This window comes from Mastigoproctus giganteus, chromosome 5, assembly GCF_048544385.1.
Source record: "Mastigoproctus giganteus isolate SK-2022 chromosome 5, ASM4854438v1, whole genome shotgun sequence".
In the NCBI taxonomy this organism is placed as follows: domain Eukaryota; kingdom Metazoa; phylum Arthropoda; class Arachnida; order Uropygi; family Thelyphonidae; genus Mastigoproctus; species Mastigoproctus giganteus.
In genome coordinates, this window is record NC_143579.1 from 18,434,541 (window position 1) to 18,578,719 (window position 144,179).

At 39.0% G+C, this 144,179-nt stretch overlaps 1 pseudogene; it reads left to right on the top strand.

Moving 5' to 3' along the window:
• The first annotated feature begins 11,826 nt into the window (after window positions 1-11,826).
• LOC150085215 (serine/threonine-protein phosphatase PP1-beta catalytic subunit-like) lies at window positions 11,827-92,197 on the top strand (annotated as a pseudogene).
• Window positions 92,198-144,179: the final 51,982 nt, after the last annotated feature.

Genomic DNA, 144,179 nt, shown 5'->3' on the forward strand with positions numbered 1-144,179 from the left:
CGTGGCTGAGTTAGTCGGTCTCAGGCGTACATAGCAAGGTTTTCCCCCAGAAACTGGGGTTTTCGTCCAGCAAACAGACAAATCGACCATAGAACACACGCAATTAACAGATATAAGGCACAGCACGGCAGATGAATTTAATCATCTGGATGGCTTAAAATATAATAGAAAATAGTACCTTGTGATGAAGGAAATGACCTGCGGGAGATAATACATTGCTGTTAATAACTTGGAAACCAAGCATTTTCGAAACTATGTTGATATAAAATATTTTTATTGTCTACATATGAGGAACTCATTCCTGAAGTTATGCCGTGTATTTTTGAGACACCCTGTATATACGGAGCAACATGGCCTTAGTCGTCGATGCTCCTAAACTCCAACAACAACCAATCAACCAACCGACCCAAACGGTTTTAGTTAAATTCAACGTAATCTGTACTATAATACTAAGACAATATGTGATGAATTTGCTCCACAATATGAGATTCATGGAAATAGTAACAAACTAAGTTTTACCAACGTTACATCCAAACTTAGGCTATACTCTACCCTATACATTAATTTCAATGTAATTTATCTCAAATCCATTTGAGGAATCTTTTCGAGAAAAACAATTTCTATAAAAGAGGTTCAAGGTCAAAGCAACTCTTTGCTGTGTAAATTAGTTGAATATATCGGTGGTCGAAAAAGTTTTAAAATTACTGGATATTTTAAGTTTCAGTGCCTTTTTCAGCTGGATTCATAAAACAAGTTCGCATTGTGCTTTCCGCTAATCTGGGGATCCAATAAGGAGATCTCCTCCTTGGTGTGATTTCCATAACTTCTTTTAACTCAGAATTAGCTGTATAAACAACTTCTCCTTGATCGTGTCTGATCTTTTAAGAATAACTGTTCACAGTAGTTGTAGCAGCAGCAGTAATATTAGGCCTAAAGAGATTTTTATTATGTCGGTAAGGTAGTTTTATCAGATATATGAGATTACAGCTCTGTTCCTGTATTCAGAAAAACGTATCTCTTGCAGCATGTATCAGATTGCTGTAGAACTGGTACCATGCGTGGTTACTGTCATTTATACATGCGTGAGAATGTGATAAATTGGACTTCGATTCACAGCACACTCATTTTTCTTTGCCACACATCAAAGTTATAATTACGCATTTAATTGTCCAAGGAAACCATAAAATTCACCACAGGAAGTAGTACGATGTTCCACTTGAACAAATGGCCTCAAATATACTTCATAAAAGTTTCGTGTGACCTATTATTTTAGTAATGATTCAATCGTTACACTGTACAGACAGTTCTTGGAGAAGCACCGCGGTTGTTCTGTAAACCTACCCTGCGCTCCGTGACTGACAAGCTATAGATATTCAAATCACGATCAAGCAGAGAGGGAGTGAATGTGTAAGTATATTCGAAGCTGGCAATTTCTCGTTCCTTTATGAGCACCAGGTGCTTTGGCGAATAGCCTAGAACCAAAATTCAAATCCAAGGCAACTTCACTTAGGCAAAAAAGCAACCTTAAAAACAATATGTTATATATCCGAAGAAATAGATTACTTAAAACAATTCATTCATAATAAAGATTGAAAAATTACTACACTCATTTGTCGAAAACCTTTTCTCAAATTACAGCCAGTACACCTCGTGGCATGGATTCCACAAGGTATTTGAGAGACACAAGTCGAGATCTGACCATTCTTCCATCAGGATATCTTGTCAATATCCTGAGAGAATGTCTATTACCATATTTTCAGCTGTCATAATGCTGCTCTATTGTGAGAACTGTTAAGCCGAACTTTCCTTTCTCACATATCCCAGATATTGCCAATTTCCAACATATCCCAGATATTGTCAATTTCCAACATATCTTCTCATTGTCAATTTGAATCAGATCTGGAGAATTAGGTGGCCAGGGTTGGGAATCTTAGGAATGTTCTTCGATCCATTCAGATGAAGTTTTACAATGTGGATAATTGCGTTTTCATCTTGAACGAATCCTTTGCAATCTGGCTAAAAATAAAGCATTGCAGGGTGAAGGATGAAGGGATGAAGTTGGTCCGATATGACAGAAAGATATTCATTGGAGTTAACAAGAACTCCTAACGTTATGAGCAGATCCAATCCCTACCAATATAACACACCGCATACCATGATACCACCTCCAACTACTTGAGTGGTGTACACGAGGCAGACAATGCATGACTTTATAGAAGTTTATTATACCATTGCTGAAAAAAAGTGAAAATCGAGACTTGTCGGACCACATGATGTTTTTTCACTGTTTCCCTATCAACCTTAGATTTAGAGGCAGAAGTCAAATTGTGGGGGGAAAGGAAGTCTTTACTTTTTATTTTGTTGTTTTCTTTTATTTAATGATAATATTAAATATTCTTTGTTTTGTTCCCTTTTATTTATATCGACCTCTTTTTCCTTATACCCCCACTTACACATCTGACTTAGACTTCACAAGAGAATTCCAGATTCAAGGGAACTTCTCAATTACGTATAATTGCCTTCGGAAAGGCTGAATGTTCAAGAATGACAAAAGCACACGTTAATTTATAACATAACATAGTTTATTTACACATATATATATACAACATGATAAAATGATCAAAACTCAGGCACATACTAATATTATCCAAAATTGCCTATGTAGCATCAGATATATATACAATTAAGTACATTGGTTTTGCACTAGAAGGGTTATTTCTTTTTACACAACATAATCAATATCCTTACAAAAACTGTTATAGTTTCTTCTTTCTACACACATGAACAATAAATACTTAAGTGATTTAATTAACACCCTTTATATACAACCTATGTAAATCAAATTCTTACCTTATAAATTGATTTAGGAATTTCACTCTTAACTTCTGATTTAATTAATGCCCCTTTTATGTCTTGGGGAATATAATTTCACGAACTTTCTCTAATCAAGATAAATCGTACATTTAACATCATTTTCTGGACTAATGCTTGTCCCAAAGGGTTAGCTACATTCAGAAGTTCTTTTTCTTTCTATGTATTTCTCTACCCTTCCCTTCCAAAATATATCATATATATATTTTAGACAATAACTAAAAACAAATATCCAATTTCCTTCCCTTACCTTTCTACACATGTCTAATTATACATTACTCAAAACCCAAAACTATCATCTGACTTATCTCTATATTTATGTATTTTTATTTATACTTTTTTGTACAACCTTCCCTTAACATCTTTCTAAATTTCTACTAATCTGATATTAGAGTTCCTACAGTCCTTTATAGGCAAGTGAGAATACCTTATAACTAGTCACTTACTTAATTTTACGAATCGGATTTCTCCGTTTTGGGGCCTTCAGCTCCTTGTCTGGGAATGTCATCATCGTTTGCCAAGGGCATTCATCTCAGGACTTCTAGTTTCTCAATGGGCTGTAGTCTACGTCTGGATAGGGCATCATTCTTAGGAATTTATGGGCTGGTCTTTGATACTGCTACTTAGCCTATGGTTCAGCTATTCTGGCGGACTCGCGATTACAACTTTACCTTCTCAGCTCACTTATCTGCGCCTTTGCCTTTATCACTGCCTTCAGATGATGGACTAGGGTTATTTCTTTCCTTGGCCTTTATCACTGCCTACAGATGATGGACTAGGGTTATTCCTCTTCTTACACTACTTATTTTCATGCTGGCTACTTTCACTACCTTCCTATTACGGACTAGGTTTATTTCTCCATACACTTCACTCGTTTGCATACGGGCCACTACCCTTGCCTTCCGATGACGGACTACTCGACTGTTTCTCTTCTATCATGAAACTCCTCTAACTTTTCTTAACTTACTGACTGCACTTAAACTTATCTAACCCTTCACTACTCTATCTTAACTTTGTCAGATCTTTCTCAACTGGTTGACAGGACAGGACTTATCTAACCCTACACAACTTATTACTTCATCTTAACTTTGTCAGAACTTTCTCAACTGGCTGACTTTTTCGTACTTATCTAACCCAACACAACTTATTAACTCATTTTCCCACTAACACCGACAAAAACTGAACTCTGTCTTTCCTAACTCATCTTCACAAAACACCAACAAAAGTTCAACTCAGTGACTTCTAACTCATCTTCAAAAACAAAAACTGAACTCAGTGTCCTTTTAACTCATTTTCAAAAAACACCAACAAAAACTCAACTTAGTGTCTCTCTTGGCTGGGCGCTCTCTCTTTTTGTTTTCCGAATTTGTGTACCGCCCTTTTGTGTTGGCCTACCTTCGCTCAGAAATTTAACCACTCGTACTTCAATATTTAAATTTACATCCCGACTATTCGCTTGTGTGGGTTTCCCATGTTATCTCCATCCCCGCTAGTTTCAACCTTCCATTTTAATATCAATATTCTTTTCCCAAGCAGTCCGCTGCTTTGAAGTTCGCCGCCATCTTTCGGTTTCACTTAACACCTTTTCTTCCTAAGATCCCAAAACTTGCTATCACCGACAGCCAGACGCCAGTCTTAAATCTCATCGGAGCATTTGTCCCGTATTTACTACCCGTCTCGTATCCAGGTGTTACTGATCAAAGGAATGTCCCGACAAACTCAGACCTTTGCTGTATTGTTCTTTCAGAGCCATAATTAGTCACACATACTCACTAACAGCTGCTGCTACCTGTTCCCGTTGTTATTGTTTATTCCCGTGTGCTCTGAGTTGAAGCGCACCCCTTCTGCTACAAGTAATTTCTTTGTTTACCCCTCTCTCTTGTGACCTTGTCTAAATTTAATCCCTAGCGAGTGACCCATTATCTTAAGTAATATTTGTGACTGGTAAGGTTTCGCCGCCCTATATTGCTATATCAGAAGCTTTACTTTTAATTAATCTCTCTTTTGTATAAAATATTTTACTTGTAAGATTTTATATCTTTCAAAATCATTTGATTTGCTATAGAAAGAAGTGGCTTTCGTATAGACACACGACTATCAAATCTCGAATTCTTCAACTCCATAGTTCGGTTGAAAATGGATCTTCCTGTGCTTTAATTGAATTTTTCAGTAATTTACTGCATCTATTTATTCTAACTCAGGATTCGCTTGAAATTTCTGTGATCTTGTTCTTGGAGTACCTGCTTTCTGCCCCATTTCTTCCTTTTAGAACTCTATTCTTCATTCGCCTTCTGCTCATTGTGTACTTTTCTCATGGTTGCATTCCATGTACCAGAGATTTCCTTTGTTTCATGAATTGCGGTTCCTGATAAACGTGTTTGAAAATAACATCTTTTTGGAATTCAGAAAAAAATCGCGTCTTCCCCATTACCGGATCGACTAAGAAGCCGAGGAACAGCGTACACTATTTGTTTGACACCAAACTTCTTGTGTTCATATCATATGACAACTGTACTCTTAATTATCTGTTGACGCTAATTGTAAAGTTTCTAATTTCCTAAAGGATTCTAATTTTTTGCAGCCAAACCAATAGGTTTCTGTCTGAAACATTCTATTTAGTATCTGAGGTTATTTATTTAAAATTGGCTTTACATAAAGGAGGGAAATATTTAGGTCAGTAAAGATGACACAATGAAAAGCTTGAGAAAATAATCAAGGACTCATCTTAGCAAAATTAATTACTATTTCATTCTTCTGAAATCTGCTTTGCGCATTTCGTGCCTGCAATGATTGCTTCTGTTATTATCTGGAGATGAGAAAGAAACTCTTGTTAAGTCATTGTCGACAATTTGTAGTTAATAAGTGCCGCAGGCAGAATCTCGCTTTCAAGACCCGATTCATTACTTGAAGTGTTTCGGGAGAGATAAAATCTCTTTGATGCATCCCTGAAGTATGCATTAGACATCGCCGATCAGGGCATAAATGAAAACAGACATTTCTGCCTACTTCAGTTATCTTCCCTTCACTAGGAGACGCCAATTCATTCTTCATTTTTCTAATTAATAATACGAACGTGGAAATCCTGCATAAAGGAGCATCTTAATTAATTATTGGAAAGTTTTGCCTTCAGTGTCACAGAAAAAGAATACCAGCAGACTCTAAGTAACAGCTTATAACAGGGGACGTGTTTTGTCTTCCAATGGTTATGAGATATAACTCATAACTGGAAATGTAATTCATTTCGGGCAATTTCCTAGCGAAGAAGAGAGGAATGCCTAAGTCACTATCACTAGGAGAAGGACATGTACACTGCCCTACCATTAACATCCGGACACCCTGCCTTTAGACAAAAAAAAAAGAGCTTTTATTGTCTCATTTAATATATATTTTTGAAACCTTTTGTTTTTATGACGGCCTTCAATCTTCGCGGCATACTCTCAACCAGCTTTTTATAAATGTCAGCTGATATGGTTCTCCACTCGGCCTTTAACGCAGCCACCAGTTCGTCCTTGCTCTTTGGGCAATCTCGAGGTGCACGTACTCGACAATCCAATACATCCCAAAGATGCTCGATAGGGTTCAGACCAGACTCTGGGCCCGCCAATCTAACTTTTCCACACCCATATCCTTAAACCAATCTGTTACGACCCAAGCAGTATGGCATGGTGCGTTGCCTTGCTGATACAGGTATGGTTCTTCCCCAAAGTATTTCCATAATGTTGGAAGTGCATAATTGTCCAGGCTGTCCTGGTATTGCACAGCATTCCTTATTTTATTGATAAGGACTAATGGACCAAGCCAAACCATGAAAAGCAGCCCCATACCATGACATTGCCTCTACCAAACTTCATTGTTGGGAGGATACAATGAGGAAGGAATACCCTTGATCTGATGATCAGCAGCGTTTATTCATGTATTAAGAATTTGGAGATAAAAGGATAATAGGTGGCACTGATCACAGTGTTCTGATTTGGGATTCAATTAAAGATGTAACTGCCATCAAGGGTACAGTGAAGGTGCTTTCGTAAAGGCGATTAGAGTGGTCTCAGACAGTTTTAAATTCTATACAGTGGGATCAACTGATGATGTTACCATCAAAAATTCTAAATTATTAGGTAATTGCCCACTATTAGGTCGGTTGTAATAATTTACTGGAGAGTGTATATGCAATATTAATATCGCTGGTAATTCGGAGTACTCTCCACTGACCGGAAAACAATGTGGTAACTTTCTTTTTTTAAAGTTTATTAATAAATTCAGTTCCAAGGAAAGTTTTTGAACTGTTTCGTAAGTGCAGTACTATCTTTTGGATTTTTCAATACTGTGGTAGCCTTGGGCGGATATTAAATTATGGTGTTGTTTCTTTTTTAAGCCCTATGGATCAGAAGAGGGATATCGGATACCCTCATTAAATGACCAGCAGGGCTGCAAGAGACAACACTGACAAAAGAATTTTCGTAACAAGATTATCTCAAGAAAGTCTCACTTAATCTTACCGTAATCTTTACATCTGAAAAATACAAAAAAAAAATTTCATTGGCGAGACAAAAGAACTTCTAAATAAATTGCTAGTTACAGTGGAGTGAGGTAAGAAATGGTTCTTTATGGCGATCCTATAGTGAAGGATTATTCAACCCCATTGCGTTCTAGAACTTTGAATGCGTTGGGGGGGGTATGGAATAGGAAGAATATAGGTTAATTTCGCTTCTTGGCTAAGTTAATATTAATGTGACCAAATTATGCAAGAAAGTTAGGCTTTTGATTAAAACCTAAAAACGAAAAACCGTTCCGGTGTTATTTTGGTCTATCGACTGACGATAAGTACCTGTCCAATTTTCCTTCTTAAATTTCCTCAGGATCTCGATGTCAGCGCCATTAATTTGTTCCATTAGTCAATTGTTCTTTGGCCAAAGTATACGTCTATGAATACTGCTCTACAGTTTATATTTATGTAACCTCGTTCTTGTCTCTTATAACAGCGAGAATATACCAACATCATTTATTTTATGCAATCCTTGTTGGCCTTATGCACCTTAGTCAGATTCCTCCTCAGACTCCTAATTTCCGTCCTCTGTGGAAAAGTATGGATACCTCCTTGCCCGAACTTGTTAGTTTTTTGGTCTTCCTTCTCAAGATTCTGGATTCTTCTCAATGGTTCAATGTCTGTTGTCAAATACGCATAAAGACCTGAACACTACTGTAAGGGTGGCCTCACAAAATTGACTTTGACTTATACATCGTCAGGGAAAAAGAACCATCGATTTTAAAAACGAAATGACTAATGTGCAAACTTTAAAAGTAATTTAATGCTATTACAGTTTAATAATATGCATCAAAGCATTTAGATTTAGACAAAGTTGCCTCCTCACCAAGTCATTACCTTCCACTCTGGCATGCCCATTTTCCAACTTGTGACTTATCCCTGAAGATCTGGAAGAAGGCGAACACACCACCAGCTGTTTACCAGCAACTCTTTGCATCACATCGAGTGCAGTATTCCGACTTCCTGCCAGACTACACAAATGGCTCGAAGTCAGAATTATATGTAGGATCAGATGTTGTTCTTCCAGAGAAAACAGTATCCAACAAGATTCCACAAGAAGTTAGCATATATACCGCAGAGTTGCAAGCAGTTGAAAAGCCCTTGATCACGTTAGGGATAACGATTACCAAAAGCATGACATACGTGTATACTGATTCTTTAAGTCTGTTACAGGTTCTATTATCAGTGACGTATAACCCTCATCCAGTCCTATCCCGGATTCGGCACATACTTTTTTCTCCCGTGGAATCGGATTTTGACATCCGTTTCTGCTGGATCCCAAGCCAGTGGATGAAGGGAAACGAATTAAGTGATAGTGCCGCAAAATAAGCCTTTCCCCTGGATAACCATTGCCTGTTGGTCCCCTGTATATACTACAGGCAAATAATACGCATCAAACCATACTCCCAGTGGTAATATTTCTGTCATGGACAGGCCACAAATAAACTATATCAAATTAAGCCTGTACTCAAGCAATGGCAGCCCAGTGTACGTAGGATCCGAAGTGAGGAACTTGTTCTTAGTTGGCTCCGCATAGGTCACAGTCATTTGACACACTCTTTCTTGCTGAGGGCGGTTGACCCACTTGTGCGTGAAAGTGTAAAAATATTTTAACCATTATTCATAATTTTATTGAATGTCCGCTTTTTATCATTGCAAGTCGTTTATATTTTACATGTTTCATTAACCTGGCTGAACCGTTTACACTTAGCTAGATTTTAGATGACAGAGGCAGTATGTCTAATGTTTTTAACTTTTAGCACTCCGTGAATTTATGCATTTGAATTACTTGAATTTATACTTTTATATTTTGATATACATTGCTATATTTTGACGTTGTAGCCTTTTTATGTTACCAAATATACGTTCGATGCGTTATTGCGTATTTAGACTTGGTACATTATGATCTTAGATGTCAATGCTCCATAAATCAACAAACGAACAGTTCACACTAGAAATGAGAAGACCTTCTGCCATTATGAATAGAACGAACGTATACCAGCAACTCGTCTCTATCTCTAAGATGAAAACTAACTCAGTCTCTCGTTGTACCTCTCTTGAATTTTACATTAGCAGCCTATTTGCCAAATGCCGAAAGACAGTTGAACTTTCTTCTCGTACAGGGAAACCACATATTGATGCAGCAAACTCTTTATCTTTCTTGAGTTCTTTCGTCTTTTCCTGCATCGTACCGACTTTAGATTTACACGTAGTGCTAGTCGGAATAAGTAATACTTTTATTCTTGGCGGTGTGTCAAAAGATATAAAATATTAACTGTCAGCAATTTTTATGTCATGTAAGGATATTAGAATTGCAAATTTTATTTTCAGATTTCCTATGAATATCGATCCTAAAGCAAGTGCGCTTCGCGTATATTTAAAATGCCTTACAAACATTTGGAGACAAATTTCGATGGATTTATCTAAGCGCCATTGAAAATAATGGAATTATCCAAGCAATATAGCTATAGGTGAGATTGTCTTAAAATTAAAAATAATATATCTTTCGATTCGGAGAAGTAGCTTCATTTTTAGAACTTATATTCCGATGAAATTTATTTTGTTCGAAATCCAAATGTTACGCTTGTATCCATGATAGAAAAGCTAGTATCATACCAAAGTGACTTGTAGTCGTTGTTGTAGGATTTTAGGAGTATCATTATTGCTCCGTGTGTATTGTCTGTAAATTGCGTATGTTCTGAGGTCGATTTTCTGTTTGCTGGACAAACAAACCCAGTTTCTGGGAGAAAAAACCACGCAACCCTCGCCTGAGACCGACTGACTCAGCCATGTTGTGAAAAAAGCCCATAAAAATTCCTCCACTCATCGACGGGGGCTTGAACGCAGGTATTTTCATACCCGGTGTGGGGACACAGCCATCCTATAAACTGTGCTACCCACGAGTATCCAAATTGAATATTACTGTATTTACTTTGCATTATCTTAGCAATATTATAACTAGCTACAGTTACAGTAACTCAGTGAACGCACATCCTATGTTTAAAAAGCTATTGTACAAATTCATCCTGCTCTAGTTCTTCAATTAGAAAAGTACTATTCAATTAATTTTCTGCTGAAATAGTCCAAAGTTATTCTTAACTACACCACTCTGCACGGTTTTAGAAATTTGTAAACTACGATTAGACCAGTCCCACATGGAGATAACTGTCGATTCCATGCCCTCCACTTATATTGGCGATGCAGCAGCAGAGAGTGCTGAAAGCAAAGCTTCTGGAGATGAAACTGAAGTCTACCATCCTGAACACATTGAGTCCAGCCTTCAACTGTTTTCACATCATGAACTCAGTGATCTAGTAAGAGATTTAAATATACTAAAGGAATCTGCAGAACTCCTTGGTTTTAGACTTACGTCGAAAATGTTCTAGACGTTTCTCTCATAGTACAGACACAGAGAATGAGAACCAGTCGCCTTCTTTTCTAATGACGATCGTATGTTTTTTTGCAATACTATAAATGGCTTAATGACCAACTATTTAGGAATTAGTTAAAATCCTACACAGTGGAGTTTTTTTATTTGGGACACCTTTGAGATTCCTCTTTGAAATCAAAGAGGAGCCTCAAAGGTGTGTTGCCCCACAACGGAAATAAATATGGGCCAATTCGAGTAGCTCATTATGCGCATCAGAAAGAAACATGATAACTTGAAGTTTGACAAATATTAAGTTTGAAGAACATAACTGGTTGGTCTGTACTGACTTCAAAGTGATAGGAATGTTGCGTGGACAAAAACCTAGCTACACAAAAATGCCTTGCTTTTTGTGTGAGTGACGGACGGCTAAGAAGTAAGAATTGGGATGTCAAGGTCTGGCGAAAGAGGGGCAGTTTGTTGCCTAGATCAACGAACATAGTTCATAAACCACTGGCAGACCACAAAACTGTTCTCCTTTCACCATTGCATATCAGATTGGGTTTGATGAAACAGTTTATGAAAGCTTCACCTCAGAAAGCTTTCTACTTCAACTGTCTTTGTACTAAATTCCCATCGATCACCCAAGAGAAGCTAAAACTAGATATTTCTATTGGAACTCAAATTCGCAAACTGATGATATGATGGACTGAGATTTTGAGGTAACTATGAATAAAAGAGAAAAACAGGCATTGATTGGTTTCAGCTCTGTTGTTGAGATATTTTTAGGGAACAGCAAGAATTTGGACTACAAAAATATAGTTGAAACTATGTTGGCAAACTTCAAGAAGCTGGACTGCAACTTTCAGATTTCCTATGAATATCGATCCTTTACTGGGAGTGTAAAAAAGGTACACTTTTTACACTCCCATATTGACTATTTTCCAGACAATCTAAGAAGTGTTAGTGAAGAACAGGGAAAGAGGTTGCATGAGGACAGTAAACACACAGAAACGAGTTACCAGGGGAGGCGGATGTCGACATAATGCCTGACTATTACTGGATGGTAAAGAGGGACTACAAAGTAGAAGAATCTCCAAGAAAATCAAGATACGAAAATCTGACCCATCATAGATCAAGGTGAGTGTTTAACAGATTTTTTACCACAGTGCTCTTTTTAGTAGCGTTTTCAACTATGAATTTAAATATAAAATCAGCTAAACTTAGTATTTTGTTATAATTGCAGTGCACAGATTCCAAATGAATAAAAATTTTTGAAAATTAAAAATTTCTTTCGTGATTCTTGAAGAAACACGACGTGATGGAAACAAATGGAGGCAATTTGTTGAAATCACCATTAAAAATTCTTCAGAAACACCTTTTTCTGAGAAAACAGTGAATCTTTTTCAAAATGCAGACTAATGCTATTAATGTGGCTGTTGTTGAGTGAAGTTTAGTAGGAGAGTTCACTAGAATGTTTTATTTGAAGATATTCTTCAATTCTTTTTGATTTTATGTAGTCTTTTCAAACATAGAAAGCAGGAATTTGGAGTAATTTTATTGTGGGAAAAGTTTAATTTTATGGGAAAGGAAACACCAATTACCACGAAAACAAATGTCAAAGATTAACATTGCAATTATGGTTATGCTTGACAAAGGTTGAAAATTTGTCTCATCAAAATAAAAGAATATAAATTTAAGCAAAGAAGAGAGCAACACCGTGAAAACGCACGACTACCCGCCCATAGAGAGGTACCCACAGACCAGCAGAAATGAACAGAATTAAATAAAGACAGAGAATCCACATGTACCACCTGTTCAAGGACGTGAGCCCGAATGCAATTAATGATGAGGGGGATTTTTTCACAACGTGATTGAGTCAGTCGATCTCAAGATCCTGAATTTTTTTTCTCCTGTAAACTTAGGTTTTTCATTAAGCAAACAGCAAACCGACCGAAGAATACACCCAAATAGATACAGAATATACTGATGCCTAATAGCCTTGGTTACTTTGACGCTTAATGCGTACCTAGAGTTTCATTTAATTAGCCCAATCTTTATTGAAGCTCATAGCGTCTGTGTGCCCTCAGACAATACGTTGATCCTTCAACTGATCGGTTGACAGGGTAAAAAGAAACATCCGTAATTTTTTTTCCAATTTCTTATTTTTATTATTATTTATTCCACTGAAACGTTAGTTACTGCAAGTTCATTTTCAATAAAATAAAAAATAAATAAACATGTATAGACTGGAAACAAAATTACAGTATAAGCAAACATTACAACAGAAGAGGATAGCGGGTAAGCACTACACACAAATGGATTTACAGGGGCACCGACCCCAGGATACGAAATATTTCTGTGGCCAAGAAAGATTCTTTTATCCTTAAAGAGCCTTTTCTTTCCGAAGACTGAATTTTCCTTGTTTAAGCTGTTGTTTATTAATTTTTGTTGCGTAGCTCTATCTTCTTGAAAGCAGTAAGACGAAGCCCAGGAGAAGAAAACAACCTTCTTATTTAATTTTTAATTAGTTTTACTAACTGTACTAACCTGCATTTCTCCTACCTCCCCGTTACGGGGCCGGTAACCGGTATGGTAAAGCGAAACCCAAGCTTTTTGAACTGAAACGGTGCCATAACATGCTAACCTTTAGGTGATAAACTCTCTGACCCCCAACCTGTGGGCAAGTTATCATCCTTCTCGAACCAAAAAATACTTGGAATCTGTCGCTGGATCACCAAAAATGGTGAAACGGCTATAATCGAGAGTCCTCTTGATTGAAACAACCACCTCAAACACTCTGAGCGGCTTTAAACGACAACAGTATTTGGTGGATGGCCAGTTTCCATTTCTCCCCACAATATTTTAAATTCGTGTAAAGGTGACATCATAGAGTGGGGCCTATTTACATTCTTGGAAGAGGAGTAAGTTTAGGAACTCAGCAATCAAAGAATAATCAATGCCAAAAGGATTATGACTAAAAGAGATGGTGGAAATGTTATTGTTATCGTTGTTGTAGTAGGATTTTAGGAGCATCAGCGACTAAGACCATAGTTCTCCGTGTGTATTGTATGTAAATTGCGTATGTTCTGAGGTCAATTTTTGATTGCTAGACGAATACCCCAGTCAGCATCCCAAGAGATACTCCTTCGATCTCACGTGATATAGAAAATTTAGAAAGTGATAAAGGATAAAAAAACAAAGAAACAAACAAAAAACACTGGAATCTCTGGACAAAACGATGGAAATGGAAGTGCATTCACATTATGAAGAACTAATTTCAGAACTCTATGCAAATAATACCGTGGATTCTGGTTGCCCTATTCCCAAATAAGACAAAACAAACAAGACCGACAGAAATGCTCCGCTCACTAAAAATAGACCAGTCTTCAAAAAATAAACCAGGATAATATTTAACATCATACAGTGGAACGGCAGGAGACTAAATAGCAATTCTGACGACAATTACTCATTGAAAGTTAAGAGAATTGCTCAGTGAATCATTCTTATCACCAAAATTTACAAATTGCACAATGTAGAAGAGACAGGATCTCAGAGTCTCCTGTCCGTGGAGGAACAGCTGTTCCTGTGGACTCAAAGATATTCTCCAGGCAGATTCAGTTAAAACCATCCTAGAAACTGTGGCAGCTCGTATTGCAACTGGTATATCAATCACCCAATTTTTCATTTATATTCCGCAACCTCAATCATTGTCCAATTTAGAACTTGACAATCTTATTATTATTCAACTCTCACCACCAATCTATTTTTTTGGTGATATCATTGGCTATCATCCATTATGGGGGTCGCATACAATGTACACATGAGGCAAATTGATTGAAACATTCTTGGATAATAACAACCTTCCCACTTAATGAACAAATTGTTTACAGTTTTTTACTGTTAAAACTTGTTTTAAGAGCCGATATTTGTTCAAAGAAAAATGCTGAATAGTTTATAAAATAAACCTTCTCATGTAACCCTCTCCTAGAAATTATACTTAAATGCTGATGCGAGAGGCCAACGGAGGCAAATACGATTTATGCATGGTACCAAAAATGGCTACAGTCAGTCAAAACCAGCCCAATACAACAGTGGTAAACAGAGGCATTCAGAACACATAACTAGTCGTATCTCGTGGCTGATGGGATATCGCAACCACCGATCGAACTGGTTTACACTCCTATTAAAAAATAAGGCTTTGTTAAATGGGCTCAGGAACAGCAACAATAAACAATTGAGGTTTGAAAAAATGCTGCCTGGTCTGATGAATCTGAGTTGTCGATGTTTCACGCTAGCGAGAGGACCAGATTATGACGAAAACAGCATGAGTCCACGGACCCATACTTTGTCTGCTTTGGATCATTAGCCCACTCGTAATTGGATGTTAACATCCAGGTAACACACGAAACAGTCGTACGTGAAGACCCCAGCTGGTGGTTGCAATTTTCAAGATATTCATAATACGCTCTTTGCTTGACTACCAAGTCATTTTCAAATTAATTTCAAAGGAACGTTTATCAATTAAATCTTTAATCTTACCCACTCACCCACTGAATTATCTACAGTTAATTGTAAGACAACTATGAATACGTGGTTGTCTTACAATGTGGCCACTCAGTGCATATTTATTATTTAGAAGCGTGTGCTCAAAGACCGATTTGCTGGTTGTGTGGGATAAAAACCCCGGATAACTCACAGGAAAAGCTCTATTCCCTCCGTGTAGATCGGTTAACTAGTCTCAGTTGAAGAGTGCTTTTGAAATTCATCCAGTCGTTGAAGGAATCAAATGGAACCCAGACCGTTTCCAAACTGTATAAATTTATCGGCTATTTGTAGCTTTGCGCTTCATCGACCACTAAAGCAATGTTTGTTTATAACTTTACATCCGTGATGAATCCAGCGATCTCTAGGCCATCCTTATTAACCAATCTTGGCATCAAAGCATTAAATGCGAATCCGCTTTCTATCATACATTTAGCGTACTTGCCATCACGTTGATTAATGATTAAAGCTGATCAACGTGATCGGCTTTCTTCTCACGCAGAGTGCGATCGCTATCTTGAGGTAACTGCCCAGAAGAGTCATTTATATTTCTTTCATGGAACACGATGTCTCCCCTCCCCTCCCCGAGATGGTTTGCCGAAAGAAAATTAATAGCTAGCACAGCAAAAAAGGTGTGACTTCACACCTTTTGGAGATGAATAGCCCAGAAGTCGATGACCATGAATGACCTTGGATTGAACAACAGTTGTAACGAAAGAGCAAAAACTATATTCTTATTGTACCTTCTTCGTACTTTAAATTCAGGTACAAGAAAGATGAACTCCGAATGCAGAACAAATGTCCGTTTAAACCTACTAGCATAGGATCATTTATGAACAAAGGTATGGAATCTGATGCTCATTATTTTTAAAAATTATTGTTCTTAAGCAATGTATAATTTAAATAATTATCGAGAGAAAATACTTAAATTTTTTATAAGCTAAACAAAATATAGGAAAATCCACGTGTAGTCAACACGTTTTGACCACCCTCGTGTTTTAGTAGTGGGCCGCTATCCCCACCTGGTGGCACACACGTCGCGATGAGAACCAGCAAATGTGATACTGCGTTTTCGAGGAATGCTGTCCATGCGAAGTACTTGATCGACTTGGGCAGGGGAGGTGATCTGACGGACTTTGAAAAAGGGATGATTGTCGGTTGCCGGTTGAATGGTGAAAATATTATGGAAGCTGGGAACCTTGTGGGCTGTTCGCAGTTGTAGTTAAAGTGTTCCAAGAGTGGACGGATAGTGGACCGAGCAGGCATCCACGCCTTTTCTATGGCTGTGGCGATAATAGACTGCCTCGCTTGTGCGAGCCGATAGGCAGAAAAGCGGGAACGGCTGCCCATGAACTTTAACAAGGGGACGACCAGTAGTGCTTCCAAGTCCACCGTCTAAAGAACCCTCCTCCATAGGTTCCTCCAGAGTAGGCTCCCGTACGAGGAAAGTGTAGTGTGAAAAGAGTGTTGATATGATAAATCACATCAACGCTATGACCAACCAAAGTTGTCGGACCCAAAAAAAGCACAAACGACATAAAGAAATATTAATATTTGCTCGTAAGGTATTGGGAATTTATGACGCCGGTTGTAACTGAATAAAATGAAATAAATACACTGTGCTGCCACTTTATTAGGTACACCTACCTAGTAGCGTGTTGAGCATCCTTAGCCTTCAAAACAGCTTGAATTCGTTTAGGCATGGATTGAACAAGATGCTGAAAACGTTGTGCAGGAATAGAGTATCATTCAGACATGAGTGTGTCACGCAGTTCTTTGAGATTCGACGGAGGTGTAGGCCTGCAGCGAACAGCTCATCCCAAAGATGTTCGATAGGATTGAGATCCATGGACTGAGCGGGCCACTGCAGCAAAGAAAGTCATTGTCATGTTCCTTGAACCATTCCATAGTGATTCGGGGTTTGTGCACCGGCGCATTATCCTGCTGGAAATAACTATCTGACTGAGGATAAACTGTCAACATTAACGGATGCACTTGGTCAGCAACGAAGTGGCATTCAGACGTGAATCTATGGGTATCAATGGACCCAACGTGTGCCAAGAAAACATTCCCCACACCATAACACTGCCCCCACCACCTTGCACTGTAATCGTCAGTCATGATGGGTCCATGGATTCACGTTGTTTTTGCCAAATTCTGAGCCTTTCATCAACACCAGGAACTTCGACTCGTCAGACCAAGCAACTGTTTTCCAATCCTCGATAGTCCAGTGCTGGTGTTGCTGTGCCCACAGGAGGCGTGCTGTCTTGTTCTTCATTGATAACAAAGGTACGCGATGTGGCCGTCGGCTGTTGTAGCCCATTCTCGATACACCCTGGAAACTGTGGTGCGTGAAAAGTTCAGGAGAACTGTCGTTTCAGTGATGCATTGTCCAGCACGTCTTGAACCTACTACCATTCCACATTTTAAGTCTGTTAGATCACTCCTTTTCTCCATTCTTGTTACGGTTTGTACGCTTAACTGATAATAGAAAGGTTGTTCTGCTGCATTTATATCCACGACTGTGGTAATGTGACTTGCAACGTTGTGGGACAAACCATTGTGTGCACAGCAGGGGTGTACCTAATAAAGTGGCAGCGCAGTGTACGTTTCTGTGGTTTGCTAACTCAACAGCCATTTGTTAATGTCAGTGGCGCTATGTTAAATACAGTAATTAGTTGAGTTTTCGGTGACCAGTCGTTATTCAGGCATCATTATAACCAAGAAATCCACATATATAATTTCGATATGAATATCTATGGCAGTAAGCAGAACAATTTTGTATCCAAGTAAATAAATATTTTACATTTACATTCAGAACACGAAAAATATGTTAGCAAGGGAATATTAACAGGAAGCTCAATTATTTTGTGAAAATTGAAAGGTGAAAGAGAAATTGTTGAAGTAAAACGCAAATAAAGCACCTAAGGCAGACAGAATCAATCCAATTGTAATTAGAAAAGCAGCAAAGCAGGTAAGAAAACCTTTAGACATAATAATTAGAGCATCTTTGGATTCAGGGGAGATCTGCGCAAATTGATGAAATGCAAACGACTTTCCTATTTACAAAGGCCCTCGTGGGTACCACAGTTGATAGGATCGCCGTCCATCCCCCACCGGATGGAAAAGACCTGAGTTCTTTTCCAAGGGCACAAGTTACTACTATGGGTAAAGGGATGGTTGAGTGGGAGAAGACGAAGAGTGGGTACGTTCTAAACAAGGCAATAATTAGGCGTTATCTTAAGTATTGCATACAGGGCTGGAGGTCCCATTTTTGGAAGGATGTAGACCTGCTACAACGGGTACAGAGAAGAGCAACAAGATTAGTGAGGGGAGTAACTGATGCTCGTATCAGGAAAGTCTTCAGTCCTGCGAAATTACAGTTTCTGAAGACTAGACTTCGGCGAGGTGACCTGATTGAAGTGTTTAAGTCTCTGAATGGATTAAGCAAACTGAGTGTTGATAGAATCCTTCGGCTTGATCAGACTACACACATCAGTGTCCACAAATTCAAATTAAGAAAGGATGGTTGCAGGACAGATGTGCGGAAAATTTTCTTTGCCTATTGGGTGGTGATTGTCGGAACAAACTTCAAACTACTGTTGTGGAAGTGAATAGTTAGGTTATTGTAGGGTTTTAGGCGCATAAGGAACTTGGCCATATTAGGCGTTATATAATATGTCTGTTAATTGCGTGTACTCTGTGGTCGATTTGCTGTTTGCTGAACGAAAAACCCGAGTTTCTGAGGGAATGCCTAATCTGCCCTCGACTGAGAACAACCAATGGATGCTTTCAATAAATTTAAGGAGGGATTAGACATGTTATTAGAGGGAATAGATATAGATTAGAGGGAGTTCAAAACATATTAAAATTTTATTACATAATGTATAATTTAATTTTAAAGTATGATTTTATTTATATGATGTTCAAAACTTAAATAATATTTTATTTTATTAAGCTTTCTCGAATATGTAAATTAAAAAAAGCAACAAATACATTAAAAAAGATCAGAGTAGTTAAGGATCGTGTGACAGATAGCGAAAGTTTGATATAAGCATTGAACTCAGCCGTCGATAGATGGTACGAATAAACGTTATGCTAATTTATAATTTCCACTATGAATTTCTTGGTTATTTGCATAAGCTGTTTAATTATGTTTTAAATTATAACAAAGTACACAATACAACTTTTAATACCGTTATTTGGCAGCAATTTAAAATTTAAATGATGCACATAGCTCTGTACGTTTATTAGTTTTAATTTAAATTCATTTTTTTGTAATTTAGAGCCTCATTCTGTACATAACAATGAGAAAACTAGGTTTGTTATCTGATACTGTGGAGGAACTTTAGCACGAGTTGATTCGATTTTGCACTACTATAAATAAAAAAAAATGAAATACATTCTGTGGCTAAAAGTACACATATGATGATTAATCTACTTAAAAGTGAAATAAATGAACTTGCTGTGAATACCAATTTATGTGAATGAATCTCGTCAAAACATAATCGTTATCTTTGTGTCACTTAGTACTACAAATATACTATTATATCCCATAAATTGCTTCAATCTCCAGTACAAAGATAGGTATGTTTACCTTAATCGCGCTGGCTTGATTACTTAAAAGTACTTGAGCAAATGCCATTAAGGATTACGATTGATTCAACAGCAGAAACCTCATAGGAATTTAGAGTGAAGCCAAGTGTACCTCGAGGTGGACTGTTAGCGGAACCATTACATTGATACTTATTTCGGAAGTAGGGAAATTTAATTGGCTTACTTAGGATAAGCACGGTTATCAGGATACGAAGTCGAACAACCGAATCTAAGGAGAAATTGTCCGGACATTTATCAACTGGACTATAGTGATCGTGGCAAACACTTGGGTAGACATTTAATGCCCCTAGCGATAATCTGCATTCCAAAGCTCACTCAAATATTCTTACGCGCATTGGTGTGTATGATAAATCTATCAATTAATAATAGTTAACGCAAAATAGTCAGCCTTAGGGATTGAATGCGAGTTTTAATTATATTTTGTTTGATCAGAAATTTAAGTCAAATGTAAACGAGCAAATAATATTCAAAATAAACGTTATTTTAAATTCGTTTCTTTTTTCGTAATCCAGAGAATGTTTTAGCAAATATAGCCCAAGGAACGGTTTTTAAAAAGCATGGTGTTTTATAAGAATATGATTCACTTAATCATTTTAATGTACGCTTTAACCTTCTAGGTGCCTCGAGTTTAAATTTCAGTTATGTGGATAAGTCAGACGCTCTATCTCTCTGTGGCCTGGGTAACTTGAGCCTGAATGACAGCAGATTAATCAAATATTCGATTATCAGATTAATCGCTCCGGTAGTAGTTCTTAGCTGCGTGCATCGAGGCGAAGTTTTCTTTTTGTTCAGAAAGTTTGTACTATTTTTACTTTCTTCTCTTTTCTTTTGGCAGTGACCGAAAACCCTCCAGAGGGAGATGCAAGAAAATAAGAAAATAAAAGAACAAAAGCCTAGCTGAAGATTCAAATGGAAACTACAATACTGAAACTAAAACACTATTGGAACTTTTTAAATCCGATTCCCACTTGGCAAGTAGCCATTCTCCTCCTCTATACAGGTCCCTAATGCCTTCGACTAACGCATGAATAACCCACATAGGGTGCAGGACGTATTCGACCATTTTTCGTACCACCACTGTCACCGAAGCCTACCAATTGGTTTATCTCTGCGCTCAGAAATATAAGCGAGCTTTCAAATGGCTTCCAACGTATTCATTTTCCTTTCCTGGATATTTTGTTATTGACCACTTGGCACAATATTTCTTTTAATACTTTTAAGAATCTTGTTGATGTACAAGTATGGTAAGCCGTGTCAAAGCAATGCGCTATTAGGAAAATTGAAAATATGCTTTTTGTTGTTCCTATGGTATGTTCAGAACCATACAACCAATTTGACAAATTCTATTTCTGCATGGCAAAAACATCATGGATGTTCAGAAAACGCAAGGACAGCATTGAATATCTTAATATATCATCTGTAATAAGGCGTGTTCCACGTAATGATGACCTGTTGATACTATATCCTCCAAAATCATGGGATAAAGAAAGCAGTGTAAATATAGCGAGGTTCTTGTGGTGCAGACTTTGATGGACTTTCCACTTCAACAGGTTTGGAATACCAACCAGAAAATTATAACGTACTGCACTTAATTAACCTTGCTTTTCCCCTCAGGTCTACATGATCCGAAACGAAATTTAAGAGCCTATAATTTTTTTCCTAAAAAACATTTTACTCTAATGCTTCATGGCTTTGTTTCGGAGATGAAAATTCAATTCATATATTTTTCTTATTTTAAGAAAAAAACACAAGTTTGCATTTTTGCATAATTAACATTGTTATAATATATAGTCTTCAGGTCAGTATGACCTGATATGAAAAAAATTCTTTTTGCACAAGAGAAATATATTCATAGAAGAATTAAGAAAGTCACTGATAACTCCGTATATTATTCTGAGAAAAAATAAACTCCAAAGCGATCAAGTTGTTGCCATTATAATGGGTCTCCAAGAAATGTCAGCATCAGGATCGCTTGCTCACAGTAAACGAAACCGATGCAAATTTTGCTTTTCAAGTTGTGTCACAAAACTAGTATGAATCACTTCTATTGTGGGACAGTTTTTCAACAACTATGCCACAATAGAAGTGATTCCTAACAACCGTCTCACAAACATAGAAAAGAAGAGTATTTATACACTGGTGTGCATAATTTAAGGACCAGTCAGGTTTTCACCAGTATCTGCTCATAGAAGTGGCCTGGATATGGGAAAAAAACGTACCAAAGGAACCTCGTGAGGTCCAGAAATGATGAAGGAAACAACACCGATGCAACAACGGAAACAAAACGGTACAGAGGGACTTTGTTCGAAAATACAACATTGCATTGGCTGTCATGATACAGATGCATCACTGCCAAAGATGGAACAAAGGGGAGAGGTGGTCCTCAGAAGGAGTGATGGCCACCCCTAATGTCGATGCAGGTTTTGGACCACCTGTCCCTACTTAGAACAACGTTGTTGATAAGTTCTTGCGGTAACATCGTCCATTCCTTTGTCAGTGCCATCTTCAGCTGGTGAACATTTTCTGGTGGGTGTGGACGTTCCGCTAGGCGTCTTCCCAGAGCGTCCCATATGTGTTCGATGGGATTTAGATTGTTGGAACGGGCAGGCCAATCCATACAAACAATGTCCGATGACCTGATCCTTACAGTGGAAGCAAACTCAAGAGCTCAGCTTGAGACCCTGGCCAACCATGCCCTTCGATTGCTTCAAACTTGGGCAGCAAAGAACTTTCTCACAATATCACCTGCGAAAACCTCATCCATTCTCCTTAAAGGCTCTCTCGACCTGCGTAGACCACCCCAAATTAAAATTGATGAGAGCACGATAAAATTGGCACCACAGCTCAAATATTTAGGTATTCTCCTAGACAGCAAACTATCCTTTCAGCCACACCTTCAATACATCAGAACGAAGATCAGGAACTACTCGGCCCTGGTGGCCAGGGTCTCACGTAGAGACTGGGGCCTCAACAAGAGAACCCTGGCACTCTATTATAAGACAGTTTTCATACCAGCAATCTCATATGCTTCGGCCATATGGTACGATAAGACCACACTAGTAGTGAATAGAAGAACGCTGGATTCTACCCAGCGATCCATCCTCCGTGCCATAACCCGCGCCTGCAGTACAGTGAGTACACCAGCCTTACAAGTAATAGCAGGAACGCTCCCATTAGACCTAGAAATCGTTAGAACTGGAATGCTCTATTACCTTTCCAAAGGAGTCCCAGTTACCTTCCTGAATTTTACAACTGATCCCACTAATAATAGGAAGGCAGAAAAAGTACGCTTACAGAACCACCTGCTACAGGAGTGGCAAAACAGATGGGCTGGTACCACCAAAGGAGAGATCACCCGCAAGTTTTTTCCACACACAAATAGAGTATACCCGAAATCACCATCATGGTTCTTCCCAGGACTTCATACAACATACTTAATAACAGGGCATGGCCCCTTCAATGCAAAGCTCGCTGGCTTCAGACTCACAGACAACCCAAATTGCACTTGTGGAGAAATAGAAGACTGGAACCATCTTATGTTTGACTGTCCCATATATGAAGACCTAAGATGTATTCTAATTGCAAAAGTGAGATATCTTCCAAGAGGACAAGAATTTCTCCTCCTTGAAACCGAAGAGGATTATAAAGCATTGTCACGATTCGCCCAGGACCTCTTCGCGAGAAGAAGGGTACAAATTGCCATTCACTGAGAAAAAGAAGAAATGCCACTCAACCATGACAACGCAAAGACAAAACTAATCACCAACCAGCATTTCTCCTCTTTAAATGAAAGAAGATTAAAACCGAAAAACTTGATAATAGACTGCAAACACAACCTCAACAACCTGAACTGCAAAGACAGGACTTGTCCCAGGAATGACCTACAATCCTAGAAGTTGACATCTTTTTAGAAGAAGTAGAACTCAAATAGAAGACCTACCATGGACTTGACCTCATTGCAGCTCTGCTGCCAGCGCAACAGGCTATACCTGTGCTCTCTTGCACGGTACTTTCTTTCCACTTCCCTGGGGAGGGAAGGAGATGGTTTCACTGTCTCTTCCCCTCCTCACCCTCCTTTTCCTCCTAGTGGGACATGGGCCTGCCCCACTGACCACAGGGGTCACCTCCTCTATCGACCCCTTACTTCCTATTTCCTCCCCCCTAGCCTTCAGTCTCTTCCCTACTCTGTTCACTTTCACAGCGTAACCCCACATAGTCTAAATTTAAATCTCTGACCTGGGGTCACCTTCCCTTTTGGGCTCCATATTTCTGGCTTTCCCCCACCTGTCTTCAGTCTCCCCTCTACTCTGCCTAAACACTAGCGGATGTCAAAATTAAAAAAAAAAAAAAAAAATTGTCAAAATTCCAAATGCATACGAAAACCCCTTTCAGTCTACCTTTCAGCGACTACTTCCCAATACTATTAAATTATTTTATTTATTTCTTTTTATTTTTTATTTTATTTTATTTATTTATTTTTATTTATTTATTTATTTATTTTTATTTATTTATTTATTTATTATTTTTTATTTATTTATTTTTATTTTTTATTTTTTTATTTTTTTATTTTTTTTTAGGTCCTTGCCACTGAAATCTCAGGAAATTAGGTGGCAGGACCTGCCAGAGTGAAAACGTAAAATTACTGGGTACCTGGTCTGCCTCCACGAGGCATAGTGTGGACAACGTTGGGCCCCAGCAGGGGTCTAGCGGCTAAATGGCCAGAAGAACAACGAAACACAACACTACACTTACAAAATCCATACACTTTTAAATCTCTGGCCTTCCCAGTGAACTGGTACACCTACAATGAAAGCAACGCGGAGATGGGGGAAACCCCTGGTGCCGTCAGACACGAACACACTATACACTATACTTTCCAAAAGCATATCAACAGTTGCAGTGCGATGGGGTGTGGCGTTATCCATAAACACGAACTCGGGGCCGATGGCACCTCGGAACAACGCACATGGGGAAGGATTACCTCAGCACCGTATTGTGCAGCGGTTATAGTACCGCCTTCCAGTATCTAGAGTTGTGTACGTCCATACAAGATAACGCCTCCCCAGACGAGAACACCTCGACCGCCATATCGATTCCTGTCAGTGATGTTTGCGGGGTGATACCGTGTGCCAATTTCTCGCCAGATTAGCTGACGTTCAGAATCGCTGCTGAGACTGAATCTACTCTCATCAGTAAAGAGTACCTTAAGTAAAGATTTTGTGGTTGTAACCTTTAGAAATAGTGTTGGTCCTTAAGTTTTGCGCACCAATGTATTATTAATATTTATATTATGGAGCAATAAAATGTTTTTCTGGTTTTCTGTTGTTAGTGGGAATAGAGGGAGGAATTTTTCCCAGGGAATATTAATATAATATGTGTTCTACTTATTGAATCCAAAAAGGTTCTTCTTTTACCTTTGCATATTAATCTTGGATTAAAAGAATTTTGTTAAAGTTCTGGTTAAAGAAGGAAGTAGATTCGGTTACCTAAGAGAAGTATTTACCAATTTAACAGATACAAAACTGAAATTAGGAATTTTCATTGGATCTCAAATAAAGAAACTCCTCAAGGATGTCATAGACTAAGAACCTGAAAGGGCACAGTTCCAAATTAAGGAAAGATCGTTGTAGAATAGATGTGCGGAAGTTTGCCTTTAGCCAGCAGGTAGTTGATTGGTGGAACAGGCTTCCATCTTTTGTTGTGGAAGCTAATAGCCTAAATAAATTTAAGGCTGAGCTGGACGGGCATTTGGAACGAATGGAGGGGTGAAATGGGAGGGGTTTTTTTTTTTTTTTTTGGTGATGCTGCATAAACTTGCTTTCTTGCATCGTATGCCTCTACTGATGCTAATGCTAATATTTGAAACAAACCTCTAGGACAGTGAACTAACAGCTTGGAAATGATTCAACGCAGCTGTGCATGGATTTCTTGGAAGAAGAGAATCATGATTCTCTGGTGTCAATTTTAATGAAATGTTATACAGATAAGATAGGAGCTGCCAAATGTCTCTGAAGATTCATTTTCTGCATTTGCATCACAGTTTTTGCATCAGAATTTGGGAAAAGCGGTACCAAGGTTGCTGGATAGATACTGTCACAATGTGAGATTAAGGCTGGTTTCTTAAGAAGGAAAGCAAAATGGACTATAAGAAAAACTCTGAGTGACAATATATATGCTATCTAAAACGTGAGTTTTATTCATCTGAGATATTTTAATCCAAATACAATGTGTGTTAGTACATTATATGTTGGATTAAAATATCTCATGCGAAAAAAACTCATATTTTAGATAGCATATATATTTTTTCGCGATATTTGAAATTGGTTGTTCATTAAGTTACTAAAATTATATCTTTTAGGATAAACGAGATAGAAAATATATTTTTGATATTTTTGGAATCAGCTAGCGATTTCCTTTCTTTATCTTCAACTTAACTCATATTCATATATATATATATATATATGAATATGAGTTAAGTTGATAGTGGTAAGAGTTTTTAAAGGTAAAATATGATATACTAGCTTATCAGACAAACCATAAACCATGGCGGGTACCCAACGTGACCTGGAAAAAATCAATCTATGCTATGACATATATAAAAAAATACCATTAAAATGTTAATTATGGCAATAAGATACATTGAAAGGGACTTTTTTGAGGGCTAACCCTTTCACCTTTAAAAACTCTTACCACTATCAACTTAACTCATATTCATATTTATACAGACCGATGTAATGTTTAACCGTCCTATATGGCATTAATTGGTTATGTGACTACTTAATATTTATTATAATATTTATATTTATTATAACATTTAATATTTGCATCTTCATACTTGGATATATATATATATATATATATATATATATATATATATATATTTATATATATATATATATATATATATATATATATATATATATATTTATATATATATATATATATATATATATATATATATATATATATATTTATTTATTTATCATCCAGTGTTATTAGACTTGAATTAAAAGTTGGCCTTGGGCAGGGGTTTCAAGTTGCATGCTTTTTGCTTTGGGAATTATGGATTTTCACTTTCCAAATAAGCTTCTCGATCATTGGAATGCAAGCATAATACTTCATGGTCATAGCTGCTTCTTAGCTTATTCAAAAAAACTCGATCCAGTTTACCACCAATTGTAGAGGCGTTATCAATATACTAGATTCATATTGACTGGCAATCCAAATCACTTCTAATATTAAGGCAGTTTCATAAAGATTATAGATAGGCTAGTTTTTGTGGAGAAATGGATACCCTCCTTTTTCAAATAAGAGTTCTGAACATTTTTATTTATTTGTGTGTGTGTGTGCAAATCCACTGAGAATTCTTTGAATATGAAACACAAAGTAATGAATACTTATACTTTAATTCTTGAAAATGTTACGCGTGAATGTCATATTCCATTTTTCCATTTCCTCGTATCTCTGTGAAGGGCAGTACCACTGCAAAAGGGCCAGATATGTGAGTAAAGTAGGTTTGTGTGCTCTGGCCACTTGGCTACCCAGAAGCATCTGGGTACTCATTCTGGGTACTCTTCAACACCACGGGAAGGTGAGCAATTCCAATAGAGCTCGTACTGTCTCAATTCAAGACTCTGACCCACCTAATGTTGCCAAAAAGGTGGGCCAGATTCCAGAAGAAAAAAAAGTTCCAGCGGTGTTAAAAAAAAAAGAGAAGAGAATGGCTCATCAGGGTGGCCGCCACCCGTCTTTATTTTCGTGGGACAGTCCCAAAAATGTACTTAAAATTCCGAGTCCCGACGTTGGGTTGAATTTACCGCCATCAGCCAAACGAACCCTTTATAGAATTTGGGAATTATACATCATTAATCAAATTAAACAAAAAAATAATGTATAAACAAAAGCAAGAGCGATATAATGACGATGTCAAACTAAGGGAATATAGATTCCCAACAGATGTCCTTTAGGAAAGTAACACATCTGCAGAAATTAACTACCTGTCAGCGAAATCAACCAGTCCGTTACCAGAGCAATGTAATCACGTTGAGGCTCTTCTCGTCAGAGAAGGATTCTATCTGTTCTCCCCTACTTCGCACGTATTTGTTTGCTGGCCGTTGTTATTAGTCTACGTTCGGGAAAACATCACAAACAACTCCATAATCAAATCAGTCATTCTACACCATGTCTTGGTTTTCTACACCAAGACATGGTGTAGAAAACCAAGTCTTAGATTTTTATGATGACCCGGAAGAAACATCAACTGGGATATCTCAACAAATTCAAAAAATACTCTGGAGAATTGATTAAACCTCAAAAATATTTCCTTTTGCTCCAGAGACAATGCTAGCGTTAATTTAACAAAACACAATTTGGTTTTCCAGAAACTAAAACTAATAAACCCAAATATATTCAACGTTCTAATTGTCTTGCACATATTTTGCACAACTGTGCCAAACAAGCTGGGCCAAACTACAGATCGATACTGAAAGTCTTGTTATTAAGATATTTAATTATTTTTCTTCTGCAAAACGCAATGAAGAGCTTAAAAAAAATCTTTGCCTTTCTTGGTGAAAAATATGAGAATCTTTTGCGTCATGGGGAAACGCGTTGGCTAATTTTATACCCTGCAATCGAAAGGCTTGCTAAATATTTGCTGTCATATTTCCTGTCATTAAAAGGGAACGATTGTGTCTCCAGATATGGAAGTATGCGAGATTGGTAAAGCAGCCGGAGAGGAAGGTGTAATATCAGCATATTGTGCTTTTCTTAAAAACGCATTTTGACCTTTCCAATGCACCATAAAAGACCTAGACGGGACAGTATTACAGCACCACAGCTGTATCCTCTGATGGAAAAATTGAGAAACAAAATTAGCCCAAGAAAACAAGACGCGTTTATTAAGAAGAAAAGGAAATGTTAAAACTTGATGAAAAAAAGTTCTATTTGTATTAAGAGACTTTCTGGCCTTTTATGACCAATCTGAAATATTTGTAAACGTGGTTTGATTTCTCTGACAACTACATGCATAAAATCCTGTTTTTATCGCGGAAAAAGGAACCAACGTATTCTGACTTCAAAGAAGCTGCTGTAGTTTTGAACTTGATGACGTCCATCAACTTGGATGAATTGTCCGAAGAATTGTGTGTAATAAAGCCTATATTCGCATTGTTTCTGAACCTCATTTTTGTTAGTGACAAATGGTGTTAAATAGTTCTGACGGAAGACTGAACTTAAATGTTGCACGATTACCCTCGTTTGTACTCTCTATTCTTGTGTGCAATGCTTATCTGGGGCGAGTCTCTCAATTATGAACTCCTACTGGAGAAATGAACGCAATAAGAGCAGCATAAACTTAAAAAGTGATTTGTGGTAAAGAAGAAAGAATTATAAATATGCTTGTAACGGCTATTAAACTTAAGGCAAACTTAATTAAGGCTTTTAAACTTAAGTCTGTTTAAGGAAATGGATATCTTCGAAGCATCAAAGTCAAACAAAATTCAAATAATGAACGATAAATTGATAAACTGAAATTTTTGATAATTCATAAAATGAAACAATACAGTTCAATTTTGTGTATACCAACTATTGTTATTTCTGCAAGTTCCAGCTCACTCATAAGTTACTGTTTCTGTACGTTTCATCCCAACTGGAGTGTACAAAGAACTTGATTTAGTTAATAGAAAAGGACAATGCTGATGTGATCAGACTTGACTCTCTGCACTGAACTCAAATACACCTGTGTTTTGGGACTTTACAACATTTTGATCTCTTATTTTCACCACTTACTCTTTACTTTCGTCTGTGATGTCAGACCACCCCGTTGACATGGATCTGGTGGTAATTTTGAAAAACTGAAATTGGTGTCATCCCCCAGATGTTGAAGAAGACTATGAGGACGCAGAGGGAGAACTCCTGCCGTGCACTAAGAAAAAACCATTCTCACAACTAACAGAGTTTGAGCAGGTTGCTTCACTTAGCTGTAGAATGGAGCACTGTTTGGGTAATGACGATAGCAGAATCACTAAAGCTACTTCCCTCAAGATCACAATATGATGGGGATCTTGGAAAAGATACTATATCGGTATAGGCCGATAGTAAGAATGAGAAACTCAAAGCCACCTGTGTTGACCAGCGCGTGCGAGAATGTGGGTCAACACCACAGCACAAGTCTCCAAAATATGCTCCCGTGTCATATGCTGCTGCTGTGAAATCGAACAAGGTTACTCTGAGAAAATCAAAATACATGCTGATTATCAAGACAAAAGAGGATAGTAAACGTGAAAGCAGCGAAGATGTCAAAAAGGAAATTTCAACTCTTTGAAGCCAAACCTGTTGCATTCAAATCCAGTGTCTGCAAAAAATCAATTATAGAGGCATTATTATTGAGACAGCTTCCAAAGCTGATTTGGATAAAATTAGCAAAGCCACCTGTGTTGGACAGCGGGTCAACACAACAGCCTTTCGAGTCAACACTGCGATAGCCTTTCGACCGAACAGAAGAGCCTCTGATCTGAAATTTCAACCTCTGGCAGGCCCACTGGTCTGCAAAGCCCAAGGAGGAGAACACCAGAAATTTCATTCCGGATATTGCTTTCCTCACAAAAGATATCGTGACTTAGCTCACTCCCAACTTAGTGACGACCTTCGTGCTCACAGGGTACCGATCCATCAAAGCTTGTCTTCGTAAACTTGACGTAGTCAATGAGGACGCTTGCATCTTGGGTGCAAAAGAAAACTGGGATCACCTTATGCTCCGACTGCGTAGTTTATCTGGATCTGAGACAGCAACTCCTTCTTCAAAGCAACTTAACTCTCCAGCCTTTTCACTCCCTAATTGGAACTAGAGAAACCTTCAATGACTTCTTACACTTCTATACACCTTCTAATCACTGCTGCTGCTGCTGCTCCTGCTGTCCCACCGGAACCTCATTAAAATGCTCTACTGGGCAATCTCCTGGACCGTCCTGCTTTCTTCATCGAACTTTAGACCGTCTTTATGCTAAACCCCGATTTGGCTTAGGATTTCATATAATCCTGTTGGCATTTGCATTGCAGAATCTTGCACGGAGGTTCTTTCTGTGGTGGCCTGCCAAATATTCGGGTGGGATTTTTATTTAATTTAATTTTATTTTTTTGCCGACATCCTTCACTGGGTGTGGGAACTCCTGGTACAAGGTAATCCCACACTTTTCTGCTGCCTGCTCCTCCCCATTGGCAGGACTGATTCTTCCTTTCTATTTCTTACTTGATTTACTTTTATGCTGTTTTCTCTTACCTTTCTTAAGGGTGCTCTTCAACGAATGGTTTCTGCCCTCCTGCTCGCCTTAGGACATTCCTTCCTTGAGGTTCCAGCTTTGCTTTCCCCTTTCTTCCCTCTTTCCCTATATTCTACGTAATTTATGGAGTACTCTCTGTCCTTGTTATGCTGGGAGTGATTGAACTCCGACAGGGGTCCCTCTACTGGCCTAGTACGGTTCTTCGTGCCATGGACAGATGCTGGAATGCCGTGGAATGCAGGTGATCCCAGTTTTCTTTGATCTTGGATAACGATAACTCCAACAAGAGACCACTTAATTTCGGACCCATGGACAATCCATAAATCTTCCTGTATATTTTATTTTCAAAAGTTTTATGATTAGCTTCAAATAAAAGCTTGACTAATTCGAATACAATTCTGTCAGGGGGACCAATTTTCCCTTTAGGGATCTGATCATTAGAAAGTAATTCCCATAAAAAGCCGAAATGGAATTTGGTGAAATAATGAGCACTTAAACTTGGTGGAGTGCAATCTGCCTTTAATTTCTTAAAGAATTACAGGTTATTATCAGACGCTTCATGGAACTTCCTGTACCACTTCCTCAATGACGGTAAAGACAGTACAACAGGTAAATTATGGTGGCATGAATTTATCTGTTCTGCTGTCTTTACAGTCGCTGAAGAAGCGGTACAGGAAGTAGAATGAAACGTCTCGGAATAATCTGTAATTCTTTAAGAAAATAAAGGCAGATTGCACTCCCCGCAAGCTTAAGGACTCATTATTTCACCAAATTCCGGTTCTTGTTATACTTGCGCATCACGCGCTAAAAGAATATTTAAAATGCTTAAATGTTTACAGTACTGAATATTCATATATATTGAAGTAGCTAAAATAAGCGATCACTGTAAGAAAAATTCCTATTTCTAAGATTATTAAACAAATGGTCTCTTTTGAATTTCAAAATCTGTGGTATCCTGATAGGGTTTCATAATAATGTGGGAGTTGGTTTTGCAGAAGCAACATCCACTTGTGTAGGAATGGACTCGTCTGTGACGCTGTTGAAGACTCAAAGTCAGGAACAGCTGATATAATATTGTAGTTCGCAGACATGGGATTCAGTTTTTGAATGTCTGCGAGGAAGAATGGGTAGGCACCAAGATATATCCGATTTCGAAGGTGAAATGATAATGGGAAGCAAGACGTGCAGGTGCCAGTATTTCTACAACAGCGAACATGGATAAGGTCTCCCATTTTTGTGGTTTCGAACAAGCAGCGAAAGGACACACGTGAGATGTCCGTGTGTGGTCCCGATACCCGTGGAGAGCGTCATTTGTCTTGTTTAATAACACAGTAGAAACGCAGCACAGTGGCCCAGCTAACTACCCAGTACCACGTAGTAACAGAAGGACCAATGGAGCAGAAACACATGGACTATGTGCTGTACATTAGCTCGTATAAGCTATGGCAGTCGACTACCGTCACGGGTACTCATGCCCGCTGAGAGACACAGAAGCTGCCTTACATGGCCAAGTCAGCACCAGCACTGGACCTCGGCGTGTGGTAATCTGTTGCCTGGTCTGATGAATCCCGTTGCTATCTCAATCATGCTGATGGGCGTATCCCCATTTCGAGAAAACAACACGAAACCCTGGCACCTAGATGCGCTATTGGTGTTCGGTAGGCTGGAGCCGGTGGTGTTGTATAGAGTGTATAGAGTGTAGAGTGTGTTTAGTGTCAAACGGCACCAGGGGTTTCCCCCATCTCCGCGGGCTATACATTGTGAGTGTGAAACAGAACACTGTCAATGCCAAAGGTTTAAAAGTGTATGGATTTTGTACATGTGTAGTGTCGTGTACCGTTGTTCCTCTGGTCATTTAGCCGCTGGGCCCCTAATGGGACCCAACGTTGTCCACACTCTGCCTCGTGGAGGCAGACCAGGTACACCAGTATTATAGTTATTTACTCTGGCAGGTCCTGCCACCTAATTTCCTGAGATTTCAGTGGCAAGGACCTTAAAAAAAAAAATAAATAAAAAAAAAAAAATAAAAATAAAATAAATTATGGTTTGGGAACTGTTTCGCATGCCCTAGGTTCTCTAATGACCGTTAATGAAGGATCAACGGGAACGCCTACCTTTTTATCGACGACGACAAAGTACATCACTTTATGATGAAAGTGTATCCAGACAACTGTGGCGTCTATCCACAAGACAAAGCACCATGCCGCGAAGCCTGCAAGTTGCTAACTGGGTTTAAAAACATGAGAATGAAGTGGTGTTCCTCCCATGGCGGTCTAGCTGAGTCAATCTCAACTCAATTGAACAGATTTGGTTGTTTGTTTGTTTATCTTAGGAGCATCAACAACTAAGGACATACTGATCCGTATATTGTCTGTAAATTGCGTGTTCTGTGGGGGATTTTCTGTTTGCGGACAAAAAACTCGAGTTTCCGGAAGAAGGTTGGGACCTACGGTTAAAGGGCATTCGGGGCTACGACCATCCACCTGACATTGGCGCCTCCGTAGCCAGATGGGCAGGAGCAGCAGTGCGTAGCACACGCTTCTTGATTAGACCGAGGTTCGAGACCGTGACCAGCAAATACGGAGGATGCGGAAAGGTCAGGGAATGACCACCGCATATCCCCGGAGCAATATGGCCTTAGTCGCTAATGTTCCTAAAAACCAAATAATAACAACAACAACAACCACCTGACAATGTGCGGGCATTACTGGACACATTGTGCAACGCGTGGTAGCACTGTCACAGAGTACCCTGCTACACCTGTGGAGTCCATGGCAAGACATGTATGGGCTGTATTACTGGAAAAAGATAGCTCCAGAGATATTGGGCAGGTGTTGGTAATGCAAATCCAACTCAGTGTATTTTATAATTCAACCGAAAACTCTCCCCTGCTTGGCATGTCCAATTAAAATTTTGTCTCTGATCATATGATCGCAGTAAATTATGCTATTAGCTAACCTGAGCTTGCCAAGTATAGAATACACGAATTCAATATCTGCCTCAATGGGTAGATATTGAAGGATGATATTTGATCTTAAGTTTGCATAAATTGTCTCCTCTCTATTGTAACGCATAACATGCAAATTATCCTTATCTGCAAAGAATAATAACGCGATAATACCTTTGTAAAAATGAAAACAAAAGCTGTTCTGTCTACGTTTGAAAATAAGCTTTTAAACAATCGCAGTCTTCAGCGAATTCCAATTAAGTCTACCTGGGGACCTGAAAATTGTGTTTTACCAATGATCAACGCGTATTAATTTTTTTATGCTCCCAGAAGGCCAAGGCTTAATGAAAGCGAGAGAATTAATGAAAAGAAATCGTAATTACTAACTGAAAAATTTTATTGACTGCCTACAAATACGTAAGACATTCAATTCGCTGATATTTCTTTAACTGAGACACTTTAAGAAAATCAATTTTCCTGACGAGATTTTTTCTTCTAACGCGAAAGCATCTATGCGATTTTAGGGAAGAAATTTAGAAGAAATTTCAATCAAGGGATTGCTGTTAGTTAAACACAGACCGCAGTTATTCCATTTGCAGCAATCAAATGATATTAGTTTTTGGTTCTTATCAGTTCGTTTTCGTAATGAAACTGCTGATTAAAAAGAGACTTGTTTGTTAAATCAGGATATTGTTTAGCTTCAATGGTTCATATATATTTTGCTTATTGAAAACACGTGCCATGCGAACATTTATTCCAGACACAGAACTTATCTAATAACGAAGACAGCATTTTATTAATGTTTTGCATGCGTTTTGTGGATGCAGTTTATGTTTTATGGATTTAATAAGAGAAAGTCGACACAGTTGTTTAAAAAATTAGTTTGAGAAATTTGAAATGGGTTTAAATTTTATTTCCCATTATGATAGTCTCCTGAAGCTTTAAAGAAATATCGACATAAAGCACCAGGAAATTTCTACAATAATTTGACTGTGTTCTAAGGCCAGTTACAGTTTCAGGCGGCTTATTTTCGTCTTCTGCTTCTGGTGTCTCTTTTTTACTGCATGCTATTAGCACCTATGATGCTTAGTATCGTGTATGGAGAAAAAGGTTGAGAAAATAAAAGAAGATACTTGTTAACATTAGACTTGAATTTCTGTAGATTGTAATTTTCAGCAAATACAACGTGAAGGGAGGTTCCAGAAAACGGAAGTTGAAGGATTAAATGAGGAAGAAGAAAAGTTGGTTCTGTGAGTTTGAAATTGGACAGTAAAAGGATGCTGACTGGTTGCAGTAAGTGTTTCGAATTGTTTGGAAAAGAGAGAGGGAGAATTAGAGAAGCCAGGTTAGAAGAACGGTGCACATGGAAGCATCTATAGAACAGGCATGCAGCAGAGAAAAGGAACGTCTATGAGACAGAGGGTGGAGAGACTTTGTTAGAGATGGATCATAGGTTAACCTAACTGCCCTCTTTTAAATGGAGTCAAGCGTGAGAGAGATTTAAAGGGCACCGCCCCAGATGTGGGAACAATATTCCATACCAGGATGGATTTTCTATTTGTACAGAGTGAACAGCTGTTTGGAAGAAAAGTAACCCCGAAAGCGAAAGAGAAAACCCAGTTTGTTAGATCTAGAGGAATAAATATGGTTATGCCAAGAGAGATTAGAAGTCAGAGTACTCTCTAGTAGAGATATACGATCTTGTGTAGAAATCTGAGTGTCTTTTCGAAGATAAGCATAGGAGCTGAAGAATCCTTTTTTGCGAGATACTAGGTATCAAAACATTCGTACCCTGACCTAGATAAAACATCAGTAGGAAGATGCCGTTTTTAATATTAGTTATCTACATATTCAATAACTAACACGTGAAAGGTCCCGTAGGTGATCGTAGACCAGAGGTGGAGCCCAGAATCTGGAAAAGAACGCTATGGTTGACAAAGTGGAGTATCGAGCAGTGATCAAGTTCCTGCATTTGCACGGCAAGAGAGCTCAGTAAGTTGACTAAGAAATGAAGGCTGTGTATGGGCAGAATTATCCATCCTATGAAACTGTAAAAAAGTGGAAATGGGAGTTCAAGTGCAGTCGTAGAAATGTATTTGACGAACCAAGGGAAGGAAGGCCATCAACGTTCAGAGAGTGAGACGGTTGAGCAGCTGGTGCTGAGTGACAGACGTGTGACAATTAATGTCATCGTAAATGCAATAGGAATTAGTTATGGGTCTGCCCACAGCATTTTACATGACCATCTGCATTTGTCTAAGGTCTCCGCACGATGGATTTCAAGATTGCTGACGCCTTTGCAGAAGCAACGTTGAATGCAATGTTCTCTTTAACTGTTGGATTTGTGTAATGCGGATGTCGAGAAATTTTTTAGGGTGAACCTACCCTATTCTTTTTTCCTGATACCAAGAAACCATTGCATGGACGTCGCTTTGATTCGTCTCAGTGAAGTCATAAATGAAGTGGAATTGTGGTATCAGGAAAAAAGTGCGGACTTCTATGATCAAGGCACTAAACAACTGATCCATAGATGGGAGAAATGTGTTACTATACATGGAGAATATATAGAAAAGGATTAAAGTTTCTGTGAAGCTTCACCTTCATAGGGCTATTATTTCTAGTAAGGGTACGAACTTTTTCATAACTCTTCGTATAATACAGGACTGGGTTTTAGAAGGATTGAAAGAAAGTTAGTTACCTTTGCCGTATTGGAGAATTATCTGGAGATCAGTATTTAACGAATTGGTAGTGGATTTTCGAGAAGTTGATATCATAGAACTACCCGATGTTTGAGTGGAAATTACTGGTAGTGGATTTCTTTCGTTCTGATTTGTTCATCAGCGTTATACGCTTCTCAACCGGTGTATGCACTGAGTGACCATTTTATTATGTACAACTATCCATTTTAACACCTGCAGCTCTCCTGCAGTAACATCACTTGCTCGTGCCATGCGAGATAAACCAGGGCGCAGATACCTGAGACTACTGCATATGTGTGCAGTTTAGTTCTAGACAGGGAAGACGAAAGCTTTGAATAATTTAGAGCATGGCGTGGTAGTTAGAGTCACTCAAATAACAACCCAGTACAATAACGGTCACCAAAGAGGACAATGCTGGTTCATGATTCATGACATTACGGTTGTCAGTGCTCAATGAGAAGTGGGGTGTTAACCAAAGATTTATGGCATACGTTGTGATCACAAATATGTTTTGCGTTTCCACACGGTTTTGTAGTTTATGATTAATATTTCATATTTTGGAAATAAAGACTTTTAAGACAAGTTTATAGAACCGATTTTTCTAATTTTTAGCTGTAGAATATTCTCCTACATTTGTTCTGTGCAGTTCTAAAACAACTTGTATAATAAACCAATATTACTTCTAATTTGAGATAATATGCATTTTATTGAATAAGCACCTTTTGATCCTCAAGCAAGAATAAGGGCAACTGTACATCGAATAATGATGATGACAACAATTAGCCTGACTCTTGTCATGTACCGGCAGGAAATTCAGTTGCTTTAAGGATCTAAATGACGTCACAATTGACTAAAAAATATAAAAGGCAACTGACCACGTGAGAAACTTCAAAATGTTCTTTGATTTCTGAAAATCAGTAGATGAACGTTACTTATCTTGCTGGAACCCAACACTTTCAGATTGTGTGTGGGTTTGAGTTAGTTGTCGATGCGACTCAGGATATATATACCTTGAGTCGCATCGACAACTATAACACCTCCTGATACCCACCACTATCTCATCTATATATATAAGTAATGGGTCTCAGGAAGCGTTATAGTTCTTTCGATCATGTGTGTGTTCTAAGGATGGTTTCTCACACAGAGAGACTACACATTTAAACACACCAGTTTTCGTAAGAACTATATTACGGTTGTTAGTGCTCTGGCAATAATCGAAACCATATTTGGGCATTTTGAATTGCGTGCGTTTAAACGCTGTATACAAGGTCCCTTTCAATCTTTTTCTGAGTTCGAATTACTCGGAAATTCTGCTCAGAGAATGATGAGGGATCAAAGTACATACCAATTAGGAGCGGTGAGGTGAGGGGTATGAACTCGGGATTTGGGCCCCCTCCCTTAATGCAGTTACGTGTTTCTCAATTATGTTTGTTTCTCTGACAACTCTGCGGGTGAAAATGACATCATTTTCAGCTGTGGCGCTAACGTAGACCTTACTGGGTAATTCGTTGCCGAATTCTCAGTACTGCGATTGGTGGTTTGGAGAAAGACACTTACCGTTTGTGTTTTTTGGGCTGCACGTGCTGTGTTAAAACAATCGCGGTTACTCAATGCAATGACACTTGATTTTGATTTTTGTTGATATCATGATGTTATACAGTGGGTGCTGTGAGGGGATGCTCTGCCCAAAGAGGTATACGAAGGCGAGGTGAGGCGGGGATTATAATGCGTATTTGAATTATTATTATTAGTTTATATGAAAATATTCACCACCGGCTGAATGCATACTTTGAAGGATTCAAGTAAAACGATTGATGACTGTGCAATCCATTACACCTCACCAGATTCATTGCTAGCAGAGTGGACACACTAAATGTATTTTCGTAAAGTTTTGGAGAAACTGAATGAACACAGGCTCAAAGCGAAGTCATTCTTCAAAAAGAAAAAAACTTTCATACTGGTGGAGTAAGAGATCAGTGTATGCCAGCAATCCCCTACCCAATGGATCCGAAAGCTGTCAACAGCACAGTTTCGTCTCTAGGATAAGGCTCTAAGGAAAGGCTAGGAAAAAAGAAAGTATAATAAATAAAATGTATATAATTAAATTTTTTATGATCTGCTGAGAGAAAGGGCCATTATCTTAACAGATCATAAAATATGAGAGGTTGACCCATATTTAGCAATCCAGGGTTTGAACACCGTGTTCAATTTTATTCCCGAGTAGGATTAAACTGTTGAGTCTAGTGATCGATATGTATTGCAATACATATCAATCACTAGACTCAACAGTTTCTCAACATACTAAAACTTGCAAAATATGGGTATATTCAACAACCGGTAATGATTTCGTCATCGAGAGATGTCTTGAAAACTCAGCAGTTTCACCAAAAATGGTGAACTTCACCGTTCAGGAGATTTGTTCAATGAAACAAGGCAAGCAAGATATTCTGAAAAATTATTGATATTGTCCACTATAAGCGGATCCCAATTAAAAGTCAAGCCGGAAACAATTAATAACTGAGTAGCATTTATTGAACGTCACTGAAGAAAAAGTCAAAATATAACACGAGGAGAATAATGATCCGGTAGAACAATAAGCTTAGTTAAATTTGCTAACCTAATTTCTCTGTTTCTCTTAAATACAATTATCGATAGGTAAACTCAATTCTATGAAATAAAATTTTTGCATTTCGAGAAATTCATGAAATCTATATGCTAATTAGCTATTTCTCGACATTAATGAGTTCTGACCGCCTACTCGTTTTTCTCTCCAGTTACAGCGCCCTCGTGGGCCATCGGAATTTTATTGGTTTTATTGGTCATGGTTTTCTTCTCTCCCAGAAACCCAGGTGTTTCGTCCAGAAAAAAACCGTGACCGTGACCTGAGACCCATAAAAATTCCGATTTAGGCGCATCAGCAACTTAGGCCATTGATTGCTGATGCGCCTAAATAACCACCATATTGAGAGACATATTATATATAGGGCAATGTGGCCTTTATATAATATGTCTATAAGTAGGATTAAATCATTTACAGCAGTGGTGTCCAACAAATTCGAGAGAATCTGTTCGAACAATTGGTACATTTTAGTGTGGCACTAGACGATAGTACTGATGTAAATGACATTGCCCAACTGCTCATCTTCATACGTCGAATTAATGATAAATTTGTACCAGTTGAAGTTTTCCAAGTATAATACGACAGAAAAGGGGAACCGATAAAAACAAATATCAAAAATGGAGTGGCTGTTTGATCTTGCAGCTCTTAATTTAAAACAAGGGAAAGGAAAATTGTCATCAAATCATTTCTAAATAAGTTACCATATTAAGCAAGATAATCTGGTTCACTTTGAATGTTGTACCCGGCTAAAAGAGAAACACATACTTCCAAAGAATCGTTGCCTGTCGTCCCTCTCGTCAAAGATCCATGAAAAAGACAAGCTTTGAGTGGCGCCTACAATCCCAATTATTGTGATTATGACACACCGTTATCTTTAGGCCAAAACATGGTTCAAAATTATATGGACAAAATTAAACTATGAATTCTACAAGGTTCTTCCATCTGATCCAGCCTGATCCAGCCTCAATCATCTCATCTCATTAAATGTTAAGTAAATGTTATTGTGTATTGAACTTAATAAAAATTTTATTTTCGATTTTAGCCGTATCATATTTATTTTGTCACCTTAATATTGAAAAGCCGGATCACTCAGAGAAATTTAAAAAAAAAAAACGTCTGGAATGAAGGTTTTATCTTGAATTATGGTATCATCATCAAATCTGTCATATTTTTACAATTTTAATGAAATCTAAAAGGAAATCACTGACTGATTTGTTGCACATGACTGATCCGGCTGTTCATGAAAATAGAAATTTCTAATAAAACACTTAGAAAGTGTTTTATTAGAAATTCATCAAGAGTATGCATCAAGAGTCAAACAAATCTAACTTAAGGAGAGTATACAGTTATTGTGCATTTCTATACAGTTATTATGGCGTATAATGTAAGACAGTTGCTATGTGGCATTTTAGTATGCATGACTGCATAATTATCCAGGTCTTTTTCATTATCCACTATTTTCAGTGTAGTACAACGCACATACGTTAATCTTGAATTATGGTATCAATATCTTCATATTCTCAGCATCTCTCGGAGATCGAGAGATAAAATTCATCACGCGTGCAATTTTTACACGTAGTGTGTAACCCCTCATTTAGCACGAATTCATAGATTCTCGTTGGTGGGGATTCAACGAGACACCGCTTAGTTCATATAAACTTGAACCCGTAATTAATTTACGTTTCTTGCATGCTGTTGTTTTCACTTTCCGTTCAATATAATCCATTTGGCTATAGGATTTAAATCTGATGATGTGACCGGCCAGTGGATGCCCACATTTTAACAGTGGATGATTTAAAGTGGAGAAAGCGAATGATAAACAGTGGATGTGACCTTTATCTCAAGAATATTAATATATCCAGTCTGATACATCGATGGTTGGCATTACGATTTGCACATAGACTGGATGAAAAGCTTCATTGCTTCTCTTGTGAACTCGATGCTAGCATGTTACAGTTTGGATATGCGTCTACTTTGACTCCCGTATAAGACCAATGTCAATATCTGTTCATAAAAAGCTTGGCTAATATGGGCATGCTAATGATTGGGGATATGAGAGACCATATCCCAGCTTTCGAATAAGTTGGTATGCATTTTTTGAAACCCAATGTTTCTCTGAGAAATGCTCTCAGATTACAGCAACCTCAGAGAAATGTTAATCACTTCTAGAGAAAGCTGAAATCTGAGAAATGCATTACTCTTACCACGCGAAACAGTAGTAGTGAGTGCAAAGGAACAGATTCTCTGAAATACCCTTAGATTTATCTTATGATTTTTTTAACACAAATTCAAGATCCACTTCTTATTCAACGTTGATAAACATTAAAAAGGCCTTGGTAGTAGAAAGGTCAGGCGAGAAAGTGCATACGTGTGCATGCTTTGAGTGACCGGAGTTAAAGCCCGCGACTGCTAAATACAGTGCTGTTTCTTGTGCGCAGTTATAGGATGCCACCGGTGACGCCTTACCCCCAGCAATATGGGGGTAAGGCGTTGATAAAGCTTACTTTCGGTCATTTGGTTCCTTCAGAGATTTGTGGAAAATACCATAATTACATTTAGAGTATGCACTCCCCAAGCAATGAACTTAGTTGCGTTCAGTCCTTTGTACAATTATCATTCGCTTAATTTGAATCCTCCCAGGCCTACATTCAGTCTATCCAGTGGTGAATATTTTCATAACAAATTAATAATGATAATTCAAATATGCATTATAAACCCCGCCTCTCCTCTCCTTCGTATAACTCTTCGGGCAAGGCATCCCTCACAGCACTCTCTGTATAACACCACGATGTCAACAAAATCAAAATCAATTGTCATTGCAGTGAGTAACAGCGACTGTTCTTAACACACCACGTAAATCCCAAAATATTCGAATGTTCTTACCCCAGTCACACATCGAAGTACTGAGCAATTTTTCAAACGAATTAATAAAGTCTACGTTGGCCACTACAGCTGAAAATGATATCAATTTCAGCCTGTAGAAACAAACATAAATGAGAAATACGTAATTGCATTAAGAGAGGGTGCCCAAATCCCGAGTTCATACCCCTCACCGCTCTGCTCCTAATTGGTTTGTACTCTGATTCCTCATCATTCTCTGAGCAGAAACTTCGATAATCCGTTAACAGAGAATCACAGAGAATCAGTAGTTTTATCTGTAATTAATTTAATGTAATGTAATTTGATTTCAACTAAAGGTTTCCAAAATTAGGATTTGTTTAAAATAATTCTGTATAATTTTGGACTTCCACAGGGAGCATTATCATTTTAGAAGGACCCATTTAGAGATGAATGCATTGCAGCCATGAAGGGATGAACCTTGTAGGAAATAATTTCAAGATAATTTCTGGCTTCTAAATGTTACTGCACTTCTATCAAGGAGTCCACTGTTCAACACAAAACACTCCTGAGAAATGCATGTTGAAGAAATTCGGTCGCATGATTTTGTGGTTGTCAGTGCTTAATGAGAGGTGTGGTCTTAACCAGAAATTTTGCCCTAAATTAATGTGAAATATGTTTTTTTTCGTGTCGCACGGTTTTTTAATTTAAAATTAATGTTTAATATTTCGGAAATAAAGGTTTACAGGCATGTTTATAGAAACGATTTTTCTTATTTGTAACTGTAGAATATTCTCCTATATTTGTTCTGTGTAATATTGAAATCACCTGTATATTAGACGACTATCATCTCAAATTACGTTGGATTTTAGATAATGCCCATTTTTATTGAATAAGCGCAGTTTGATCCTCAATCAAACTTAAAGCCAAAGGTACATGGAATAAGGATACTGACAACAATTAGCCTAACAAAACTTCATACGTGGGTGACAGGATATTTTTGAAATTTATTTGCCTCAAGGAGTTGAATTACGTCACAATTGAATAAAAAATTATAAAAGGAGATTCACCACATGAAAAACTGCAGAATTTTCTTCTTTCACAGAACATCTGTAGCTGAAGGGAAATATCTTGCCACTACTGTATTTGAAAGTGTCAGGGTTCAATTCAGTTATCGATGCGATTCAAGACATATCTAACAGGACTCAGGTAGTGAGTCTCAGGAGGTTTGATGGTTCTTTCGATAATGGGTGTGTTCAAAAGCTGGTTTCTATCATACAGAGAAATTGCAGTTTGAATACACTCAGTTTATGTATTATCATAACGGATTGCGTTGCCCTGGCGATTTTGAATTTGTACATTTTGAATTGCGTGCGTTTCACGGTGTATACAAGGTCCCTTTAAATCCTTTTCTGAGCTCGGATTCTGCTCGGAGAATGATGAGGGAGGGACCAGAGTACATACCAATTCGGAGCGGTGAGGTGAGGGGTATGAACTCGGGATTTGGGGCCCCCTCCCTTAATGCAGTTACGTATTTCTCAATTATGTTTGTTTCTCTGACAACTCTATGGATGGAAATGACATCATTTTCAGCTGTGGCGCTAACGTAGACCTTATTGGGTAATTCGTTGCAGAATTCTCAGTACTACGATTAGTGGTTTGGAGAAAGACATTTACCGTTTGTGTTTTTTGGGCTACACGTGCTGTATTAAAAACAATCGCGGTTACTCACTGCAATGACACTTGATTTTGATTTTTGTTGATATCATGAAGTTATACAGTGGGTGCTGTGAGGGGATGCTCTGCCCGAAGATGTATACGAAGGAGAGGAGAGGCGGGGATTATAATGCACATTTGAATTATTTTTTTTTTCTATGAAAATATTCACCACTGGATGAGGGAATATTTACCTTGACCACGTGGAGGCGCACCAGGTTCCACTTTCTAGCTGAGACTCTTACTGGAGCTATCAGGCAAGCCTGGGAGCCCCAAGGTAGTCAAAGAAAAGAAAAGGGATATAGAAGGAGTAGTATGGAACATGGAGGAAAAGGAAAGTGGATAAAAAGCAAGGGGACGAGAGAAATAGGCATCCCCGGAAAAGAAGCAAAGTAGGAAGAAAAGAGTAAAGTTATTAGTGGAAAAGACAATCAATTTTTAAACTATGAAATTAATCTTTTAGATTAATCTTGTAGAACAATTTAGATCAATATTGTAGAACAATAACTGTGTATCAGGCAGCAGTACCAAAGAGAATTAACATGTCACAGCTGCAAAAATCAGATACCAAGACAATTTTCAATTGACTTGGTTAAAACTATTAACATTAAAACTCTTGATATCATTAACACTCTTGATATTATGATTAAAACTGTTAATATTAATACAAGACTATGCAGTAAAGAAAAGAGACGATGTTAAGGTAATGGGGATTTCACCAGCCAGTAGTAAGAAAGCAATTTACACAATTGAAAACATCCAATTATTATACTGAACACCCAGCAACAACTACGTTAAACCAGAAATCACCGTCTTGTGATAATCGAATAACCTCTTTATCCCCATCACTACAGATTAACTCTATTGAAATTTGATCTCAACCTAAGATTTAAATTAGTCAACAAACAGCTCAATATCTATCTATCAAAATTTCACAGTGATTTAAATTTCAATTTAGCAAGTCAGAAATCCTGATCTTACAACAAGAAAACAGTAAGTCAGATAATAGACTATACTCAAAACACTACAACCAATCTGAGATTTCAGCATTATGAAGCTGCAAGGTAAAATTTACACAATTTTTCCCAAGTCTTTTGAGGAATGAAAGTAACAAGTTCTGTGCTCAGTACAAACATAATGGAGAACATCACGTTGTTCTCAAGGGGCACAAGTGTTTTGGCTAAGGATCAGTTCCATTCAGTCTTTTTCTTCGCCTAAAGATCTTAACTGCGAATTTCGCCAAAGTAAGGTAACTTTATAGTCAAGAAATCTAGGTAAATCATTCTCCTCGTATATTGTCAATATTTGTAAGTCCCTTCTATAATCTAAGTAACAGTTACATTTAAAAACAGATATCCTTGATATTGCACTGTTTCAGGCTCTCTGCGGTTTCACAGTGGAGAAGCAGCGAGGCCAAAAGTATGCGATTTAAAATTCAGACATCCATGGCCTGAAATCAAGAACGTTGATTTCAGGCCATGGCGTATTTGATTTACTTAATTCTATCACTCTAGGCATGAATTTATTAGTTATTCTACCCTCAGTATCATTAGACCATTCCTCCTGCCAATCTACGAGGAACTGATTCTGAATTTTCTGCACATCTTAACTGGTAACTCTAGATTAAGTGTGTAGTGGTCAATAACAGCAGGCAGACCATTCCGCCTATAATACTGCAAGTAGTGAAACATTATTTCAAACTGAATAGGCAGTTTGCCTGTTAGTACCTGGAGGGCTGATGGCGAAATTGTACGACATGCCCTTGATGTCGCTAATAAAAAGAACCGTTGAGCTTGCACAAAATACTTTTTTACAAGGCATTTACAAATACTAGTGCCCCATGCACCTGCTGCATAGAAAACTATAGGTAGAAATATGCTCATCCATCTTGTAATTCTAATTAATTTTCCATTCAGTGTTTTTATTTTCTGGAGTATATATTTTGCATGAGCTACGAACTGAAACCGATGATCGACTATTATACCAAGGCATTTATACATACGGACAACTGTAGGTTGGTCGTTTAATCTTATGTTTGGTGGTCTCTGTAAATTTAGGTTACCATTAAAGAGCATTTGTTCGGTTTTCATTACGGAAATATCCAGTTTGTGGGTTACACACCAAGTATTTAAGTCAAGCAACACATCATTTCCACGTTCTTCCAATTAAAGTCTGGAATTACCATATATGAGAACAAGGTCGTCTGCATATAAAAGTTTAGAAATACGCTCACGTTCTTTAACCAGCCACTCATCAAGGAACACGTTCCAACAAACAGGGCCGAGAACGATTCCCTGAGGGCAGCCGCGAGTGACTGGTCTCGATATAGAGCAATGTCCAGATGAGACTACAAGGCATCTGTCCTGAAACTAGTCATTGATAATTCTGTAAATGGGGACAGAGATCCCGGCCTCTCGGAATCTCGCCAGGGCACTCTGCCACCAGAGGGTGTCAAAGGCCCCTTTGAAGTCCACGAAGAGGCCGAGGACGTATTTAGAACTTGGAAGTAGAGACCAAATGCATAGTTTGTTTAATTGCATCTACTGTAGATTTTCCTTTAGCAAAACTGAATTGATTAGGTACGTGTAAATTTTTTTCTGTTGTAATAATTTTGAAATCTTGAAACAATAAGTCTTTCCAGTACCTTGCTAGGAACGGGAAGAAGGGCAATAGGACAATAGGATGATGCCTGGTTTACGGATTTGTTAGGAGTTTTTAATAATATTTTCAAATTCACTTGCTTCTGCGATTTGGGTAAAGAACCTTCTTTAAGACAGGTGTTAAGTAGATTTTAAATCAGTTTTGGACAAGCTTTCCAAATTCTTTTCAAGACAAAAACTTCCATCAAATCTAAACCCGGGCATTTTCCATCCTCCATGCAGCAAATGGCCTCATCAATCTCCTCACGCTTGAAATTTTCTTCGTAGGTTAAATATCTATTGTCTGTTCGGTATTTTCTGGAGACTGAACAACCTGACGTATTATTTCGTCCAGAACAGCATTCATGGTATCCGACCATGTAAACGTTTCAGTATAATTTGACTTTAATATGGATGAGAAGATCTCTGCCGGATGTATCTTTTCAACAACCAGTATGCAAGGGAGACCCTATGTCTTCATCGAGTTGTTTTTATCAAACGTTGCCATGCTAAACGCTTTTCTTTATAAATAAGATTAAAATATGTTCTGGTCTCCTTATAAATTTCCTGAAAGCGCTCGATCTCCTCATCCTCATTTGGTCTGTTACTGAATGAACACACACACACACACACACACACACACACACACACACACACACACACACACACACACACACACACACACACACACACAAAAACTATTATATTTAGGCCACACGAATAATTAAATTAATCTGCAGTGCTGTGTGTCGTATGTCTGTTAATTGCGTGTGTTCTATGGTCGATTTGTCTGTTTGCTGGACGAAAAACCCCAGTTTTTTTGGGGGAAAACCTTGGTATCTACACCTAAAAAGGACTAACTCAGCCACGGAGTGAAAACAGCCGATTAAAGTTCCTCGCGTCATCGACAGGAAGAGCTTTAATGCACTTTTTCTCTCTAATCAATCATGAGATCACCATGAGACAATAACACTCAGTGTAGAAAGACTGACCATTCTGATATTAGACTTGCAAAACGGGAAACCGATGTAACATATTTGATTCCCCTGTCCAGTTACTATAGATTGTATACTGGTGTATACAGACACTGCTTTGTTTCAGCAGTTTTAACTGATTCCTGGGTATAACTTCAGTTTTAGTTATATTCCCTGCTGCTGACGAGGCGACTAGTGACGGTCGTGTTCCAAGCCGCTAAGTGGATTTTTCTTATTTATTGATTTGAAATTATTGTTTTTCTAAAACTTTTGATTTAAATTTAGTAGTATAACATTATTTTGTGATTTTTTGATTAATTTGGTGTATTTATTCTTTACTCGGCCTTGTAAAAGTATCGGTAAGGGTTTCCACGTGTTCGTAACTACCGTTACCGTTAGTACCTTTCCCGCCATTGTGATACCGTACTAGATATTCCGTAGGTTATATACCGTACTAGATAGCGTTAGTTGAACTTCGTTAGCAGTTAAATTGTACGTTTAAATAAATACATATAACGACTTAGATTACAAACGTAATATAATTAATAACATAACATAATTAATTAATAAATTAATAGAATCATGACTCAGACCAGAGCAGCAAAGCAAAAGGCTCAACCTAATGGAAGTGCTGTGGCTCAGAGCAGAACTGAGGGGGGCAGTTGTCCTCTGACTCACAGCCTTATAAAATGCACTGTTTGCTTGATGTTTGCAGAGCAATCGGGTACGGGACTTGATACTGCCAAGGGGGATGTCTTTGAGTGTGCGCGATGCAAGGAGTGTATCGATATCAGGCAACAACTCGGCGTTCTTGTGGGCCTATATGAGAGCTTGAAGGACAGGGTGGATGCCCTCGAAGAAACTAAATTGAGGGGCCCATCAAGCTCTCAGCTGCCCACATCAACGCCAGAGCTTGCACTTGGGCATCGCGTGACACAGAGACAACCCCTAAGGCAGAATGCGCTGGTCACGAAGGAACTAGTAGTTGTTGGTGACTCTATTGTCAGGGAAACGGGGAACATGTTTTGTAAAAAAGATAGGTGGAACAGGACCAGGGTATGTCTGCCAGGGGCAAAGGTTGATGACGTCGTAGAGCGAATATCATCTTTTAAGGGCACAAAAGGTGATATAGTTGTACACGTTGGCACAAATAATATTAAGAGTAGGAGACCGGCAGAATTACTTAACAAGTACAGGTCACTGTTGAACAAAAGCCGAGAATTAGGGTTGAATTTGAAAGTGTCTGCAATTCTGCCCAGACACGATAGGAGGGAGTATATGATGAGAGCCTTGTCGATCAATTTGGCCCTGGAAAGATTGTGCAAGGCTCAACGGGTAGAATTTTTTTCAGCCTGGACTGTACTTGTTAACAGGAGAGATTGCTTCTACAGGGATGGGATACACTTAAATAGAAAGGGTGCAAGAATATTTGCTGATGCTATCGAGGCAGTGTTAGGTGGGTCGGAAAACTGCTAGCTTGGGGGGAGACAAAGACCAATAGATTGACAGTAGCCACTGGCAGAGGTGAAAGAGATTCTTGCACTGCTTCTATTAGAATGAGCAGAAGCCTGAAAAACAAGATGCATGATATTTCAGAGACTGCTGGGAGCCATTGCGGTACAAGTAAACACATGGGTTGTGTTAGGGTAGCTAAGAATAGAAACAGGTGCAGGTATACTTGCGTGTACACCAATGCTAGGAGTTTAGTAAATAAATTTGATGAATTTGAGGTATTGCTCAAAACATCAAAGGCAGATATTGTTGGGATATCAGAGACGTGGTGTCACACAGATATAAGGGATGCAGAACTGGAATTTGGGGAGTACAACGTCTACAGAATGATAGACAGGATAGGAAGGGGGGAGGGGTTATGCTATTAGTGAAGAAACACATAAAAACCAAGGAAGTGAAGCCAGTCGACATTGCTGGACAGTGCAGTGTTGAGTCAGTTTGGTGTGACATAAGCATTGGGAGATCAAAATTGAGAGTAGGAGTGTGCTATAGGCCTAATGACTCTGATGAGTATAATAAGATATTGTACAGGGAAATAGAGTGGGCAAGTAAATCAGAGTGTCTTATAATGGGAGATTTTAATTTCCCAGATATTGACTGGAATTTGGAGGCTGTTCACTCACACACTAGCAGGGCTTTTGTGGATTTATTGGATGATTGTTTTCTACATCAGCATGTTCGGGAGGCAACTAGAGGGAGTAATACTCTTGATTTGATTATCAGCAGTGATTCGTCATGGATTAAGAATCTGCAGATAAATGAACCACTAGGTGGCAGTGATCACAGTGTGCTGAAGTGGGATTTACTGAAAGAGGTAACTACCATTAGGGGTAAAGGGAAGGGTTATTGCTTCCGTAAAGGCGACTACGATGGACTGAGACAGTATTTAAATTCTATACAGTGGGACCAACTGATGATGTTACCAACAGCAAATTCAAAATGGGAAGCATTCAAAGAACTTATCTTGGAAGCTACTAGGCTTTACATACCAACTAAGAAATATTGTTCAAGGTTTAGGCCAAAATGGATGTCAGATGAACTAATGAGGCATATGGCAGAGAAGAAAAATGCATGGGATACATAAAAATTAACACATGACACAGAGGCCAATGATAGATACAAGTTGATATGCAACCAAGTTACAAAGGAGGTTAGGCAGGCGAAGGCAGATTACGAGAAATCGTTGGCAAGGGATGCAAAGAAAAACAGCAAAGTGTTCTTTACTTAGGTAAACTCTAGAAGGAAGGGGATGAATCAGATTGGTCCACTTGATATTGATGGGTCAAGTGTTGATGATCCTGCTCAGGTAGCTAACAAACTAAATGAATATTTTGCATCGACATTCACACATGAGGAGTTATTCAGCAAGGGGAATGCCAGAGGTGTATTCAACTCTAGCAATAAGCTACAGAATCTTGAAATAACTGGGAATAAAGTGGAGGAGAAACTGTTGAAGATAAACACAAGAAAGGCACCCGGGGTGGATGGGATCTATCCAGTTATATTAAAGAAGGCAGCAAAGGAAGTAAGCAAACCCTTAGCCATAATTATGAGAGCTTCCTTGGACTCAGGGGAGGTACCCATAGACTGGAAATGTGCAAATGTGACCCCAATTCACAAAGGAGGATCAAAGGCTGACACAAGTAATTATAGACCTGTGAGCTTAACTTCTGTTCCAGGAAAATTAATGGAGGCACTGGTTAAAGAAGCACTGCAGGATCATTTAGACAAGACTTCAGTTATAGCTCAGACACAGCATGGTTTTGTTAAGGGGAGGTCTTGCCTGACCAACTTGATTGGATACAATGATGTGGTCACAAAGGAACTGGATGCAGGGAATAACTTTGATATTATATACTTGGATCTTAGAAAGGCTTTTGATACTGTTGCACGTGGAAGACTGCTACACAAATTGGAGCAGTGTGACATTGGAGGCAAATTGTTGCTATGGATAAAGGGGTGGTTGAGGGGGAGAAGACAGAGAGTGGTAATCAATGGACACTGCTCATCGTGGACTGATGTTATTAGTGGAGTCCCTCAGGGCTCAGTGTTGGGTCCATTATTGTTTTCTGTATTTATAAATGATATTGATGATGGTATATCGGGCTTAATGTCCAAGTTTGCAGACGATACAAAGGTTGGCAGGGTTGTCAAGGACACTACTGACACTATGCTACTGCAACAGGATCTGGAAAGGTTGAGCAGATGGGCTGAGAGGTGGCAAATGAAGTTTAACATTGACAAATTTAAAGTACTACACATGGGAAACAGCAACCCCAGAGCAACGTATCAACTCTGTGGTACTACACTGACAGTGGTAGAGAATGAAAGGGACTTGGGGGGTGGTTGTGCAGGCAGATATGAAGTTCTCTGAGCAGTGCAGACGGGCTGCAAGAGTAGCTCATGGAGTATTGTCAATGATATACAGGAATTTTTCCAGCAGGGATAAGGAGGTGATTATTCCCTTGTATAAGGCAATGGTCAGGCCACACCTAGAGTACTGTATACAGGTCTGGAGGCCTCATTTCAAGAAGGATGTAGAGCTGCTGGAACGAGTACAGAGAAGGGCAACAAGATTAGTGAATGGAACAAAGGGGTGCTCTTACGAAGAAAGGCTTAAGTTTTGCAAATTACAGTGTCTGGAGACTAGGCACCAGCGAGGTGATCTGATAGAGGTGTATAAAGCCTTGAATGGTTTAAGCATGTTCAATGCTGATGGGATTCTTCCTCTAGCTCAGAAAAATCACCTGAGAGGGCATAAATTCAAATTGAGGAAAGACAGATGTAGGATAGACGTGCGGAAATTTGCCTTTAGCCAGCGGGTGGTTGGTTGGTGGAACAGACTTCCATCCCTTGTGGTGGAGGTTGATAGCTTAAATAAGTTTAAGGCTCAGCTGGACAGGTATTTTGAACGAACAGAGGGGTGAAGTGGAAGTGGGTTTTTTTTTTTTTTTTTTTTTGGCTGATGCTGCATACGTTTGCTTTCTTGCATCAAATGCCTCTACTAATGTTAATGCTAATGCTAATGACCACTTTTATTAATATTTCCTACTGAAAAGGTTTGTTACGAAATTACCCCCGATTTCGATTTCTTTTTTAATAGCACTTAATCTTTCATTATCAAGTAAGAGAGCTGTAATACCTGTCTCAAGATTTGACAATTTTTCCATAATTATATATTTGTTGGTCTCCACAATGAGGAAGACATATTGGATATCTTTTCATACATGATAGAAGGATGCTGTATCCAGATTGTTTGTCTTGTCATTCTCTCATGAACTTTCAGAAATTCCAACTTCTTGCGAAATGAAACGTTCTCCATTAATGTTTTCTTGGATTAACTGTGAGTGAGTTTCCCCAACCGGCTTTGGAGAAATACTGACTCCACCATTTGAACCAGTTGCTGGTTTTCTTAAATTAGTCTTGTCTTACCATTCATTTTAGATCTAATTCTCAATTAGAAATATTACAAATAATGCAGTATGGTTGAACTGTACTATTGAACATCGGGATCGTGTGTATAGTATCGTTGGACCTCATGGATTCTTTGTTGTAATGGATTCTTTTATTATAAATTAGTTGTTTAAACGACAGTAGAGCTTTGAATATATTGTTAAAGTTCTGTAACCAGATTTTTCTTGAAGGTCCATATCCCTCTTCCTGGCAGCCCTCCATTGTAAAGAATTGATTCTTGAAATAACTGCCTCAGTAAAATTCAATAATCCACACTGAGACTGAAAATAAATCCACTTCAGATCTATTTTCGATCTGTGGTGTTTCATTTTTGACCATTTTTGAAAGTTATTCTCAAATCGGCTACAGTATCTGGTCGATTTCGATATTCTGATTTTGTTCTTGTTTATGATATTCCAGTTTCGCAAAAGTACGTGCTAGCGAATGACAATAACACTCAAGGTGTAAAGTAACGAGAGAAAAGTCTTTGAATTTTTCTTTTAATAAGCTGAAATGACTTCTGCGAGGATCAAGAGACAAACTTATTAAAACTTCCGTTCAGCAATCAAATGTTTAAACTGAGAAAATTTCTACTGACACGAGTGGCTTTAGATACGTCTAGTGTGTTGTAAAAAGTGAATAGCTAATAATTTTTATTAAGAATATACAGTATAGTATAAATGCTTCATGAATACACAATTTTAAAATTCCACTTTCTTTTTTTTTTAATTTCTGCAGTGAACTCCACAGGAGTGTTTTTTGTCTCATATCTGAGATTGATATCAAAGATTGGAGAGATTACGCTCCAGAACACGTATATCTTGTATTAGAGATTTGCCTGCTATGAAGTGCAATTGATTGCAAAGTCATCATTGGCTCAAGCTATAAATTCAGTCATCCAGTGGTGAATATTCTCATAGTAAACCAGTAATAATAATAATTCAAATACGCATTATAATCCCCGCCTCTCCTCTCCTTCGTATACCTCTTTGGGCAGGGCATCCCCTCACAGCACCCTCTGTATAACATCATGATGTCGACAAAAGTCAAAATCAAGTGTCACTGCAGTGAGTAACCGCGATTGTTTTTAACACAGAACGTGCAACCCAAAAAACACAAACGGTAAATGTCTTTCTCCAAACCGCTAATCGTAGTACTGAGAATTCTGCAACGAATTACCCAGTAAGGTCTACGTTAGCACCACAGCTGAAAATGATGTCATTTCCACCCGCAGAGTTGTCAGAGAAACAAACATAATTGAGAAACACGTAACTGTATTAAGGGAGGGGGCCCAAATCCCGAGTTCATACCCCTCACCTCACCGCTCCGAATTGGTATGTACTCTGATCCGTCATCATTCTCTGAGAAAATCTCCGACAATCCGAACTCAGAAAAAGATTTAAAGGGACCTTGCATACAGCGTGAAACGCGCGCAATTCAAAATGCAAGGTACAAATATGGTTTAGATTATCGTCACGGTAATACAACCCCTCTTAATAATACGTAACTATGTGCTATAAACTAGGCTTAGAACACACCCATGATGGACAGAACCATAACACCTACTGAGACCCATTATCTAAGTCCTGCTTAGGACTCTGTTAGTGGGTTTTCTATCTTGAATTGCATCGAAAACTAAGTCGAACCCCGACACTTTTAAATAGGGCAAAAGTTCTCTTTTGCTACGGATTTTCTGAAATAGAGTAACGTTCTAAAGTGTCTCATAAATAAGTCTCCTTTTATATTTTTTAGTCAACTGTGACGTCATTTACATTCGTGAGGCAAATAAATTTCAAAAACTTCCGGTCGGTTCATTTCAACTGTGATTGGGCTAATTGTTGTCAGCATCCTTATTCGATGTACAGTTGCCCTTACTCTTCATCAAAAATGTGCTTATTCATTAAATGGACATTATTAACTTAATTTGAGATAATATTTGTTTATCATACAGGTTTTCAGAATTCCACAGAACAAACTCAGGAGAATATGCTGCAGCCAAAAATAGCAAAAATCGTTTCTATAAATATGCCTAAAATCCGTTGTTTTGGAGATATTAAACATTGGTCATAAATCAAAAAAACACTTGTGAAACGGAAAAACATTCCTAGGAGTGGTAATGGACGAAAACTTAACGTATAAGGAACAAATTCAGCAACAGCGTTCAAGAGCATTATGGGCTTTCTGGGGTATGAAACTTGATCTCTGTAGAGCGCACAACAAGGAAACTGTCAGAAAATTTCTCCTCTACTATTTCAGTTACGGTATTGAAGTCTGGTCGACTGCTCCTATGTTCAGTCTGAAGATACTCTGAGGTCTGGAATTCTGGGTCCTAAAGTGGGACAACAATTGGGCTCACCTACCCTATACAACATCAAAATCGCAGCTCTGCGTAAATGTGAGATACATCCCGGCCCAGCACCTGACATATGCGAGAAAGCTCACAATGGCGCTTAATCTGTGCTTCGCTGCTCTCGACTTCGTTAATATCTGGGAAATCGTAGGCTGCAAAATCGCTGGTAGAGCCCTCAGAAACCGTCCAGTGCTCTGTTCCAACCTGCAGAAGCTCTCGACCTTCAAGCGGCACTTTCAGAACAGCATCATCGGCGCGCTGAACTCCGCAAACGTTGATTTGGATGTGTGGTCCAGAGATTCTGTCAACAGAGAAAAAAAGCGCAAATCCATAATGAAGTGCATTCAGCATTCCTGTAATTTTCAGCGGAAGAACTCACAGGGAAAGTTTCCAGGCTGTCTCAATCTGTTGCAGCTTGGATATAAAAGCATAAAATACAGTATATATACTGTAATGCAATATAAGCTCTGTATAATCAATCTATTATAATAACTATAAAATATATTTATTGCATTATTAGCTGTGTATATTGCACTGTCTATGCATTCTATGTATTTGCTGTGAACCCACGTAGTTTTTTTTATGTACTGAATGTAATGTGTCCAGTTAATTGTAAGATTCCTCTGGCTCCCTGTAGCGGAAATCGTGTCCTACATTTCTATGAATAAAGAATTTTATTGTTATTATTATTATATTCGTGATCATAATTTATCTCATAAATTTCTGGTTAACATCTCACCTCATTAAACACTAAAAACCACGTTATCATGTGATTGAATTGCTTCAACATACATTTCTCAGGAATGTTTCGTGTTGAACAGAGGACTCCCTGATAGCAGTTCAGAAATATTTAGATGCCACAGGTTAACTTGAAATTATGTCCTACCAGGTGCATCCCTTCATGCCTGGAACGTATTCATCTGAAATGGGTTCTTCTAAAATGATAATGCGTCCTGTGAGGAGTTCAATATTATACAGAACTGTTTTAAATAAATTCTAGTATTGGAAACCTTTAGATGACAGCAAAAAAATCCTCAACAGATGAAACTACCACTTAGAAATTGCGATATTTAATTTAAGATAATATTCCTTTTTTGAATAATCACCTTTTGTCCCTCAGCCAAGAATAAGGGCACCTGTACACCGAAGAATGATGTTGACAACAATTAGCCTAATGATTCTTGTTATGTACCGACAGGAAATTTTGAAATTTGTTTGCCTCAATGATCTGAATGACATCACAATTGAACAAAGTCTTGAACCTGACTCGAACCCTGACATTTGATTGTCGGGGTTGGAGACAGTTGCGAATGCGATTCAAGTAGGACTCTCTAATCAGGACTCAGATAATAGTTATCAGGAGGCGTTATGGTTGTTTCGATCATGGGTGTGTTCTAAGGGCGGTTACTATCACACAGATAAATTGCAGTATGAATTCACTCAATTTATGTACTATCACAAGGGATGGTATTGCTCTGGAGATAATGGAAACTATATTTGTGCATTTTGAATTGCGTGCGTTTCACGCTGTATGCAAGGTCCCTTTCAATCTTTTTCTGAGCTCGGATTATCAGAGATTTTCTTGGAAAATGGTGAGGGATCAGAGTACATACCAATTCGGAGCGGTGAGGTGAGGGGTATGAACTCGGGATTTGGGCCCCCTCCCTTAATGCAGTTACGTGTTTCTCAATTATGTTGGTTTCTCTGACAACTCTGCGGGTTGAAATGACATCATTTTCAGCTGTGGTGCTAACGTTGACCTTACTGGGTAATTCGTTGCAGAATTCTCAGTACTACGATTGGTGGTTTAGAGAAAGATATTTGCCGTTTGTGTTTTTTGGGTTGCACGTTCTGAGTTAAAAACAATCGCGGTTACTCACTGCAATGATACTTGATTTTGACTTTTGTTGATATCATGATGTTGTACAGAGGATGCTGTGAGGGGATACCCTGCCCGAAAAGGTATACAAAGGAGAGGAGAGGCGGGGATTAAAATGCACGTTTGAATTATTATTTTTTTTTTCCTATGAAAATATTCACCACTGGATGAGGAAATATTTACCTTGAGGGTTTCAAGTACAGAAAATGATGGCTGTGAAATCGATTGCACTCCACTATCAGGTTCATTGCTAGCAGAGTGGACACACTAAATTTAATAAAAGTATTTCCATCATTTTATGGAGAAACTGAATGAAAACAAAGAATTTTATTTTCTGCGGGCTCCAGAATTTCCCCTATTCGCCGCTGAAGACAAACTGTACATTATTTACAATTTATACTTTAACAAAACATCTTGATCCACCAACTTAACAGCAATGATTACAATCAAATAAGTCTCTTGCCTGAGACCAATGCAGTATAGTTGCTCATTTGACTATATAATTAAGACTTCTATCAGCTGAAAGCCAAATATACAGCAGTATTTCACCTAGTCAGATATTACCTGTAAACCGATCAACGTTAGTGTTATGCGTTGCATATCAGTCGTCCATAATACTTGGAACTCAGTAATTACAATATGTTGAAGGCACCGATTTCTACATCAACCTTCACTTTCACAGCTTATCCAGATAGCTAAAACCTATCAGTTTTGTTACAGTGAGGTCAGACCTCACTAACAAAAAGGCCAAGCCAAGGTCACAGGACGCTGCCCACCCAACAGTGAACCTGGCACATCAACATTTATACAAAACGCTAACAGAAAGGCTAAAAAAACGAGGCTATAGCAAATTATTTTCACTGAATGAATACAGTGTCAAAGTGTGTTTTGTATTTATGGCCAGCTCCAAGGTTTCCCTTAAATGCCACGGAATCAGCAGAAGGCATAATGTGCCAAGGCTGGCAAAATGTGTGTTCTGTTGAATGTTGTTTGCCGGCACCTGGCATTTCGCAATCCTGACACCTGACTCCCAGCCCCGAGGAGGCAGCCAGGTTCTACTATTTGCGACACTTACTGGAGACTAATAAGAAAAGTTGTAGAGGGAAGGAATAGAAAGTATTAGAGTAGTATTAGTATTAGTATTAGTATTAGTATTAGTATTAGTAACGGCCGCATGGTGCAAGAAAGCCTATGGCTTATGCTGCACCAGCCAAAAAAAAAAACAAAAAAAAAAATCCGAACAAAACAATGATAAAAACAAAAAAAAAAAATAAATAAATAACTAAATAATAATAATTAATAAAAAAAGGAAATTAAACCTATCATCCTATGCGCTTCCCTTACCTGAAAGTATTATCCAGATGACCTTTGAATTTCCCCAAACTGTCGGCCTCTACCACCCATGTAGGCAACTTATTCCAGTAATTTATAACTCGCTGGCTAAAATAAAATTTCCTGCAGTCCAATCTAAACTTTTCCCCCCGTAACTTGAATTTATGTCCCATAGTTCTGCATCATTTGTAACCTTGAAAATTTCGTCCTCATTCATTTTACTGATGCCTCTCAGAGCCTTTTAAACACCTCAAACCAGATCGGACCTTTACGTAACTGAAAGGGGATAGCTATAAATACACCAGCTGCCGTTGCAGATGAACTCAACAATTATTTTGCATTACAAATGAAAAGCCTTTTGTGGCAATGGGAAATTGTGGGAGCGAAGTTAAAAAAAATGTAATTAATGATATTGAAATTTCGCAAGATTATTTAATGAAAAAACTTTCAAGCCTACAGACCAGTAAGGCTCCTGGAGTTGATGGAATATACCCTATAATCTTAAGAGAGGCGGCAAGCGAGTGCATTGAACCATTGAGGCTAATTATGCAAGCATCATTAGACTCTGGGGAGATTCCCTTGGATTGGAAAAGTGCAAATGTATCTCCCATACATAAGGGTGGCTCTAAGTGAAGTTGGAAATTATCGACCTGTCAGTCTGACTTCAGTAGTAGGGAAAATCATGGAGGCAATGATGAAGTGTGGAATTCAGGTTCATTTGGATCGAATTGAAATTCTCAAGGATACTCAGCATGGTTTTGTAAAGGGAAAATCATGTTTAACAAATCTGGTTCGCTATTTCGAAAGGGTCACTCACGAGCTGGATTTAGGGAATAATTTCGACATTGTTTATTTAGATTTCAGCAAAGCTTTTGACTCAGTCCCACATGAGCGGTTGCTTTATAAGCTGGAACAGGTTGGAATCACTGGGAAAATCCTTAGATGGATGGCTTCAGGGCAGGAGGCAGAGGGTTGTGATAAATGGCTATTCCTCAGATTGGGTTAATGTAAGAAGTGGGGTTCCCCAAGGATCAGTATTAGGACCACTGTTGTTTTTAATTTTCATAAACGACATTGATGAAGGGATAGAGGGCGTGATGTCTAAATTTGCAGATGATGTTAAAATTGGTAGAGTAGTTAATGATCACTGTCGAGCTGAGCGTCTTCAGAGAGACCTAGATAGACTTCAGGAATGGTTAGAAAAATGGCAGCTGTGCTTTAATCCAACAAAGTGTAAGGTATTACACCTGGGAAACAGGAATCCCAAAATAAGTTATTCACTTGGTGGAGTTCAACTAAACCCAGTAGTGGAGGAAAGGGATTTGGGTGTTACAACACGGTCAGACATGAAATTCTCTGAGCATTGTAAACAGGTTGCAAGGAAGGCCCATGGTGTCCTATCGATGATCTATCGAACTTTTGCTAGTAGAAATAGGGACGTATCAAGAGAGATAGATAGAGTATTAAGAAATACTAATAAAAAAGAAAAGAATAAGAGGTTGAGGGAAAGGAGCAAAGAATGAGAGTATCGAGGGATACTCCCAGAAAAGAAAGACACAGAGCTATTGGCCTATTTTTTCACTGTACAGTACTAAATAAATACTATATAAGTATTTACAAGAAAGGAAAGCGACGTGAAGCGATTAATATAAGCATTTATAATAACATGTGGCTGATGAAGATAACTGGATCAGCCAATGAAAGCGTTAAGACCAGCAGATCCAGAAGTGCAATTTAGAACAGTTACCAGTTTTTTCAAACCCACTGAAGGATGCAGCTGTCTTGTAAAGTTCTCCCAGTAAAGTTCAACGCAACTCAACCATGATAAAAGCACCCAACGATGCAAACAATACCAAGTGTGTAAGAGGCGCAGGATAAAGGATTGGACACATATTGTGGTATCTGTAAAACACCAGGTACCACAATATGTGTCCAATAATTCACACAACTTTTAAGAAACCTCAAAACACTGTAGAAGTCGCCACCCAGAAGGATGAATTAGCAAAACGGCAGTAGTCTCAGCTATTTTCTATTCACCCTCTTCGTTCTTGCAAATACCTTATCAGCATAGTTGGAGAATATAAAGTTTTCACGATTGTCTACCAGTTTAGAAAAATCTGTTAAGCAATAAACTTCAGTAAGAGACTGAAGTTCATTCCTCAAGTCCACATATAATACAAAATTAAAATCAGCACACAGACCCAGCGTATACACTTTGATTTAATGCTACAATGATCTGATAACAAAAAGGAAACATATGCTGAATGAACACAAAAAAAACATCAAATTATGATATTACAGTCCCCTGTAAATAATTTCATCTACCTATATATTTAATTGGTCTGTACATGGCGTGTTTTCTCTGGTCGATTTGCCTGTTGACTGGACGAAAAAACCTTACTCTCTATGCCTGAGACCGACTAACTCAGCTACGGAGTAAAAAAAGTCCATTAACGTACCTCGCGTGTGTCATCGACGGGATTCGAACCCGGGCCTTTTTTACGCGGTGTGGTGGGAGGACGGTGACGATACCACTGTGCAACCTGGGCGATGCGAAGGTGAGATTTATCAACACTTAGCCAAGTATTGTAGCTTATGTAGGACGGTACCAGAACGTTAGTTCACTCTGTCGGGGTCAATTGTGATGTTAGAAGACTTTGCAGTGGAATTCCTGCAAAGTGCTGTAACATCCTGTAAAAAGTGCTGTTTAGTTGTTTATGGCCACTTTGCCTCCAGGACGGTGATCACCTGGAAAGCTTACCCAGTACCCGTCTACACCAGGAGGAAGCGGGCCACAACTAACACGAATCATAGTGAAACTCGAAATATCACGTACTGGATACCCAAAGAGACTGTGGAGTCATTTAAAAAAAACAACTCTCACACTAGTGGAAGTGACAGACCAGCGGATACCAGTAATCCAGTACTCAAGGAGTCCAAACACAGTAAACAGCAGTCTCGCTTCTAACCTAAGGCTGTAAAGAAAGGCCAGCAATAAATTTAAAAATACATTTTATAAATCTGCAACCATTGTTCAGTCCTCTACAGGATGGTTTGGTTATAGTCCTCTATAAGCGGAATGCCGTTTAAAAGTCAAGCCACAATTTATAGAACGTCACCGAAGAAGAAATAGTCATGACTATTCCTTCAAGAATAAACTTCAAGAAAAAAGTAATACAAGCAATAGGAATAATGATCTGGAAGAACAATAAAATGGTTCCAAAAGGAAAAAGGATATTGACCTTTAGTAGACTTATAGACTTAATTTGCTGACCTAAGTTAGGCAGGCTAATTGTTTTGCAGAGTCCATCCATGCGTTGGAAATCCCTTAAGATGATTCAAGTGGCAAAATTATAATAACTTTGAAACAACTTGCAGGACCACAAGTGGTAATTGTGGATGAAATAAATCATTGACGAACAGAAAGCACAACAAAATCTGCAGGATGTTCAAATTGCGAGAGTGATTATCCAGAATAATCGAAATCATGTGACATGAGAGAAACAGAAGTATAAGATCAGTCCCACTTTGATGATTTCTGCTACTCTTTGATAGTTCTTCCAGTTTTTATAGATCATTGGTTGCCATAAGAAAATGAAGGCTCGGAATTAAAGAAGACGGTTTATTGGGTGTGGAAGATTCAAGTGATGACGTTAAACTCAATGAAACATTCAAAACAAACATCTAACGATGGAACTTTCGGTACATTTTTATTATTTGTCTTTGTATATTATATACAATAAAAATATCAGTGATTGATCCAGATTGTTTGTCTAGTCATTTTCCCCAACTTTCAGAAATTCCAACTTCTTGAGAAATGAAACCTTCTCCAATGTTTCCTTGAATTAGCTGTGAGCGAGTTTCCCCAATCGTATTTGGAGGAATACTATCTCCACCCATGAACCAGTTGCGGGTTTTCTTAAATTTGTCTTCATTTTAGATCTAATTCTCAATTAGAAATATTACAAATCATGTTATCATATAAAAACAGCATGGTTCAACTGTACTATTGAACATCGGGATCGTGCGTATAGTATCGGTGGACCTGATGGATTCCTTGTTGTAATGTAATGAATTCTTTTATTATAAATTAGTTGTTTAAACAAGAGTACAGTTTTGAATATACTGTTAAAAGTTCTGTAACAAGATTTTTCTTGAAAGTCCATATCCCTCTTCCTGGCAGCACTCCATTCAGAAGATTTGATTCTTGAATTACAGACCAATCGTTCTCGCTAACAACCTCAGTAAAATTCAACAATCCACATTGAGATTCAAAATAGGTCTACTTCAGATCTATTTTCGATCTCGTGGTGTTTCATTTTTGACCATTTTTGAAAGTTGTATTCTGAAACCGGGTACCGTACCTAACCGATTTCGATTTTCAGTTTTTGTTCTTGTTTATGATATTGCAGTTTCACAAAAGTATGAGCTGGCGAATGACAATAACACTCAAAGTGTAAAGTAACGAGGGAAAGGTCTTTGAATTTTTCTTTTAATTAACTGAAGTGACTTTTGCTCGGGTCAAGAGACAAACTTATTGAAACTCCCGTTCAGCAATCAAGTGTTTAAACTGCGAAAATTCTGCTGACACGAGTGGCTTTGGATAGGTCTAGTGTGTTGTAAAAAGTGGATAGCTAACAATTTTTATCAAGAATGTACACTATAGTATAAGTGCTTCATGAAGACACTGCATAAGAGTTCTGTGAAGGAAAGTAATAACAATTTTAAAATTCCACTTTATTTTTTTTTCACTTTTGCAGTGAATTCCACAGGAGGGTTTTTTGTCTTATATCAGGGATTGATATCAAATATTGGAGAGATTACGCTCCAGAAGACGTATGTCCTCTATTACAGAATTGCCTGCTCTGGAGTGTAATCGATTGCACACTCATCATTCGCCCAAGCTATAAATTCAGTCATCCGATGTGAATATTCTCATAATAAACCAGTAATAATAATAATAATTCAAATGCGCATTATAATCCCCACCTCTCCGCTCCTTCGTATATATATATGCCTAAAATCCGTTATTTTGGAGATATTAAACATTGGTGATCAATTAACAAAACCTTGTGAAACGGAAAAATATATTTGTGATCATAATTTATGTCATAAATTTCTAGTTAACATCTCACCTCATTAAACACTGAAAATGTGACCGAATTGCTTCAACATACATTTCTCAGGAATGTTTCGTGTTGAACAGAGGACTCCCTGATAGCACTTCAGAAATATTTAGATGCCACAGGTTAACTTGAAATTATGTCCTACCAGGTGCATCCCTTCATGCCTGGAACGTATTCATCTGAAATGGGTTCTTCTAAAATGATAATACGTCCTGTGAGGAGTCCAATATTATACAGAATTGTTTTAAATAAATCCTAGTTTTGGAAATCTTTAAAAGACAGCAAAAAAATCCTCAACAGATGAAACTACAACTTAGAAATTGCGATATGTAATTTAATATAATAATCCTTTTTTGAATAATCACCTTTTGCCCCTCAGTCAAACCTAAGCGCACCTGTACATCGAAGAATGATGTTGACAACAATTAGAATGATGACTCTTGTTACGTACCGACAGGAAATGTTGAAATTTGTTTGCCTCAATGATCTGAATGACGTCACAATTGAACAAAAAATATAAAAGGAGACTCACCACATGAGAAAATTTACAGTTTTCTCGGATTTCAGAATTATTATTCTGAAATCAAAGTTTTGAACCTGACTCGAACCCTGACATTTGATTGTCGGGGTTGGAGACAGTTGTGATTGCGATTCAAGTAGGAATCTCTAAGCAGGACTCAAATAATGGTATCAGGAGGCGTTATGGTTCTTTCGATCATGGGTGTGTTCTAAGGGCGGTTACTATCACACAGATAAATTGCAGTATGAATTCACTCAATTTATGTACTATCACAAGGAATGGTATTGCTCTGGAGATAATGGAAACTATATTTGTGCATTTTGAATTGCGTGCGTTTCACGCTGTATGCAAGGTCCCTTTCAATCTTTTTCTGAGCTCGGATTACTCGGAGATTCTGCTCAGAGAATGATGAGGGAAGGACCAGAGTACATACCAATTCGGAGCGGTGAGGTGAGGGGTATGAACTCGGGATTTGGGCCCCCTCCCTTAATGCAGTTACGTGTTTCTCAATTATGTTTCGTTCTCTGACAACCCTGCGGATGGAAATGACATCATTTTCAGCTGTGGCGCTAACGTAGATCTTATTGGGTAATTCGTTGCAGAATTCTCAGTACTGCGATTGGTGGTTTGGAGAAAGACATTTACCGTTTGTGTTTTTTGGGCTGCACGTGCTGTGTTAAAACAATCGCGGTTATTCACTGCAATGACACTTGATTTTGGCTTTTGTTGATATCATGATGTTATACAGTGGGTGCTGTGAGGGGATGCTCTGCCCAAAGAGGTATACGAAGGCGAGGTGAGGCGGGGATTATAATGCGCATTTGAATTATTATTATTATTACTGGTTTATTATGAGAACATTCACCACTGGATAACTGAATTTATAGCTTGGGCGAATGATGAGTGTGCAATCGATTACACTCCAGAGCAGACAAATCTCTAAAGAGGACATACGTGTTCTGGAGCGTAATCTCTCCAATCTTTGATATCAATTTCTAATAAGAGACAAAAAACCCTCATGTGGAGTTCACTGCAAAAGTGAAAAAAAAGAAAGTGGAATTTTAAAATTGTTGTTACTTCACTGAACTCTTATAGTTGTAGTAGTAGTGGCACATGATGCAAGAAAGCAAGTGTATGAGCTTATGCAGCATCAGCCAAAAAAAACAAAAAAAACAAAAAAAAATACACCATTCCCTCCAAATGCCTGTCCAGTTCCTCCTTAAATTTATTCAACCTATCAACTTCCACAACGACAGATGGAAGTTTGTTCCAGCAATTAACCACCCGCTGGCTAAAGGCAAATTTCCGCACATCTATTCTACATCTGTCTTTCCTCAATTTGAACTTATGTCCCCGTAGGTTCGTAATCTGAACAAGTGGAAGGATCCCATCAGAATTCAGCGTGCTCAACCCATTCAAGGCCTTATACACCTCAATCAGATCACCGCGCAGGTGCCTAGTCTCCAGCCACTGCAATTTGCAGAACTTAAGTCTCTCTTGGTAAGATGATTCCTTCTTTCCCCTCACCAATCTTGTTGCCCTTCTCTGTACACGCTCAAGTAAATCTACATCCTTCCTAAAATGAGGCCTACAGACCTGTACGCAGTACTCAAGGCGTGGCCTGACCACGCCTTGAGTACTGCGTACAGGTCTGTAGGCCTCATTTTAGGTCTGTAGACCTCATTCTGTAGACCACTTTATACAACACACTAGAAGCCACTAGTGTCTGCAGAAATTTTCGCAGTTTAAATACTGGATTTCTGAACAGGAGTTTCAATAAGTTTGTTTCTTGACCTGCACAGAAGTCACTTCAGTTAAAAGAAAAATTCAAGGAATTTTCTCTCGTTTCTTTACACTTTGAGTGCTATTGTCATTCGCCAGCACATACTTCTGCGAACTCTGGAATATCATAAACAGGAACCAAAACAGAATATCGAAATGGACTAAATACGGTACCAATTTTAGAATACAACTTTCAAAAATGGTCAAATTGATCAAAAATGAAACACAACAAGATCGAAAATAGATCTGAAGTGGATCTATTTTGAATCTCATTGTGGATTCTTGGGTTTTACTGAGGCAGTTAGAAAGTTTGGTCTGTAATTCAAGAATCAATTCTTCCCAATGGAGTGCTTCCAGGAAGAGGGGTATAGACCTTCAAGAAAAATCCAGTTACAGTACTTTTAACAGTATATTCAAAGCTGTACTCTTGTTTAAATAGACAATTTATAATAAAAGGGTCCATTGCATTATAACAAAAAATCCATCAGGTGCAACGATACTATGCACCCGATCCCGGTGATAAATAGTACAATCCAACCATACTGTTATTATATGATAACATGATTTTTAATATTTCTAATTGAGAATTACGAGATCTGAAATGAATGGTAAGACTAATTTAAGAAAATCAGCAACTGGTTCAAAGGTGGAGTTAATATTTCTCCAAAGCTGGTTGGGGAAACTCTCTCACAGTTATCCAAGAAAAAGGAGAACGTTTCATTTCTCAAGGAGTTCGAAATTCTGAAAGTTCTGGAGAGAAAATGACAAGACAAACAATCTGGATAAATCACAGCATCCTTCTATCATGTATGAAAAGATATCCAATATGTCTTCCGCATTGTGCAGACCAACAAAATGCCCAAAAAGCTAAAGATATAATTATGGAAAATTGATCAAATCTCGCGACAATTATTACAGCTCTCTTAATTGATAATGAGAGATTATTAACAAAGAAATCGAAATCCGGGTAATTTCGTAACGAACCTTTTCAGTAGGAAATATTAAAGAAGGAAAAGTCGTTACAAATACTGAATAAATACCTCTAATCCAAATAACAACATAAAGGAGGGAAATCGTAGAATTTGGGGTGAGCTTGTGAATTGCTGGCAGCAACGTTAGGATGTCAGTGAGTTTGGAACCATTACGAGAGAGTTCATTCCAGCCGTAAAAGCTTTGCAATGAACAAGAGGGTATTGTCTTGGTTTGCTCCCACAATGACCACGACTTACTTAATCACTGGACATGGCTTAAGGGCCAAACTATTTGAAAGAGGATTGGAATGTGATCCCTACTGTTTGTGGAGTGAGGTTGAATCTTGGAGATATGTCATCCTTGAATGTGGACTGTATGCTTCAGACAGGCGGGAATTACTAAATAGGTTACCAAACCTCACAGAGAATAATTTACCTCTCTTGGTTCAGAGTTGGGACATTTTTGCTTTGCTTCAGAAAATCTTAGCAAAAGTTTTTAAAAGAAGTTGAGGACTGAAACCTCAACCAAATCTATCCACGGACATTTTCCATCCCGCCCGGAACAGATTGAATCAGCGACTTCATATGCTGTAAATGGATCCTCATTTGTGGAATCTGCATACATTAAATGTTGCATACGCATATCAGTTTGCTCGTACATTGAGGGAATTAATAATCCTGATGAGTGATCTCATCGAGGATAGTATTCATAGTTTCTTGCCAACATAATGTCTCTGTACAATTTGATAATGTCTCTGTACAAATTGTTGAGAAGGTTACAGCTGGGTGATTTTTTTATGCGACGACCTTGTAGGCTTACCCCCAAGACTCATTTTCCATCATTTTATGAATTGAATGGTCCGAAGCTAAGCTCTTTTCTTTGTGGATAGTGTTAAAATATAATCCTTTCGCAGCCTTATACAGCTCTACCAAACGTGCCATTTTCTCTGCAACCCTGTTATTTCTTCAAGCATGCTGATAGTCGCGCCTGGCGGATTTCAAGTCATTTCTTAAATTGGTCAATTGCCGTGTCCACCAAGGCATTGCATTGTCTCTTCTTTTCTCTTTAGTAAAACTCTTATCACAAACAGCAATTATTAGATTTGTTGTTTTCTCAACCTGCTGTAAAACAGGTAAACATTCAAAACATAATGAATTCATCAGAAGCAGCAGTCCAAAATGATGGTCGAATTAGATCCAATACATTGCTTGTCTTAAAGCGTGGAAAATCATAAGTCGTTCTTGGACGACAAGAATCGGTTTTATACATTACATAGAAAGTTATTACATTATGGTCACTACTTGACCATGATGTATGAACTTGCCAATTTTGAATCTATTTTCCAAATGAACGATTAGAAGGTGTTAGATCAATAAATGACTGTCCAGTAGAACTAACAAAGGTAGAATGGTGACCTTGACTATTCCATAAATTTAGATCTTTTGTGTGAATGAAATCTTTCAGCAGTTCTCCCTTCGGATTGGAGACAGGGCTGTTCCACATAGGAGAAGCAGCATTGGCACCAGCCATTATGACAATTCTTTTTCCAGCAAATCTAATCACGTTTTCCAAGTAATTTAAGAATGGTTAAATGTGTTGCGTGTCCTGGCTACATCTCTGAATGAACACAAAAAAGAAACACAAAAAACAAATTATGATATTAATGTCTCCCATAAATGAATACATCTACCCGTATATTTATTTTATCTGTAAATTGCGTGTGTTCTCTGGTCGATTTGTCAGTTTGCTGGACGAAAAAACCCTAGTTTCTTTGGGAAAAAACCTTGCTATCTTCTCTGAGACCGATTAACTCAGTCATGGAGTGAAAAAAGCCCATTAAAGTTCCTGGCGTCATTGACGGGATTCGAACCGCGGCCTTTTCCACCCGATACCACTGTGCTACCCACGCAGACTCTGAATGAACACATCTCATTCATTTCATTTTCATTTATTAACACACGACTGTATATACATTCTCAAGATACGTATTAATCAACTTATTATATACAAGATTTATATACAAATTTTATATGCATACTCTTATATATGCTGTAGCCCTTGTGCACATGTGCATGTGTGTGTGTGTCCTGGTATGAAAGGTGGCGCCTAGACATAAGCCCATCTCCACCTATTACTCCTGCGATAGCTCAGAACCTCTGCAAAGAGGCCTGAAAAAAGTGTTGTGTCAGGCCATTTCGCCATCAGGGTCCAACCAACACCAGGATCAACAATTCTCTGTGTGTGTGTGTGGTTGCTATAATACACAAATCCCGCACTCCCCGGATGAAGTGGTAAACCGGTAGGTGCCAGCAATGCCGCCCCCATGGCTGCCCAGGTTTGGCGGCCAGAAAAAAAAAATCCAACTTAGAACAATGTACACTTGTTGAAACAAAAGCAACATTATACAGTTATTTACATGTAAATAGCAAATACATACATACTCTTAGAATGACATTAAATTAACAGTAACACTTATAAAAACATTAACGTTAACTGCACTTACAGTCCATCCACAAATGCAAGCCTGTATTTGGGTATCCAGGAGCGGAAGATCAACTTGCACTATAATCCAGAAACATCCAATGAAGACGACTGTACAGCAAGCATTCTGTCGTCAAATGTGCAGCACTGCCGTTAATATGTATCCTGCAAAAGAGTTCTTACCTCCTGTAAAAGGATTTTGAGGTTGAGGCCACGGCTTATAACCAATATCATGAACTCCTGACTAAACGCTGGCTGTTTCCCAGAGCTATGGAAGCTGGCAAACTTAAACTTTTGGCTGAAATCTCCATGTCCGAAGAAACCTGCGGAAGCATCAACATCGTATCGCCCATTCGCATTTTTCACGTTTTCGGGTAAGTACTAGAGAAGCTAACTCTATCAAAATTTAAAAATTATTATACTTCCAGAAACCTGTTCCTTTTCAATCTGGTTTCACTAAGGGCAAGTGTACTACGGACGCAATCAGTGCGGCAATAAATACTGTTTCTGCTTCAAATTCTAAATACGTCCTCGGTCTTTTCGTGGACTTCAAAGGACCGTTGACACCCAGTGGTGGCAAATTGTCCTGGCGAGGTTCAGCGAGCCTGGGGTCTCAGCGACTTTGTACCGGTTGGCTACAGATTATTTCAACAACAGAAACCTTGTCGTCTCCTCGGATATTTGCTCGGTCACGAGACCGGTTACTCGTGGCTGACCTCAAGGATCCGTACTTGGTCCAATATGTTGGACAGCGGTCCTTGATGGGTGGCTAGTTTCTGATCATGGCGATGTTCGTATGATTGCCAATGCAGGTGACCTGGCCCTTTTGATTATGAGAAACTCAAGATTAGAGCTAGAGCAAAAATCAAATAACACTTTGGATGACCTTAACTCATGGTGCAATGTGCGCAAACTAATTATTTCGGTTCTCAAAACGAAACGGCTTCTTCTTAAGGGCAACTTAAATCTAAACAGACCGCCTGTTGTTAAACTTGATAATCAAAGCATCAAACTAGAAAGAAAATAGAAATATCTTGGAGTAATGTTTGATCATAAACTCTCTTTCATTCAACATGTAAAGTATATTTTGAAGAAGATTAAGGCTTTAACAGGGAAAATACTTAAAATTAGTTTTATTTTTATTTTATTTTATTTTATTTTATTAATAAAAAGATACACAACAGGTAGCCATTAACAGTGTATCTGAGATCAGATCAATAAACATAATAACAATAATGTGAAATCCTACAGGACGATAAACATTGATATAGATTCAAACAATAAAAGCATATGTACAAAAGAGGATTGTATTAAGTTAAGTTACCGGTAAAACAAGTAATAATTAATCCGTTAGAGAATAGAAAAATAATATAACAAATAATAATAAACTACAATAATTAGATGTGAGCTAGTCACTTTGCAGTTTAAGTGAAGAGGCAAACTTGTGGATGGAGTTCATCAGTGATTGGGAGTTGTCAAAGAAGTCAATGCGAGAGTCATTTGCTGATTTGCTGATTCTGTTCAGTGGACTGAACTTCATTAAGTCCGTGTTGGCAGAGTCAAGGCGAAACGGTGTAAGGTTCCTGACTTGTCTACAGGGAGCATTGAAGTTTATTTTACTCAGGATATCAGATGCTTCATAAATTCCAGTGATTACTTTGGCTACGAGGGCGATGTCAGCAGTAACTCTTCTAGTGCACAGAGGCCTTAGATGAAAGTAATCACACAGCGATTCATAATACACTGAGTGATAGAATAGAGGATTGCGGTACGTAAGGTAACGGATAAAGTTTTTTTGGACTGCTTCAATTTTGTTAGTTAAAGTCTTTGTGTGAGGATTCCAGATGGGTGAACTGAATTCAAGGATTGGCAGAACAATAGTTTTATAAAGGATAACCGCATATCTGTAGTTTTTGAACTTGTATGTGTTCCGTTTGATGAATCCCAGTGTTTTGAATGCTTTGCTGGTGATTTTAAGGACATGGGCATCGAATTTAGCACTGCTGGAAAAGAGAATCCCTAAGTCGTTAACTTGGTCACACCTTTCGATGATCACAGAGTTAATACTATACTCCGTATTCATTAGTTGTGGAGATCTGCAAGATGAGAAAGAGATAACTTTGCACTTCGAGGGGTTAGCAGACAAGCCATTCAGAGATAGCCACAGAGAGAATTTATTGAGAGCACATTGAAGTTGTTGAGAATCGGTAGTCTCCTTCACTGCTGAGTAGATCTTAAGATCATCTGCATAGAGAGCAACTTGAACATTGGAGGTGTAGATGAAAGAAGGAAGATCATTTACGAAAACAATGAAGAGAAGAGGACCTAAGGGAGAGCCTTGTGGTACTCCGCTTAGTGGTATAAAACAGTCTGAGTTCACTTGATCGATGATAACGCTCAAGGAACGATGCGTAATATAGCTGCGTAGCCATGAGAGCAAAGGGTCACGGATGCCATATAGCTTAAGTTTTTCCAGAAGTTGTTCGTGCGGGACTTTATCAAATGCCTTAGATATGTCTGTGTAGACTGCATCAACTTGCAGGTGGTTATCAAGAGCTTCAGAGGTGTATTGCCAGAAAGGAAGTAAATTTGTGACTACTGACTTGCCACTGCAGAAACCATGTTGATTCTGATCGATAAAAGGCTTGAAGAATTCGAAGAGATGTTTGTGCACTGCTGTGTCGAAGAGTTTAGCCAGGCTGTTTTGCAAGGTTATGGGTCTGTAATCAGATACGTCATTTTTATCACCTTTTTTGAAAATAGGAACTATATTGACCTGCTTAAAGTGCTTAGGATACTTCCCCAGCCTGAGAGACAAGTTGAAGATCCGCAGTATGAGGGGTTTCAATGTAGTGACAGTCCTTTTCCAAAATAGGCCTGGAATGTTATCTGGGCCTCTAGTATAGTCATTTTTCATGCTTTTTAATGCCGAGTTTAAATCTTCATCAGTGATAAAGAGGTTAATGAGGATATCATCTTTAACAGGTGTGAAGTCAGGAAATGAGGCAGGTCTCAATGTATCATTTGTTTGAATTCTAGAAAAGTGTTTGGCAAACTCTTGAGCAATACTGAATTCGTCAGATAAGAGAATTCCATCTGCGTTTCGGAGTTGTAACTTTCTACTGGTTATGTTCTTATGCTTCATGAAATTCCAGAATGGTTTGATATCTCTGTGAGTAAGCAGACTATCCTGAACTGACTCTGTATACATGTTGTAGGAGTTTAATATGAGAGTTTTCACTTCTTTGCGGAGTTGGCTGAATATTTCATAGTATTGACTGTCACCTGTTTGCTTATATTTGTTTCTGTAGAATTCTTTGGATTTAATTTTACGTATTAGTTCACTATTATACCAGTGCGGGTAGGTAGAGCGTGCGGTAAGATGGGATTGAGGAACAATGTCAGATATAACTGAATGGACACAGTTAATCAGGTTGTTGGTGAGCACATCGATGTCATCCATAGCGTCAGCGAGCTGCTTGTCTACGTTTCTTAGAGCTAGGTTGAGCAGAGGCCAGTCAGCCTTTCTGAAATTGAATCGAGGAGTACGGGAGCTGCATTTGAAGTTATGAGAAGTCACTGTGATGTCAAAAGTAATTGGTGAATGATCCGAGTGAAATATGGGGTTGTCGGTGTGAACATCTATATGAGTAGAGGAAAATATTAGGTCGAGGTAGGCATTTTCTCTGGTTGGAAAGTTGCAAATTTGTTCCAGACCATAGCTGTGAAGCATATTAAAGAGAGCCCTAGTCTGCAGTGATGGAGAAGAAGATTCTAAATTGGCCATTTGACAGTTAAAGTCACCCAAAACCATTGCTATGTCGGCAGATTGAATTAGTGGGAAGATTGATTCCAGCGAGCTTTCTAAGTACTGGAGGTCTATATTAGTTAAAGGAGGTGGAAAATAAAGCAATACTATTAAAACCTTTAACTTGCCAAGATGAAGAAGGCAGTATACTGATTCAATATTTGTGAAATTTGATGCAGTTTCACAGAGTATATGGTTAGAATGTATAATAGCTACTCCGCCTCCACGAGATCCTCTGTCCTTTCTATGGATTGTATATTGTCCATCTATAATCTCCTGATCATCAATATCAATGGAGAGCCAGGTTTCAGTGAGCAGGTAAATGTCGTAAATATGTGAGCCTTGGATTGCTCTGAAGTGGTTTAGGTTGCTAATTATACTCCTGCAATTCTGAAGGTAAACACTGAACAGTTGGGATCTGGGGATTCTATGACGAGAGGAGAACGTAGTATGTGTAGATAGCAGGGTATCTGATTGCTATGCCGGTGGAGAGGAGATTTTGGACTCCCTTGATGGTCTGTCCGTGAAGCGTTTTACTAGAGCCCCTGATAAAAGGGATCTTAGATTCAACACTTTTTCTGTTTGTGATGGAAGGCATGTTATTATAAAAGATGAGTAGGCGGGACATCGTGTCTTCAGAGAACGGACATCTACTCCGAAACCATATTCTTCTTTAATTAGGTTGATAAGATCTTCAGATTTAGTGGAGGGTCCAAGTCTAGAAAGAAAAATTCGCTCTTTTGTGGGAATAATTGTGATATTATACTTGTGTTTGAGTAACTGAGATTTTTCTGCAGTAGTTACATTCTGTGTTTGATGAGTTATGGCTGGAAGCTTGGAGAAAGTACCTTGAGATATAGATGCTTTAATATTTTCTGACGGTTTGTTCTGTTTTGATCTTTGGTGCGATATTTGAGACTGGCAATCAGAAACAGGTTTACTCACTGTGGCGGCAGATCTACAGACAGGTTTGCAGACCTCATTAGATGTGGCAGCAGTTATTTTTGCATATGTTGCCTTAACTGATGTTGAAGAGGATTCCGCTTGGTGACTCTGAGCTTGTGAAATAGAAGTACAGACAGAACTGTTCCGCAGAGGAGAGTAGGTGGGAGGAGTGGTTCTATTTACATCAGAAGAATCATCTAACAGAGTCTGTTTGGCAATAAATTGCTCAGTTGAATGACTTGAATCATGAATGTTAGCAGGCTTGGGCAAATTAATATTTGCAGCAGTAGAAGTATTGAGGCCGGTGGAAGGTGAAGATCTGGTCTCAGTACTGAGGGCATCGTCAGTTAATGAAGAATTCGTATTCACTTTGAGCCCATTGGTGTCGAGAGTAGGTTCAGAATTCTTCCTAGCTTCCCTTAAGTGGCAAGACATAACTGATGTGAGATTTTTAATTTGGGCGTTAATGTCAGAAATTTCAGCCTGTTGATTAGCTAATATTGTTTTTATACCACAAATCTCCGTGTATAGCTCGCTGTTTCCTTCATTGAGTGTATTAGAATCCAGGAGAATTTCAGAGTTTGCAGTATGAGGTGCGCTGATTAGATGAGTTTGAATGAGGATTTTCTGCATAGTGTTAAAGAGTAGTTCCTGGAATTCAGTTGATTGCAGAATACCAAAGGTTGGATTCAGAGTTTCCGTAGGGAAGGAGTTAGCGCTGAGATCTGCTGACAGCACAGATATATGTGTTTGAGTTGATGCATCTGAGATTTGATGCGACAACAAAGAAGGATTAGAGGCTTCATCCATGCACGATTCAGAGTCGGTATTTCTAGTTATTGGCATGATATTTGTCTCAAATGTACTAGAGTACGGCATTTCAACTTTGTTAGCCGAAGAGGAGGAAAGTGACTCAGGTTCCGTGCTGTTTGGCGTTGCAACAGTTATAGGGCTTTTCTGAGAATTTCTGAGTCGACATCTATCACAACAGAATGATTTCCGCCGACTTTTATTTAATTTTTTCAGGTCAGAATGTGTACAGTCATTGCATATTAATTGTTTGCACTCAATACATTGGACAATGGGGTCAGAGCTGGTCCCACAGATGGTGCAGACGTTAGAATTTTGACAGGAGGTAGTATTTGTCATATTGAATTCAGTTACTGTAGTTTTACTAGATAATTTAATATCACCACAGTTGTGGTTTAGCAAGCAATAGGCACTGTGACCAGCCGGTCGCCTTAGTTGCCCTGCAGTGAAATCCACAGGGAGCAGAGGACTAAGTAGGGAGGGAAGAACAGAGCGGCTAGGCAAAACTCTAATGCCTGGTCAAGGTCAAGTGTCTGTTGGACACATGTATAAGTTGAACTACAAGATAATGGCTGAAAGCGCTTGTATGGAGTAGCGGACTGAACATGCAGAAATTCATTTAATACTTATCTGTTGTCCGTTCAAATAATACAGTACTTGCACCTGGCAGTCCAAGGGCCTATCCTTATGTGGTGGCACTAATAGGAACTTAATACTTTAAATAAAAAACACACAAAACAAGAAAAGTTTACGGAGCATATCATACAGACAGCCGGACACAATCATCCCCCTATTATATCACCGAAGAAGGAATCCCCCAGCTAATATTGGTAACTATACATTGAAGATGTATTTATCTGCAAAGGAGGATGTTGCTAGATTAAGGTCTGAGTTTATGAGAAACTGGCAAACTAGTAAAAACGTTTGGGGTATAAAATCAAGTACATTAAAGCCATACTATAATAGTTTATTTTGACCTGTCATATGCTATGTGGCAGGTCCATGGGACTTTAGGATGGTTAATAGCATGGTGAAAAAATATCATATTCAATCTCAGCGTTTTTTCCTTCTTGCCACCTCCAGATCCTATAAAACTGTTTCAAGGTGCTCTGCAGGTTCTGAATGGCCGAATACCTATTTACTATAAAATAATACTGCAGTATCTATTATATCACCGAAGAAGGAATCCCCCAGCTAATATTGGTAACTATACATTGAAGATGTATTTATCTGCAAAGGAGGATGTTGCTAGATTAAGGTCTGAGTTTATGAGAAACTGGCAATTGGAATGGAATGCTGCTGTTTTGGGCATGGTTACAAATAGTTTTATTCCTAATGTCTTTGAATATACTAAGCAGTTAAAATGGTTTTGTCTCGGATTAAATGTCACATTTATGATTACAGGTCATGGGAGTATAAACTCCAAATTAAATGCACTTGGATTGTTCGCATCGCCTCTTTGCCCTTGTGGATCTGTTGAGACAGTCGATCATTTAATCCTAGAATGTAACCATTATTTATATGTTAGTATTCAACTGCAGATTGTGACAAATGTATATAGTCCCAATGATTTTCCACTGTTGGTGGAAACAAGGGAGAATTTCTTGTATTTCTCTGATTTTGCTGATAGTGTGTTTAGGAGACGAAAATGCGTTGTGAATATTAATCCTTAATGGGGTGTTACTCCAATGAGTTTATAAGGTTTTTTGGCTCTGCGTTTCATTGAGTCTTTTATTGTAAGTTCTTCGAAAGAACTGTTGTTGAAAATTAAATCTTGGGTTTATGAGAAGTTAATCGCGATGTCTTGCAGGAAAATAAGTCTTGTTAATGATATACATTATATGTATCGTATTTTAATGACTACGTACAAGACCAAAAAGTATTGACTTTCAGGAAACTTCGTTCTAGAAGATAGTGTCGAAAACACCAATGTTTTCTTGCTGTTGACATTTATTGTGAATATTTTTCTTTTGAACACATATGGCTGTTAGTGTTCCTTCCTGTCTACAGGCTGTAGACTTGGATATAATTTTCATTGATACTGTTTTGTTGCTAGCTTTGCAGCTCTGTTCAAATTTGTCTAAGTATCTTTAGATTAGAGTTGAGTTTAAATGTAATAGAATATAGTTCACTATACACTATTTCATTTTACTATTGTAAACTTTTCTCTTCTATTTCAGTAGATATCTATTCTTCTTCCCCTTATCTTCTATCCAACTTTCCCTTCCCTTTCCTTCCAATCCCCTTAAATCTCATTCTTATCTCCACTTCCTTTCCCTAAATACATTGGGGTTCCCAGGCTTGCCTGATAGCCCCAATAACTGTCTCTGGTAATGAAGTTGTCCCTGGCGCGCATCCTCGAGGCCTAGGTTGGGAGTCTGGGAAAAAGGGTCCAGGTGCCCCCTGCCCACGGCTGCGAAGTCGCCAGGTGCGGGCACTCAACACTCAACATAACACCACACATATTTACACACACACTTGCCACCCTCGGCTTTTCAGATGCTACAGCGGCATATAGGGGGACCTCTGGAGATCGCAACTAAAACAAACACACCTAGACCATGTGTTCATTGTCTGCGCGAGTAGCACAGTGGTATCGTCACCGTTCTCTTTACATTGGGTGGCCTGGGTTCGAATCCCTTCGATGACGCGAGGAACTTTAATGGGATTTTTTCACTCCGTGGCAGAGTTACTCGCTCACAGGCATAGACAGCAAGGTTTTTTCCCCAAAGAAACTGGGGTTTTTTCGTCCAGCAAACGGGCAAATCCACCAGAGAACACACGCAATTTACAGACAAAATAAATATACAGGTAGATGTAATCATTTACAGGGGATCATAATTTGATGTTTTTTTGTGTTCATTCAGCATATGTTTCCGTTTTGCTATCAGGTAATTTTAGCCTTAAATCAAAGCTGTATACGCTGGGTCTGTCTGCTGACTTGTGTCCGTGTGGTGAATTGAAAACAGTTCAACACCTAATTTTTAAGTGTGCATTATATGTGGACTTGAGGCATGAACTTCACTCTCTTACTGAAGTTTATTGCTTGACAGATTTTCCTAAATTGCTAGATAATCGTGAAAACTTTATGCGGATAAGGTGTTTGCAAGAAGGAAGACGTTGAATAGAGACTAGCTGAGACTACTGTCGTTTTGTCGTCATTCATCCTTCTGGGTGCGAAGTCTACAGTGTTTTGAGGTTTTGTAAAGGTTGTATGAATTATTGGACACATATTGTGGTAGCTAGTGTTTTACAGATACCACAATATGTTTACAATTCTTTATCCTGAGCCTGCTACACACTTGGTATTGTTTGCATCGTTGGGTGCTTTTATCATGGTTGAGTTGTGGTGTTAAACTTTGCTTGGAGAACTTTTCAAGATAGCTGTGTCCATCAGTGGGTTTGAAAAAAGCTGGTAGCTGTTTGAATTTGCACTTCTGCAAATTACAACAGCTATATATTAGAACAGGAAATTAGAACAGCTATACGTATTGCGTATAATTTCTTAACACCCCGCCATGAGGCAGCAGCGGTGCCACTAGTTGAGAAAGCGGGTTGAGAAAACTAGTTGGGTTAAAACGGTTCAGAAATACATAAAACAAAGGAAAGGTGCATTTACAAAGGTGCAAACAAAGAATCACTTGAAACAAAACAAAGACAAGAGACGCTTAAAACGAAATTTAACTAATCCGCCTAGAAAGTTCAGCTCTATAAATTTCACAGGATCACTTGGCACTCGAGGACCATGCTTTAGGAAACTCACCTAAAAAAAAAGAGCTTCTTGAATGGAGCCAAAGATGGGAAGATCGGAAAAGGGCGTCCATTCCGATCACTGTGCGAATGCTCCCTCAGTGATCGGAACAGGGTGTCCATACAAAGAAAGACAATGGATATACAGAGCTTGTTAACCAGGCACTTTAGAGTGGACCTGATTGTAACTCTACGCTTTCTAGCGACACTCGTATTACGTGGCTGCCATAACAGGCTTGCCATTCCTATCAGGTTCCTTCCGAAGCAGATGCTTCAATCTCTAGACTAGATACTGAATTCGACGCCTGAAGGACAACTGGAATTTATTAAGACCGTGTACGCTTAGTGTTCATGCTCTGTAAACATTTTATGTTATTCAAGTTTGTGTATGTTAAACCCAAACAATTTTCGCCGTTATGGGCTTTTACGTTGTAAGTATCAAAACAACATCACAATAAAGATTTATTTTATTATAAAAAAACTAATTAAACGACATTATTTTCTCAAATATTAAAAATAAATGTTCGTTTTATAGTTCAGGGTAACGAGATATTTTGTACTTCGAAGTGGGGCGCATGTAATGCAACTATTGTTAAATCCCACCCACACGTACCCACCTGAAACATCTCGCTTCATCCCAGCACTTTCAAACCACCCCAATTCCTTTGGCACTCCGATAAAACCTCTGCCCACCTCACCACCTTTCTACACGGAATTCTCAATAACAAGTCAACCTCCTTCAATGTTCCTCCGTCTTCTCTTCTTATTAAGCGAGCCAAAATCTCTGACCACAACTAAGCACCGAGAGAGGTCAAGAGTGGTCATCCAGCACTATACGTGAGATGCAAGCGCACATGTTTTCTATGTATAACTCTAGGCAATTGCGTTGTCCGTTCGTCCTGTGGACCAATGACCAAGGAAATTGCCTTGTCCGTTCGTCCTGTGGACCAGTGCACAAGGAAACTGCCTAGACTTGTTCATGAACAAGTGAACCCAACATTAATGTTGGGTCGACACTCGCAATTTACGTATATCTCTATTCGTAAACTGCGAATGCTCCCACAGTGCGGATAATTTCTTAGCACACACCCACCCGAGCACGTTCACGGCTACCCATCTAATTTTGAAAATTACTTCTTAATTAACTTTCAATAGCAATTAAGAATTAATTTTCAAAATTAATTGATTCTTAATCAATTAACTCAAATTTAATCCATTTTTAATCTTTAGCTAAAAATTAATTGATTCTTAATCATTAAATCATTAAATTCTAAAATTTAATTCAAATTTTAACTTTAAATTAAAATATTGAATTTTGAAACTCTGGACAGTGGACCAGAAACGAAAGTCCACAGTGAATTTCTTTACTACACTTCGTTCTTTTATAGAATCCATTTGATTATTAGGTAAAACACAGAAAACACTGAAAAATATATCTATTGTGACGTCATGAAATTTATCAAGTGCCCCATCATTCTGATTATCTGCATCACGTCGGATTGTTCTACTCACTAATGAACAATACACATATTTTGTTTTTTTATTTGAACCAAGAGTAGACGACATGTACTTTAACCAAAATGCGACCCCTCCAAATTGAAACCCGTAACGCCAAAACTATTTAAATAATAATATTTTTCCCTTTCCCCTCTATTATTATTTAAACCAAGTCTCGCATAACTCATTGAGTGCTCTGTTTTCAATAAAATCCACAAACAGAGAGAGATCGTTAGCTTGTACAGTGATTCCAACTTCAGTAAACTCAAAATTATCTCTATTTTTATACAAACTATTTTAACCTTGCTGTTTCTCTTAAATCCACAATGCACTTGTACGCGTGGGGCTATGCCCTAGTGGATAGTACAGTTAGTAGAATCGCCGTCCTCCCCACACCGGGTGGAAAAGATCTGAGTTCGAGTCCAAACGATGACGTGGGTAATTTTTACCGGGCTTTTTCCACAAAGTGGCTGAGTTAGTTGGTCTCGGGACAGGCTAGCATTGGGTTTTCTCCCGGAAACTAGGGTTTTTCGTCCAGCAATCAGAAACTGGACCACAGAACACACGCAATTTGCATGCAGTATATTGCCTTTGTCGCTGATGCTCTTAAAGCCCTTACTACGAGTTCCCCCTCGGGTTATATACAAGTGATGCACGTTGCTCAACACCATTAATACAACAAAAATGTTTTCCCTGAATATTTTATTGTGAACAGTGTCGCCGGTGGTAAATATTTAATATAACATGCATCCTGAGGTGCAAATTCCGAGTTTAAAATAGAAATCGATCCATCACCTTACAGAACCGCACATTATGCAAATTATTAATGCCTATAAAAACCCAGGCTGCGAGTACATTACTTCATTTCCGTTTTCTGGCTTGCTCAGTGGGAGAGCCACATGTGCAGTACTGAGGATGGCAAATCATCGTCTTTTAGGTGATTCTTTGAGATGGCAGGCCGTTGGATAACTTGAAGTGACAGTCGCGGGTGGAGGTGGCACGTTGGCTTAATGTGTGATGCAGTAATACATTAAGCTAATCTTATAGACTCCTTCAACGCCTCGGCACTATTAAAGCAGTGTCAGGAGGGACGAGCCACTTTAAGAAGAGCTGGCCAAGGGCTACATTCAACCAGAACAGACCACTATTTGGCTCTACCAGCAAGGCGGAACTCTGTGATTTCCTGTCATCAGCCACCTCAGAAGTCGTCGAAACTGGTGCCATGAACATGTGACTTGGTGCGCTGACAAATTGAGTACAGTTCTGTTCTGTGCTGATTCCAATAAACGGGACTCATCTGCTTTGTAGGCTAAAGCCTATGAACAGATTCTAGTCGTAATTTTACCTGGGGACAATGAGGAATGCGGTACCATTCCTCCGACATCAGAAAGAAGAACACTTACGATGCAAGCGACGATCTCGTGGCGAGCGGAATAATGATCAAAGAACTCACCTCTCTTGGTGTTTTTGATAGGGGTACCGTAACTGTGCAGAGGTACCAAGAACAGATCCTCAAACCCTAACTGCTAATTTTAGGGGTGCGGTTGGCTCAGATTTTCTTTTCATGCACGACAACGCCACTGCACATAGAGCTCGAGTGGTGGAGAAATTTCTTGAAAATGAAGATATCCAACGATTGCCTTGGCCAGCAAGATCAGAAGACTTAATCCCGATCGAACATGTGTGGGACACCCTTGGTTGTCGCTAAGGAATGTCTTGGTGGAAGAATAGGATCTGTTGCTGCTATGGATATTGTATGAGGCATATATGCAAAATTTCACTGATTTTCAATTATTTTAACCGATTGTTGTAGAATCTTACAGACACCCTTATATCGAGCTTGGGTAATCGTCCGAAATTTCTCTATCCCCTCGTTTGACGTTTGTTTACGATACATCACCACCGGACGAAATTTATTTCTCGCTTCATCTCTGTTCTGTTATTTTTGTCCAGCAGTGTAGTTCCGTTATAAATTTTTGTTAGAAATGACAAGATTATGCAAAGTAAATGTTTTATTATACAAAAACGAATACGGAGTGCGTATAAGGAGATGCATTCCAATAATGGTAAGATAGAAAAAGCCTGTAATTAGCAAAATTTCTACCTAAACTGATAAAAAGAATGAGACATTACTTTTTTGCGATTAGGTAGTTATATATGACATGAATTTTACACAAATACTTATTGCATATGCACCATATCATATTAGTTTTGTTGTCATAGAGACTTAAAGACCAAAATTTGCATCGTTTATGGGGGCAGCTGATCGTGAAGGTCACGCTTCCGTTTCTTGAATTCCCCTTACAATGGCAGCATCTTGATCGGTTCTGGGGTTTCTTCTTCTCAGGGAAATATTCGAAGTTCTCAGTGATTTGCCTAATTCTTCTATGATTACTGCTCTCTTTTGAAAAGATTCTCTCTCCAGTCTGGGTTAATTCTTCTCCACAAAACAAATGCGTTGTCAGCCCTTACGCCAAGCACGTTGTAAAATATAATCAGTGGCCAATGATTAGTTTTCCCTTTTGCAACAACAGGTTTCAGAAAGTGTTTATTCTTCGATGATCTGATCGTTATGCTTGCACAGCTTGCTCTGTGTTGTTTGTAAAAGAATCCTGGTCCGAAGTATCCTCTTCTGAAGATTCGTAATTATTGTCTCCAATTGTGTGGTTTTCTTCTTCAAATAAAACATTCCTCGTGATCTCTAGTGTGGCTCACAATCTTATAAATCATCCATTTTTGCTGGATTTGCATCAATGCATGCGTAGACATGTTCGAGCTCGTAGAAAAGCTTACAGAAACTTTTCTAATTCTCAAAATATGAGCATAGTCTTATGGTAAGCATCTTATTATAGTAAATGTATTCTGTTCCTCTCATAAAATAATTTAAAAGTTAATTTTAGACACTCATAAAACATTTTCTTTTTATATTGGGTCATGTGACCCAATGAAAATATAGGTTAATTATAGAAAAACTGCAAAAAATTGTATTTTTCCTAAAATAAGAAAAATATAGAATTGTCTTTGAAGAAACAAAGTCATGAAGCATAAATAAAAAACGAGAGCCACTTAAATTTCATTTCGGGTCATGTAGGACGAGGAAAACAGAGGGATTAAATGTCAACATAAATTAAATGTCACACTTATTTTTCATTTTATTTCAGCTGGACACTGTTTATTGTAAGAATATGTTTGAGAATTACTTAAATTTTCCTCACACCGGCGAATGCCTTTTGAAGGTTAAAGAGCAACTGATTGACGTAATCTAAGACAATTGCAAAATACAGTATATCACCAACAAATAATAACAGTCATTATAGAAAGACAATGTACAAGACAATATACAGGAAGCCTTCAGGTTTCCTCTTGGACACCTTTGTGAAATACTTAACAAAATAACAAAACTCTATACTAGCTTGCATCATTCACTCAAACTCAAAAGCGTGGTCATTAGCAACCAATCAGCGAGAAGCATTCGACAGATCTTCACTTTGACATCATTTGCTGTCGCAAAGGTCCATTGGTAAGAGTCTCTTACTGAACTCAACCTTCTTCCATTTGCCTTTAGTCTCCAGAGAGAGGCCTTACAACAGTTTGGATTTTCAATTTATATGGTGTCGCCTAATGGCTTCAATTGCCATGAAGCAATTTGGCATTATTCTAAAAAATCAAATTTCTACATTTGAATTGCATAAGTTGCATACAATTTATAGATTTTGCAATCCATAATTCCCCTTTGGATATCCTTTTGCTGAGATGAAGTGGCGGCTTTACTAATTTCTAAGATGTCCAGTATTTCGCTAAACGTATGGCAGGGTAATCCAAGAGTGCATACCAATTTGAAGTGGTGCGGTGAGGGGCATGAACTCGGAACTTAAGTATACCACTTTAATTCAATTTGCGTATTTCTCGATGATCTGTGGTTAATTTCATTTCTCTACAAACTCTGCAGCATGTAGAAGAGATCAAACTCATGCATGTGAAGGGGCTAACGTGGAACTAATTTGACAATATTTAAATTCAGAACTGTTAGGTACTTCTCTGTTAGTAGCTGAGATAAATGCATTTACTCTGATTCGGGATATATGTGTTGTGTTTAAGAACAAATGTGGTTGCTGACTGCATTCTTGACTTCTGATTGGTCATCATTCTGATGATACAACGTGTTGACTCATAATTCGTAGAAGTATGTGATGGAGCTGAGGAGGGGATTGTCTATACGTTTCGATCGACGTATTTAATTCTAAAATGGTTAAATCGAATTAAATGCGTCGATTTATGTGTCTTTTTCACCATGTGTCTGAATTAGTGGGCCTCCGGGAAGGGTAGCCTGGGTTTTTCTATTGGAAACTCGAGTTTCCTTTCCAGTTCTAGCAAAAAGAAAATCGACCTCAAAACACACGCAATTTATAAGTTGTTGATGCGCCTAAAGAACCCTAAAATAATCTTTTACAGTATTACAATTATCGATAGGTAAACTTAATCAACTGACATAAATCCGACCAATTCAGCACAAATGTCTTTCACCAACCTGAAGAAGAAGATGAACATAGACATATACATCAATGGTATTAAGGTCCAAAAGGTCTCTACTCACACTAATCTAGGGCTCAAGTGAGATGAAGGCCTGAACTTCCAACAGCACTTCGCCAACACTAAAGCAAAAACTCTGTCAGCAATGTGGGCAATAAGACAGGAACGTACTAGAGTAAACAACCAAAAACTTGCCATTCACCTTCAAACATGTTTCGTTCCGATTCCCATGTATGCCTCAAAGATCTGGTCCTCTGCTTCCCTCAATAACATAAAAAAATTCATGGGTATCGAGTACTGGATTTTAAGGTGGTTGAACCGTGTTAATGGCCACCCTTTCACCATCTCAAGATCAATCATATATGCTAACCTTGGTTCCACTTCTTGGAATCAGTTTCTCATTGGAGGAAATCTGCGCAATGTCTGTCATCTCCTCACCGATCGCCTTGACGCCCCAAATGTCCATAATCTTGTTGTAGGCCCTAAGCTTTCCAGCGTCCTTTGCAATAATACATATATTTCCCTGAGAAGCTTATTACCGAATTTAACTATGTTTAGAAGATGTTTTCCGTCTAACATCCTCCAAACGTACAACACCCTGAAGATTGATCCCCACAAGTTCTGTGATGAGAAAGCATACAGATCTGAGAAGATTCAGGACATGTACCACCACATACAACTGTACAAGTTTCCTGATTATCTCTTTCAGGATGGAATCTCCCAAGAACTCTATTTTGCTGAAGAATTAATTTGTTTTAAATTATTATTTGTTTGTATGTATATGTATTAGTTGTATATGAATCTATTAGGATGCGTATGTGTCTCTACCTTTTCCTGTATTATTTTATAGAAACTAATGTTTATATATGCGGAATTTATGTACGATTTCTATTTTGCTGTCTACGTTATAATGTACAAATGTATATAGGCACCCTCCTACCTGAAGGCTGTTCAGGGGTGAAGCATAAATAACTAAATAAATAATAAATATAAAAAAAAAACGCTGGGTGCTATACAGTTATTAAGATGTCTAATGTAGAGTTTAGCTCCGAGAGACTGGCCATATATAACTCAAGAAATTCACGCCACGAAACGTGTAGCGTTTCTTTTATTTGTCATTCCAATGTTGCTACAAATCAGAGTAAGAATCATTCTGGTTCACTCCCAACGATGAGGATGTGCTGCAGGGTACTTAAGATTAGTGTTTTCGTCGCTTCTTAGAATTAGTAGGGTTACCAGGAAACAGTGATCATTCAGAGTACGTCTGTCTGCATAATTATCCAGGTATTTTCATTCTCCACTATTTTCGGTGTAGTACCACACAGATGATACGTTAAATCTTTCATTAACGTGTCGCTATCTTTATATTTGATTTACTTCGTGGATGTCGACCGAGAAAAACTGCGCATCTTACTGAAGCTGAGGTCCATAGCCTCTGTCTCAAGTCTACGGAAATAATTCTCAGCCAACCAATATTGCTTCAATTGGAGGCCCCTCTCAAGATGTATAGTGATAGACATGGACAGTATACTGGTCTGTTACGTCTGTTTGATTTTGGAGGTTTTCCACCAGAAGCCAACTATCTTTTCCTTGATTGTGCTGAACGGGGCAAGCAATCTTTGGAAACCATCTGTACGCTTTAACCTACAAAGTCAAACACCTAGAAAATTTCTTTATCATGAGGGAAAACCATGAGCGTGCCAGTATCAACAGAATTTATGGATTGTATGAGGAGTGCAAAAGATGCTATTACATTAAACTATGGAAAACATTCACAGATTGTTTAACTGCCTACCAACAGCTGCAATTTTAGATGAAAAACTATTCTGTTGCCATGGTGGTTTGCCAACTGATCTTCAGTCTATTGAACAAATAAAGCGAATTATGAGGCCGATAGATGTACCTGATACAGGTCTCTTACGTAACTAATTGTGGTCAGATACAGATAAAGATGTCCAAGTTTCGGGAGAAGATGATAGTGGTGTATCTTTCACATTTGGAGCCGATGTTGTTAGCAAGTTCTTGGACCATCATGATTTGGATTTCATATATCGAGCCCATCAGTTTGTAGAAGATTAATATGAGTTCTATGCTAAACGCCAGCTTGTTACCCTTTTCTTAGCACCAAATTATTGTGGAGAATTTGAAAAAGCTGGTGGTATGATAGAAGAAAATCTTTATTGTACAGTAAAGATACAGATACAATAATGTGCCCGCCACAGCCAGGAGGCCAGGGGCTTGACAATGATATAGAAATATAAAAATATGTACAGTATAAAAATTTGTGCAGTATAAAAGATTACATAACAATTAAAAACGTAGCATTAGCCATTCAATAGATATGAGTATGCACATAGTTGTGAGGCAGACAGTACACCAAGGTATGTGCACGTTCATATGTACAAAGCACATATTTAAGCATATTCACACAAGTCAGAAAATTTCACAATGCCAAATTATTGTTCGGTATTGCATTTTCTTGTGAAGACAGTTCGTCGATTTGCCTGCGACGTGCCGTTATGCACCTCATAGGAGATAGCAAATGGAGATATCAGTATGAGTCGACATCAGGGACCAAACAAAAGGGGAACAAGTTCGGCCAACGAGCGCCTGTAATTGCGATCAGAAGCGAATTTCTGGAGGTCAACTCCGATCATTAGCAGGGCTTGTACTGTAGGAAGTACCTGTCCAGGTAGGAATCTGTCACTGATCTTCAGCCTGTTCCGTTGTAGCTGAAGAAGAGGGATGGCTCGTAAGGACGGAAGTGGAACATGCCACTGGCATATATCCCAGAAGTCAGGGGAGTTCATTTTGCCAACCAGCATTTTGACTGTGATCGCAGTTCTCCTCATGCTGATTATTTGAGGCAGCCGCGGGATTTGGAGTTGGTCGGCCATGCTGGTGGTCCTCTGCTGAGGGGGGAGTCGATGTTTGTGGGTTGCCCACTTCAATATCCAGTATTCACTGGCGAAGATGGGCTTCATGAGAGAAGGTACTGCGGATGCCCATATTTCAGAGGCATACAGAAAGGTAGGATACACAATGGTTTACAGATATCTGATTGTGGTTCTTGCGTCTGTGTTATGAAGAAGATGTTGACGGGCAATCCAGCGCATTCGGTTGATCTTGCGTAGAACACATTCGATGTGACAGTTGAACCTAAGGTTTGGGTCGAAGGTTACACCGAGATCTTTGTGTTTAGTAACACTTGGAATAACTGCACCCTGCAGTGAGGGTTGTATGGATGTGGGACACTTCTTCAGAGAAAAAACCATAATAACGGATTTTTGGGGGTTCAGTTTGAGACCGAAATGGTTGAGATGGCTAGAGAAAGCTGTGATCTTATTACAGATTTTCGATGTGATCACTCCCCTGTCGGCTGATGGTGGTATTTCCGTTAGGAACTTTATATCGTCGGCGTAGGTAATGACATCATCTCTGTTACACACAAACGGAATAAGGAGGGCGGTAAAAAGTAACCCCGATAAAATGCCACCTTGCGGCACACCAGCATTGATGGATCGGGTATAGCAGAGGTTACGATGAGTGAGGTACACTGTTCTGTTCCGGAGGAGCGAGTGCAGAAAAGCGAAAACGTCACCTTTGATCCGAAAGAAATTGGTTAGGAGATTCAGAAGGGCTGAGATGTTGAGGCTATCAAAAGCAGCTTCAATATCGGCATAAACAACCGCCATTTCTGATTTGGCCTCAAATGCATTTAAAACTTCCGTTTGGACTGCCAGAAGGTTGGAGACAGTTGATCTATTAGGGAGGACATAATGGAGTTGTTTTGATGATTGTGGAAGAAGATGGCGTGTTATATGCGGAAGAAGGACTTTTTCCAGTAGCTTTAGGAGCGTGGATGCAGTGAAGATCGGTCTATAGTGCTTCGGCTGGCTTGGTAGTTGAACTTTAGGTAGTGGGGCAAGACTGTATTTGCTCCAGGATGCCGGAAACACTCTATGAGAGAGGATGGAGTTGAAGAAGTAGAGCAGAGGATCAAGGATATATGGACTGAGGCACTTTACGATGAAATGTGGGACATTATCGATGCCAGCGGTGCATGACGGACGCAGCGAGTTGATGGCTTGACGAAGCTGCTGTCGATCAATTTGAATGGAAAACAGCTCATCATCTGGACTTGAAATGGGGTCTGGTTGGTAATCATATGGTTGTGTGATGTTGTCTTGGAATCTGGCTACATAGTTGATCCATTCAACTGGATTGAAATTGGAATCTGGTTCAGAGTTACGGGTATATGGCACTTTGCCTTTGGATAAGGTCTTGTCAGTGTATTCTTTAATGGCTTGCGATTTCAGTCTATTAAACAGTGCTCTAGCTTTGGAGTACTGAGTTCGGTAATATGCTGTACCAGACTGTTTCCATTGTTTATGGAGGGACTGTTTGCACTTGAAACTGTGATTTAGCTCCGAAGACCACCAAGCATTAGTTCTAGCGGAGATACTGACCTGTTTAGCTGCTGAGAACATAGTAACAGTGTGCAACCATCTAGTTAATATGTCTAGAGCCAGTTCCGGATCTCCTGATTCGAGAACTTCCGAGGGAATTAATCTTGTTGCATAAAGGCATCTGTTCGGTTGTAGGAAGGTGGGAGAGATGATGATCTTCCTTTTGACGTAGTGGGAGACATTAAAGTTGGGCGTTGGGAGCTGCAATAGGACTACGATGGGTTCATGATCGGATTCAAAGTGTGTTTCGGGTTTAATGTCGACGCTACAGGAACCAGACGATAATATGAGATCCAGGCGATGAAGACCTCTAGTTGGGCCTTCGTTTATGATCCTGAGGCCACTAGGTGCAATCTTAGCCATATGTGACTCATGAAGATGTTGGAGATTTGGTGGTAAGTTAAAATCCCCACAGATGAGGTGGATAGCAGATGTGTGAAGCGTATTTATTAGCCAGGATACAATATCATTGATTGTCTGAGCATCGGGGGTTGGGGGTGTATATATTGCACCGAGATCTAATAAGCAAGAGTTGATCTTGACCGTTACTATCAATGCTTCGAATAGATTGGATTTCCTGGAGACTACATGTACGAACTCAAGTTTACTGGCATTTATGATAACAGCAACGCCCCCACCACAGGTATGAGAGCGGGAGGTGAAGAAAGATTTGTAACCAGCAGCTTGGGCGGAGGCAATTGATTCTTGTTGTGGTTCCAGCCAGGTTTCAGACATGCAGATGACGTCAGCCATTTGGGACAGAAGCATCTGCTCAAGTGTCTCGAGCTTATTCCGAATACTACGAACATTTTGATAAAAAATCATGAGTGTAAGGTGACACGAGACCTTCACGAGTGCTAATTCGAGGACATTATTTATTTTCTTTGTTGGCTTTTTAGCACGGTTGGTTACAATAGTTGGTATGAGCTGAGGGTGGATTTCATTGTAGCTGTGGTATTGCAGAGATTGATCAGAGGTTTTGTCATCGGGGTATGTATAGGGCTCATCATCGTGTGACCCTGATTCCTGGTTTTGGGGCTTCTGAGAATAGGAATGCCTATCAAACCGTCATGTTTGGGAGCAGTCTTGGTGGGATAGCGCATTAGCCATGGCTAGGCGTGGGGTGATATTGGATTTAGGTTCGTAGTATGGCCTGAGTAATGATCCAGACGGCCAGAGAGCAGTCGCTGATATGGAGCTGAAATTCTGTGCATCGCACTCAACTTTGAACGATGTATGCAGGGGTGTTTTCTTAAGAAGTGTGACGGACACAGTAAAGTGCAGCTCATGCATTATGTATGACGCGATATCATCTGGAGTTGTATTTGGGGCCAGTCGGGAAACGAATAGACTTCGTCGAAGACGGACAGTTGGTGGATTCATCGCCTGCAGCCTGGAGGTGGCCGAGGTGCCCATTTTAAATGATCGCCTTCTCTTTAGTACATTTGGGGTTCCCATTTTACCCTCTTCAGGATGGCGAGGCTTACTGCAGTAACTCTGGGCCACAAGTGTAGGAGGAGGTGCAGCTACAACTTCCGCCCGGGATGGTTGTAATGTTAGCAGTGGGGGGCCGCAATTGTGGATTTCAGGTTTCTTCGGCATTGTAGGTTGATACACTCGGCTTGAGTACGAGTAAGGCTCGACGATAGTTTCAGGATTGGGTTTCCATTGCAATGTAGTAGATGGCTTCTGTGATTTGTGGAGTGGGACACTAAGTGGTTTATCTGGATTAGCTGATTCTTCCTTAGGATTGGCAGGGTTTCTGGTCTGGTTTTCCTGGCAAGGAAGTTCTTTGCCTATCTGGATCTCGGGGCAATTTAGTGTTTGGCCAGAATTCAGTGCATTAGTGCTGTAGGATAAGTTATTGTGATCCTGATTAGTAGCGCAGGTCTGAGTCGTAGCGCATTTAATAGCTGGACCACCATCATTATATGTACACAAACTTGGATCTTGAGAAAAGTTATCAGCTATGGCGGATACGTAGTTATTAGTAGTGCAGAGCATACGGTGTTTGATATCTTCAAGTATTGATGTTATAATAATTTCAAGTGATTTACGGTTCTTGAAGAGGCACGTGGAGTGGCTAGGAAACAAAGATTCAGCAAGCGAAAAATCAGTTTGTGTAGACACATTAGTAAACATGATAGAAGGCGGGGAGTTCCTTCTTTGGGGATCTGCATGCATTGTTGGCTGTGCATGCGGGATATTGGCGAAGTCTTCTGTTTGAGTTGCTACAGTGGCGACACTGCGATGGTGGGACTTATCCTTTGCATCTGTTAAGTTAGAGAAGCTAGAGTCTTCATCATCAGGGTCAACCGAACAGGTTGCGGCGTTAGTGATATCACAATGGGAAAAAAGCCGTTCCACGGATCCGGCCCTTATATCTGGGAAGCAGTCAGTTGGATGAAATGTATCAGTAGCTGAGGTGCTGGAAGTGGGTGATGTATCATTATCATCTGCTAATGGAACTGCGATCGCTTCACCAACTTGATTATCTGTGCAACTGGTAAACTGCTCGCAGGACCTAAATTTTTTCGGCTGGTTGTTCTTGCAAGGAACGCACGTGAAATTCTTGCGACGCGGGGCATTTAATTTATGTAAGGATTTTAGGCCCGAACATGATTCGCAAAGCAGGGCGAAACATAATTTACACGAGACCACTTCACTGACTTCTTTGTTGCAGCGGCTGCAAACGACAGTAGTCGTCTTTAGTTGATTTTTGGTGTTCCTGGTCGGCATTGCAGTATGACGGAAAGCGACAGTAATGATTTTAGTAGTTACCCTACCAGGGCGGAAAAACGAAGGCGAAGCAGAACACTTTTGACAATTGCTCTAAAAGGGATTAGGCGGTGTTTGTGGTAGCACAACTCCCTAGATTATTTCAGGCGAAGTCTTTAAAACAGCCGGAGGCAATGACCTAGATACCAAGAGGTGGGAGCACTCACAGTCGTCGAACACTGGTTGTCAATAGCCAACTGCTTTTGTTCTACAGTTGGACAATGGAAGTACTGTATCGTATTGATACACTCAGTCAAGAAATAATATATAAAAAAAACATTACCTGAGGAAGATGTAGGCGATTTGGCATCATTATCGGACAGATCATCACCAGAGGAATTCTTTAGAACATCTTTCTCGAAAATCAAAACGGTATAACCGCACAAATTAGTAACTTTAATCGGAGCTCATTCGCATGCTGCCACACACTATACGCGCATGTGCTAATTCAGATTTTGAAGCCATCAGAAAAGAAGGCCAAATATCAGTATGGAGGACTGAACTCTGGAAGACTTGTTACTCTTCCCCGTGGACTTGTAAAGAAGGAATAATATCATCTAGAATTCGTAGCATTACATCCTCTACTGTTTCACAATACTGTATACCATAAACGAGCCGTGTACAGCTGTTTAGGAATATACATACACAGCACTTGTAGCTTCACTGGATCCGCTTTCTCTTCAGCATGCCTATGAAACTTCTCTTTGTTTAGAGGGAACTGTGATTTGTAATGTTAGTGTACAGTGACATTTATTCAGCAAGTACATTCATATTCCACATATGTTGCACTTGACTTGAAGAAGTTATTCTAAACAACGAGAATCGAAGATATTCTGTCTTTTTGCAGAATGAAATTTTTTAGCTCCTCTGGCTTGCTCGCCGGACAAGGTACAATTGTAACTAGTAATCAATTGAATGAATAAATAAATAAATAAATAAATAAATAACATATAACTCTCAGAGATCGAACAAAAATTAGTGACGTGTGTAATGTTTATTCAAGTGTGTAACCCTCGTTAAACACCAATTACTTCATGAATTCTCATTGGTAGGGATTCAGCGAGACACCTCTTAAATAGTTTGCATAAATGTTAGGCCATTTTGAAGTAGATGCTGTTATATTTTCACTTTCCATTCAATAGAATCCATTTCTCAATAGGATTCAATCTGATGGTACGGCTGGCCAATTTAAGAGTTGATGCCCCACTTTACCATAAAAATTGGATGCGGCCTTCATCCCAGGAACTCAGGAGTACTGAGGCAGAACATGACCATGCAGAATATTAATAATGCCAGTCTGATTAATATTGATTGGCATTACCACCTTGCACGCTGTCTCGATGAAATGCCTCATTCTTTTGCTAACCCGGTGCTGGCATCATTAGAGGATAAATGAAATTTGGATATGAGAGATCTTACCTCAGCTTTTCAATTATTAGCATGCCAATATTATCTGGGCTTTTTTTTTATGAATATCCATGTGGAAATCTCTTCGCAGTGACCAGCTGGTATTGTTGTAGTAGGGTTTTAGGAGCATCAGCGACTACAGCCGTGCTAATTGTATATTGTCTGTAAATAACCGTGTGTTTAGGGTAGATTTTCCGTTTGCTGCAAGGAAAACTTCAGTTTCCTGGAGAAAAACCAGGCTACCATCGTTTGAGACCGACTAACTCAGCCACGTTGTAAAGAAGGCCAATAAAAATTCCTCACGTAATTGACAGGACTCGAACTCATATCTTTTTCATGGTGTGGAGGGGACGGCGATCGTACCAACTGTGCTACCCAAGAAAGCTTCGGCTCGTGAGGTTCTTGTTTATCTCGTCTAGTAAATCTTTGCATTAATGGACACGATATTAGGTGTCAGTAATGGGACATCACCGGTAACCCCGTAGCCTCAACACCATGGTCTACAATGTCTACCCTCATGGTCTACTCCCAACACATGATCTACAAGAGCTTACTTTCGCAGGGAGCGTAGGGTTCATGTGGTTCCTTCAGAGATTTATGGAGAATACTCTAATTGTAATTATATTTAGTGTCCACAGTGTTAGCAAGGAACCTGTTGTCTTCTCATTACTGCCTAATTTATGACATACATTTTGATAACAAATATGTTTTACCGTTTCCAATATACATATATATTTTTTATTTTATGATTAATGTTTAATAGCTCGGAAATAAAGACTTTAAGACATGTTTATTGAAAAGATTTTTGTTGTTTTCAGCTGTAGAATATTTTCCATTTCTTCTGTACAATTCTGAAATCACCTGTACAATTAACGAATAATATACAGGTCCTTTCTGTATAATAAACGAATATTACCATAAATTATGTCGAATTAGAGACAATGCCCATTTTATTGAATAAGCAACGTTTGACCTTTAATCAAGACTAAGGGCAACTGTACATCGAATAATGCAGCTGACAACAATTAGCCCAATGACCCTTGGAACCTACCGACAGGAAAATGTAAAATTCATTTGTCTCAAGAGTGACGTCACAATTGAATAAAACAATATAAAAGGTGACTCACCTTTTGGGAAACTTCAGAATGTTCTTCGATTTCATAAAATCGGTAGCTGAAGGGAAATTATCTTTCCATCAATTGAAAGGATTCGAGTCAGTTGCCGATGTGATTCAGGGTATATCTAAGCAGGACTCGTGTAGTGGGTCTCAGGAGATGTTATGGTTCTTTCGATCATCGGTGTGTTCTAAGGTAGGTTTCTATCACACAGAGAAACCGGGGTTTGAATACACTCCGTTTTCGTATTACCCGGCGATAATCGAAATTATATCGAAATTATAAGGGACCTTGTATACAGCGTTTCACGCTGTATACAAGGTCCCTTTAGATCTTTTTCTGAGCTCGGATATCGGAGATTTTCTCAGAAAATGGTGAGAGATTAGAGTACATACCAATTAGGAGCGGTGAGGTGAGGGGTATGAACTCGGGATTTGGGCTCCCTCCCTTAATGCAGTTACGTGTTTCCCAATTATGTTTGTTTCTCTGCAGATGGAAATGACATCATTTTCAGCTGTGGTGCTAACGTAGACCTTATTGGGTAATTCGATGCAGAATTCTCAGTACTACGATTAGTGGTTTGGAGAAAGACATTTACCGTTTGTGTTTTTTGGGCTGCACGTGCTGTGTTAAAAACAATCGCGGTTACTCACTGCAGTGACACTTGATTTTGACTTTTGTCGACATCATGATGTTGTACAGAGGGTGCTGAGAGGGGATGCTCTGCCCAAAGAGGTATACGAAGGAGAGGAGAGGCGGGGATTATAATGCGCATTAATTTGAATTGTTATTATTAAGATTTCAAGTAAGGGACACATTCCAAATAAAAGGAAATTTGCCGAAGTTCCTACAGGCCCTACTTACTTGTCGGTCCATTTATTACCACACAGATAGTCAGATCCTCCAACGCCAACTCCATGCAGGAGTTCCACAAGGGTGGAGTTTTATCTGGACTCCTCTTTACCGCCATGATGATCCCGTTCTGCAACGGTAGGGATGATGTATGCACTTATGCAGACGATATTAAGATCCTAACACCCATCCAACCGTCCATGAACAGTAGGGCATTGTGTTAGCAGATTAATTATAAGCTTCTGAACTTATTCGTGTACTTGGGCAAATTTGGCTTGGCTTGGCCCTAAATCCGCAGAAGACTGTAATCATGGTATACTCGCTCAAAAAATCGCCTACGCTCGTACATCCAAAACCTATCCTAGTTGTTGAGACGCATAGAGATCTGGGAGTAACATTTGATACGAATCTTACGTTCAAGTCTCATATTGACCTGATTGTAAAGAAAATAAACTACTTACGTTGGGCAACAAAACAGCACCTCTTGCAAGTGAAACAGACTGCAACAACCGCACGATATTTAAGAACCACAGTGTATTCGGCCATTTTGTATGGCGTCAGCCACCCCTGCCCATATTAGGAGAATATATGCGAGTGAATTCTGGCTGCTGAAGTGGGCAAACAATAAGCACCATCTCCCTCAACAATTAAGGACCACGCAGATCTCTTAACAGCTTAAACTGCAGCGTTTACCAGACATCATTGCCTGGAAACGATTAATAACCACAATCAAAATGATCAATGCTTCTGCCAGCTTTGTGAGTGGCACATCCCGCCATCTGCATTAAGAGGCACAAAATCCTTGAGAATGAAGACCAACAGACTGAAGATGGCTGACAGGTTCATACTCGCTAGTGCGTTAGAATCAATTCAGTGCCTAACACATATCGGAATTGACCTACTAAGGCTCATAGAAGATCCGAAATATAGGAAACAAACCGCAGTGTGGCTCGCTGAGGCTATTGTTGCCTGGTAGTTGTGTGAATTTCTGTCAAGAACTGCCTGTACGCAATTGAATAATGTATATCTTGCACAAGTTGATCAGTATTACAATTGCCAGGACTCTAGACAGAAATGTAAAAGAGTAATGCAGTTTATATGTCATCTTTTATATTTGGTAGGACAAATAAAGATTTATTTATTTTTTTAACATGATGACTGATGACATCAAGTTCACTGCTAGCAGAGTGGGCGCAATAAACATAATATAGGTATTCTCAATGTGAGTTGAGTCACATAAAGGAGTGATAACTGAGTAGCATTTAGGTATTCTCAATGTGGGTTTTATGAACTTTTCCAAAGCTCTCACACTGGGTATACGCGTGCTGCACAGATTGGTGTCGTGACCGTCAGCCTCACAGCTGGTGGTTTAAATTCTCTTCAGTGAGGAACTTTTACGGCCTTGTTGCACTATGTGACTCAGTCGGTCTCAGGCGTAGATAGTAAGATTTTTTTCTCTCGGAACTGTGGGAATTCGCACAGCAAAGCAAGCAAATTGGCTAGGAAGCAATCGCAATTTACAGACAATAATACACATGGATAGATGAAATAACTTTCCCGGTGACCCTAATTAATAGACATTTTTTGCTCGCACTTGTGGAGTGAAAGACCAGCGCACACCAACAATCCCGGACCCAAGGAGCCCAAATGCTCTCAACAGCAAAGTCCCTCCTTCCGGCAAGAAATAAAATGTATATACTAAATAAATTGCAGGATGGATGCCTCAGCAAGTCATGTTGACAGAAAGCATGATCTACTACAGCGGTCCAGTGAGGGTTGGCGGATCAACTCATATTTTACATTTAGGATTTTGAATCCCGGTGTTATAGAGCTTTTGCTATTTCAGTCTCGCTTCTGAGATTGTCCTTTATAAGCGGAATCTCGACTTCAAGTCAAGTCACATAAAGGAGTGATAACTGAGTAGCATTTATTGAATGCTACCAAAGAAGAAATAGTCATGGAATGGTAGGAAAAAAAGTAACACAAGCAATGATGCAGATGAACAATAAGCTGGTTCTTTATTTTTGAGCTAGTTTTGAGCTCAATTACTGACCCGCGCTGCAGGAGGACATGATCTCTCCACCACGCTTTTGTCTCTTCAGTGGGTATTAGGGAAATTCTCTAAAGCGTGGTGGATTTTATTCTCTCGTCGCAAAAAAAAAAAAATAAAAAAAAAAATTAGATATTTCATTTGAATTTCGTCCAGACCCGATGCATATCAGTCTACTGCACTCCAGCACACTTAAAATTTTGTTCCAAAGCCCTACCGGAATCAGAATCTGCATGGTTGGCCTTATAATAACAATTGTAATCAAAAAGGCGCACAGAATCTGTACTTTCATCGAACAGGTAAATGAAAAACCTGTCATCTTCCGCTTGGTGTGTATCTTATCAGGGCATATGATTTGGACCTAGTTTCAATCTAGTACTATTTCTTTTTGAGCGGTTAGGCTTTCAGCCTGCATGCTGTGTTAGTGAGGATTGATACCTCCATTTCAATGGGTGGTATTGATACCTCTCGTTTCAATTGAGTCCAAGATTTCCTCTTGGACTCAATTGAAACGAGGAGCTTTGAAACCAGATTTTTCTTGCGAACTTCTGTGCTAGATTATCTGTTATCTGTTACGCAATTATATTTGTCATTCACAGATGGAAAATACTTGATAGGGAATACGAGTATAAATTACAAAGATGACTGTAATGTCTCTGCAAATTTCTTCATGTTCTCGCGACACAATGGCCACTGAATATAATTAGATTTTCTTTTCAGCTTTAATGTTTGAAAGGAGAGTAATCTAGATTAAAATGATGGCTAGGAGAATCTATCTCAGGTGCTTGCAGATCTCCCAACCAGCTATCCGATCCACTTCAAAGCTTTTAGCTCTTCACATTTTATCGTTTCCCTTGTCAGAAAAAAATCGTTTTCTCCCTTGTCAGAAGCTCCATCTAGCTCAATCCTTGGACTCCAACCTGTACACCCATCAGGTCATGTGAGATCGTTCCAGCTAGGAAAGTTTCTCACGGAAAACACAACTTAATGATTTTCCTTTAAGCGTATTAAAGCTATTGTACTTATTCTGTTGTATCTATATATCCTATTGTAGTTATGTCGCTGCCACTTGTTAAACCCTGGCCAGTGCCATGAAAGGTTTTCTAAAATCAGGGTATCTGCATGTACGTTTGCACCTTATAATAAACATATTTATTCTCCTTCAGATTCATTATGCTGGGACGTTTGTCTTATACTACGGTCAGACTTTGCTGCTAGTTGTGTCTGGCTCCCTGAGTAGGGGATTCCGCGAGAGACTTTCCTCACGCACACACTTCCACACAAAAAAAAAAAAATCTTTTTAAAAGACCTTACACTCGTTTTGGTCATCCTGTACAGGATATTTCAGTGTCACCCACGGTTAGTTGTGGCCCACCTCCTCGAGGTGTGCACGGTCACTTGGAAAGCTTCGAAGGTAATCACCATCTTAGTAGCAAAGTGACCACTGACAATAAAACAAGAGAACAGCAGCGTCGTGCACCGTGGGAGAGTTGAATTAACGTTCTGCTCCCGTCCTACATAAGCTACTATGCACGCCACATTTTCATAATGCTTACTGTCGTACGGAGCATAGTGTTCATTGGATTTTACTCTTAATACATTTCGTGTGTCCACCCTGCTAGCAATGAACCTCATGATGGAGTGCAGCTATTTACACAGTCATCCTTTGCCTTATTTGAAACTTTCAAAGTATACATTTAGTCATCCAGTGGTGAATATTCGCATAGTAAACCAATAATAATAATTCAAATACGCATTATAATCCCCGCCTCTCCTCTCCTTCGTATACCTCTTTGGGCAGAGCATCCCCTCACAGCACCCACTGTATAACATCATGATATCAACAAAAGTCAAAATCAAGTATCATTGCAGTGAGTAACCGCGATTGTTTTTAACACAGAACGTGCAGCCCAAAAAACACAAACGGTAAATGTCTTTCTCCAAACCGCTAATCGTAGTACTGAGAATTCTGCAACGAATTACCCAATAAGGTCTACGTTAGCGCCACAGCTAAAAATGATGTCATTTCCATCCGCAGAGTTGTCAGAGAAACAAACATAATTGAGAAACACGTAACTGCATTAAGGGAGGGGGCCCAAATCCCGAGTTCATACCCCTCACCTCACCGCTCCGAATTGGTATGTACTCTGATCCCTCACCATTTTCCAAGAAAATCTCTGAAAATCCGAGCTCAGAAAAAGATTGAAAGGGACCTTGTATACAGCGTGAAATGCATGCAATTTGATGCGCAAATATAATTTCGATTATCCCGAAAACGGAGTGTATTCAAACACCGGTTTCTCTGTGTGATAGAAACCTACCTTAGAACACACCGATGATCGAAAGAACCATTACATCTCCTGAGACCCACTACACGAGTCCTGCTTAGATATACCCTGAATCACATCGGCAACTGACTCGAATCCTTTCAATTGATGGAAAGATAATTTCCTTTCAGCTACCGATTTTCTGAAATCGAAGAACATTCTGAAGTTTCCCAAAAGGTGAATCGCCTTTTATATTGTTTTATTCAATTGTGACGTCACTCTTGAGACAAATGAATTTTACATTTTCCTGTCGGTAGGTTCCAAGGGTCATTGGGCTAATTGTTGTCAGCTGCATTATTCGATGTACAGTTGCCCTTAGTCTTGATTAAAGGTCAAACGTTGCTTATTCAATAAAATGGGCATTGTCTCTAATTCGACATAATTTATGGTAATATTCGTTTATTATACAGAAAGGACCTGTATATTATTCGTTAATTGTACAGGTGATTTCAGAATTGTACAGAAGAAATGGAAAATATTCTACAGCTGAAAACAACAAAAATCTTTTCAATAAACATGTCTTAAAGTCTTTATTTCCGAGATATTAAACATTAATCATAAAATAAAAAAACATTTGAAACGAAAAAACATATTAGTGATCAAAATGTATGTCATAAATTAGGCAGTAATGAGAAGACAACAGGTTCCTTGCTAACACTGTGGACATTAAATTACAATTAGAGTATTCTCCATAAATCTCTGAAGGAACCACATGAACCCTATGCTCCCTGCGAAAGTAAGCTTTGTGAATATTGTATACCGTAGTGTTGAGGGTCAGGCATTACCGGTGAGGTGCCATAACTGACACCTAATATCGTATCCAGTAATGCAAAGATTTACTAGACGAGATAAACAAATATTCACTAGCTGATGCTTTCGCGGGTAGCACAGTTGATAGAGTCGCCGTCCAGTCCACACCATGAAAAAGACCTCAGTTCGAATCTTGTCGATTACGTGAGGAATTTTTATGGGCTAGTTTTACAACGTGGCTGAGTAAGTCGGTCTCAAGCGATGGTAGCCTGGTTTTTCTCCCGGAAACTCAAGTTTTCCTTCCAGCAAACGGAAAATCTACCCTAAACACACGGTTATTTACACACAATATACAATTAGCACGGCTGTAGTCGCTGACGCTCCTAAAACCCTACAACAATACCAGCAGGTCACTGCGAAGAGATTTCTAAATGGATATTCATAAAAAAAAAGGCCTAGCTAATATTGGCATGCTAATGATTGAGAAGCTGGGGTGTGGTCTCTTATATCCAAATTTCATTCATCCTCTAATGATGCCAGCACCGGGTTCGCAAAAGAATGAGGCATTTCATCGAGACAGCGTGCAAGGTGATAATGCCAATCAATATTAATCAGACTGGCATTATTAATATTCTTAATTATTAACATTAACATTATTAGTATTAATATTAACATTATTAATATTAATAAGCGTGTGCTACGCACTGCTGCTCCTTCCCATCTGGCTACGGAGGCGCTCTTCTCCCGAGCCTTAAACATCTTTATCTGTATCTGACCACAATAAGTCACGTATGGGACCTGTATCAGGTACATCTATTGGCCTCATTATTCGCTTTGTTTGTTCAATAGACTGAAGATCAGTTGACAAACGACCATGACAACAGAATAGTTTTTCATCTAAAATGACAGCTATTGGTAGGCAGTTAAACAATCTGTGAATGTTTTCCATAGTGTAATGTAATAGCACCTTTTACACTAGTCATAAATTCTCTTGATACTGACACGCTCATGGTTTCCCCTCAAGAGAAAGAAATTTTGTAGGCATTTGATTTTGTAGGTTAAAGCATACAGATGGTTTCCAAAGATTGCTTGCCCCGTTCAGCACAATCAAGGAAAAGATAGTTGGCTTCTGGTGGAAAACCTTCACATTCAACCAGACGTAAGAGACCAGTTTACTACCCATGTCTATCACTACACATGTTGAGAATGGACTCCAATTGAAGCAATATTGGTTGACTGAGAATTATTTTGCTAGATTTGAGGCAGAGGTACGAACTTCCGCTTCAGTGAGATGCACATTTTTTGTCGGTCGACATCCTAGAAATAAACTATTTATAAAGATATCGACACGTTAATGAAAGATTTAACGTATCATCTGTGTGTTACTGCACTGAAAATATTAGAGCATGAAAATACCAGAATAATTATGCAGAGAGTCGTACTCTGAATGAACACTGCTTCCTGGTAACCCTACTAATTCTAAGAAGCCACGAAAACACTAATATTATCTACCTGCAGACAGCACATCCTCATATTTGGGAGTGAACCGGAATGATTCTATTACTCTGAATTGTAGCAACATTGGAATGACAAATAAAAGACGCTACACGTTTCGTGGCGTGTATTTCTTGAGAGTTATATTTGGCCAGTCTAGTGGAGCCAAACCCTTCATTAAATATCTTAATAACTGCATAGCACCAGTTGGTTAAGTTGCTCTATCGATAATTATAATACTGTAAATGATTATTGTAGGGTTCTTTAGGCGCATCAACAACTTATAAATTGCGTGTGTTTTGAGATTGATTTTGTTTTTGCTGGAACTGGAAAAAAAACCCAGGCAACCCTTGCCGGACACCGACTGATTCAGCCACGTTGTGAAAAAGGCTCAAAAATCGACACATTTAATTCGATTTCACCATTTTAGAATTAACCACGTCGATCGAAACATACATATAAATCTCCTCCTCATCTCCATCATATACATCTTCCGGTTAAGAATCCACACGTAGCACGCGTTGCATCATCAGAATGATGACAATTTGAAGCCAAGAATTCAGCCAGCAACCACGTTTGTTCATAAATATACCACATAGAACCCGAATCAGACTAAATGCATTTATCTCAGCTACTAACAGAGAGGTACCGAACTGTACTGAATTTAAAGATTGTCCAATTAGTTCCACGTTAGCCACTTCACATGCATGAGTTCGATATCTTCTACATGCTGCAGAGTTTGTAGAGAAACGAAATTAACCACAGATCATCGAGAAATATTCAAATTGTATTAAAGTGGTATACTTAAGTTACGGGTTCATATCCCTCACCGCTCTACTCCAAATTAGTACGCATTCTTGGATTAATCTGCCATGATCTTAGCGAAATGCTGGACAACTTAGAAATCGGTAAAGACGCCACTTCATCTTAGCAAAAGGGTATCCAAAGAGGAATTATGGATTGTAAAAGGTAGAAAGTTGATTGTTTATATTCATGCCAAATTGCTTCATGGCAATTAAAACCATTAGGCGACACCATATAAATCGAAAATCTACAGTGTTGTAAGGCCTCTTTCTCTGGAGACTAAAGGCAAATGGAGGAAGGTTGACTTCAATAAGAGACTCTTACCCATGGACCTTGGCGACAGCAAATGATGTCCACATGAAGATCTGTCGAATGCTTCGCGCTGATTGGCTGCTAATGACCACGATTTTGAGTTTGAGTGAATGATGCAAGCGAGTATAGCGTTTTATTACGCATTAAAAAAGGTGTCCAAGAGGAAACTTGAAGGCTTCCTGTATATTTTCTTGTACATTGTCTTTCCATATCATATTCGTACAATACACAGTGTCCAGCTGGAATAAAATGAAAAATCAGCGTGAAATATAATTTATGTTGACATTTAATCCCCTGTTTTCCTCGTCCTACATGACCCGAAATGAAATTTAAGCGCCTCTCGTTTTTTATTTATGCTTCATGACTTTGTTTCTTCAAAGACAATTCTTATATATTTCGTATTTTAGGAAAAATACAATTTTTCGCGATTTTTCTACAATTAACCTATATTTTCATTCGGTCACATGACCCGATATAAAAAGAAAATGTTTTTTGAGTGTCTAAAATTAATTTTTAAATTATTTTATGAGAGGAACAGAATATATTTACTATAATAAGATGCTTACCATAAGACTATGCTCATATTTTGAGAATTAGAAAAGTTTCTGTAAGCTTTTCTACGAGCTCGAACGTGTCTACGCATGCATTGATGCAAATCCAGCAAAAATGGATGATTTATAAGATTGTGAGCCGCACTAGAGATCACGAGGAATGTTTTATTTGAAGAAGAAACCACACAATTGGAGACAATAATTACGAATCTTCAGAAGAGGATACTTCGGACCAGGATTCTTTTACAAACAACACAGAGCAAGCTGTGCAAGCATAACGATAAGATCATCGAAGAATAAACACTATTTGAAACCTGTTGTTGCAAAAGGGAAAACTAATCATTGGCCATTGATTATATTTTACAATGTGTTTGGCGTAAGGGCTGACAACGCATTTGTATTTTGCAGAAGAATTAACCCAGACTGGAGAGAGAATCTTTTCAAAAGAGAGCAGTAATCATAGAAGAATTAGGCAAATCACTGAGAACTTCGAATATTTCCCTGAGAAGAAGAAACCCCAGAACCGATCAAGATGCTGCCATTGTAAGGGGAATCCAAGAAACGGAAACGTGACCTTCACGATCGGCTGCCCCCTTAAACGATGCAAATTTTGGTCTTCAAGTCTCTATGACAACAAAACTAATATGATATGGTGCATATGCAATAAGTATTTGTGTAAAATTCATGTCATATATAACTACCTAATCGCAAAAAGTAATGTCTCATTGTTTTTATCAGTTTAGGTAGAAATTTTGCTAATTATAGGGTTTTTCTATCTTACCATTATTGGAATGCATCTCCTTATACGCACTCCGTATTCGTTTTTGTATAATAAAACATTTACTTTGCATAATCTTGTCATTTCTAACAAAAATTTATAACGGAACTACACTGCTGGACAAAAATAACAGAACAGAGATGAAGCGAGAAATAAATTTCGTCTGGTGGTGATGTATCGTAAACAAACGTGAAACGAGGGGACAGAGAAATTTCGGACGATGACCCATGCTCGATATAAGGGTGTCTGTAATATTCTAGGACAACAATCGGTTAAAATAATTGAAAATCAGTGAAAATTTTACATGCATGCCTGATAGAATATCCATAACAGCAACAGATCCTATTCTTCCACCAAGACATACCTTAGCGACAACCAAGGGTGTCCCACACATGTTCGATCGGGATTAAGTCTTCTGATCTTGCTGGCCAAGACAATTGTTCGATATCTTGATTTTCAAGATATTTCTCCACCACTTGAGCTCTTATGTGCAGTGGCGTTGTCATGCATGAAAAGAAAATCCGAGCCAACCACACCCCTAAAATTAGCAGTTTGAGTTTGAGGATCTGTTCTTGGTACCTCTGCACAGTTACTGTACCCCTATCAAAAATACCAAGGGAGATGAGTTCGTTGATCATTATTTCGTCTGCCACGATGTCGTCGCTTGCATCGTAAGTGTTCTTCTTTCTGATGTCGGAGGGATGGTAGCGCATTCTCTCTTTGTCGCCTGGTGAAATTACGTCTAGAATCTGTCTGTAGGCTCTGGCCTACAAACAGATGAGTCCCGTTTACCGGAATCATCACAGAACAGAACTGTACTCAATTTGTCAGCGCACCAAGTCACATGTTCATGGCACCAGTTTCGACGACTTCTGAGATGGCTGATGACAGGAAATCACAAAGTTCCGCCTTGCTGGTAGAGCCAAATAGTGGTCTGTTCTGGTTGAAAATAGCCCTTGGCCAGCTCTTCTTAAAGTGGCTCCTCCCACCTGACACTGCTTTAATAGTGCTGAGACGTTGAAGGAGTCTCTAGGATTAGCTTAATGTATTACTGCGTCACACATTAAGCTAACGTGCCACCTCCACCCGCGACTGCCACTTCAAGTTGTCCAACGGCCTGCCATCTCAAAGAATCACCTAAAAGACGATGATTTGCCATTCTCAGTACTGGAGATGTGGCTATCCCACTGTACAAGTCAGAAAACGGAAATGAAGCGATGTACTCGCAGTCTGACATTAATAATTTGCATAATGTGCGGTTGTGTAAGGTTATAGATTGATTACTATTGGAAACTCGAAATTTGCATCTCAGGATGCTGTTAGATTAAATATTTGCCACCGGCGACACCGATCACAATAAAATATTCAGGGAGAACATTTTTGTTCTATTAATGGTGTTGAGCAACGTGCATCACTTGTATATAACCCAAGGGGGTACTTATGGTAAGGTTTAGGAGCATCAGCGACAAAGGCAATATTGCTCCTTGTATACTGCGTGCAAATTGCGTGTGTTCGGTGGTCTAGTTTCCGATTGCTGGCCGAAAAACCCGAGTTTCCGGGAGAAAAACCATGCTAGCCTGTCCCGAGACCGACTAACTTAGCCACTTTGTGAAAAAGCCCGGTAAAAATTACCCACGTCATCGATTGGATTCGAACTCAGATCTTTTCCACCGGGTGTGGGGAGGACGGCGATTCTACTAACTGTACTATCCACTAGGGCATAACCCCACCGTACAAGTGTATTGTGGATTTAAGAGAAATAGCAAGGTTAAAATAGCTTGTATAAAAATACAGATAACTTTGAGTTTCCTGAAGTTGGAATCACTGTTCAAGCTAACGATCTCTCTGTTTGTAGATTTTATTGAAAACAGAGTACTGCATGAGTTATGCGAGACTTGGTTTGAATAATAATAGAGGGGAAAGGGAAAAATATTATTATTTCAATAGTTTTGGCGTTGCGGGTTTGAATTTGGAGGGGTCACATTTTGGTTCAAGTACATACCGTACTAAAGGTATGCTGTCTGCTCTTGGTTCAGATAAAAAAATATGTTTATTGTTCATTAGTGAGTAGAACAATCCGATGTGATGCAGATAATCAGAATGATGGGGCACTTGATAAATTGTATGACGTCACAATAGATATATTTTTCAGTGTTTTACGTCACAATCAAATGGATTCTATAAAAGAACGAAGTCAGGTTAAAAAATTCACTGTGGACTGTCCTTTCTGGTCCACTGTCCAAAGTTTCAAAATTCAATATTTTGATAGAAGAATTAATTTTAATTTTAATTAATTGTTTTAAATTTAAATATTGAATTTTAATTTTGATTTAAAGATTAAGAATCAATTAATTTTGAGCTAAAGATTAAGGATGAAATAAATTTGAGTTAACTGATTAAGAATCAATTAATTTTGAAAATTAATTCTTAATTGCCATTGAAAGTTAATTAAGAAGTAATTTTCAAAATTAGATGGGTAGCCGTGAACGTGCTCGGGTGGGTGTGCTAAGAAATTATACGCACTGTGGGAGCATTCGCAGTTTACGAATAGAGATATACGTAAATTGCGAGTGTCGACCCAACATTAATGTTGGGTTCACTTGTTCATGAACAAGTCTAGGCAGTTTCCTTGTGCATTGGTCCACAGGACGAACGGACAAGGGAATTTCCTTGGTCATTGGTCCACAGGACGAACGGACAACGCAATTGCCTAGAGTTATACATAGAAAACATGTGCGCTTGCATCTCACGTATAGTGCTGGATGACCACTCTTGACCTCTCTCGGTGCTTAGTTGTGGTCAGAGATTTTGGCTCGCTTAATAAGAAGAGAAGACGGAGGAACATTGAAGGAGGTTGACTTGTTATTGAGAATTCCGTGTAGAAAGGTGGTGAGGTGGGCAGAGGTTTTATCGGAGTGCCAAAGGAATTGGGGTGGTTTGAAAGTGCTGGGATGAAGCGAGATGTTTCAGGTGGGTACGTGTGGGTGGGATTTAACAATAGTTGCATTACAGCACCCCACTTCGAAGTACAAAATATCTGGTCACCCTGAACTATAATTTATTGTTATTTTTTGAGAAAATAATGTTGTTTAATTAGCTTTTATATAATAAAATAAATAAATATATAAATCGTTATTGTGATGTTGTTTTGATACCTACAGCGGAAAAGCCCATCACGGCGAAAATTGTTAGGGGTTTCACGTACACAAACTTGAATAATATAAAATGTTTACAGTGCATGAACACTGAACGTACCAGGTCTTCATAAATTCCAGTTGTCCTTCAGAGTCGAAGTGCGCATCTATTCTACAGATGGAAGCATCTGCTTCGGAAGGAACCTGATGGGAAGGGCAAGCCTGTTTTTGTGGCCACGTAATGCGAGTGTCGCTCTAAGCGAAATCAGGTGTCCTCTAAGGTACCTGGTTAACAAGCTCGCTCTGTATATCCACAGTTTTTCTTAGCATGGACGTCCTTTTCCGATCTCACCAAACGTGTTTCCTTTCTTCGGATCCATTCATGAAGCTCGATGCGTTTTAGGTGAGTTTCCAAACTCATGGGCCTCTAGTGCCAAGCGATGTTCTTGTGCAATTTATAGAGCTAAACTTTTGTAAGTGGATTAGTTAAATCTCTTTTCAAGCGTCTCTTGTCTTTGTTTTGTTTCAAGTGATTCTTTGTTTAAAAAGTTTCAAGTAGGACTTCGGAATGGAAATGTACCTTTCGTTTGTTTTATGTTTTTATCAACCGTATTAACCCAATTAGTTTTCTCAACCGCTTTGTCAACTCATGGCACCGCTGCTGCCTCATAGCGGGGTGTTAAACGTGGAGAAGGAAGATCCTCTACGAGGGCTAAAAGAAGCAATATCCACAGGTAGAACCAATATGCTTTCAACATAACGAAACTCTAATGAACGTGAGCTCTTTTCCGAAAAGAATGTTGTTTTTGTTGTTATTTTGTTTTCAGGAGCATTAGCAACTAAGGCCATATTGCTGCGAGGATATGCGGTGGTCATTCCCTGACCTTTCCGCATCCTCCGTATTTGGTGGTCACGGGCTTGAGAAACAAACTTAAAACAAACTGCATCATATAGGCAATGAGTCACGTAAAGACTTGGCTTTGAGGGTAATACACGAGCACTTGCCAGTGAAGATGAATAAAGCCAAGTTTCATGGACATGAGAATATTGAATGTCTATATTGTAAGCCGCCTGAAACAGTGGAACATGCATTCTTCTCCTGTCCGGTTATTCAGCGAATTTGGATCAGTGTGCATAAAATAATGGGAATACAACGCTTGACCAGGGAATCAGTACTATTTTTGCTGTTTCCGGCCCCGATCTCTAGAGCGACGCGCATTCTGATATTCCTCTTAAACGAAGGGAAAAATATATATACCGTTAAAAACCTACACCTTTATGCAGGTTAATAGATAAGAATTGAAAGGTGGACCTTTTCTCTGGTCCACCGCTTTTGGAGCAATTGTTTCAGTCTAAAACTCGTTGGGCACAGGTGTCCACCAGTCTCTAGTCCGTTCTGAGATGGTAACTTATTCGAGGTAGTGCAATATCATGCCAACTCGTTGTCAAGGTATTCACAATATGAGATATACATAATGATGCACATCTTATAACTATTTAGTAGTTAGCTGCGAGCAGAGCTGATGCATTTGCAGTACTTGTAAGCAGAGTAACCCTGATATAATAATTTGATTTTTTTGAATCTCATTAACCTCAAACCACCGCAGAGCTCGTCTAAGCTGGTGCCATGAACATGTGACTTGGAGCCCTGACAAATGGGGTATATTTATGTTCTCAGATGACTCTCATTGTAGCCTACAAACGGATTGTAGACGTTATTTCATCTGGAGACAACGACGAATGCGGTACCATCCTTCTAACGTCAAAGAAAGGGACCCTTACGGTGGAAGCGGTGTTTTAGTTTAGGGTGGAACAATGATCAACGGCCGCACCTCTCCATATTTTTGTTTGGAGTACCGTAGAGGTACCGAGAACAGATCCTCGAACCCTCTGTGCAACTTTTTAGCGGTGCGATTGGCTCGTATTTTTCTTTTCGTGCACGACAACGCCACTGCGTAAAGAACTCAAGTGGTGGAGGAATCGAAGGTATCCAACAACTGCCGTTGCCAGCACAATCCGCAGACTTAAATCCGATCAAACATGTATGGGATGCTCTTGTGCGTCGCATTGCAAGCCAGCAGCCAACTTTCTCGATCACTAAGATCTGCGCTGTTGGAAGAATGGTATTTGTTGCAAGAGAATCCTATAGACACATTTATATCGAGCTTGGACAACTCTGGCAGGTCATTTGTTGTTGGAGGGGAAATGTCCCTTATACCTGTTCCAAACTTCTTGCTGTGTCCTCATTTATGATTATTTATTATTATTAAATCAATTTATTGACCCATTAAATATGGTCTGAACCCCTTACACGGCCTTCAGCCCGAAGAGCGATCCGTGATGCAATTAATTATGTACTTTCTACATAAACAAGTTTAAATTATATATGAAAAAAACATAAATCAATTTTTACAATCAAGGTCAACTTCCATAAATTGGATTGAACAAGGTCAACTTCCATAAATAAATATTTACAAATTGTATTAATCGATTTAACAGTAAAAAAAATTAACAAATTTAGGAGCAATTTAATAGCTGGAGTCAGGGCGAACCTGGATACATCTCAGTATCTTGGTTTCTCTGGCCTATTCCAGTGGAAGTATGTATCATAGCTCTATCCACGTGAAAGTTTCCTGCAGTTTTTCTGATGTGTATACTTTTGAGTCACAGAACTTGTCTTGATCAATCTCTAGTCGTTTGTGTTAGTACTTTTTTGTGACGTGGTGTACGTAGAAATTACGATCCACGTCTTTCACCCAACTCTCAGAAACGCCAGGGATTGTTAAGAGATAATTCTCCTGTATATAATCTCATTTATTTTGACCTAAATGTGGCATTACTTCTGCATCTAATGGTACCGGGATATTTTACGCTTGATGTGTTCAGTCATTACTTATCTTTCCAAGATGAAAAAACAATTCTGGGGATTAAATTATTCTTCGAAGCTTTATAACTGCGATCAGCGAAATGGTTCTCACAGGGGTGGTGTAGAGAAAGACTTGTGCGTGTTAAACAGATGAGCTTCCTGATAGGAATTTGATCCGATTCCATGAACGAAAAGAGAATCCTTTTATAATGCTATTTGTGCAGATTAAATAATCGTTTTTCAGAGAAACACCCCTGAAAGAACTAAATCAGTTTACTGATATACAATACGTGGTACATTAATTAATTTCCTTTGAAAGGGAATGTTTTATCTGCACAAACTAATTCAGCAAAGAGAACGCCTTAGATATTTTGGATTATTTTTGTGTGGGTTATCAGAGTAATGCAATTAACAAGTTGACTTAACCAGACGTAACTCTGAGTAAGATTTAAAGTCCTGATTTGCATATGGATATTTAAAAAATATATAATTTTAAACTTATAGCAGTCCTAATATTTACTAGCACTCATTCTCAAATAACTTATATAAAGTGAAATTTACTTTACTAATATATTTCATTACCAAATTAAAGATATAAGAAATTATTGTTAATAAAACAGTTATTTAAAAATAAGAATCAGCAATACCTTTTCTGTACAGTTCTTCAATTGTAGTTTAGTAGTTGAAGAATCACGCAGATTCTCAGCAGAAGAATGGGGATTTATGCAGTATATTGATGCTTGGCATCAGCTGAATCAATCAGTCATCTAAGTATCACTGCTCTTTGTACCACACCAGAATTGGATCCACACCTCTTGAAGCCGTTATGATGAGAATTGGTCACTGATTAGATGTCCATTCTTTACCCAAAACTTTTATACCTTTGCTTGAAGTCGATCTAAAAATGCACCAGAAAAAATGACCGTGTGCAAACATTGATTTCGGCAAATGTATTCTAAATTAATCGAATAGCTAACCCTCTGATGGCCTCGCCGTTAGCACCGTGAATATATTTGCCATCTTTCTCACGCCGGGTGCGAAATTCTCGGTTCGAATCCCGTTAATGACGCGGGTAATTTTTATGGGCTTTATCCACAACATGGCTGAGTTAGTCTGTCTCAGGCGAGGGTTGCACGGTTTTTCATTCAGTAAACAGGCAAATTGACCGCAGAATCCACGCAATTTACAGACACAATGTGTTAGCGCATAAACGCCATCAAGGAAAGTGTTCCAGCAATTTACGCTTTCTGGCCAGTTCATATAGACTGAGTGGACAGAAATCGTGGAATACCCATCTGGTAAAGTGTTGGCTTAACTTTGATCCGGATAACCGCAGTCAGACGGCGAGGCATTGAGTCCACTAGTTCACGAAAGCGTTTCACAGGTATCTCCATCCATGCTTGCTTTACCGCTGTCCATAATTTCGTCGCATTCCTGGGTGGAGGATCCAAAACTCGAACGAATCTTTCCACGGCATCCCAAAGATGCTCCATAGTGTTCATGTACGGTGAACGGGGAGGCCGTTCCATGGTGGTAAAATCTTCGAACCATGTTCTAGTCACCACGAGTCTGTGGGGAGGCGCATTGTCCTGCTGAAAGAGTCCATTACCCTGTGGTTGCATGATGACCATAAAGGGACGCAGATGGTCTGCAACGATGGACACGTAACCTGGACCGTTCAGAGATGTGTCTAGACGTATCAGAGGCGTGTGCCAGTTGAACACGCCCCAGACCATTACCGACCGTTCACTTGCCTGAACAGTTCCTTGTTGATATGACGGGTGCATAGCTTCGTGCGGTTTCCGACAGATACGCACCCTCCAGTCCGCTCAAAATAACCGGAAACGGAACTCACTGGATCAGGAGACCGTCTCCAATCATCCAAGGTCCAGTGCCGATGTTCTTTCGCCTAGTTGAGGCGTAGAGTCCTGTGTCGTAGTGTTAGCAATGGATTCAGGTGGGTCGGCGGCTCCCATTGCGGCTAATGATTGCCTGCTCGTCTTGGTGGAGAAGTTTCTGGCACCTTCTTCTGTTGACGTCGGCCGTGATTTGTGCCAATGTCGCTCTCCGGTTGTCTGAAACAATGCGAGACAGACGTCGACGGCCACGTTCATGCATAACCTTTGTCCGACCACAACGCTGTCCACGATGAGATGTTGTTCAGTAAATGGCTTATTCCCGATACACTCTTGATATTGTCGATACATTCCAATTTCTGTACCACCTACAGCGTCGTGTTGCCCAGGGAACAGGTATCCCATGAATTATGTCCTCTCAGTGTACTGTTTAGAACATCTGCTTCGATAATATTGTAGTGTAAATTTAAAAAAAATATATTGTTCTGCTTTATCGTCTCTTTGGAATATTTATATTTCACAACAACTTGGTTACAGTTTCAAAATCTTGAAATAGGGAGTCTCATCAAATACTCAGTTATCACATGAATGTTCCAGATAATTCGTCTTGCTCAACTGTGTCAACACTTGTTCTGTTCTGTTTCTTTTAAACGATATCATAATGCCAACTTATCTTATCTTATCTTCCTTCACGGATTAGACGATCCGCCTGTTCCGATCTCAAAGAGGTCCGCCCATCTTTTCTTCGGTCTTCCTCTGTCTCTTTTCCCTTTGCTCTATATGTATAAGGTAATTTAGGGAATCTGTTATCTTCCATTCTTTCTACATGTTCTTTGCATCTTTGTCCATATTCTATAATTTTTCCATGAATTGAGTAAATCTTTAAATCCTTTCTAATATTTACGTTTGGTATTTTATCTAATTTTGTGCATCCTTTAACATATCTTAAAAACTTCATTTCTGCAGTCTGTATTCTATTAATGTCTCTTTGTTTCGGTATCCATGTTTCAGAACCATAAAGAAGTGTTGGTATTGCCATTACTTTGTAAAATTTCAATTGTGTTTCTTTCCTTGTTTTCTTAGCCAGAGTTCTTTTTATTGTTCCCACATATATTTTGAAATTTCGCCAATTTCTGGTTCATATCTTCTTCGACATCATATGTTATATGACATCCTAGATATTTAAAATGTTTTACTTGTTCTAATAATTTATTGTCTATAACTATTTTTGTTCTCACCGTATTTTTCTCTTTAAAAGCCATTGTTCTAGTTTTCATCGTTGATATTTTAACTTTATATTCTTCTGTTATTTAGTTTAACTTAAATACTGCTCTTTGTAAACTATCTTGAATAATTACTTGATCATCTGCAAATCATAGTGTATGAATGCTATTCTTTGTATTTAAATATATACCTGTATTAATTTCTTCTTACCGGCAAATTGTTACAATTTGCCGGTAAATAACTTAAAGTTATTTCTTGTTCGTGTTCTTATTGCAGTATATTTAAGACCAATTTGCCATCCGGGATCACCATAAGGTAAAAACAAAGCGTAACTGATTGGATCGCAATTCGTAGTTGTAATCTTTGAATGAATATTTCGATCCATCCTTTAATGAACTCGAACATCTCTTTCGTTTGTTTCTGGAAGTAGTTCACTATATCCATTACTTCCAAAATTCACTACAACATCCTTGCCATTATACCTTCTCAAATTATTGATAATTCTGTCTTCTTAAATCGCTATGCCTGTTTTTCAGAGATTTGAAGAAAATTATTCTAGTTCAAGTTCATCAGTTCAATAAAACTGATGAACTTGATCCAGTGATACCAGCTTTTCAAAGCCCGATAGTCTAAGACTCTTAATATTTACTAAGAGTCTTAGATACCATGTTTAGTAATTCCTATCGTACATACAAAGTGACCAAAGGAAACAGATTCAAAAACGATATGAACTATACAACTTTAAATACGAAGACTTGAGAATGAGTTATACAGTTTTGTATTATTTCAAAAAAAGACCATGAAAAGTGCAGTAGTTTAAATCTTGAGTAGCGACACACCGGGTTAGGTTAACTTCTAATTTATTAATGAGATCATGGAACAAGCAGTTTATCTTATTCAAGTACTAATTTCGCTCATGAGCTTTAATGGACTTAACAACGGTGAGAAGTTCATCATGGGTAAAAGGTACTGTTTGGAATATGGTGATGTGCGTTTGGATTTACTGAATAATGTTGATGATGTAACTCGTCTGGTGGATGGGATTGAGTCAGTACTTATTAAAACAAGGGAAAATTTTATTTCCTTTCAAAATTTTGCAAATTCACTTTTCGGGAGAAGGAATATTCTTTTGCAACTGGAAGAGTTAAGATTGAATAATGAATGAATTGGTGGACTGTACCCGTTTATTCCCAAGGAACGGTATGCTATTTTTTATATAGGAACAGAGAAATTTCTTGGCAGAGGTGGACAGAATTTTGGTGCTCTGTCTTCTTCGTGGATGGGTGTCCACTTCTGCTTCAGCCAACGCAGTTAGCAAGAAGCCTTAGTTGTTGTTTTCCTTGGATTTGATCCTGCAATAGCACCTTCTTCCAGTTTGGTTTTGCTGGTTAATATGAGTAACTTCTGTTGAGCTCTCTGATGATTCGTTTAGGACTTTTTCAACCGCATTTGCTTTGGATCTCCTTAACAACTCTGACTGTCGTTAGATTTTTTTTTATGAAAACCCCGAACACGAAAGGTATCAGAACCTATGGTACTTGTACCGTACGTGGGTCGAAAGTTGATTTACTTGTGAACGTTAGACTTGAATTTCTGTAGATTGTAATTTTCAGGAAATAGTGTGAACGTAGGTTGTTCCAGAAAACAGAAGTTGAAGGAATAAATGAGGAAGAAGAAAAGTTGGTTCTGTGAGTTTGAAAAGGATGCTGATCGGTTGCGGCATGCTTTTGGACTGATTTGGATAAAGAAGAGAGTGATTTATAGAATCTAATTCAAGAATAGTGCCCATGGGAGTGTCTGTAGAAAAGGCATGCAGAAGAAAAAGAAGGTCTATGAGATAGAGAAAATGTAAAATGTGTATGTACGTATGTGTAGGCGGCTTCCAGAACGTATCTTCAAATACTGCAAGTATCACTGTACCACAGCGGGAAGATAGGTCAATTCCAGTAGAGAGGACTCATATGGTCTCAGAGTATGAGCCAAAAAAAAAACCAGTCAAATCGCTTTTCGGCCTTCTGACTTAGATCGTATTATAGTCAAATAGAGCAATTCAAGTCCTGTCAAATACGTAGTTAATTAATCATGAAATTTGAATTCATTGTAACAAAGTCTTTCTGTGCTCAAACACTGCCTTGGAAAAATCTTGAAATATTTGAAAAGTTCTTTAATCATAAAGAGACGCTGTTTCCTGACAGATACATTGGTTTCAATGATCCCACTAATCTCCACTCAAAAACTATCGTAGATCCTGCAATCATATAGTATATGCTGATATCTCTCCCTTTTACCACAAAAATAAAGATTTGTAGTTGTTAAGCCAAGAGAAAATAACTTATCATTTAAGGATCCATGTCCAGTCATTAGAAACAGGGAATTCAAACTTGGTGCAAATCATCTTTTAACCTTCTTATTTGTCGCAAATGTAACATCGTCTGGGACAAATTTCTGAGTTACCCTCCCTGAAGTTAAAGTATTCCATCTTGTTTGCCACAAGTTTATTACTTCGTTCCAACATCTATTCTTTTCTCTATTAACATCAGAATTTATATCAACATCAATATCTAAAATTGTAGTATGTATCTTCCTCTTTATTCGATAACATAGTCCTCGGTAGAGAAGAACCAGGTCCAAAGGAACAGCTCCTGCTAACACCTGTAGGGCTGCTGTAGAAACAGTTATATAGACTCTCATAATACTGAGTAGCATTGTACTCTGCAGTGAATTCAGTTTATCTTGGAACTGCATAATCACTGGTCGCTGGTAGAGCTGGAAAATTTTCGAACCTTACTAATAAGATATGTTAAATGAGGGTAAAAGGATAATTTGTGATCTATTGTCACACCCAGATATTTTGAGTCTACCACTAGTTATAGCTGAATGTCATTTAATTTTATTTGTGGTGGTCGATTAAGGTCCAATTTAGTGTTAAATAATATCATCTTAGTCTTTATAGGACTTATAACTAGTTTGTTCTTCTGACCCCAGGAATATGGAACCTGCAGAACACTGCATTCGGTTCCAAATTAGCACGAGACCTTCCAATAACAATTCTGGTAATATCATCTGCAAAAGTAATTACCTTGCAATTTGAAAAGGACTTAACTAATCAGCTTTGCAATACTAGATTCAAGATTAAGGGTCTTAACACTGACTCCTGAAGGAAACCTTTCAAAACCTGTTTCTTGAAAGATAAATATTTGGACTTTACAATAACATATCCTCCAGAAAAATAACTACTAAAAAGTTGGTATGATTCCATAGGGCACTCAACATTTCGTAACCGAGCAAGGGCCAACTCCCACCATAGAAAATGAAACGCCCCTTCAAAATCCGCAAAGATTGCTAACTCAAACTTGGATCTTGAATTTTCGAGATACAATTGAAAGTCAGCTAAAGCATCTTTGCATGATCTGCCTGGTGTAAATCCGTACTGGTTTGGTGACAGTATATCATGAGTTTTCAGAAGTTCCATTATACACAGTGCTATCAACCTTTAAAGCACTATACCTAGATTAGCTAAAAGAACAATCGGGCGATACGACATTCGTTCTGTTGGAGATTGTCCTGGTTTTCTAACAAGCTTAAGAAGTGCAGTCTTGCAATCTTCAACGAAGAAACCTTCAAAAAGACACTTACTGTACATAAGAAAAAAAACATGTGGTAATCGCTTGACAAATATAATTTTATACGCATTTTATATTAGATCTAATCCTGGACATTTGGTTATATTTAGGTTCTTTAATACACTTGCCAGTTCCTCTATTGTAAAAATTAGCGTTGACCTCTGGGTTTCATATAACTAGTTTCCCCTTCTGATCACCAAATGATATTTGTGTATCCTGTGTAGGATCATCTATTGGAAATAAAGCTTCAATAGAATCTTTCCATTCTAAGGTCTCACTGGCGTTCGCATTAAATGAACTAAAAATATCCCGTGTTCTCAGCCTGTTCCTTCATATTTTATATAGCAACCCCAAGGGTTAAATTACCAGATTCTTTTATAAAATAATTTCCAAGTTTCTCACTTCAGGATGCTATATATAACTTCTATATACAATATATGACAGAGAGTGGATAGAGTTTGTAAGATATGGGTCATTAATTAAACTAACTGACTTCGTTTGATTAGGTTCTAGAAGCCTGAGAGAAGTTAAGGGGACACCGACCTGGATGAGAACAGTATTCCATGGTAGGTCTGATTTCAGATTGCTACAGAGTGAGTAGCTGTTTAGAAGAAAAGTAACGCCGAGAGGGAAATAGAAAAAACAGTTTTTTTGGGTGCAGAAGATGTAATATTTGTGATGTGCTTATGCCAAGAGAGATCAGAAGTCAGGGTAATCACAAATAGCAATTTGTGACCTTGTTTAGAAATTTTATAATAAGCATAGGAACCAAAGAATTATTTTTGCGAGATATAAGACAGGGCTGAGTTTTAGAAGTATTAAAGTTAACTAAGTTATCTTTGGCCCACTAGAGAATTATTTGGAGATCAGCATTTCAGGAACTATTAGCGGTTATTCGAGAAGTTTAATCCGTTTGTGCAGAGCAAGGTTTCTCAAACTGGTAGGTGGAATGCAATGTGCTATCATCAGCAAGACTTTGGATAGGATTTCCAGTCAATGAAAGAAGGTCATTAATATACAAGAGGAAAAGTATGGGTGACAGAACTAAACCTTGGCGAACCCAGAATAAGAGGAGAACAGAGCGTCTACCATCATCCGCAGGGAGAGAACAGAAAGAAAATTTGATACTTAATTACAAAAAAAAACAGCTGAGAAACCATGCGATGGAAGCTTATTTAGAAGACCTTTATGCCAAACACGATTATACGACTTGGAAATGTCAAGAGAACATGCTTGAGTTTTACCAAACCTTTCCATTGAATTTGAAGCAAGAATATCACCACTGTATCGACACTGACTGAATCATACTGGCAATCATTGATCAGATGTAAGTTTAGGAGTTGGCAGTTAATGGATTTCTCCATTACTAGAGAAAGAATAGCAGGGAATTAGTCCCTACAATGCTGACATTATGGAAATTAGACTGGTTCCTCTGTTGAGGCTATGGTTTTTCTTCCTGGGGTACTTGGTTTTTATTCTTGGGATGGCGAAGAAACTGGGTAGGTTGAAGAGGTTTGAATAGTACTAATACGTATTTTAATGAGTGATGATAACTGTTAGGTTGATCGTATCTGCGTCTTGGGTGGAGTTGTTCTTAATCCGCAAAATAGATATCGTTTTGGGAGTTTGCGATGATAATTGACATCAGTTGGTTGCAAACCTTTGCGAGGAGCGTTTGCATGGTGACTTAATTGAGGTATTTAACGCTTTGAAAGCTTTCAGTAAATTAAATAATGTGGATACTATTTTTCTTTAGCAGATAGCACCGACTAGAGTTCATTTTTATGAAGGAAGGACATTATGGACTGGATGTTATAATTTTTGAAACGTTGGTACACCAGCCTTATTTTTACAGAAGTTTGTCGTCAGTTTTCTCATCTATTAGGTCAGCATCACCAGAAGAATTTATGGTCTCATCTGTCAGCGTTTTGCACAGTATTTGATGACATGCTGTTAACGGGATGTTCAAAGTTAACATTTTATATACAAGTTTCAACAAGCATTTTATGTTCGTGTAATTAACAATAAAATCGTGTATAGAAGCCAGGTCACATAACTAAGTATTTACTGACCAGAAAACCTTCAATTGTACAAGTTTTGTAGTTCTGGGTCCTGTAAACTAATGGCATATTCGATAATCTATGAAAATGTCACACGTTTGAAGGCGCAGTTTAGTTTTTTTCTTCAATGATTTTCTACATAAATGGCATAATAATTTCACTTGTTTAACTAGAACATCAGCAGATACGTGCGGCCATTTGCATGTACTCAATCATTAATCGTGCTAATACTGTCAATGCTGCGCACATGTGTTCTCTCTCCCAGTCAGATGACACTCACTTTACTGAAATGGCTCGTGCAAATGAGGCAATCAGGCGTGGATGATGCCGTATCATTAGAAGGCGATAACTGTCCCTAGGTGCCGGTGGAAATTTCAAGTCTAACATTTCTCCTTCCAGTTACAATTTAACAGATTTTGGAGAGTAAAGTGGAAAACTATTACAGAACCTTTCCCTTCTTTAAAGAAAGATTTTTCAGTTTTATCAAAATAATTATTGGATTGAACAGGTGTAATCTGTATCGACATGTCGGGGAGACCAAAAGGAGACACAAATATTCTTTATTTGATTGTCTCAGATGAGTGACGAGAGTATCCAAAAGTGGACTTTCATAACTGAACTTTCGATTGTAGCTTGCCAGAGATTCAAGAAATATTCCAGGGATATTTCAAGATGTGGGATTACTATGGACTAAGAAGTTCCTTGGGCTCTGTTGATTGGGAAGAAAATTATAAGTGCGAACGTGTATTTGAATTATGTGGTTAAACAATGTCGCTTTGTAAGATCTTGTTTTTACCAACCTCATAAACTGCAGTGAGGTGATACACAGGAGGTGAATGTAAGAAACAGTTTTGACATTACGTATCACGTGACACAGTTCCAGCTGGTGTTGGTGTCAGAGGCAAATCATGAGGCGGATTTAGGGAAAAAGCATTATTAGCATTAGGCTGGAGGAGAATCGAGGGATTAAGGATTGCTGAATGGCAGAAGATAGAGGATTTATAAATGCTGTTGTTCAGAGTGGGGCAGGTCATAAGTGGGTTCTGAAGCTTGTGGTAGGACACTCCTTATTCTGATTTTCTTCAGTAATATTGATGCCTTTTCAATGATTTGCCGTACCTGCGTCAACCTGATTTCGTTGTACGAGATTATCTGGTGAATGACATTTCGCTGTATGTGGCAATTTAGTGAAAGACAATTGACAAAAGAATTGTCGCATACAGCAAACCGTAATGAACTGAACTATTTTACAACGACTTTTCTCGGTTTTTCATTCGGAAAATTGTAAACTGACTGAAGAAGACGTATAATTATAGACATAACATACTGACCATCCTTAGCCTTTATTGCTTTGGCGCTAACACATGCTTAATTTGCTGACCTAAGTTTCCCTTCCTTCTTTAGGATTATCGAGAAATTATTGACTTTGTGTTTCTCTCATTCGCCGCTACTGAAAATGATCGAAGGAAATTGAAATCAGAAAAGAGGTCCATTTATTCATCTGTCCATTCTCGGTGGAACTTTCGGCATTAAACTTCCCTCCGAGAGAATTTGAAGCCGTTACCTTGGTGATCATTTGCGAACAGAGGCTTCTGTTGCTATGTTTCGGAGCAAAATTATAGGATACCTTTAATTTCGCATCATTAACCCAGTTATTCATAGAAATTTTGCAGATAGTTACGTCATTAATCAACCGTTTTACGCAGTTAGTCAATGTTATTATTCTTGTAAGTGAACAGCATTGAACGAAGTTAACGAAGATCGATTATAGGGCCGAATTCCTTGCTTGTATGGCAGTATCAGAACAAGGCGGTGAAATGTATCAACTGATAGAGAGCCATTGAGAATGAATGGATTTATGGTAAACTTACTGCGCATAACTGTGACATATATGGACGTCAACGATTAGAATATCAAGCTAATCGGCCCGGGGGAAAATTAGCATTAGCAATAGCATTAGTAAAGGCATTTGATGCAAGAAAGCAAGCTTATGCAGCATCAGCCAAAAAAAAAAAAAAAAAAAAAACCCACTTCCACTTCACCCCTCTGTTCGTTCAAAATACCTGTCCAGCTGAGCCTTAAACTTATTTAGGCTATCAACTTCCACGACAAGGGATGGAAGTCTGTTCCACCAACCAACCACCCGCTGGCTAAAGGCAAATTTCCGCACGTCTATCCTACATCTGTCTTTCCTCAATTTGAATTTATGCCCTCTCAGGTGATTATTCTGAGCAAGAGGAAGAATCCCTTGAATGGTTTGAGCATGCTCAAACCATTCAAGGCTTGTTTTATACACCTTTTTATACACCTCTATCAGATCACCTCGCTGGTGCCTAGTCTCCAGACACTGTAATTTGCAAAACATAAGCCTTTCTTCGTAAGAGCACCCCTTTGTTCCATTCACTAATCTTGTTGCCCTTCTCTGTACTCGTTCCAGCAGCTCTACATCCTTCTTGAAATGAGGCCTCCAGAACTGTATACAGTACTCTAGGTGTGGCCTGACCATTGCCTTATACAAGGGAATAATCACCTCCTTATACCTGCTGGAAACATTCCTGTATATCATTGACAATACTCCATGAGCTACTCTTGCAGCCCGACTGCACTGCTCAGAGAACTTCATATCTGCCTGCACAACCACCCCCAGGTCCCTTTCATTCTCTACCACTGTCAGTGTAGTACCACAGAGTTGATACGTTGCTCTGGGGTTGCTGTTTCCCATGTGTAGTACTTTACATTAGTCAATGTTAAACTTCATTTGCCATCTCTCAGCCCATCTGCTCAACCTTTCCAGATCCTGTTGCAGCAGCATAGTGTCAGTAGTGTCCTTGACAACCCTGCCAACCTTTGTATCGTCTGCAAACTTGGACATTAAGCTTGATATACCATCATCAATATCATTTATAAATACAGAAAACAATAATGGACCCAACACTGAGCCCTGAGGGACTCCACTAATAACATTAGTCCACGATCAGCAGTGTCCATTGATTACCACTCTCTGTCTTCTCCCCCTCAACCACCCCTTTATCCATAGCAGCAATTTGCCTCCAATGTCACACTGCTCCAATTTGTGTAGCAGTCTTCCATGTGCAACAGTATCAAAAGCCTTTCTAAGATCCAAGTATATAATATCAAAGTTATTCTCTGCATCCAGTTCCTTTGTGACTGCATCATAGTATCCAATCAAATTGGTCAGGCAAGACTTCCCCTTAACAAAACCATGCTGTGTCCGAGCTATACCTGAAGTCTTGTCTAAATGATCCTGCAGTGCTTCTTTAACCAGTGTCTCCATTAATTTTCCTGGAACAGAAGTTAAGCTCACAGGTCTATAATTACTTGTGTCAGCCTTTGATCCTCCTTTGTGAATTGGGGTCACATTTGTACATTTCCAGTCTATGGGTACCTCCCCTGAGTCCAAGGAAGCTCTCATAATTATGGCTAAGGGTTTGCTTACTTCCTTTGCTGCCTCCTTTAATATAACTGGATAGATCCCATCTATCCAGTTATATTAAAGGAGGTGCCTTTCTTGGTGCCTTTCTTGTGTTTATCTTCAACAGTTTCTCCTCCACTTGACTCCCAGTTATTTCAAGATTCTGTAGCTTACTGCTAGAGTTGAATACACCTCTGACATTCTCCTCGCTGAATAACTCCTCATGTGTGAATGTCGATGCAAAATATTCATTTAGTTTGTTAGCTACCTGAGCAGGATCATCAACATTTGACCCATCAATATCAAGTGGACCAATCTGATTCATCCCCTTCCTTCTAGAGTTTACATAAGTAAAGAACTCTGTACTGTTTTTCTTTGCATCCCTTGCCAAGGATTTCTCGTAATCTGCCTTCGCCTGCCTAACCTGCTTTGTAACTTGGTTGCATATCAACTTGTATCTATCATAGGCTTCTGTGTCATGTGTTAATTTGTAAGTATCCCATGCATTTTTCTTCTCTACCATATGCCTCATTAATTCATCTGACATCCATTTAGGCCTAAACCTTGAACAATATTTCTTAGTTGGTATGTATAGCCTAGTAGCTTCCAAGATAAGTTCTTTGAATGCTACCCATTTTGCATTTGCTGTTGGTAACATCATAAGTTGGTCCCACTGTATAGAATTTAAATACTGTCTCAGTCCATCGTAGTCGCCTTTACGGAAGCAATAACCCTTCCCTTTACCCCTAATGGTAGTTACCTCTTTGAGTAAATCCCACTTCAGCACACTGTGATCACTGCCACCTAGTGGTTCATTTATCTGCATATTCGTAATGCATGAAGAATCACTGCTGATAATCAAATCAAGAGTATTACTCTCTCTAGTTGCCTCCCGAACATTCTGATGTAGAAAACAATCATCCAATAAATCCACAAAAGCCTTGCTAGTGTGTGAGTGACCAGCCTCCAAATTCCAGTCAATATCTGGGAAATTAAAATCCCACATTATAAGACTCTCTGATTTACTGGCCCACTTTATTTCCTTGAACAGTTTCTTATTATACTCATCAGAGTCATTAGGCCTATAGCACACTCCTACTCTCAATTTTGATCTCCCAATGCTTATGTCACACCAAACTGACTCAACACTGCACTGTCCAGCGATGTCGACTGGCTTCACTTCCTTGGTTTTTATGTGTTTCTTAATTAATAGCATAACCGCTCCCCCCCCTTCCTATCCTATCTCTCCTTTCTGTAGACATTGTACTCCCCAAATTCCAGTTCCACATTACTTATATCTGTGTGACACCACGTCTCTGATATCCCAACAATATCTGCCTTTGATGTTTTGAGCAATACCTCAAATTCATCAAATTTATTTATCAAACTCCTAGCATTGGTGTACACGCAAGTATAGTAGTAGTAGTAGTAGTGGCACATGATGCAAGAAAGCAAATGTAGGAGCTTATGCAGCATCAGCCAAAAAAAAAAAAAAAAAAAAAAAAAAAATCACACCATACCCTCCAAATGCCTGTCCAGTTCCTCCTTAAATTTATTTAACCTATCAACTTCCACAACGACAGATGGAAGTTTGTTCCAGCAATTAACCACCCGCTGGCTAAAGGCAAATTTCCGCACATCTATTCTACATCTGTCCTTTCTTAATTTGAACTTATGTCCCCGTAGGTTCGTATTCTGAACAAGTGGGAGGATCCCATCAGAATTCAGCGTGCTCAACCCATTCAAGGCCTTATAGACCTCAATCAGATCACCGCGCAGGTGCCTAGTCTCCAGCCACTGCAATTTGCAGAACTTAAGCCTCTCTTGGTAAGAGGATCCCTTCATTCCCCTCACCAATCGTGTTGCTCTTCTCTGTACACGCTCAAGCAAATCTACATCCTTCCTAAAATGAGGCCTCCAGACCTGTACGCAGTACTCAAGGCGTGGCCTGACCATTGCCTTATACAGAGGGACAATCACCTCCTTTTCCCTGCTAGCAAAATTCCTATATATCATTGACAAAACCCCATGACCTGCCCTAGAAGCCTGTCTGCATTGCTCAGAAAACTTCATATCTGACTGCACAATTACTCCCAGGTCTTTTTCATTTTCTACCACCTTAAGTGTAGTACCACACAGTTGGTACGTTTCTCTGGGGTTACTTCTACCCATATGCAGTACTTTGCATTTGTCAAGGTTGAACTTCAGTTGCCACTTCTTAGCCCATCTGCCCAAATTATCTAGATCCTGTTGCAGTAGCACACTGCCATTACTGTCATTAACAACCCTGCCAACCTTTGTGTCATCTGCAAACTTCGACATTAAGCCTGATATACCTTCATCAATATCATTGATAAATACACAAAACAACAGTGGACCCAACACCGAACCCTGTGGGACTCCACTAATAACATTAGTCCACGAAGAGCAGCACCCATTGATTACCACCCTCTGTCTTCTCCCACTTAACCATCCTTTTATCCATTGTAGCAACTTACCCTTAATACCATTCTGCTCCAATTTGTACAGTAGTCTTCCATGCGCAACAGTGTCAAAAGCTTTCCTGAAATCTAAATATATGATATCAAAATTATTTTTTACATCCAGTTCCTTTGTAACCACATCATAATATCCTATCAAATTTGTCAGACAAGACTTTCCCTTAACAAACCCATGCTGTGTTTGAATTATTGCTGCAGTCTTGTCTAGATGATCCTGCAATGCATCTTTAACCAGTGACTCCATTATTTTACCCGGAACAGAAGTTAAACTAACTGGTCTGTAATTACTCGTGTCACCCTTCGATCCACCTTTGTGAATTGGGGACACATTTGCACATCTCCAGTCCGTGGGAACCTCCCCTGAATCCAAGGATGCTCTCATAATTATGGCTAAGGGTTTGCTTAGTTGCTTTGCCGCCTCTTTTAAAATAACTGGATAGATCCCATCCACCCCAGGTGCCTTTCTTATGTTTAACTTCAACAATTTCTCCTCCACTTTGCTCTCAGTTATTACAAAATCATTAAGCACACTGCTACAATTTGATAACCTTCTTCCATTTTCAAACTGTAATAATTCCTCACGTGTGAATGTAGATGCAAAATACTCATTCAGTTTGTTTGCTATCTGAGCAGGATCATCTACAGTCGAACCATCGATGTCAAGTGGACCAATCATATTTATCCCCTTCCTTTTAGAGTTTATATAAGTAAAGAAATCCTTGCTGTTTTTCTTAGCATCTTTTGCCAAACATTTCTCGTAATCCGCCTTCGCCTGCCGAACCTCCTTTGTGACCTGATTACAGACTAGCTTATATCTGCCACAGGCTTCTGCGTCACCTGATAATTTATATGCATCCCATGCATTTTTCTTCTCTGTCACGAGTCTCATTAGTTCATTTGATAACCATTTAGGCCTAAACCTTGAACGATATTTCTTAATCGGTATATAAAGTCTAGTCGCTTCCACGATTAATTCTTTGAATGCTTCCCACTTAGAATTTACTGTTGGTAACATCGTCAGTTGATCCCACTGTACAGAATTTAAAAACTGTCTGAGACCACTGTACTCCCCTTTACGGAAGCAAAAACCCTTTCCTTTACCCCTGACGGTAGTTACCTCTTTGAGTAAATCCCACTTCAGCACACTGTGATCACTGCCACCTAGTGGTTCCTTTATCTGCAAATTCTTAATACACGAATGATCACTGCTGATAAACAGATCAAGAGTGTTACTTTCTCTGGTTGCCTCTCGAACATGCTGCTGCAGAAAACAATCATCCAATAAATCCACAAAAGTCTGACTGGTGTGTGAGTGACCAACCCACAAGTTCCAGTAAATATCTGGGAAGTTAAAATCCCCCATTATAAGACATTCAGATTTACTGGCCCACTCTATTTCTCTGTACAATTGTTCATTGTACTCATTCCAGTCATTAGGCCTATAACACACTCCTACCCTTATTTTTCCTTTCGCAGTGCTTATCTCGCACCAAACTGACTCAACAGAGCACTGTTCATCTATATTAACTGGGTGCACTTCCTTTGATTTTATGTTTTTCTTAATTAACAGCATAACACCCCCTCCCTTTCTGTCCTGTCTATCCTTTCTGTACACATTGTACTCCCCAAATTCCAGTTCTGCATTCCTTATATCTTTGTGACACCACGTCTCTGCTATCCCAACAATATCCACCTTTGATGTCTTGACCAACACTTCAAATTCATCAAATTTATTTACTATACTTCTAGCATTGGTATACATGCAAGCATACATGCTCCTATGCCTATTCCTTGTTACCCTAACACATCCCATATACCCAACTATTCCATGATGACTGCCATCCGTCCCTGAAACCCCCAACACCCCTCGCTCCAGGTCGCTTCTTATTCTAATAGAAGTTGTGCAAGAATCACCTTCACCTCTGCCTGCGGTTACTGTTAAACTATTAGTCTTTGTATCCCCCCAAACTAGCAGTTTTCCGACCCACCTAACACTGCCTCGATAGCATCAGCAAATATTCTTGCACCCTTTCTATTTAAGTGTATCCCATCCCTGTAGAAGCAATCTCTCCTGTTAACAAGTACAGTCCAGGCTGAAAAAAATTCTACCCCTTGAGCCTTGCACAATCTTTCCAGGGCCGAATTGATCGACAAGGCTCTCATCATATACTCCCTCCTATCGTGTCTGGGCAGAATTGCAGACACTTTCAAATTCAACCCTACTTCACGGCTTTTTTTCAACAGTGACCTGTACTTGTTGAGTAATTCCGCCGGTCTCCTACTCTTAATATCATTAGTGCCAACGTGTACAACTACATCACCTTTTGTGCCCTTGAAAGATGATATCCGTTCTACAACGTCATCAACCTTTGCCCCTGGCAGACATACCCTGGTCCTGTTCCACCTATCCTTTTTACAAAGGATGTTCCCCGTTTCCCTGACAATAGAGTCACCAACAACAACTAGTTCCTGTGGGACCAGCGCATTCTGCCTTAGGGGTTGCCGCCGTGTTGCGTGATGACCAAGTGCAAGCTCTGGCTTTGATGTGGGCAGCTGAGAGCCTGATGGGCCCCTCAATTTAGATCTTTCGAGGGCATCCACCCTGTCTCTCAAACTCTCATATAGGCCCATAACAACGCTGAGTTGTCGCCTGATTTCCTTACACTCCTTGCATCGCGCACACACAAAGACATCCCCCATGGCAATATCATGTTCCGTTCCAGAGAGTTCGGCAAACATTTCACAAGTTGCACATTTCTTTAGGCTGTGATGCGTTGGAGAATTGCCCCCCTCAGTTCTCCCCCGAGTCACAGCACTCCTGCCACTTTGTGCCCGTTGCTTTGCTGCTCTAGTTTGGGGCATGGTAGTTTAAATTAATAAAATCAATAAATTAAATGTCAGTAGTATTTGAATAGAAACTATTAAATAGAAACAGTGAAGCGTATTACTATATAATTATGCGTTAGAGCTACCTAGCTACCTGAATTAAAAAATTTGAATTCCCTACCACTATATCCAAAAACAATGGCTACAAAAATGGAACGAAATAACGGTTTTACCTATCGTAAGTAAAATCCACAAAAACTCTTTATCCAAATTAAAAATAAAAAATAACCAGCGTAACTATAACTATATGACTACGTATTAAGTACAATATAAAATAACAATCATGTAAATAACAGGTAAACACTTATCGTTTTTGCGGAGCCTGTAACTGATAGCTGTAACTTTTAAAGAGATTCCTCTACCTACACCTGCACCTGTTTCTATTCTTAGCTACCCTAACACAACCCATGTGTTTACTTGTACCGCAATGGCTCCCAGCAGTCTCTGAAATACCATGCATCTTGTTTTTCAGGCTTCTGCTCATTCTAATAGAAGCAGTGCAAAAATCTCTTTCACCTCTGCCAGTGGCTACTGTCAATCTATTGGTCTTTGTCTCCCCCCAAGCTAGCAGTTTTCCGACCCACCTAACACTGCCTCGATAGCATCAGCAAATATTCTTGCACCCTTTCTATTTAAGTGTATCCCATCCCTGTAGAAGCAATCTCTCCTGTTAACAAGTACAGTCCAGGCTGAAAAAAATTCTACCCGTTGAGCCTTGCACAATCTTTCCAGGGCCGAATTGATCGACAAGGCTCTCATCATATACTCCCTCCTATCGTGCCTGGGCAGAATTGCAGACACTTTCAAATTCAACCCTAATTCTCGGCTTTTGTTCAACAGTGAACTGTACTTGTTAAGTAATTCTGCCAGTAACATGTCTGTTATTCTGCGCTGGCGGAGGAGTGTGAAGGTATTATAAAAACGCGTGTAAATGTTAGCGGGAAACCTGTGAGCTAATGCCCTTCTGAGGGTGTACAAACACACGTAAGGCGACATTATGAAGAGCTGAGGATTTGAAGGGTGGGAATCCGGCCACTGGGTTATCAGAATCTAATTGGTCAACGGTATTTGGGGCTACATTTTCGTTATCTGTTGCCTCGTTTGCCTCTGACACCATCTCATCGTCGTCAGCGTCCATATGTAGTAGCGTAGGGAGGGTGGAACACGGTGTTCCCTGAATACCGGTACTAAATTAAAATTCAGTTCATATCTAAGGCCCGACAAAAAGCAGTGGAAGCCTAGCTCTATTAGTTTTTGAAAAATCTGCTTCCAACAATTTACAAACTTCTCCTTCTACGCATCGAAATAAGTAAACTCTTCATTAGATAATTTCCAGACAAATTGAATTATTAGCTTATGACCCAGTTCATTTTGTATTCATTTTCCATCGAAACCTATTAGAGTGTTATGGCAATTTGCACCTCTTTAAGCGTTTAATTATCTACAGCCTGCTAATGACATGACGATAAGTTTGTCTGGAGACTTGTGTCATTCCAGTTCTCTTCGGTTTCAATCCGAGTGCTGTTTCGATCAGCTGCCAGTAAATGTCTACTTCAGCGACTTCTTTACAAAAATACGTTTCATTTAAGTATTATTTCGCTCGACTTGGTTGTTAGAAACAACACACCTTGAACAAATATTCTCTCAGGGAATTCCGTTTACGGTTCCACACAGTTCAAATTGTTTCTCAATATTTACGGGCCAGTGAATTGGGTACTCACATTTTTGTCTCTTGCGGTGTACGCAAAACATTCGCAAAGACATTCTTCTACAGCGACTGTCCTGTAATAATATCACATGCAACGATTGTCATCTCAATCGGATAAAACTACTTTGTCGGATCTTTGTTTCACCTGAGTCTTCTATAAAATATGATCGATATTATTCGGGTTGGATTCTTTTTCTCAAAGCTAACATGGATGGAAAGAGAGCGTAGTTGGATACAGCTTACTAACTGTTTTAACTGAATTGATCCCACTAAATTTTGAGAAATGCACCGACTGGCCACTTTACTAGGTACACGTACCTTTTTCATGAAATAGAGTAACATAAAGCTGGGGTTTCTACGTAGATGTGTCTCCAGATTGTTTTAACCAAATAACATCTAGACTATAGCGATTCTCTGGTGGGAAACAAATTAGCTGATAAGAGAGACCAACAGAGTCTGAAAAATCCTGTACAACAGCGGTGTCGAAAGAGGAATTTTTGAACGCAGAACTCGTCGTAGTTTGTCATGGATGGAGTATCTCAGGTGACTCAAAACCGTCTGATATGATAAACCATGAAGGTGAAGTCGTTGTTGTTATTGGGTTTTTAGGAGCATCTGCGATTAAAGCCATAATGTTGTTCCGTGTATATTGTCTGTAAATTGTGCATGTTCTGGGGTCGATTTTCTGTTTGCTAGACCAACAACCCGAGTGTCCGGGAAAAAAACCATGCTACCCTCGCCTGAGACCGACTATCTCAGCCACGTTGTGAAAAAGACCCATAAAAATTCTTCTTGTCATCGACTCAATTTCAACTGAAGTCTTTTCCACTCGGTGTAGGAAGGATGGCGATTTTACCAACTGTTCTACCTACGAAGGTAAAGGCAGAGTTGAGGAAAAGTATTCAAGACAGGTGAAGAAACTGGTTATTTTACTTCACAATATATTTCGGTCACAAAATAACGAACAGAACATTTCAGCACTCTAATTTGAGGGATCACGAATCACCTACAACAAACGTCACCTTCTCATTTCTTCTAAAATTCTATTTCCCCTAAAATGTCTGCTAAAAATGGATGGGAGTAGTAGTGAGTTCGTGTGGGGGAAGTTAAGTTAGTTAGTGTTAAACGCCAAAGCAACTAAGGCTATGAGGGGTCGGTATTTGAATGTATTCTCGAGTAAATTTGATGTTTGTTGGATGAAAAACATTAATTTCTGGGAGGAAAAGCAATGCCATCCTTGCCTGAGAAGATTAACTTAGCCGAGTTATGGAAAAAAGCCCATAAAATTTCTTTGCCATTGATGCGATTCGAGATCAGATCTTTTTCACCCTCTGTGGCAGGTCGACGATGTGGTTGGAGATGTTCTGCTGGGATACCCTGGGTCCAGTCATTCGTGTGCTGGGCGCTCTGAAACCTCTGGCATTGACAGTATTCAGTTTCAAACCCACAATGCATACTACGCGGAGATGGGGGAAACTCCTGGTGCCGTTTGACATTAAACACACTCTACACTCTATTAATTATTATTGTTAAGACACCCGAATAATTGAATTCATCTTCTGCGCTGTGTGTCCTATGTCTGTTAATTGCGTGTGCTCTATGGTCGATTTGTCAGTTTTGCTGGACGAAAAACCCCAGTTTCTGGGGGGAGAACCTTGCTAACTACTAAACCTTGCTTAAAAAACCGACTAACTCAGGCACGGAGTGAGAAAAAGCCCATTAAAGTTCCTCGCGTCATCGATAGGATTCGAAACCGGGCCTTTTCCACCCGGTCTGGGGAGGACGGTGACGATACCACTGTGCTACCCTCTCAGACAGTCCGTAATATCATCAGAACTTTAATCAAAGGGTGCCAATACTTAGGTGGTTTTTGTTGTTGGGTTTTAGGCCCATCAGCCTTGAGGCCATAGTGCGCCGTATACGATATGTCTGTAAATTGGCGTGTGTTCTGTGGTCGATTTGCTGGTTGCTCCAGGAGAAAAGCCATGCAGTCCTCGCTCAGTCACATTGTTGGTTGAAATCATAGGCACATGGCACCAGCATTCCGTCAATTCTACAGAACTTTACCCTTCACAAAATTCTTTTTTGAATCAAATGGGGTCTTCGATGTGGTGAGACAAATTCACAGGATGATAACCGATGATGAGATCGTCTACGCTTTTTATAGCATCAACAACCGGTCTAAATATGTCTCATTTGTGCAGCCAAAGACATTACAAAGAAATTGAACTAAAAACAATCCAAAAGAGAATATTTTTGGCGCCTGATATCACCTAACATTTCTATTTATAATATTAGTTGGCTTTTATCTATACAATTTTATAATAATTTGTGTTTTAAATATTTGTAATGCGGAGTTCATTGAACCATTGAGGCTAATTATGAGAGCATCACTGGACTCAGGAGAGATTCCGTTAGATTGGAAAAGTGCCAACGTATCTCCAATACGTAAGGGCTGTTCTAAGAGTGTAGTGGGAAATTAGCGACCGGACTGTCTAACTTCACTAGTATAGAAAATCATGGCGGAGATGATCAAGGGTGAAATCCTTCAGAATTCCATTTAGATAGAAATGGAATTCTGAAGGATACGCAACATGGTTTTGTAAAGGGAAAATCATGTTAACAAATCTGGTTAGCTATTTTGGCAGGGTCACTCGAGAACTGGATTTAGGGAATGATTTAGCTTAGCATTAGCATTAGTAGAGGCATTTGATGCAAGAAAGCAAGCTTATGCAGCATCAGCCAAAAAAAAAAAATAAATAAATAAATAAAATAAAATAAATAAAAATAAAAAATAAAAATAAATAAAAAAATAATAAAATAACCACTTCCACTTCACCCCTCTGTTCATTCGAAATACCTGTCCAGCTGAGCCTTAAACTTATTTAGGCTATCAACTTCCACGACAAGGGATGGAAGTCTATTCCAGCAACCAACCACCCGCTGGCTAAAGGCAAATTTCCTCACGTCTATCCTACATCTGTCTTTCCTAGATTTGAATTTATGCCCTCTCAGGTGATTATTCCTAATCCCATCAGGAATGAGCATGCTCAAACCATTCAAGGCTTTATACACCTCTATCAGATCACCTCGCTGGTGCCTAGTCTCCAGACACTGTAATTTGCAAAACTTAAGCCTTTCTTCGTAAGAGCACCCCTTTGTTCCATTCACTAATCTTGTTGCCCTTCTCTGTACTCGTTCCAGCAGTTCTACATCCTTCTTGAAATGAGGCCTCCAGACCTGTATACAGTACTCTAGGTGCGGTCTGACCATTGCCTTATGCAAGGTAATAATCACCACCTTATCCCTGCTAGAAAAATTCCTATACAGGGTGTTTCAGTTAAACGTTTCAGAACTTCTAACAGGGGTAGGGTACATCCTGACAACTCGAAATTATATAGCAATGTGGGGTCGGAAATGCTTTCCTGAAGCGGTGTTGTACACAGAAGCACCATAAAGAAAAGAGACCGTAAGTGAGAAATCGTTTTAATAATACATGAAAAGAAGCAAAAGGTACATGGATTAAAGTAAGTGTTCGAAGTTTCTTCCACGGGCTACAATGCACGCCTCACATCTCCGACGCATGGACATCCGAACATTCTGGAATACTCCAGGCGTATTTCAAATTTCTTCGGCAGCTACTGCGATTCTTGCAACCAGCTCCTCAGCATTGTCAACAGGGGTGTCATAAACTAGCGATTTCATATGACCCCAGAAATAAAAATCAAGACATGATAGGTCGGGTGACCGAGCAGGCCAACGCACGGGACCACCACGTCCGATCCACTGTTGACCAAATGTGACATCCAGGTAGTTACGAACATCTCCGCTATAATGGGCAGGGGCTCCATCGTGTTGGAACCACATTGTCTGTTGCGTCGATGCAGAAATCTGTTCATCTCTCAAAAGTTGTGGCAATACTTGCTGCAGAAAGATCAAGTAGATAGGTCCGGTTAGACGACACGGTAACAGGTAAGGTCCGATGAGGTGATCTCCCATAATACCGGCCCATACATTGACCGAAAATCGAATCTGTGCTGCACGACGTCGTATTGCATGCGGGTTCTCGACCGCCCAGATATGGTCGTTATGCGTGTTGAAAATTCCTTCCCTTGTGAAGGATGCCTCATCGGAAAACAACACTTCAGCAGGAAAAAGGGGATTTGTAGCACATTTTCCAAGGTACCACTGTGCGAAAGCAATACGAGGTGCATAATCCTCCGGTTGCTGTGTCTGGACACGCTGCCTGGAGTATTCCAGAATGTTCGGATGTCCGTGCGTCGGAGATGTGAGGCGTGCATTGTAGCCCGTGGAAGAAACTTCGAACACTTACGTCAATCCATGTACCTTTTGCTTCTTTTCATGTATTATTAAAACGATTTCTCACTTACGGTCTCTTTTCTTTATGGTGCTTCTGTGTACAACACCGCTTCAGGAAAGCATTTCTGACCCCACATTGCTATATGATTTCGAGTTGTCAGGATGTACCCTACCCCTCTTAGAAGTTCTGAAACGTTTAACTGAAACACCCTGTATATCTTCGACAATACACCATGAGCTACTCTTGCAGCCCATCTGTACTGCTCAGAAAACTTCATATCTGCCTGCACAACCACCCCCAGGTCCCTTTCATTCTCTACCACTGTCAGTTTAGTATCACAGAGTTGATACGTTGCTATGGGGTCTCTGTTTCCCATGTGTAGTACTTTAAATTTTCAATGTTAAACTTCATTTGCCACCTCTCAGCCCATCTGCTCAACCTTTCCAGATCCTGTTGCAGTAGCATAGTGTCAGTAGTGTCCTTGACAACCCTGCCAACCTTCGTATCGTCTGCAAACCTGGACACTAAGCTTGATATACCATCATCAATATCATTTATAAATACAGAAAACAATAATGGGCCCAATACTGAACCCTGAGGAACTCCACTAATAACATTAGTCCACGATGAGCAGTGTCCATTGATTACCACTCTCTGTCTTCGCCCCCTCAACCACCCCTTTATCCACAGCAGCAACTTGCCTCCAATGCCACACTGCTCCAATTTGTGCAGCAGTCTTCCATGTGCAACAGTATCAAAAGCCTTTCTAAGATCCAAATATATAATATCAAAGTTATTCCCTGCATCCAGTTCTTTTGTGACTGCATCATAGTATCCAATCAAATTGTTCAGGCAAGACTTCCCCTTAACAAAACCATGCTGTGTCTGAGTTATAACTGAAGTCTTGTCTAGATGATCCTGCAGTGCTTCTTTAACCAGTGCCTCCATTAATTTTCCAGGAACAGAAGTTAAACTAACAGGTCTATAATTACTTGTGTCGCCCTTTGATCCTTCTTTGTGAATTGGGGTCACATTTGCACATCTCCAGTCAATGGGTACCTCCCCTGAGTCCAAGGAAGCTCTCACAATTATGGCTAAGTGTTTGATTACTTCCTTTGCTGCTTCCTTTAATATAACTGGATAGATCCCATCCATTCAGGTGCCTTTCTTGTATTTATATTCAACAATTTCTCCTCCACTTTACTCTCAGATATTACAAGATTCTCTAGCTTACTGCCAGAGTTGAATACACCTCTGGCATTCTCCTCGCTGAATAACTCCACATGTGTGAATGTCGATGCAAAATATTCATTTAGTTTGTTAGCTACCTGAGCAGGATCATCAACATTTGACCCATCGATATCAAGTGGACCAATCTGATTCATCCCCTTCCCATAAGTAAAGAACTCTTTGCTGTTTTTCTTTGCATCCCTTGCCAAAGATTTCTCGTAATCTGCCTTCGCCTGCCTAACCTCCTTTGTAACTTGGTTGCATATTAACTTGTATCTATCATAGGCTTCCATGTCACCCATTAATTTGTATGTATCCCATGCATTTTTCTTCTCTGCCATATGCCTCATTAGTTCATCTGACATTCATTTTGGCCTAAACCTTGAACAATATTTCTTAGTTGGTATGTAACGCCTACTAGCTTCCGAGATAAGTTCTTTGAATGCTTCCCATTTTGAATTTGCTGTTGGTAATATCATCAGTTGGTCCCACTGTATAGAATTTAAATACTGTCTCAGTCCATCGTAGTCGCCTTTACGAAAGCAATAACCTTTCCCTTTACCCCTAAGGGAAGGGAATTTCGAAATTGTTTATCTGGATTTCAGCAAAGCATTTGACTAAGTCTCACATGAGCGGTTACTTTATAATTTGGAACATAGTAACGAATGGGCCTGGAGTACTGGGGTCCATAGTTTATAATATACGTAAGTTAGTTATAATCCAGTTGAATACAAATATAGACTAACAAAATCAGTAGCTTTCGAGCTACTGATTTTGTTAGTATATATTTGTATTAAACTGGATTATAACTAACTTACGTATATTATAAAGTTGGAACATGTTGGGATGACAGGGAAAATCCTTAGATAGATAGCTGGATGGCTTCAAGGTAGGAGGCAGAGGGTTGTGATGAATGGTTATTCCTCAGATTGGGCTAATGTAAGAAGTGGGGGGGGGGGGGATTTCCAAGGATCAGTACTGGGACCACTGTGGTTTTGATTTCCTTAAATAACATCGATGAAGGGATAAAGGGTGTGATGTCTAAATCTGTAGAGTAATTAATGATCACCGTCAAGCAGAACGTCTTCAGAGTGACCTAGACAGGGATGGTCAGAAAATTGGCAGGTATGATTTAATCCAGCAAAGTGCAAGGTCTTACACTTGAAGAACAGTAACCTCAAAATTACTTATACACTTGGTGGAATTGAACTGAAGTCAGTAGTGGAGGAAAGGGGCTTGGGTGTTACGATACGGTCAGACATGAAATTCTCTGAGCATTGTAAACAGGTTGCAAGGAAGGCCCATGGTGTCCTATCGATGATCTATCGAACTTTTGCAAGTAGAGATAGAGACGTGATAATCCCATTATATAAGGCTTATGTTAGACCACACTTGGAATACTGTGTTCAAGTATGGAGACCGCACCTAAAGAAAGACATCGAGCTTCTTGAAAGGGTGCAAAGAAGGGTAACTCGCCTGGTGAGATCGGCAAAAGGGGGAGTCGTTATGAGGAAAGACTTCGAATATGTGGCGAGTTGAAGAGCTTGTAAACTAGGCACTTTAGAGGGGACGTGATTGAGGTTTATAAGTCTCTGAGGAGCATAAGTAAAATGAATGAGGACGACATTTTCAAGGTTATTAATGATTCTAGACCTAGGCCATAATTTCAAGCTACGGGTGGAGAAGTTTGGATTGGATTGCAGGAAGTTTTATTTTAGCCAGCGAGTTATAAATTACTGGAATAAGTTGCCTATGGGTGGTAGTTTTGGGAAATTCAAGGGTCAGCTGGATAGTTACCTACGGGAGGAGGGAAATGCATAGGCTGTCTATTTCCTTTTCTGTTATTATTATTTATTTTATTATTATTATTAATTATTATTATTTATTTGTATTTATTTATGTTTTTTGGCTGGTGCAGCATAAGCCTTAGGCTTCTTTGCACCATATCGCCATTACTAATTTAAAGATATAACTGATTTTTTAACTCTGATGTGAAGAAAATAAAAAAAAAAAAACACATCATATTAGAGCTAGGGAACAGAATGAATCTCTTCTGTAACAGAGAACGAAAAGGATTCTTTTAACTTATTCTATTAAATCGAAATATACTTCTAGCTTGTGCAATCTTTGCAAAAATTTGCCCAGTTTTTGGCGTACCAAAGGTCCAATAGTAATTAATGTCAATATTAATGGGAGATGGATATATCGCTCTTGTTAACCCAGTAGGATATTTTAAACAACTGCGCCAATAGATGGCGCCACAATAACGCCTGTTCTTGTATTCCTATAATTGCCCATGGACTGATATATCTATTTCTATTTCAGTTGAAACTGGAGGTACCTTTTTATTTCATTTTGATTATATGGGTGTGAAAATTTGTGATGTATAATTTTCCAAATAATATTTGACATTATGGAGGGGTTAAGTTTTATGTAGCTTCGTATAATGGGAAAGATAGATCGTAACATCATTTAAATAAATAAAACCATCTTATCGTTAGAACCTTCCAAACAAATCCCCACTATTATCTTTCTTTATTATTATTATTATTATTATTATTATAATTAGCCATATGGTGCAAGGAAGCCTGAGGCTTTTGCTGCACCAGCCAAAAAAAAAAAAAAATTCTGAGTTACCCCTTAGAGAGAGAGAGAGAGAAAGGGGGGGGGGTCAGAAATAGAAGGGAATCACCAAGAAAGAGAAGAATGATGATATCCAGCTCAGAACCCTGGGTGTACCAAGCCCATACTCACCAGATGTGAGCCCCTGGGGGTAAATATAAGGGCGATCACTTCATTTAATAGTCGCACTGAGCATGCTCTTTCATAGTTTTACAAGTTGTAGACAGAATAAATAATGTTAATTGTAAATTTCATATCTCTAGCACTGTTTTACTCGAAGTTATTCGCATTTTCATGGATTGTCATTTTAAATGAGAATTATAAACTAAAAATATTATTCGGAATTTTTAGAATCGAGTTAGACACTTCTCTTCGTTCTTGAACACGAGTTCGTCTTTTTATCTGCTTGTATGGAATCTCGTGTTTTCCATCAATTTCTGCATCTGAATTCGGTGGCATCAAAGCATGCAGTCTTTTCTGACAGTTACAGTTTCAATTTTGAATTATGATAAATTGCGTTTTCAGTGTGTCACAACCTAAATGATTCCTCTAGCTTGTCGGATTTTAACCACTCGGCGATTTCCCAGGTCGGAAGATGGATTGCTCTTTATAGTGGGGTTGACAATAATTTATGCGGATTGTGCTATTTATAGTGGAATCTTCAGCGCGTGGCATAAATCTCAGCAGTATCTGCGTTTAACGGAGTGATATATCGCGTTCAATACTTGAGAAAAATATGTGAGAAGCTGTTTTTAGCGTTCTAGATCTTCTGTTGTACGCACATCTGATCACTTGATTGCTCTGAGCAGCTTTGTTCTTACTCATAACAGGTTCGTCGAAAGCTCCTGTTATCTATGTGCACTATTTTGCCAAAAATAATAGGATACCGGCGTGTTTCAAAGAACTTTTAACTGGTCAATATTTAAAAACACGTCGGCTAACCTATGACCATGATTATAGACTGTGCCTGATTGATAGACTCGGAATCACTTTGTGATAATAGGAGGACTGTACTTTAGTCAGCGAGATGGACTCTGTAAGGACCCGTCCTTACATTAATTAATAAAAATTGTTAAATATTATGAGAATTTACCTGTAGTACGAATAGTGGTTTTCTGGTACAAACAACATGGATTAAGAAACACTGGAATTCAAAAATACCTTCCAGTCACTCTCTGTTTAGTAGTAGCTTGTTTGTATAGAAGTTCTTTGACGAGTGAGTGAAAGTAATATACCATGACAAATCCCCCATTAAGACAGAGGCAGATGCACCATAGAAAGGGCCAAGAGTGCTTAAGCTGGCCCTCTTAAAGATTTCACGGTGAAACGCTATTAGAGGTGGGCGACGTCACCAGGTGTGCGCGCGTGAGGTCACGGGAGGAGCTGTGACGCTTCTCAGTTGATCGGAACTTCCGCCTCTCTTTCTAGATTGTTCTCGTATGTTCGAGGTTCACGGAAGTTGGGACACAAAGAGTAAGGAAGACCCGCCCACGGAAGAGGAGAGGAGACAAATGAGAACACAGGAAAAAGGATGTGCAGATCTCCTATTGGCCAGGAAGAAAGTAGAGGGAATTTTGAGAGGGAGATTTCGGAAGAAGTTTTCGTGGCATTCTGGAAAAGTTTTCGTGACATTCGGAAGAAGTTTTCGGGGGAGGCTGAAGAAGTTCACGGAGCGGTCTGGAGAATGAATTGAAGGAGTTGGAGAACGATACAAAGCAGAGCAGTAGTCTAATTTGGGTGATAGCTGCAGACCTGAGATAGATGAAAGCAGTGATAGAAATTCTGCATATCCCGACAGCCCGTAGGAATGTTCACCTGTAAACATGGAAGCCGTAGTGAGGAAGAAGGAAGAATCACACCCTGAGAATTATATAGGCAAAGCCAGTCGAATGAGTGGTCGAACCATTGACCTACTCGAAAACCCCTCTATCCACGGAAGAAGAAATGCTGACCTGTAAAGAGTATGCGACACTGATTGATTCCAGCCGTGCAGTATCCGGTAGGGAAACACCATAATCACCGAGGTCCCCAAATGAGCGCCCCCGCATTCCAGTACCTGAATGACCAATATGAAAGGAAGCCGAGCAGAGAGGGAAGTTCCAGGCCAAACACGTAAGTGCTAGAGAGTTTACCGAAATAGGTGTACTTAATTTATTAAGGAGAGGACTTTAGGAGAAAAATGTGTATATTTAAGTAATGAATATATGTATAAAAGTGTAGTGTATTTAAGACGGACGTAGCCCATAATTTGAAGTGAAGCTCCTCATATAAATGCTTGCTGGAAGGAGAGGGTATGATAGTTAACTGAGAATTGTTTAATGTTGGGAAAGGTTTTTATAATATGTATGAAATTGAAGGTTGAAATTTCAATTTATTATGAGTTGATTTGTGGAGAATATTTCTGATTTGAGTAGGGGATAATTAATAAGTTATATATAAAGGTATAGAGGATTAACTGTTCTGAAGGGTAATGTTAAATTGAATTGATTAATATCTCCTGTTGACCTGATTGCAGAAAGGGTGTCTGATTGAATAAATGCAATTTTCTTACAAATTGAGACACGAACCCTGAAGGTTTTTGTGAGCCAGTTCATTGGCAGGTAGTTGTTGGTTTATTATACAGACTGTTCAGGAGAAGAGTGGGAAGAATCTATGTAAAGTGTATGACACGACCTATTGAAGTCCCTGTAAAGAACATGAAGAGACACCATGTCATAATGAATAATAATGTGTATTAGAATAGGATATCAGATGATGAAACAATTGAGTTTGAACAAGATATTTACACATATAAAGGTTAATGAATTAACAAGTCACCAGCCAAATATAGTTTGACCAAATACTATTGCTAATTTCTGTATGATATGTTAATAAACATTGTTTTATTTTACATTCATGTGTTGGAGTCTGTCATTCCGAAACTCAGCCAATCCGGTGGAAAAATACCTAAAATAATTGGGGTCCCCTTTGGGTCTGGTAATCTTCTGAGAACAAACAAGTCAGATGCTAAGTGGGAGGATTGGACTACGGGGATATACATATAAAAAGGGGATAAATTATAATAATTAAAATATAAAGAAAATTAGGGCAACCAAGAAAAACAATAATACCCCAGCCCCACAATAACCAGAACAACCCCCACAACTCTCTGACCATTATGAGCCCCAGGAATGAATTGCACGGCTAAAAAGGTATAAGACAATAGGATGTACATATTTCTCCACTGACTAACTCACTAGGTTGGTCCTAACCCGGATTGGAACCCTTCCTATGAGAAACGCAAAATGCGCATTCTCAAAGAACCTCGTGTGGCCTCATCGATCGAAGAGTGTGAATAGCTAATTTGCTTCTAGCTGATAAAACACGGCAATGTGGATGAGGGCTGGTGTCAACAGAACCATTAATATGCAAACAGATACTTGGCTCGTGAGGGTTAATTGGCCGCCAGAAATGATCGATGGGCGATACTTAAAATAATTCTTCCTTGGCCTCATTATGATCTCCGGTTCGGGCATGCGGAAGGCTCGCTGATCTCACCTGGGATTCCGCTCTTCATGTAGAATTGCGACATGTTTTCGTGCCATTCTTATTTAGATAAGGAAACTCTGAGAGGAATTTGCCACCACCTTTTATTTTTATCGAAATCGTAGATGTTATCTTCAAAAGTACATAAATTGCTTGCTTAAGGATTCATCTGCACCAATGTGGCCTGCATTTTTTTGTCCTCACTTAAGATTATTTTGATATGATATCGCAGAGAGATTATAAATTATAATTATCAACGAACCTCTTAGACTGCTTAACAACAACGGGTAACACAGATAGCAATTGCTTCTAAAAGTTGGCAAACTTCTAGCGTCTTAAATAAAGTTCACCTCTGAGCAGCAATCCGTTTTGTTTGATTGAATTTTCTGGCGCATCAGCAACTCTGGTTATAGTGCCTCAAGCTTATGGTGGATCATACAATGGTCAGTTTTACAAAAGGGTTTTGGTGATGGCATTCTTAGAGGTCACGGTACATATTGATGGTCTTCAGGAAGGAGAAGACTGTCGTGATGACAACTATCAATCACTTAAGATTGACGTGAGTGTTAGTGATTGATACCATGCTGGAGATAGGACCATTTGCCGTTTTCGTGCATAATCGGAACAGTCCACAAGGATGCGTTTGATGATAAGCAGCACGTTACATTTAGGACACTGAGGGGATTCGTAGCCCCTTAGTAGATGACACGAGGTATAAATCAGTTCTCTTTTTGTCCATTAGAATCACCACGGATGTACATGCACACTTAGTTGAATCTATGTGATGTATTAAGATTATTATTACTATATTTAATACCACGTGAAATTAATAATATAGTTTATTAAGCTATTCGCCTAAACTTATATACATTAAGGTAACGTTTCAGTTATCGTACCGATACCCATCATCAGACAGTGCTGTTGGGGGAACAAAAATAGAAAGGGTTACAAATTTGGTACAGTTGCCAATATTACAACTATAATTATCAATATTACGATTAGGAATGCCATTATTACCATTGCAATTACCGATATTATGATTTTACAACTACAGTTTGCAAATATCTAAGTTTGGATTATTGATACAATAGAACCAGATATCAAATTAAGCAAATTCATAGTGATTAAATTCTTACCTGCTGACAGACTCCTTTTGCCCATGCTCCCAGAAACCTGATGTGCATGCAGACAAGAGGAGCTGCCAGCAGTTAATTTTTAGGTGAGGGATTAATTCCAATACCCAATAGAATTGTGCTAGGTTTTCTATCCTAGATCGCAGGTTTTTGTGTGTTGGACTTCTGTGGTGATCTTTGCTCTCTTACTCTGGACATCGGGGTTTGCGTGTAGGATGTTTCTGGTAGACTGGAAAGGATTGCATGTGGGCTACGCCTCCGCTCAACTGGCCTATTATCGTGTTCTGGTTCCTCATCTCTTCTTCTATTTTCTTATTAACCAGGTGAAAATACTGCGGGTTGAGCTCGACTCCCTGTTTTCTATTCATAGCTGTAGCTCCGAACATTTTTATGAGAAAGGCTTCTTTGCATTTCCTTCTGTTCTATTGCCTATCTGTAGAAAGGATTATCGTTTTCTTGATAATCCCAAGTAGTAGTAGTAGTAGTAGTAGTAGTAGTGGCACATGATGCAAGAAAGCAAGTGTAGGAGCTTATGCAGCATCAGCCAAAAAAAAAAAAAAAATCACACCATTCCCTCCAAATGCCTGTCCAGTTCCTCCTTAAATTTATTTAACCTATCAACTTCTACAACGACAGATGGAAGTTTGTTCCAGCAATTAACCACCCGCTGGCTAAAGGCAAATTTCCGCACATCTATTCTACATCTGTCTTTCCTCAATTTGAACTTATGTCCCCGTAGGTTCGTAATCTGAACAAGTGGAAGGATCCCATCAGAATTCAGCGTGCTCAACCCATTCAAGGCCTTATAGACCTCAATCAGATCACTGCGCAGGTGCCTAGTCTCCAGCCACTGCACTTTGCAGAACTTAAGCCTCTCTTGGTAAGAGAATCCCTTCATTCCCCTCACCAATCGTGTTGCTCTTCTCTGTACACGCTCAAGCAAATCTACATCCTTCCTAAAATGAGGCCTCCAGACCTGTACGCAGTACTCAAGGCGTGGCCTGACCATTGCCTTATACAGAGGGACAATCACCTCCTTTTCCCTGCTAGCAAAATTCCTATATATCATTGACAAAACCCCATGACCCGCCCTAGCAGCCTGTCTGCACTGCTCAGAAAACTTCATATCTGACTGCACAATTACTCCCAGGTCTTTTTCATTTTCTACCACCTTAAGTGTAGTACCACACAGTTGGTACGTTTCTCTGGGGTTACTTCTACCCATATGCAGTACTTTGCATTTGTCAAGGTTGAACTTCAGTTGCCACTTCTTAGCCCATCTGCCCAAATTATCTAGATCCTGTTGCAGTAGCACACTGCCATTACTGTCATTAACAACCCTGCCAACCTTTGTGTCATCTGCAAACTTCGACATTAAGCCTGATATACCTTCATCAATATCATTGATAAATACACAAAACAACAGTGGACCCAACACCGAACCCTGTGGGACTCCACTAATAACATTAGTCCACGAAGAGCAGCACCCATTGATTACCACCCTCTGTCTTCTCCCACCTAACCATCCTTTTATCCATTGTAGCAACCTACCCTTAATACCATTCTGCTCCAATTTGTACAGTAGTCTTCCATGCGCAGCAGTGTCAAAAGCTTTCCTGAAATCCAAGTATATGATATCAAAATTATTTTTTGCATCCAGTTCCTTTGTGACCACATCATAATAACCAATCAAATTTGTCAGACAAGACTTTCCCTTAACAAACCCATGCTGTGTTTGAATTATTGCTGCAGTCTTGTCTAGATGATCCTGCAATGCATCTTTAACCAGCGACTTCATTATTTTACCAGGAACAGAAGTTAAACTAACTGGTCTGTAATTACTCGTGTCACCCTTCGATCCACCTTTGTGAATTGGGGACACATTTGCACATCTCCAGTCCGTGGGAACCTCCCCTGAGTCCAAGGATGCTCTCATAATTATGGCTAAGGGTTTGCTTAGTTGCTTTGCCG